General features: G+C 41.7%; 3 protein-coding genes and 1 long non-coding RNA gene across 19 annotated transcripts; 1 reads left to right on the forward strand and 3 right to left on the reverse strand.

Annotated features, from left to right (window-relative positions):
• Positions 1–10,243: 10,243 nt before the first annotated feature.
• Positions 10,244–30,490, reverse strand: MGAT1 (alpha-1,3-mannosyl-glycoprotein 2-beta-N-acetylglucosaminyltransferase). Of its 7 annotated transcripts, none has more exons than XR_007154150.1 (3): positions 28,810–29,855; positions 11,238–12,874; positions 10,244–10,763 (listed from the first exon to the last, which is right to left on the reverse strand). XR_007154150.1 is itself a non-coding variant. In XM_047867967.1 (3 exons), exon 3 carries the CDS (start codon positions 12,749–12,751, stop codon positions 11,408–11,410), a length of 1,344 nt encoding a protein of 447 aa, XP_047723923.1. In that variant the 5' UTR covers positions 12,752–12,874; positions 28,810–29,241; positions 30,356–30,490; the 3' UTR covers positions 10,244–11,407. The 7 variants fall into 7 exon arrangements, 6 of the variants coding, with proteins under 6 accessions (XP_047723923.1, XP_047723930.1, XP_047723916.1 ...); XM_047867967.1 differs by adding an exon at positions 30,356–30,490 and having other exon boundaries at positions 10,244–12,874; positions 28,810–29,241; XM_047867974.1 differs by adding an exon at positions 30,359–30,473 and having other exon boundaries at positions 10,244–12,874; positions 28,810–29,241.
• Positions 30,491–30,610: 120 nt separating this feature from the next.
• LOC125170984 (uncharacterized) lies at positions 30,611–56,622 on the forward strand. Of its 7 annotated transcripts, XR_007154155.1 has the most exons (6): positions 30,611–30,886; positions 42,114–42,174; positions 46,981–47,147; positions 51,835–52,102; positions 52,192–54,761; positions 56,245–56,622. It is a non-coding gene; the product is annotated as an uncharacterized LOC125170984 (long non-coding RNA). The 7 variants fall into 7 exon arrangements; XR_007154157.1 differs by having other exon boundaries at positions 30,611–30,921; positions 51,835–54,761; XR_007154156.1 differs by having other exon boundaries at positions 46,981–47,166; positions 51,835–54,761.
• A 6,617-nt stretch (positions 56,623–63,239) lies between these two features.
• Positions 63,240–75,738, reverse strand: ZFP62 (ZFP62 zinc finger protein). Of its 4 annotated transcripts, none has more exons than XM_047867928.1 (3): positions 75,643–75,714; positions 68,032–68,318; positions 63,240–67,109 (listed from the first exon to the last, which is right to left on the reverse strand). In XM_047867928.1, coding segments are annotated over exons 2-3 (2,784 nt in total). In that variant the 5' UTR covers positions 68,033–68,318; positions 75,643–75,714; the 3' UTR covers positions 63,240–64,326. The 4 variants fall into 4 exon arrangements, with proteins under 4 accessions (XP_047723884.1, XP_047723861.1, XP_047723872.1 ...); XM_047867905.1 differs by lacking the exon at positions 75,643–75,714 and adding an exon at positions 74,015–75,606; XM_047867916.1 differs by lacking the exon at positions 68,032–68,318 and having other exon boundaries at positions 75,643–75,738.
• Positions 75,739–89,610: 13,872 nt separating this feature from the next.
• On the reverse strand, positions 89,611–118,252 carry LOC125164080 (vomeronasal type-1 receptor 90-like). Its single transcript, XM_047856557.1, is given in 7 exon segments — positions 89,611–89,993; positions 117,097–117,138; positions 117,141–117,256; positions 117,258–117,567; positions 117,821–117,980; positions 117,982–118,053; positions 118,055–118,252. Coding segments are annotated over 7 exon segments (1,281 nt in total).
• Positions 118,253–126,259: the final 8,007 nt, after the last annotated feature.

Below are 126,259 nucleotides of genomic sequence, written 5' to 3' on the forward strand. Positions count from 1 at the left end.
ATAAGATTATTTAAACACATCAATTAGTAATTTTACATTAAATTTACATTACTTAAATTACCTCATTTATTAATATCTATGCTCACCACTTCTTTTCATTCCATGCCTTCTTTCTGTAATTATATTCCTTCTTGCCAGAGTACTATCCAAGATAAAGCCAGATACAAGTTAAAAGTTTTATTCAATATTAGATTTTGAAATAGGAAGGAGGGTCCTGCATGAACTGATTTCAACTTCCCCGAAAGAGAAGGCTGGAAACTATTTAAAGTTCAGGGTGTGTTATGGGAAAGGCGGGGAGAGGTAAGAAGAGCAGTTAGTCCATGTGGCTAATCCACCTGGATTTGTCAATTGGCACTTATCCAGAGAAGAAAGAAGTTCTAGCATGTTCTAGCATGCTTGCTGACTGAGCTCAGGAACTCACAGGTCATGGCAAATCCTACCTATTTATTCTCTAACTATTCTAATAAAAAAATGTATCTGGTAAAAAAAAAGTACATTCTGAAAAGATCCTTATCATTTTACTAATATCAAGTATATTTGTATATAATAATGTCTATTAGTGTTTTGATGATTTAACAAAGCACTCATCTTCAATCAAATTAAGAACTTCTGTTTATCAAAATCACCACTGAGAAGAGAAGCCACAGACTAAGAATATATATGTGCAGTAGGTATAAACAACAAAGATGTTATATCCAGAATATGTTTAAAAAATTTTTTTAACGTTTATTTATTATTGAGAGACAGAGAGAGACAGAGCATGAGCAGGGGAGGGGCAGAGACAGAAAGGGGGAGACACAGAATCCGTAGCAGGCTCCAGGCTCCAAGCTATCAGCACAGAGCCCGATGTGGGGCTCGAACCCACAAACCGTGAGATCATGACCTGAGCTGAAGTTGGACACTTAACCGACTGAGCCACCCAGGCACCTCCAGGATATTTTTGTTTAAACATTTATAAATCAAAAGACAAACACCCCATTTTTTAAAACAGGGCAAAGATTTGAACACTTTCCAAAAGAGGATATCCAAATGGCCAATCAGTGTATGAAAAAGCTTACATGGCCTTATCCATGTCTGAGTTCTAAATGTTGCAAACACAACTCACTTTTCATGGTTTTGACCAACAAATTTATTTTTCCATCCTAGACCTCTCCTCTGATATCTTTACCCATAGATTAGACTTACTCGCTGGATGTTCACATAGGCAACTCAAAAAAAAAATTGTTCAAAGGTGGGGAACCTGGTTGGTTCAGTTGCTGGAGCATGAGACTCTGGATCTCAGTGTTGTGGGCTCAAGTCCCATGTTGGGTGTAGAGATTACTTAAACATTTTTTTTAAATGCACAAAGGTTAATTCATTATCCTCACACAATTCATTTCTCAAATTTTCCCCATAACTCTAAATGGTACTTCCTTCTATTTACCTGCTCCTGGAAGAAATCCAAGAGTAACCTGCTGGTTCATGGTTCACCTTTTACATGCATTCTCCTCTTCATCTTTAATAATAGAGTACTACATCATGTTTTATTTGTGTGTGAATTAGTTTATCTATCTATAATATAATGAACACTGACACAAGAACTACATATTTCTAACAATTTACATATGTGTATTGTACCCTGTCCCGAAATTCTGCACTGTCCTGTCCCCACACCAAATACCAATTTTTATCAACTAAATGTCTATAAAAATTACCTTAAAGTGGTTTTGGTTTTCCCTGATTAATAAAGTAATTAGGGATAACTTCATATATTTACAGGCTAAAAACTTTTCCTCTTTTCAGAATTACATGTGTCATGTCTTTTGCCCTTTTTCGACTGGAAAATATGTTTGAATACTTCTGAATCTGTAAAAGTTCTTTATCCTTTGTTTTAATCCCTGTCAGTAATACATATTACAATGGTTATTTTGTAGCTTGTGACTTGTTTTTTTCACTTCTTAAAGGCATATTCAGATGACTACATTTAACTTTAATGAGGGATCTGAGACCTGTCTAGACCGGGCTCATTTTTATTTCCACAATTTTGGAATTCAAAAAACTCTGTGTGGACTGGGTCAGGGAAGTTGTTTGGGACCCATTGAAAACTGGTATGACATTGTGGTCAGTGGCAGAGGTCAGATACTTAAGAGGGAAGTTATTTAGCAGAGGGAAGATGACAGCAGGTCCTGGTTAGCTTAAATGGAGAGCACTGTGAGAGACATCTCTTCTAGACATCACATCTTGGTTCTCTGGATGGCCAAAAGAGCAGAGAGCTCAGTACTGTTACACATTCCATAGCAAGAGGTTCTGGAGACATTTGGGAAGGAGCTGTCTGAAGTAGAAAAAATGAGGCAATGAGAAGACTTTTGGCCAAAAAATCTGAGAGCAATGTAGTTGTAGTCCTATCTCTTCATTGGACTTCAGCCCGCTCTAGATTGATGCTTCCAGTTTTTGTGATCTTCAAATGCCTCCTTCCCTCTTTCACTCCACTCACCACACTCCTATCAAAGTCAAACTATCCCTTAAATTTCCCCTGCTAGAAAGAGTATGACAGTAAACCTTGAAATTTACTTTATTCATTTAGCTGTAAAATCACTTCAGTTCCTGTCTCACATGGGATGGAGGCAGACAACAAGGTAATTAAATATGAGCTCAGTGTGATGGCTATTTGGAACTTGAAAAGAAACAGGCTAAATACTGAGTTGGGAAAGAGATGGAGAGAAGTGATATTCTTTTTATAAATCTTATAGAGACCTTGTTATATAAATGTGAATACTTGAATATGCTAATATTCAATGAGACATAAGTTGGTAGATAAAAGAACAAAAAAGTGAAATGAATTTATTCCAGAGGACCCAGGAGGTGCAAAGTATAAACAAGACCTGACTGGGGGTACCTGGATGGCTCAGTTAAGCATGTGACTTCTGCGCAGATTATGATCTCACAGTTTGTGAGTTTGAGCCCCATGTGGGTCTCTGCGCTGACAGCTCAGAGCCTGAAGCCTGCTTGGGATTCTGTGTCTCCCCCTCTCTCTGCCCTTCCCCCACTTGTTCTCTTTCTCTCTCTCTCTCAAAAATAAACATTTTTTAAAAAGCCATGATTAGAGAAAAAGGGATAAAAAGGATGAACCAAAGAAGAAACAGAAAAAGAATCTAAGAAAAAGAATCTAAGAAAATCATTAGTTTGGTCTGGGAAGACAGGTGTTTGGAACCACACATATCTGTCATCCTGGAGTGGAGAACTGCCATGGACTGGACTGGAGCCTGTGTCCATCATTTTGGGCCTCAATTCAAGGGAGTAATATAGTCAAAACAGGCAAGTCAGACTAGGTTTTCTTTTTTTTTTTTTTTTTTAAATTTTTTTTCAACTTTTTTATTCATTTTTGGGACAGAGAGAGACAGAGCATGAACGGGGGAGGGGCAGAGAGAGAGGGAGACACAGAGTCGGAAACAGGCTCCAGGCTCCGAGCCATCAGCCCAGAGCCTGACGCGGGGCTCGAACTCACGGACCGCGAGATCGTGACCTGGCTGAAGTCGGACGCATAACCGACTGCGCCACCCAGGCGCCCCCAGACTAGGTTTTCGAGGTGAGGCCTCTCCCAAATCTTGATAAAACCCCCAGGTATGGGGGCATGGGGCTCTGTTCTGCAGTTTCAGAAACTCAACTTTCTTCATTCATCCACAAGTAGGGAGTCTGAGGAGTCAACAACTCAAACCCAGAAGAGACTATGTAAATCAAAATCCCAATACCTGACAATTCACCCAGCTGTCAGTAGAGGGCACCCCTGCCCAAGAAAGACCAAATTCAGAGAAGAAACTTGCTCAACAAACCAAGAATCAAGTTAGTTGAGTTACGGGTAAACTTCGTTTTCTTTCCTTTTCCTTTCCTTTCCTTTTTTTTTTCTTTTCTTTTCTTTTCTTTTATTTTCTTTTCTTTTCTTTTTTTCTTTTCTTTTCTTTTATTTTCTTTTCAGATCTAGAAGAGTTTATTTTGGAGGAGTGTATTATTTTCTATTTATTTTTCTTTATTTTACAAGACCTATACTATGAGTATATATTACTTATATGAACAGGAAAAAAAGGCTATTTGAAAATAAAATTCATTCAACTTTGTGTCAACTGGTACAGAAAATTATATGTATTTGTCATATGACAAATATTAATTGTCCTATCATCTATATGAGACTTCTTGGTACTTTGTCTTTCAACTTCTCTGGGTTTGAGAATTTTCATAATAAAACTTTGGGGAATATCTTGAATATAAAATTGAGAAAAGTTTTGGGAGAAAAAAAGATTCACATCGATTAATTCAAAGATCACTTCTATCTAAATAGTAGAACCAGTCTCTTAGATAATGATACTCTCACTCCTAGTATTGATGAATAAATGCTTTAAAAATCTTATTCTCAAAGCATTTGTTTAAACATTCCCTTCTGATTACATAAAATCTTCTAACATTTCAATGACAGAACATAGTACCTAAGCATACTGGGTAATATTGTCACTTGACAAATTACCCCAAAACTTAGCATCATAAAACAACCATTTGATTTTTGCTATTTGTGGGTCATCAATTCAGGAAGGGTTGACAGGGTAGTTGTCAATTTGGGTGTCCCATGTAGTTACACTCAGATGCTGGCCAGAGCTGCAGACACCTAAAGGCTCCCAGCCGGGTATGTAAGATAGCTCACTCACATGGCTGTGCCTCTCTGGCAAGGCAGTTTCAGGGTCCATTAGACTTCTTACATGGCAGGTCTACATAGCTTGTGGCTCCAAGCTTGAGCAGTCCAGCAAACCAGGTAGAAGCTGCGTCCCTTTTCATGATCTGACCTCACTCCTGCTGCATGGCTCTATGGGGGCCCAGCTGACTCATCCAAAAGTGTGTTGCTCCTAGTATTTTCCTCTGGGAAGGCATTGAGGGCTTGAGTGAGGCCTGATCACCACTACCTACTCCATTTGGGGCTGAGGGGCTTCTCTTTTTTTCTAAATAGAAACTTTGAAAAATAAGCAAACACTATCTTCAAGAAGGGGTGTTTGACAGGTTTTGCTGTATTGCTTGTGCCCAGAGAAGGCTGACCCATCTTACATGGTAAGAGAAGTTTTAGGGGTGCCTGGGTGGCTCAGTCAGATAAGCGTCTGATTCTTGGTTTCGGCTCAGATCATGATCTCATAGTTCATGGGATCATGCCCTGCATTGGGCTCTGTGTTGACAGCACAGAGCTTGCTTGGGATTCTCTCTCTCTCTCTCTCTCTCTCTCTCTCTCTCTCTCTCCCCCCCCACCCACCCCTCTCCTACCTGCACTCTAAATAAATAAATAAATAAGTTTTAGCTGAACATATGGCTGCCACTCTGTTTCCTTAGTCTCTCCTGAAATTTGGGGAACAAGAGCAAGTTCTTGTGAGTGGGAGATGAGGGAAGGTCTTACACACAGATTCTGGGTTTCATTCTAAAAAAAAAAAAAAAAAAAAAAGGAGGCTTGTCTTCTTCTCTTTTCCTCCTTCCTGACTGGAGCCAGAGCACCATCTTTGGGAGCTGGGAATCACGTGTTGAAGATAGTAGGATGACAAATGAAAGACAGTCTCTGGTGGGTGCGGACATGCTGTAGTAGCCCAGAAACACCACTTGGATTTTTGAGCAGGTAAGAAATAGACCATCTTATTTAGGCCATGATCATGTTGGGTCTTTTTCCAGCTGCCAGACTAATACCCTATCAAATAAAGGTCCTCTACTTTTAATACAGGTGTACAGTGCATCTCTGGAGACACAGAGATCCTTGAGTACATGGCTTAGGCAATGGTCACAAGAATGTAAATCCCTTCTCCTTCCCTTAGAAAGAAAGAGCGATAGGAATAATAACAGAGAATGGGGATCAGTCAGAAGGTACCAGGCCCCTTTTCCTGGAGGGTCTCCCACAACAGTGCAACCAGCAGGCAAAGGGTCCAGGAAGGATGTGAGGTATACACTCTCAAAACACTAAAGAAAATATCTGCTCCTTTGTCATTAAGCATTTCTGGGGTGAAGTGGCCTTTAAGAATTTCAGATGTCATGTGTGACCCTGGGAAAGCCTAGTCCCCTTAAGCACATTGGCCATGCTTCTCACAGAATCCACTAGGATTAGGGCCCTAGGAGTCTTAAACTCTGCTCCTCTCTGGGTCAAGGCTCCTAATGCACTCCTCAAAACCTCCCCATCATCCTGCCCTCTGAAATCCTCTCTGTCGCTGTCACAAGTTCATTCTTCCAGGCCTAGGGTGTGCCAGAAGCCCTGAAATTTCCCACAGAGTTACTGCCTTTATCCTTAGAGGAATTATAATTTGATTCTGCTGAATAGTTACTTTTTCCAGCAGACTGGTATGTCTGTGTGATCCAGTTCTGGCCAGGGAGCTGTAATCAGGCTGTTGCTGACTTCCAGGAACACTGCAACAAGAATCCACCTTTTGCCCTTCTTCTTTTCTCTTTCTTCCTGCCTAAAATGTAAGCATGATGGCCAGAGCTCCTGCAGTCAGAGTAACACCTAGGAGGGAAGCATCATGCTAAGGAGTGAGACAGAGAGACAGAAGACACGGAAACTACCTTGCAGCCTTACACCACCTAGCTCTCACTTACATAAGGTACTGTGGTTAGACTTTTCTGCTGTAAGTAGCTAAATCAAGTTCAATATACTGTCTTATCATTTTAGAATAAAGAGCCAGATTTCAAATGAGCTGAAGGGACAGTGGAAGGGAGTAACAGCCTCAGGACCACCGAGGGCCCTTTGTCTCAACAGCTATGCCTGTATCACTCTGCTTCCTCCAGATGCATACAAAGGGGAACATAAGGTAGGATCAAAGATGAAACTGGGTAAAAGAGAGCACCAGAGATGGAGATTTCTCTAGGACTTGAACTGTTGCTTTCACGCATATTAATCTTCACAATCAACCCAAAGGGAGGCACTACTGTCCTCACAGGAAGAGGCTCTGTCAGGACAGATGGCTGATCCAGAGTCCAACGTACAGTCAGTGAGCCAGAGCTGGGTCCAGCTTACATCCTTCACATGATAGGACCAAACCACCAAGCCACATCTTCCTGCCTCAAAACAAAAGATGTGGCACTACTCTCCTCGCCTCTGCTCCAAGTATAAATTCTTTGTGACTTGCCCAGGTTGGACAGAGGGTAGATAGGAGGACAGATGGAGGTTCAAGGGCCCCACTGGAGGCAAACCACTGATCTCTACAGAAATCCTGCCAGGAACCCTGAAATCCATCATTTATAAAGATAATTAAGAAAAAGGGGAAATTATTAATATTATGGTGAAGGTAAATATTTGACATGGCTAGGATATAATATATAGGGTATTAGAAAATTATATAGGGTATGATATAATATATAGGTATATTAGAAAAAAAGTAAACTATACCTTTCATTTTAAAAGGACATTGTATCTGACATTAAATACAGACCCTTCCAACCCAGCCAGGGCCCCAGCCTCAGACCCTGCTCCCTCTCCTAAGTCCTCTACTGTGCCCTGGTCCCCATGTACCACCTCTAGCCTTTGCCCCTCAGCTCTGGCAGGATTCTGAACACACTTGCATGGGTCAATTGAAAGCTCAGGGAGAGCATGGTCAGAGACCATCCATTTGTCCACACTGAAGGTGACTCACCCCACAAGTGATGACCCAGATGACCCAGGATGACCCAGGATGACCCAGAAAAGAGAGAAGGCTGTTAAAAGTAAACAATAGATCCCAAATGGAGTCAGTTGTGCTAATCCCATGACACCAAAGAGGGCTTAATACCAAACCTAACTGCAGTTTCAATCTTCCCCATGAATGTAATCTTAACCAGTATGGAATTTCCTGATCAGCACTGATGAGGTAATCTAAATAATAAGATCCTTTTGTTCCCCAAAGTGAGGTGACTTTGCCCCCCCAATTTTTTTTTTTTTGGTTTATGACTTCCTTGTCCTGCCTTTAAAAACCTTCCCTTTCTATAGCCCTTTAAGAACTTTCTACTTGCTAGACAGGATGCTGCCTGATCATGAATCATTCAATAAGGCCAATTACATCTTTATAATTTTCTTGAATATCTGTTATTTAACAAGAGCAAAGTCCAAGAGACTGATGGAGGGGAGACTCATGGAGAGAAGGCAGAAACAGCGGTTCTTGGTACCAGGAGCAGGAGGATGGCATGAAATGGAGGAAGGACTATGGGTCACAGGCAGAGGCAGAAGTGCCAAGGCTAAGGCCAGTGGTGGCCTGGCCCAAGCAGCTGCTGGGCCCACATGCACACTGCATCCCTGTAAGGCCTTCTGTAGGCAGCTGAGACCCCAGATGCCACTCGGGCAGACCCTCCACCTGCACAGCCTGCATTGGCCATACCAGTAAGTCACTGGCTGTTTCAGGGAGGGCCTACCTGGCAGGGGAGCTGCAGTGAGCTAGGTGAACTTTTTGGAATTACCTTTAAATCTCTGAACTCAAGGTTAATCCTGAAACATTTAATATATGGTACTTTTGTATTTGGTAACATCCCCAGGAAGATCATGGTTCTTTTTTTTTTTTTTAAGTGTATTTATTTATTTTGAGAAAGAGAAAGTAGGAGTAGGGGAGGAGCAGAGAGAGGGAGAGAGAGAGAATCCCAAGCAGACTTTTCGAGGTCAGTGCAGAGCTGGATGTGAGGCTCAAACTCATGAACTGTGAGATCATGACCTAAGCTGAACTCAAGACGCTTAACAAGCTGAGCCACCCAGGTGCTCCAGAATCATAGTTCTTAATGGATAGCAGCCCTGCACACATGAACCACACCTGAAGATGACAAGAGGAACAGGACCAGGGATCCCTGAAAGTTCTCCTTGCTTCAGGAGAAACCTGAGAAATCAGTCTGTATCTTTAAGACTGGCATCTCCTCTGCAATCTCTCCCAGAGGGCTGCCACTGCTCATGCTACCAGCCCAGGCAGATTGTGTGCTGCTTGCCAGGACGTCCAGTACCATCCACCACTCTGGGGCCTGAGGAAGGAGGCCAGAGTACAAAGGAACCTGAGAAGACATTCTTGGAGGAAGGCAGTAAAGGATATAAAAGGAACAGTCTAGTATTAGGTGATAGTTAACAGCACAGGCCTCAGTCAAATCCACCACTCCATCCTGACCAGGTGGGTGATTTGGGGCAAGGGAATCTCTATGTGCCCATTTCGTCACCTCTAAAACAGGAGCAGTTCTTACCACCCACAATTGCTTTGAGGATTAAATGAGTTGATATTAATCACAGAGTGCTCAGAACAAGCCACCTGGTGAATAACTGTGTAATACATTTAGTGCTAAGAACATGGAGTTTGGCAGCCAATGTGTGGTGTCAGGCAGGATCCGGTGCTGCACTGGTCCTCTTTTCCTATCTGCAAATCACGGATAATGAGCATCTCCCTCCCAAAACAGAGTTAAGTAATCCATTTAGGAGCACATGGGAAGACAAAACTAGTTCTACAAACATCTGAAAGTTTAAATGAATGTCTGACCCTGGTTCCCATAGCACACTCCACATTCCTAAGCCCAGGAAAAAGGAGGCCAGAGCTGCTTCCTTTGTGCCCAGGTGACCCCATTCACTCCACAGCTCACATGTGTAAAACTCCAGAATGGTATCTGTCAGCAAAGTCACCTACTCAGGGTTTTAAATCCACTAATGAATCATTAAAAAAAGTAAAAATAGTGAAGAACAGAAACTCTCAATGCATTACACATAAGTTTTAGGAAATGTTTATCAGTTACATGTATGTTGTAGGTGGCAGTAAAAGGCATTTTCACTGGGATCATGGTCAGGACTCTGAGTGCCACTGCCAGAGCTTACCTGGTATCAGCTCTGCATCCAGAGCTCAGGGCCAGGGCCAGAAGGATGCCCAGGAAATGCATGACCACCAGGGGGCACCCAGCACCCAGCACCCATTCTGTCAGGGACTGCCAGGGTTCTCAGGCCAGGCTTTCAGGCTGACAGCAAGCTCAAGCCCACCAAAGGTTCACAGCCCAACTCCAGAGATTAGCAGCAAGGGAACTGTAGCCTCAGACCCTCTCCACCTCCATGCCTGGCCTTTCTTTCACACCCAACCCTCCCAGCTGTCATCTTCCGGTCATCTGCTTTCCTTCCTTTAGCTGATCCATTTCCTCTTGCCCAACCAGCCCTTTCCCTCAGTCCCTATTCTCCCTTCTTTTTCCTCCTTCCTTTTTCCCTTCTTTTTCCTCCTTCCTCTAGCCATCACCTCTCCACCCCCTCCTCCTGTGCTAGGACACAAACACATACACACAGTTTTTCGGACAATTTAGCCTTTATTTTTGAAAATAATTCTGTAGCTTCAACTTTCTTCCATGAACCGAGGTCAGGCCAGAAGCAAAAACACACACATTGCTCTCCAACTTGCCATCCTCATCCTAATCTGAGCAGATAAGGATATGCCCCGGAGACAGCGGAGGGAGGCAGGAGCCATCCTGTCTTGGCTGTTCTACCTCACCCTGGGAAGGCCACCAGAAACCACAACCTTTAGGGAGGAGCCTGTGCACCAAACCCCAGGGGAAAAGGGACACAAGGAGCTAATCTCTCTTCCACAAAGCCAGAATGAAACCTCCTAGAGCAAAAGGGAAGGGATCAATTTTTAGAAAGGTCAGGATCCAGGAACAGAGTCTGTTTCTTTGAGGCAGGATGAGGGAGGTATGTCCCAGCACACCAAGGCTTTCCCCCTACCACCTTTCCCCCAACTTCTGCAGACAAACTGAGGAGACGTCTTGCTTTCCCCCTTCAACTTCTCATCTTAGAATCACAAATTGTTAAGCTGCAAGGAAAGAAGAGCAGAAAGGAGGTCAGGGATAAGGAGAAGGGTAGAAGAGAAATAAGAGTAGGTGGCAGTAAACCCTGAAAGCCTAACAGCTCCACCCAGACTCTGATGATGAAACCCCTTTGGTTAGTTTCATTTTGGCCACAGATAAGTCCCCTTTTCAAATAACCCAGCAACCCCTCAAATTGGGGGAAGGTAGGGGTGGGGAGCAGGTATAGGAGGTGAGCTCACACCCTGGCTGGAAAAGCTGGGACAGGGGAAAGAGAGCTGGTCAAGAGAACTAAAGTTGCTCACCTCTCCGCAGATGCTCTAGGAGAAAACCTGGAACATGGAAGTCTATGGCTCCAACATGCCCAAGTCTCTCCCCTATCACATAGTGGTTTCTTGCTTAATACTGCTCAACATATCCCAGGAAGTTTCCCATGATGTGACCCCCCCCCACCCCCTTGAGAATGGGAGAATAACCCTCACCTTATCCTCTGTGCTTCTGAATGCCACTCGAAAAAAGAAGAAAAAAAGAAAAAAAAAGATAAATGTACCCAAGAGAGACACACAGAGAGGGCGATGCAGCCCAAGGACACGGTCCCATCTCATCCCATGATATGGCAAGGAAGGAGCCCAGGAGGAACAGACAGGCACCGCTAATTCCAGCTAGGATCATAGCCATCCCAGGTCTGTGGGGGAGCCAGGTGGACACGGCGGCCCCGGAATAGGAAGCTGACAATGCCCCGGTAGCCGGCCCTGGGAACACCAGACTTGAGGTCATCCATGACGCCCAGGGCTTTGGCAAAGGCCTTGAAGCTGTCCCTGCCTGTGTACTGCACCCGCACCTCCCCCAGCTCGTTCTGCTCACTGGTCCTCACTTTCTCCACCTGCAGCAGGGGAGCCCCATAGACACGGGCAAGGAAATCTCGGTCATAGGTCTCCTGTCGCAGATATGAGAGATCCAGCTGGGTGAAGGGCACGAAGTGCTGGTTCAGCTTGATGAACTTGAGGTGCTGGTCAAAGAACTGCCCGTGGCTTACACCCTTGCGGCCAAATGTCATCGTTCTGGAGATTTCAGGTCGCACACAGGCCCGGCCCTGCCGCTGCTCAGGCCTGCGCATCCAATCATCCCAGAAGGCCCTGGGCCACTTGGGCTCCAGCTCAGCCCAGAGCTCAGCCAACAGCAGCCAGCCCAGGCCAGGAAAGAAGTCTGTGCGGTAGAGCAGCTCTGGCTTGCTCGAGTCCACCATCTGCTCCTTGCCATTGTCATTCCAGGCAGACACACACCAAAGGGAGGGGTCGGCCTTCAGCAGCGGGTAGGTGGCCTGGAAGTACTCGAAGAAGTCTGGCGCCACCTCCAGGTCATCCTCCACCACCACAGCTGCTGAGAACTTGAACCTATGGAAGACCTGGCCCAGTGCCCAGCGGTAGTGCCGTGCAATCTTATAGTAGCCCTGGAACTTGCGGTGGTCTGGGGGCACCGCAATGTTGCTCAGGTCCGGCTGCCGGATATGCGTGACAGCACTGCCATAGGAGGCGATGACCTGGGCTGTCTCCTCGTGCCCGCAGTCCTGGCTGACGATTATGGGGAAGTGCTCAGCCGAGGGCCGGTAGTGCAGCAGCTTGTCCAGGCAGCGCCGGACAGTGCTGCGGTCACAGGCAATGACCAAGATGGGGATCACGGCTGGTGGTGAGGACACAGGCACACGCGGTGGGATGGGTGGGGCAGCAGTGGGCACCCTCCACCTCTGGCTCCACCGAGCATGATGCTCCCTGATCTGCTGCAGCAGCCCCCTCTGCCTTTCCAACTCCACCTGCGCGTCCTCGGCCAGGCGGATCACCTCACGGGTGAGGCTGGCGGGATCATCATCCAGAGAACTGTCAGAGGGCAGCCTGCCAGGCGCTGGGCGTGTCCAGAAGAAAAGCAGCAGCAGGGCATTCCAGGCCACAAAGAGGATGGCGCCCCACAGCACAAGCCCTGCAGACTGCTTCTTCAGCATCCTGGCCCCCGAGGGGGTGGCAGGCAAGGGTGGGGCTCAAGGCTGCCCTTGGCTTGCCTAGTTCACTTCCACAGCTCTAGGGATGCTTTCTCTGGACCTCAGGATTAGGAAGCAGCCATGCACCTGAGAAGACAGAGAAAACCAATCTTCATCACAAAAGCATGGGGCTGTCCTAGGGGGAGGAATGCAGGATGGGAGAGGAGGGAGCCCAGGAGGTGGACTCCAGAGCTCTCTTAGAAAAGAACAGCCCATCTCCTAATCTGGGATGAATGAGGCAGGACAACATACTCTCCTCACTCCAAAAGGAGTCCATGTGTCCTCAGAAAAGCAATGTGGTTTGAAGGGAAAGTAGAAAGTGATGTTGTAAAGGAGGAAGCAAGGGAACCCCACTTTCCCTTCCATACCTGACAGATTTCATTTCCATCTTCCATCCAGAGTTTAGGGGCAGGGGTGGAGGGGAGACCATCTGACTCTCATTCCTCAAATCAAACTGCTCAAAGATTATTGATTTAAAAACTCTAATATCACGCCTCTGGGCTAAAATCAACACCCTACCTAAAAAGGAAGCACTAGAGACATTCCTACAAAGGTCAGGGGCAAACTAAGCTGCCCACCATGTATATGACTAACATTCTGCTAGAGGGATCAACCAATGTGAATGGGCTACAGAAGAAAAAAGCAGAAGTGGAAAAAGAAACATGACTATCTCTATTTATTGATACTGTAAGAATATGCCTGGAAAACTGTAGAGAATTAATGATAAAACCACCCCAAACAAATGAAGAACTGAGCAAAGTAGCAGGATATAAACATTAACATGAAAAAATAGGCTTCAGATAAACAAAAAATAACTCGTTAGAAGAAACAATGGATGAGAAAATCCTATTTACCCTAGCCATGAAAATGATAAATTAAGAATAAACTTAAGAAATATTCAAAACCTACATGAACAAGATGATAGGTCCTGAAAGACACAAGAGGACTTAATATCCCTTGTTCTTAGTTACGACACTTCAACATCATCAAAATCTGAATAAAAATCAATGTTCTGGGAGCTAGACAAAATGACACTAAAGTTCATGTGAAAAAAATTAACATACAAGATCTAGAAAAATAATGAAAATGAGGCGTGAAAGAGGGACTAGCCCTACCAGCCATTAAAATACTACATATTACACAGCTTCTATAATTAAAACTATGTGAAAAATAAACTCAAAATGGATAAATGACCTGAACGTGAGACAGGAAACCATCAATATCCTAGAGGAGAAAACAGGAAAAGACCTCTCTGACCTCAGCCGTACCATCCCCAAAGGCAAGAAACTTAAAAGCAAAAATGAACTGTTGGGACCTCATGAAGATAAAAACCTTCTGCACAGCAAAGGAAACAATCAACAAAACTAAAAGGCAACCAACGGAATGGGAAAAGATATTTGCAAACGACATATCGGACAAAGGGCTAGTATCCAAAATCTATAAAGAGCTCACCAAACTCCACACCCGAAAAACAAATAACCCAGTGAAGAAATGGGCAGAAAACATGAATAGACACTTCTCTAAAGAAGACATTCAGAAGGCCAACAGGCACATGAAAAGATGCTCAACGTCGCTCCTCATCAGGGAAATACAAATCAAAACCACACTCAGGTATCACCTCACGCCAGTCAGAGTGGCCAAAATGAACAAATCAGGAGACTATAGATGCTGGAGAGGATGTGGAGAAACGGGAACCCTCTTGCACTGTTGGTGGGAATGCAAAGTGGTGCAGCCGCTCTGGAAAGCAGTGTGGAGGTTCCTCAGAAAATTAAAAATAGACCTACCCTATGACCCAGCAGTAGCACTGCTAGGAATTTACCCAAGGGATACAGGAGTACTGATGCATAGGGGCACTTGTACCCCAATGTTTATAGCAGCACTCTCAACAATAGCCAGATTATGGAAAGAGCCTAAATGTTCATCAACTGATGGATAAAGAAATTGTGGTTTATATACACAATGGAGTACTATGTGGCAATGAGAAAGAATGAAATATGGCCCTTTGTAGCAACGTGGACGGAACTGGACAGTGTGATGCTAAGTGAAATAAGCCATACAGAGAAAGAGAGATACCATATGTTTTCACTCTTATGTGGATCCTGAGAAACTTAACAGGAACCCATGGGGGAGGGGAAGGAAAAAAAAAAAAGAGAGAGAGAGGTTAGAGTGGGAGAGAGCCAAAGCATAAGAGACTCTTAAAAACTGAGAACAGGAGCGCCTGGGTGGCTCAGTCGGTTAAGCGGCCGACTTCGGCTCAGGTCATGATCTCACAGTCTGTGAGTTCGAGGCCTGCGTCGGGCTCTGTGCTGCCAGCTCAGAGCCTGGAGCCTGTTTCGGATTCTGTGTCTCCCTCTCTCTGACCCTCCCCCATTCATGCTCTGTCTCTCTCTGTCTCAAAAATAAATAAACGTTAAAAAAAAAAAAAAACTGAGGGCTGATGGGGGGTGGGAGGAAGGGGAGGGTGGGTGATGGGTATTGAAGAGGACATCTTTTGGGATGAGCACTGGGTGTTGTATGGAAACCAATTTGACAATAAATTTCATATATTTAAAAATAAATAAATAAATAAATAAATAAAACTATGTGATACTAGTAGCTTAATAGATTATCCAAAGGAATACAATTTAAATTACAGAAATAGACCCCAAAACATGTAGAAACCTAATATATGATACAGGTGATATTTAAAATTACTAGGGCAAAAAAATATCTTATTAAGAGTGTTATAACAACTATATAGCTATTTGGAAAAATAAAATTACATCTGTGCAAAATAATAACTTCCAAGTGGATTAGAGATCTAAATATAAAAAATATAACTATACAAGTGCTAGAAGAAAATAAGGGTCAATTCCTCTATAACCTGGGTAGGGAGAAAGGCTTTCTAAGTATGATTCAAAATCTAGATGCAGTAATAAATAAAACATTTTTGCATGATAAAAACACCATTAGCCAAGTCAAAAGACAAACTGGGGAAGAATATTTGCAATATACACACAAATATACAAATATACAAATAAAAAGCCAATACCCTAAGAGACAAAGAACTTTTACACTGAGGAGGTAAAAAGCCAAAACTCTGTCTTTAGACAAGGGCAACTCACAAAAAGATACTGAAATGGTCCTTACACATATGAAAAGATATTCAAGCTCACTTGTAACAGAAAAATGCAAATTAAACTATATTAAGAATTTCTCACCTATCAGACACAAAAATTCAAACCCTTGTCCTTTTATTAAGACTGTCAACTGAAAGACACAAGTTCTTAATTTAAATGATAATCAGTTATCAGGGGTTTTTATCTTTTATGGATCATGCCATTGGCATTGTATCTAAGAAATCTTTGCCCAAATCACAAATATCTTTCCTTGTTTTCTTTTTTAGGTTTTATAGTTTTAGGTTTTACATTTAGGTTCATTTTGAGTTAATTTTTGTATATAGTATGAGGTATGGAACTAATGTCCTTTCAGAGCATTCTGGCAGTTTGTTAAAATGCTAAACAGAAGATAACCATACCACCAAGTCCACTCTTAGATGTATAGTCAAGAGAAATAAAAACACATGTCCATACAAAAATTATCTGGAATGTTTATGCAGCTTTATTCCTAATCGCCAAAAACTGGGAGAAACCCAAAGGCACATCAACAGAGGAATATGGATAAACAAATTGTGGTTTACTTGCAAAATGGAATAATATATAGTAATAAAAAGGAATAAACTACTGATACACACAACACATGGATTAATCTCAAAATAACTGTGATATGTGAATGGTCAAAAAAGAGCACATACACTGATTCCACTTATATAAATCTCCAGAAAATATAAAATAATCTATAGTAGCAGAAAGCCGATCGATGGTTGCCTAGGCATGGAGACAATGAGGACAGTGAGGGGAGGTATCACAAAGGAACAAGAGGAAACTTTGCGGGTATGGATGCAATTTATTCTATGCCAATTATACCTCAATAAAACTTTTTCTTTAAAAAAAAAAGGCAATATTGGGTTAAATGACAAAATTGGAATATAGACAATTAAAGTATCAGTGTTGATCAACTGAAAGCCATACTGTGGTTATGGAAAATAATATCCCAATTCTTAGGTAAATTAGACTGAAGTAATTAGAGGAGAGCCAAGAAAGCAACTTCTCAAATGGTTCAGAACACAAATATCATGTAAACAGAAAGAGAGAGAGAGGGATTAAATGCATCAAAATGCTAATAGGTGAATCTGAGTACAGGGATTAAAAGTGCCCTTATACCATTTTAATTATTGCACCTTTTTTGTAAGTTTGAATTTATTTCCAAATAAAGTTTCTTAAAATCGATATGGGGACATGGCCCAAAGTTCTGACTAGCTTTGTCCAATATAGCCCAAGTTAGGCACATCAGTAGGGGCAACTAAAACAATCCCTTTGTCCTGAACTCCCTAATCATTCAATGACATGCATCACACACCTGCTGTCTGCCAGGCTCTGGGAAGGGACTGGGACACACATCTTACAAGAAAAAGGCATGGTCCTACCAACCCTCTCACTCTATCAGAACCCACTATTTGGAAGAATCTACCACACCCTCCAATTCCCAGGTAGCTGCCATAACACTCCACACAACTCTGTCCCTGGCCTTCCCACTTCTGGTCTATACCCTTCACATCCTAAAGCTTCAGGTATGTTCCCTCTTGTGCCCTGCTGCTCTGCCAGCTACCCCTTGCCTCACAGCCACCAAAAAATCTGGGCTTCTCTGCTAGTTACCCTTTGCCTCACAGCCACCAAAATCTCAGATTCCAGATCTCATCTCTGTACTTCTGGGCTCTTGAGCAGGCAGATCCAGTGTTAAAGGACCAAAGTATTGATCCTAAAGGGTCTCTAAAGGAACCTAGATTCTGTCTTCCTTCTGGGGGGACTACCCCAGTCCCTGCCAGCACCACCACCACATGTTGTCCTCTGAGAAACCATCTACCCCACAACTCCATAGCACCAGTCTCCTCAGAAAACTCAGGTCCATTTCCGTTTTACTGTATCATTAAATTCCCATGTTGTCAGTGCTCATATACAAATCAAGGTTTCCTAGAAGAAGAGAGAGACAACAGATTTCCAGTTTCTTCCTTGCTGCCACAATGTGGTCCATGTTGGAACTTTCCCTCCAATCTTACGGCCAGGATTCCCTATCCCCCAAATAGGGAGGTATTTCTCCTGCCTCCTAACTGACTGGGCAGGAAAAGTCTTTAGATAAAGGGATGGAGGAAAGAAAAGAGACTGAATTCTATCATCTGAAATGTTACCTCAAGGTTGGAGGAGCAGAACCATCTCTGACTTATCCATGAGCCACCTCAGACCAGCAAGCTCTCAGACTGGTGGCAAAACCTCAAGGGACACCATCCTCACAACCCTGCAGATGACAAGTAAAAGCCTTCACTCTTCTCCAGACATTGGGAATTAGGTGGCCCACATCCACTTCCAGAGGCCTCTGCTCACCTATCCTTCTAAGCCATGCAGATCAAAGCAATTTTCTCAGTCCCTCAGAGGACTGGATTCTTAGCAAATCTGTAAACATTAAGAGTGGCTGGATAGCCCACAGGAAACCGCTGTTTCAGTCCAGTCCAGGCCTCTACCTTAGCCCTCAGGACTTAGTTCGCCAGACTATGACCATTTTTTCTAAATTGTAAAACAGAACTTGTTCCTCTTTCCATAAGAGAACACAATACCCCTATTCCCAGGCTCCACTGCTTCTCTACACAAACTTACCCAGAGTCCCAGAGCAGTTTCCTACTGCTTCTCCACATACTCTCCAGGACAGGATCCTCTGCTCTATATGGAAGTTAATGAATGGTGTGTGCATACACAAGCACATGCACTCCCCAGTAGCTGGCTGTGACTGAGGGGTGATAAAGCACCAAGGGCCAGCCCAGCCTGTAGCCAGCAAGCCCACACACTCATCCAGAAAGTGCTGCTCTCAGTCCTACCATCAGGAGTAACAAGGGCAAGCCAAACAGCTCAGGGCAATGTGTGGTACCACCCCATGTTTTTTCACATCTCTAAAACTCAATCTTCTCACCTCTAATATGGAAATAATAATAATAATAAGATAGAAATCAATCACTGGGTTGCCGTAAGGATTGGGTGAGATAATCTGCATCAAGTATTTAGAACAGTGCCCAGTTGTGATATAAATGCTAACCACTTATTCCTCTGTTCCCTCTCTAGCTGGCTGGCTCTCTTTGCTCCACTCTACTACATCCTTCTGGGCTACAAACACATAAGCCTGCCTCAGGGCCTTTGCATGTACCTGTATGACTGGTCTGATCTTCCCTCTCTCCTTCACTTGGTGTACTCTGACTCATGTCTCTGCCAGGGAAGGTATCAGACAATATGAAGTCTATCTCCCCTTCACAAACACTGACATCAGTGCAATCTCTTGCTCAAGATCTATAAAGTTCCCTCAGCTACAAGCTATTCAGGATGGGACCAGCTCCCCCACTGCAGCCAAGCAGCTGTGCTAGGATCTTGGACCACCAAGAGATTTGCCGATGACCTAAAAAGTGACTTCTGTGTGGATGTCACTCACCCACAATTCCTTAACTGCCATTCCCAAGCCCAAAAAGCACCAAAAAATTGAGTTTTCTACACTCATTTGGCAGTAAAACCTTTGGTGAAATCTGATGTGATCTAATGTAAGACTATTTATAGCATTTATTTATCTCATTTAGTGAGACTATTTATACATTTTGCCACAGAAACCAAAATGTTGGATTATGGTGTGCTATTCCACATTTTATACTACATCATAAACGTACTAGATCATCTTTTTAAAATCCAAAAAAATCCTGAATTCTGAAACATATCCAGACCAAGCATTTTAGAATTATGAAAATGTAAGAGACAGCTACTCATTCACTGCAATAGTTCCATTTCAAGCCCACAAACCTTTAAATTGAACCCTCTTTCCTTATGAAATACTGTTTTAAGCCTGAACTCTTGATATAGTTTCTCAGATAGTTTACCTATCGCTAATCTCACGTCCCTCTAAGCAACCCTCCCAAAAGCAACAGAGCATCCTTCTTAAAGTGCGCACCTCGTCACAACACTAACCTGCCTTAAAAACCATCAGAAGCTACCACTGCCCACAGAATAAAACTCAAATTCATTATGACACGCAAGGCCTTCACAGAAAATTAACTCAAACATCGTTTTTTCAACCTCACCTCCAATCCCTAACCCTATGAACCCCACACTCTGGCTTCAGCAAGCTACTTACTTCCCCCAAAGAGTACACTTGTATGCGCTGCAGTCTTTGCTCCAGCTGTTCTTCATCTTGAGACATTACCTATGGCCCCAGTGCAAGCACTCAACACATCCATAACATCCCAGGCAGAGCCAGCCAGGCCTTCCCACAACTACACTCACACCACACTCTCCCCACACCTCCTGTTTCTCCCCTCCACACTGTAACAAAATCTGTGGTTGTGCTTACATGCCTCTCACCTTACTCCTTAGGAAAAAGTCTCTGTGACCTCTAAGCCTATTACAACTCTTGGTACATGTATGAAGTTCAAGTGGCTAGACGGGGGACTGCTTGCATTATTAGCTAGATCAGCGAGAAAGAAGACCAAACCAGCAGCACAAGACTGAAGGATTACATTTTCCAAAGATGATCACCACATACCCCATCCCACATGGTTTTCTTACAAAGATGTAATGCCATTCCTCCCACTAGAGGTGGGGGAGATGGGGTCTATGTTCCCTCTCTTTGATCTGTGACTATGGAGGAAGTAACCATACATGATTTGCAAAACTAGTCCATGAAAGGCAATAGTTTCCACCTGTTGCTGAGACACCTGCTGTTTGAATGCAGCCACAATGGTTAGAGGAAGCCCAAGCCACATGGACAGGACACCTATAGGTATTCCAGCTCACAACCCAAACTAAGGTTCTAGTAGACAGCAAGCATCTGAAAGGTTTGATCCCAGCCCTGGCCACATCTGACTTCAACTGCATAAAAGACCATGACCAAGAACCACATAGCTAAGATAGGAATAAAATGATTCTGTTGTTTTAAGCCTTAATATTTTGATGTGATTTGAGATACAGCAAAAAGTATCTGAAATAATGAGTAAAAGAGAATCTAAGTAGCTTTGATAAGCACAGCCAAGTGTTCTTCCTGTCCTCTGTGCTCACGCCCCAAGTCCAAGTTGAGGCCTGCCTCAACTCATATTCCTTTCCTTATTAGAAGCTATTGTTGAATAAAAACATTTAATGGCTTAAATCAATAGCAATCATTTATTCTCTCTCATGGTTCCAACAGGTCAGGAATTTGGACAGTGAGGCACAGAGGAGATGACCTGTCTCTACTCCATGATGTCTGGGACCTCAGCTGGAAGATTCAAAAAGCTGGGGCCTGGCTTAAAGGCTTATTCTGTCACATGTCTGCAGGTTGATGTTAGCATGGTTAACTGAAGTGCTGGCTGCAACACCTCCACGTGGCCTCTTCACGTGGCCTGGGTTTCCTCTGAACTCGATGGCTGGGTTCCAAAGATGAATGTTCCAAGAAAGAGAGTAAACCAGGTGAGACTATATCCTTTTCATGATCCAGCCTTGGATCACTTCTGCCTACTCATAGGTCAGAGGAATCATGACTGCCTCCCCATACTCAAAGGGAAAAAACCACAGATCCCACCACTGTTGGGTGAGAACAAAGTCCAATTGTAACAACAAGTGGAATGGGATATTGATGGGGTGACTATTTTGGGACAAAACAATCTGCCACACCTTCCTTTTCTAAAATAGAACAATAGTCCTTTTAACCCTGACCCAAGTTCCTGAGGTTCTGTTATTAATGACATTTGCCTGCAAGGCACAGAAATCAAAATTAGTTTTGATTTGCTAGAATTTTTACACTCTTTTAGCCAAGTGACACAGCTGATCCACACTACCAAGTACAAAGACATCTGCACTGTAGTGCAAGATGAGTGAGCATTTTGGGTGTATAAAACCCTCAGCCAAAACCCTCAGGAGGCTATAAGCAGATCCCACCAATCCCTATGGGTCTCAATTTCTTCCTCTGAAGGACTGCCTAGAAACTGTGAGATCCCTAACACTCTGATTCCATGGTATTACCTCTGTAGCTAGTCCTCCATCTCTGGCAAAAATATTTCTTAAACAGCAGAACACCAGATAGTCAACTTCTCTTTGTGAGCAATAATGGAGAAGTCATACTTAGATTAAAAAAAGTATGCAAGTTGAAGGAATGTTGACAGGCTTTCCCTTCTATCTTTATCTTGCTTAGTATGTTAAAAAGCACTGCCTAAAAAACCCAAAGGATAGAATACACCACAGATAATGGAGACCAAACTGAATTTCATTATGAGCCCTCTGCTAGACTCCTGCATCATGTATAAGGCTCCATAATTTCACAAGAAATGAAAAGAAGTCAGAGAAGATACACTAAGTAATTCAAGAACTTACAGAATAAGACCTAGGAGGAAGGGATGCGGGTTATTCATCCTGAAAAAGAAAACGCTAAAAGAAGTATGATGTTAGTGTAGCAAAAAGCATGATGGCCTGGGAAACCAGGTAACCTTGGGCAGGTCACTTGACCCACTTGTTCCTTGGTTCCCATAATTTGAACAGGGATAGAGTTGATTTGGCTCTTCTCCACGTTCCCTGGTTTCTAATGATGAGAAGGACAGCAACAATCTCCTCAATGTCCCAAACAGGAAATTAGTTTAACCTGTCACATAGGCCATTGAGGTTAAACATAACTACAATACTAACTCTGAGAGAAGGACACAGAAGCAGGAATCCAGGAGAGTGCAATGGTCTCCAATAATGGGGTCAGACAGGGGTGATTCACAATGAGAGGCAGACTCGGGATGCAAGCATCTAAGAGAAAAGGCTCCGTGGTCTGAAAACTATTACAAACGACAGAAAATAAAGCTGCATCTCTCATTCGGGGACGACCTAAAGCAAAGAGTAATTAAACAGGCCACAGGATCAAGGGTTAACCAAGGTGGAGCCTCACCCTGGGGCTCACTGTTCAGCACAAACACAGATCAGCTGGCCACACAGCCCCTCTGCTCCACAGTTTATAAGATTCGGGGGGGAGAGGGGGAAGGCCTGCACGTCTCAGGAGGCCCCAACTCCACACACGTGAGCTAGCAGGAGGAAAAAGTTTTCTTTCCAGTTTACGTATTTTCACATTGTGTCAATTCTTCCTGGAGGCTGAGGAGAAAGAACCCTAGTGGAAGGGACGCTGGGTGGGGATTGGGGAAAGGCCACCTCCCATTGCCGCTCCCCAAACCCTCTGCAGCAATCCCACCCCCTCTGGCCGTGCACCCACGTACGCCCTAAGGCCGAGTTTCACAACCGCTTCCCTCCCGGTGGAGCCTGCCCGCCCTCCCTCCAACAGCTGGAGGCCCGGATTCCGAGAGCGGAACGCGGAGTTCGACTTCCCGGCTAGAGAGGGGTGCGCGACCGAAACCCGGGGCGGGCCGGGCCAAGTCCTCTCTGAGGCTCCCGGGCACCAGGGCTGTCGGGGGACACGAAGTGCTCGGAGAGGAGCAGCTTCTCAAGCCGGGACCTGAACTCCTGGAGCGCCCTCTCCACTCCCGCGGGGCCTCCTTCAGTTGGACCTCCATGCCCTCCCTGGGACAAGCCCCAGAGCGGACAGACGCCGACGTTTCAGGCCCCTACTCACCAGGTCCTCCCAACTTCCCGGCCCTGAACCTGGACCGCCCCGGGGCGCGGGGAACAATCCCGGTGCCCCGGCGCGTTCCAGGCGCTCACGCGGGTTGCCGGCGCCGGCGCCTTCCTCCGGGCCGGCCCTTCCTACACGAACCGGACCCGCCCGCCGGGCGAGCAACGTGGCCCTTCCCCGGTAAGGGCGGGACGGGGAGGGCCGAGGGGCGGGACCGGCCGCCCTCACTCGCCAGGGGCCCCTTTTTCCCGGGCCCGCCTCCTCCCTCCGCCCGACTCTTAGCAATCACCCTGGATTTCCTTAGAACTTGATGGCTGAGCATCCCAAGTTTTCCGAGGTTCTGAACTTCAGGAGGCGCTGTGTTGGCATCTGTTACCACAGGGACCTTCCCTTCTCCCAATCGCAATCCCACGGGTCCCCACTCACACCTTCGGACCCCTCCAGTGGAGACGTCTGGAGTCTTCCCCTTCGCAGCCCCAGAGCTTGGAGCCTCATGGAATTGAAGGGGAAAGCCCTGGCTGAGGTAAGGCCAGGCAGCCGGGAGGGTGCATTCACCAAATCCAAGGCCAAGCGTCTGGGGCCAGCTCTCAGCAACCTGCTCAACGCTAGCTTCCGGGAAGGAGGAGTTGGGGGCAATAGGTCACAGGGTGGAGGGCTATGAGAACAAAAACCAGGGTGCCAAAAAGGAAGCCAGAGAGGAAACACCTGCTGCCAAAAGCAGAAGAGGGCCAGCTGTTGTTTCTTTTCTTTTTTTCTTTTTTAAATACTTCCATTTTGTTTTTTTCCTTTCGAGGTGGGGAATGAGAGCTGTTCGTTCTAAGTACAAGAGCAGAGACAGACTTGTCCCTGGGGTAAGAACCATCAGACCTAAGGAGTAAAGGACTTAATCACAGGATTTTGTGGTAGCCCTGTGAAAGGGGGTGAGGGAGCACCCTGGAAGAGCCTTGATGTCTGTATCTGACCCTGGGAAGTGAGGGTGGAGAACTTAGAACTACTGGCTACTCAAGCACATGACTTTTCTGAAAAGGACTGAGTCCAGGGCCAGCCCTACCATGTGACCAGGACACACTCTGCAGGCAACAGGCCCTCCCCCCAACCACTTCCCTCCTGTGTTCCAGAGCACATAGCAGGCAGAAACTTAGTGTGTAGTTACTGACTGATTTTGCTCACTAACTTGTTTCTACACGAAACCAGGAATTACCAGGGTTCTAGAGAAACAAAAAGGCAGGGCATGCCCAAAAGGCACCCCATGCCTGGGGCTGAGGAAATAAACCAACTGCACAGAGGCCTCCTCATGAAGGACCCTCCTAGAAGCTCTGAAGAGTATACATTAATCATTCTATTCTTCAGATCAGGAGTGTGAATATCAAGGGTAAGTGACAACCAGCTGACAGTTGCAAGACCTAGTGAGGAGCATGGCCATGTTTTAAACCCAGGCATCCCTGCCTCCATAGCTGGCACTCATTCCTTCCTATCATGCTCCCTTGCTCTGAGATGGCTGTGTGTCCAACAAGACAAGTGCACAGTGGGGCAGGAGGGAAGTCCTGGTAGAAGCAATTGGAGACTAGCCTGAAGGAGCAAAGTGACAAAAGAGCTGACACCTCAGAGGCTGGACATGCGTGCATATACACGCGCGCGCACGTGTGTGTGTGTGTGTGTGTGTGTGTGTGTCTAAGGTTTCCAGCTGAGCTGATTTCATGGACCATGGTAGGAAATGCAAGCCCACGCTCATGTGCCAGCCAGCAGCCATGGTCTCTGCACTTCTGCCCTCTCTTTGTTTTCCTCATGAAGGGAGTTGGGGGATATGGAAGGCCTACACACTCACACTCCATGTCAAAGTAAGAAGGAAAAGGATAATTCCTAAAACTGTAGAAAGTTGGGAAACACTGGTTTGCAGATCCAAGATATCAGGAGCTAAAATCACCCTCCAGGACAAAGGACACAGTGGGATGCTGAAAGGTAGGGCAGACCAACCAGCCCACGAGATGTCACATTCCCACCTCTAACAATAATCCTTCTCTATCTAAGGCAGTTCAATGGGGAAAAGAATGGGGGACTGTTTGTGCACCATAACTCACACCCAATGACTACTGTCCTTTGTTGAAATTCCAAGGCTCACAGGAAGATCTTAGGGTAGAAATTCCCCAACTGCAAAAGAACTGTCCCAAGCAGAAAGAGCCTGGTTAGTGAATTGGGATGGGCTGAATTCTTGGATGGAAACAAGAGAAAACATTTGGTATGAGAGGCAAGAAGCCAGGGTGGTAAGTGCCAAGTTGACCTGGGAAAAAAGGCCCAGGCTTTTGATGGACATTTCATGAGGAGGTACTATGGAGGAGATAAAGGGCAGAAATAAAGAGATAGGTGCCTGGATTCTGGGAATGAAACTGGGATTCGAATATCTGAAAATGGAAGAAATCTGAAGATCTGGTCACAAGATAAGAGAAAATTAGAAGGGAAAATACTGTATCCTGCCCACCCCTACTACCTCCAAAAGAGGACTGGAGAGATAAAGAGAAGGAAGTGAAAATTATTCCAACTTCCCTCCCAGAAACTATGCCTAAGATATCCTGAAACTTTTTACAATTTGGAAAGAATTCATGCTCTGAACTTAAGACAGATCTTTGCTGGAAACCATCAGAAGAAGTAAAATCAAAGTTTTAAATCAGTGTTGTGTCTGTTTTTCCCTCTCCCCTTCTCACAACATTCCCACTCCCCCATGGAGACCTAGAAACACAGCTCATCAAGATCAATGACCAGTCAGCAATGTCTGTGAAATGGAACTTTTGGTTAGCTCTATGCAATTCCTTTTGGAAGACAGAATGTTATAAATAAATTCAGTTAAAACACACACACAACTTTTAGTTAAGTCTATCATTAAGTCTTAAGGTCCTGGCTAAGTGGCCTGAGCATCCTGGTAACCCTATGAGAAGGCCAATGGCTGTCTCATGACAGGATCAGGCAGAGCACAAGACTAGTGCTTTCAGTGGAAATGACGGGAGAGGAATTCTGGCTCAGTCTAGGGAGGAAATATGTCTTATCAGAGAGGCTGTCTGAAAGGGCACTGAATTCCCCTCCCTGAAGGTTTACAGCAGAATCCAGATGGCCCTTGACAGGTCAGATGCTGTAAAAGCAGCACAGAACTGGGCAGGGGATTACAGGGTCTGCCTCTCCACACTTAGGCAAACCCTTTGTGCTCAGGACTTCTGCAGCTTCCCCTTACATACCAAACTGGGGAAATAATCCCTGCTCTCTCTTCCTCACAACAATGTGGTGATGGAAAACTGACACAATAGCCTGGACATTTCACATAACATCACTACAAACACAGCACAACTCTGTGGTACTTTAAGTGTTTCGAAGCACTCACAGGCCTTCCAGGTAAGAAGAGGGCTGCAGACGCATCCTGGGGCCACATATCCCTTGCAAAGACTGGCATCAGGAATTTGCTGGGCCAAGTTGAAGGAGGTGACATGCCACCCTGAAATCCAGACCTTCTAAAGTAGAAGCTCGGCCTGAAAGGGGCTGCCCCAGAGAAGGAACAGCTCACTACTGGGGGAAGGCAGGCAAGAAAGAAAGGACAGGAAAAAAGAAACTAACTCATAAATACAGGATTTTCAGCTTGCAAATGAACCTAGTTATTGCCTCCAGCCCCCAATGAATGTGAGGTTCAGGTGGTTACACAGCCACTAAGAGGCAAAGAGATGCTAGAAGCCAAGCTTCCTCCCCCACAACCAGGCCATTATACCCCACTATCTATCAAAATTCCCAACACATCTCCTTTCTGTTTGTTGTCGCTGTGAAAAGCAGGTATCTGGCATAGAAAAACTGGAGTTCAAGATAGGAAAGGGAAGGAGGTAAGAAGGTAATTATGAACAGGTTTGCTTTAAGTGGGAACGGAGCCTGCAAAAATATAAAGGGCTAAGAGATAACAGTCTGAAAAAACTGTCATCTAAAAGAACAGGAGAGGGGCACCTGAGTGGCTCAATCAGTTAAGTGGCCACTCTTGTTCACCACTCAGGTCATGATCTCACAGTTCATGGGATTGAACCCTACATCAGGGTTCCATGCTGACAGTGTAGAGCCTGCTTGGGATTCTCTTTCTCCCTCTCTCTCTGTCCCTCCCCTGCTGATGCTCTCTCTCTCTCTCACACACAATAAATAAACTTTAAAGAAAATAATAAAGTGGGAAACAACACCTTCTTTAAAAAAAAAAGAGCAAGAGAGAATACCAGGATATGGCAAAGGAAGAAAAGGCCAGTACTTACTCCAAGAAATGGAGCTCAGTCTCCTAAATACACACTTGGCCCTTAGACTTATATTTCCTCCACCCCTCTTTAATCTGCTACCTCAAAGAGGCACACTTGTCATAAGTGTGGAGAACCCTGAGGGCCAGAATCCCTCAATCACCTTTGCCACTTGATGATTCAGGTATTGTTTAAGAGCAACAGGATGAGACAAATTCAGGGTAGGCTTTTAATTGAGGACATCCAAGGCTTTTACCAGTACACTAATTCAATAAAAGAGCAGAATTCCTAATTCAGAGGTTTTTTTGTATATAACAATTATGCAAGCATTATCAAGCAATGTCAATGCTACTATTTCATAAGTACATGGCCCTGGATACTTTCCAAAATTTATCATTTCGTTTGCTCCCTGTAACAACCTGTGAGGGACCTGTAAAGTTACTTATCTCCATCTTGCAGGTGAACAGAACACTGGCAGAGCTTAAACCAACATATCTAGGGTTGCACACTAAGAAAGCAAGAGCTAGAACAAAAATCCAACTGATCTCAAACCTGTGTTCTGTCCCTGTTATCTGCATGAGATTTCATGGTCTAAACACCTTATAGGGGGAGAAGGAAGAAAGACAACTTAGGAAGTTATCTAGACCATTTTCTACCCTCCCCCTCAAAGGCAATTCTATTCAATTAGTTCCCCAAAACACAGCAGCCTGCTTCTGCCTGGGTAATCCGTTCTAGTCTTATTTAGCCCTAAATGTGTTGACTCAGTGTTCAAAAGACTCTTATAGATAATCTAACCAAGCCTCTCTTCAGAAGCTGAAATTATTTTCATGTTCTCCTGGGCCTAACTTCACAATTGCCATTGCCTACAACCCCTTACAAGATACTCCTTCTGCCTGGGTAAAGAGAGGCTGGGAACAGCCTCTCTAAGAGAGTGAAAGAGAGGTGAAGCTTCCTCTGTACCCATCAGAGTAAGGGTTCTCATCAGGCACTTCATAAATGGCAGCATCCCCAGACTTGCCCCACTCAACATTTTCTGCACAAAAGCAGTAAGACACCAAGTGGGAAGTGAGACAAGAACCTTACCTTTCTTCTCTTCTCTCAGCTGCTCCCCTGGAGATCATCAAACCCCCTTCCAGTACTCCATTTCAAAAACTTCAAATCCCAAGTCAGATACACCAAACAAAGTGCAGCTTCTCTCCTGTTATCCAGGTCCAAAGTCCATGGCTGAGTGGACTCTGAGGGGGAGGAGTCTGGGGGGGAAGGGGTATGTCCAGGCCCCTCCCCCCCCAATGCAGGGTTCAGTGTCCCTCCCAGGGGTCTGTTACATTCCTTCATTCAGCTGGCTTATTAAGCTCAGAGTCTGGTGTTGGGCAGATCCCAGGTTCTATCCCATCTCTTGCTCAGGGAAGGGAAGTCATCCACTGTGAGGACTGGCCTTTCTGTCTTCTGCTGGGGTTCATGAGAAGAAACAGGCCATAGAACCAGCATGGCCAGAAGGCTGATTTCAGTGTTAACCTGTGGAATATTTAAACATTGTGACACTCTCTAATCTATTATATGCCCAAATGGATTCCTAAGACTTCTTAACTATTCTTTTACTCTGCTCTATCATCAAAATACCAAAAGCACTAACAATGCATGTAGATGGTCTTCTAAGAAATATAGAAAAGAACATCCTCCTCCCATCTCCTTCTTGTCTTGTTATTACCATACACTAATCTCCTACATCTCCCAAGCTTCTTAGAGTGTTCAGTGTTTTCATCGTCCAGCTCTCCCTGAATGAACTAAATCCATTCCAGACCTAGATGCTGGCACCTTCCCCATGCATTCTTTGCTCTTTTCCCTTCACCCTCGCCTCCCCTCTGCATCCAAAACTGTGCCAGGGATGGAATTCCCAATCTCAGTCAAACTCCTTCCCGAGGCCACTGAGCACTCTCTTGGAACAGAGGCCTGAGTCCTGCCAGCAATAGCTGCACAGTGTTCTAATTTTGCAGTCCGGAAGCCCACCCGCGTCGCCCCCTCTCTTCTAAGTTTATTCTAAACACACACACACGCGCGCTCGCTCACACACACACACACACACACACACACACACACACACACACCGGTCGCCCCCTCCCTTCTAAATTTATTACTAAACACACACACACACACACACACACACACCCTTCCTTCCTGTAGGGGCGTGGCGTTCACATGAACCCCCCCGCCCCCAAAATTTAACTCCTCCCACCCTCCTCCTCGGAACCCAGTGCTCCGCATTCAATGAGGAAGGGAGTGACACAGCGACCCTCTCTAGACTCTGACACCCACCTCTCTGCCGCCCGGACGACCCTCGCCCAATCTGCGCTAAGTTGTTACCTGGATCCCTCCCGCCCGGTCTTAGCAGGAAGCCTCGGCCCTCCCGAGAGCAGAGTCCAGGCCCCAGGTTAGGTCCGGAAAGCTGGCCCAGGCCCCACCCCCTCGACCCCCGGCGGCCAGGCCCTCCCCTCGCGCTCCTTTCCCCCCCTCCCACCATCCGCCGCAGCCGCTTCCGCCCGTCCTCCGGAAGTGAGCGAGAGGCAACTGCCACCTCCCCACATCCCGCCTTGTTCTTCCACCACACCCCCCTCTTGCTCCCGCCTATCACCACCGCCACCACGGGAGCGCGGGATGTTGGTCTGCAGGGTTTGAAGCTGTTCTGCAGTCACTGTGAATAGGACTGGAGACGAGGTGTGAGCAGGACCGAGTCCGGAAGAGAACAGAGATGGGGGCCAAAGTAGCTGCCCTGCAAGAAGGGGCGGGGCAGAGAGTCCGGCGAAGGGATGGGGCGCGCGTCACTTCGAGCCTTGTGGTAAGAAGAGCGCATGCGTCACGACGCCTCGGCCTGTCGCGAGAGTAGAAGCTGGTGGGCCTGGCGGGGTAGGACTTGGGCAGGAAGGGGGTGGGGCAGCTTGGCCCTGGTGCCCTCCTGAGGTCGCCTAGCAACAGCCTGCTTGACCTATGTGCTGGCAAAGGCCAAGGCAGCGCCCCTCTCCGGCCGGCCGTCCTCCCGGTGAGAAACAATTGAGGAAGCACTGAAGCCAGTATTAACCGTTCCAGTGCTGACAGCTCTGTGGCAGTACCAAAGAAGTTTTATTTTGTTCATCGCTTACTTATCCTCGCTACTTCTCTCGCCTAGGTAGGACCTTTCATTGCGTCAAGGGAAAGAAAAGGGTAAGAATACTCTAAAATGAGTGCCCCGCGCCTTCACTACACCCTCCACGCACAGTGTGCGAAGCACTTTACATGGTTTAACACCCCTTGCACAGCAGACAGGTCAGCCTGAGGTTGCACGACTTAGGCTGTGGTAGAGACTGGACTCCCAGGCGGTAACACTACCCAGTACTGCCGCTATCACGGTCCACCGGAGACCTCTCCCCGAAGAAACATTTCCACTCCTGCGATGGACTGCCAAGTTCCAAAATTGCCCTGGTAGCTTCTTTTCTAAATATATTGACCTGACTTGCTCTTGAGTTCAACTTAAATCCAAGAGTAATTTTTGGAGTTCATATGTCATCCCCTTAATGACATGTTCTAGAATCTTGCCAGGACTGTGAACGAATTGGCAGCCTGTTTTCCCCTCATTTTTGAAAACACTAACCTAAGCTTCAGTCTTCTGGCATATCTTATGAGATGCTATGTTTTATAAGAAGGAATATATATATATTTGGTCTTTATTTCATTCCTGGCTCAAAGTTCCTAAAACCCTTGGAATTTCCTAAGTGGTAAGAGCACTAGAAACATCTTTTGTTCTAATATTTGGCCCACTGACCGTGGTCCTGACACAGGGCTTGTGAAACTTGAAATTTACTGGGTGATGGGAAAGTCCTTTGTTCAAAAGAAGCCACTCTGGGTGGGCTCCTAGACAGCTCCTAGATGAGGGTTGGTTACTAGAGGGACAAGACATGATTCTGTGGAGATGGAAAAAGGGCTGAAAATGGGGTTCATGATTGATCATGTGTAAGTGATGAAACTTCCATAGAACTCCCAATAGTCAGGTTCCAAGAGCTTCCAGGTTGGTAAACACATCCATGTACTGGGAGACTGATGCACCCCAACTCCACTGGACAGAAGCTCCTGTAATTGGCATCCTCCCACACCCCACCCCATATATCTCTTCATCTGGATGTTCATCTGCATCCTTCATTATATTGGTGAATGTAAATAAGTTTTGTAAGTTTTGTAAGCTGCTCTAGCAAGTAATTGAATCCAAGGGGAAGAGATCCTGGGAACCTCCGATTTGTAGCTAAGACAGAAGTTGTGGGAAACTTGGGGACCTGCTACTTGTGATTAGTATCTACAGTGTGGTCAGTCTCATGGGACTGATCCTTTAACCTGTGGGATCTGATGTAGCCAGCTGGTATCACAGAAGATTGCTTGGTGGGGGTGGGGAGGGGGAAACCCACTCATTTGGTGTCAGAAGTATCAGAAGTGAAGGGTTCTTTATGAGAAGGAAAGAAGACACATGAAAGAAAAGTCTGACTTGTTTGACTCTAAGCTGAATCCAAGAGGAGCTGTAGCTAATTTTTGGAGTTCATACACCATCCGTTTAGTGACATATTCTAGAATATTGCCAGGACTGTGGATAGATTTGCAGCCTCGGGTTTTTCCCCCTTTTTGAAAACTGGAACCTAGGCTCCAGTCTTCTGGCTTAGCTTCTATTCCTGTGATTTCTGCAGATTCCCAGCTGTAATAAATTTGCATATTTTCAGTACTGGGAATGTAATAATTGCTGGGTCAGGAGTCTTGAAATGATTTATGGGGAAAGATGTCATCATACTATTAGAAACATTCTCTTTTTTTAACAATGTTTTAAATTTTCCTTATTTTGAGAGGTAGAGAGCAAGCAGGGGTGGGGCAGAGAGAGAAAGGGAGAGAGAGAATCCCAAGCAGGCTCCATGCTGTCAGTAGAGACTCTGATGTGGGGCTGGATCCCATGAACTGTGATATCATGACCTGAGTGGAGACCAAGAGCCAGACGCTTAACCGACTGAGTAACTTAGAAATGTTCTGAAAACAAAATTTATATTGCTACTACATGCAAACGTAATAGGTCCACAAATAAGTTCTTTCCCCAATTTCAAACCTACTCCATCCAGCTGTCTTTCTCATCTGAATTAATGGCAACTGCACTTCATTTACTCAGGCCCAAAGCTCAAGAGCCATCCTCATACCTCTGTCACATCCTCTACCCAATCAGATTTTGTTGGCTGTACATTCAAACTATACCTAGTGTTCAACACCTCATCATCCCCACAGCAACCTCCATCCCTCACCTGATCAACCAGGTCTCTCTGCCATACTCCCTGACCCCCAGTAATCTAATCTCCACACAACAGCCAAAGGGATCCTGGCATTTCTCCACTCAAAACCATACAGTGTCTCCCCAGTTCACTTGGAATAAAAAGCCTGAATCCTTGGCCTACAGAGCCAAACACCAACTAACTGCTGATTACCTCTGACCTGCTCTCCCTTTGCTTACTTACTCTGACTCAGGCCCACTGCCTTCATTGCTTTTCCTTGAACCCATTTCAGGTTCTTTGCACTGGCTGTCCCCTTTGCTTATAAAGCTCTTCTAGATATTTCACATATTTGCTTAATTCACTTCCTTACCTTTTTCAAACTTTTTCTCCAATGTCACCTCAGTGAGGCCTTCTCTGACCAACCTCACTCTGACCAACCATTTAACCCTCCTCACTCACAGCAGTGCCAGTTTCTCTTACTCTGCTCAAGTTTTTCCATAGCACTCACTTATCAACTAACATATTTATTATGTTTACTACTTCTTGTCTGTCCACACCTGCTAGAATATAAGTTCCATGAGGGGAGCCATATTTGGCTGTTTGATTCCTTGCTGTATCCCAAGTGCCTAGCTGTTAGTAGGTACTCAACAAATATTTGTGGAATAAGTGAACACATAAATGAACTTGAACAACTATTTCCATGATAGAGTTTTCCCATCCCAGCCTTTCTCACCTGTAGATACATGACATAGTTATGGGCATAGTATACATTATTTTGCATTATTAATTTTTTCCATACCATAGATACTGTCCACATTTCTAGATATTTGTAATTAGAACCATTTTTGCTTTTTAAAGGTACTCAGATTTTTGCATGCTTGTTATAACAAACAGTATAGAGTAGTGTCAAGAAAAAGTTAATTATCTCCCTTCCTCCACTAATCACACCCTGCTAAGAGGACTACTTTTAAATTTAGTTGATATCCTTCCAAATATTTTTCTTAATGTTTTATTTATTTTTGAGAGAGAGTGAGTAAGAGCGGGGGAAGGGTAGAGAGAGAGGGAGACACAGAATCCAGAGAAGGCTTCAGGCTCTGAGCTGTCAGCACAGAGCCCTACACGGGTCTCAAACTCATGAACCGCAAGATCATGACCTACGCTGAGGTCAGATGCTTAACCGACTGAGCCACCCAGACACCCCCAAATATTTTCTATACACACATATAAACATGTAATAGGTACAGATTTTACAGTTCAAAGACTGGTTATGCCTGAATTATAACTGTATTTTCTATAACTCAAGTCACTTTTAATTCTAGGCCTTATTACCTCTGATGGCAAAAAACCTAAGTCTAATTCAAGGTAAATGCTGACACTTTATGATTTGTTTATTTATTAATGTTCAGTTACAGTTTAATCCCAGTGAATTCAGAATTTATTAATGCCTTTTCTATCCTTTTACCCTCACATAATTACCTGTTTTTTAAAAATTATTTTAAAAGAGGGGTGTCTGGGTGACTCAGTTGGTTAAGCATCTGACTTCAGCTCAGGTCATGATCTAGCTGCCGTGGGTTTGAGCCCAGCATCAGGTTCTGTGCTGACAGCTCAAAAATAAATAAACATTAAAATTGTTATAAAAGAAATGGACATGCATTACGGAAAAGCAGTAAACCATAAATAAGCAAAATGGAAAAAAAAATCCAGAAGTAATCAAGCCTATATATATATATTTGTTCCATATATATATATATATAGTTAGAATCATAATTAGCTTTAATTGCTTAATATTTAATATTTAATTGCTTAACATTTTTCCACGTCAAAAAATATACTTCTATGGCATTTTTAATGACTGCTCGGTATTCTATTATACAAATGTACCATAATTACAATCCCTGTTTTTTGTACATTTGGGTTGTTTCTAAATTTTCACTTTTGTAAAATTACTTGTAGCTAAATCTCTGTGCACATCCCTAATTATTTTCTTAGTATAAAATACTGAAACTGTTGTCAAAAGGTGCACTCGTTTTTGAAGGTTTTTGATGCTACAGAAGGGTGGCACTGCTTTGACACCAGTGGGCAGGAGGGTCCTTTTCTCTACACCTGCCAACACTGTCTTTTCATTCTTTGTCATCTTTACCAACCTGATAGAAGAGTGGTTTTGTATTGCTTTTAAATTATGTTCTCATTACTAGTAAAGTGGAACCTGCTTGTATACATCACTTTTGTGAATTGTCTACTTGTATCTTTTGCCCATGGGGACTCATCTTTGTGTTACTCCTTTGCTAGAACTCTTATATAATATAAAATAAAATATTGTTACTTGTGCTGCAAATATTTTCCCAGTTTGTTACTTGCCTTTAAAAAATTTTTTTTAACGTTTTATTTATTTTTGAGACAGAGAGAGACACAGCATGAACGGGGGAGGGGCAGAGAGAGAGGGAGACACAGAATCAGAAGCAGGCTCCAGGCTCTGAGCCATCAGCCCAGAGCCCGACGCGGGGCTCGAACTCACGGACCGCGAGATCATGACCTGAGCCGAAGTCGGCTGCCCAACCGACTGAGCCACCCAGGCGCCCCACTTGCCTTTTAAATCTATCTTTGTGCTCATTTGATATTGTAGAAGTCAGCAGCAGTTAGGCCAGAGGTCTGGTCTTGCTGCCTATGCTCTGCGTTCAGAATAAATTAATACTTAGGAGTAAACTAGAGACTTTTGTATCTGTTTTTGCCAATGTGGTATAAGGAGTGAATAATGGGACAGGACCACAATCTCCACACAGAAGGCCACAGAATCCCCAGGTGAAGGAGGAGGCGTTGGGGGATAATTTGTGTGTTCTGGAGAGCAGTGATACCCAATGCCTTCCTGGATTTTTGGAAATCTCAATTTTAAATGATCTGTCATCCCTATTTGTTATCCCTATTGATACACACGTAATTATCATACCATGATTCTTCTGTGTCTGGTAGAGATAATCCTTACCATGGGCATGTTCTATCTTTGCCTTCTCTCTCACTTTCTCTTTGGCCTGGTTGGTATTCTTTCCTAAAACATCCTCTTTAATGTCTGATTCGTTAGTTACCATGCCATTCTCTAAACTCTACTCCCTTCATTAATTCCAGGAGGTGAAGGTGGACTTTTCTGGAACACTGAAGATGGATATTCCCCACCCCCTTTTTCGTGTTCCTTGTGGCCTAAAAAAAGGCGGGGGGTTGGGGGGGAGTCAGGAGGGCCAGAGTTGCACTGCAAATACAGGACTGAAGAGGATGTGACAAGCTCAGACATCACCATAGCTAAGTGTAAAGCTGGACTTTTTACAGACACTAAGGAATCCTAGTAAAACCTAGAATATTAAGCAGAGACTTGAGATGAAGGTTGGATGGCAAGTGGCAGACTCTGGGGATTTCAGTTCAGTCATGGGATGAATGTTATTTAAGTACACTTAAAACCATAGCACTTTCTTCATTTCACAAAGAAGGATGCACTCATCATCTTGTATCTGATTTTTCCATATTAAATTGTATTATTATTTTAATTATTTTAATTTTGAGCATTTCTCCCCAACTGGATTATGATCTTAAGGACAGAGACCTGTTTACCTTAAAACACTCATATATTTCTGTGTTTGTTTAATTCAGTTAACATTTACCTGCCAGCTCAGATCCTGGCTTCTCTGATTTCTGCGGTGGAAGATTTGGTTTCCTTTTCCAAGGTGCAGATAATGAAATCTATCCTTTACCCCTGGCAAAGTATTCATGAGGATCAAATGAAACCAAGGCTGTGGGAACTCATTGCTCATTTACATTGCTGCAAAGAGCAATGTAAATATCTATGGGGTTTAAAAGTTTACAGATAGCAATCAGAAAGTGCTAGGATGCTGGATCACATTGAGTTTTCATGGGAGATCACTTAATGCCCTCTCTATCTGAGAACAGAGAAAGCCCTGAGCACCTACCTTATCCCCCTCCTCCCTTACAAAGCTACTCCTGTTTCTCACCTGGCCTGTCCCTTTCTCAGGGCTCTCAAAGTGTGATTATGCCATAGTGAAAGCTGGTCTGCTTTTGAGTACCTTTCTTTAACAATTACAAGTTCTGACTACTTGGTTTGTTTAAAAAAAATTTTTTTTTTACATTTACTTATTTTTGAGAGACAGAGCACAAGTGGGGGAGGAGCACAAGTGGGGGAGAGAAGGAGACACAGAATCCAAAGCAGGCTCCAGGCTCTGAGCTGTCAGAACAGAGCCTTATGCGGGGCTCAAACTCACAAACCATGAGATCATGACCTGAGCCAAAGTACGACGACGCTTAACCGACTAAGCCACCCAGGCATCCCATTTGGTTTGTTTTTAAATCTGTGAATTTGCATTTAAACCATGAGCATTTGCTCAGGTCAATATTTCCTTAGACCAGCTCCATTAGTGAGAATTGTTTGGCTACCTGTTGAGTATAAAAAACCTTGGATCCTGATGCCAGGAGGGTGAGGTTTTCCTGTACTGAGCTCCACAGGTTGTAGGGGTAGCTGGGAAGGAAGAAGAGATGTAGAAGGGAGAAGTCAAGGGAACACAGTCCAAAATAGAAGTGCCTTTTGCCTTCAGGATAGATCAGTCATGGGGAAAGAGGAGACTTACTCTCAAGAAAGAACAAAGAAATTTGCAGGAAAAAACAAAACATTTCAGAAGTACTGAAGTAAAGAGTGTTTACAGGGATGTAAAATTAATCAGGAATAGTTGCTTTTTAAGGTCATTTAAAGGGGGTAAGTGGGTCACCAGCAAGGTCTTAAAGGGAAGGAGGAGTAGTTCCTGGTTTGGGGTCATAAATGCCTTACTCCAAGCAGAACCAAGCTCAAACAGGAACATTCCTACTCCTTATAATCTAAACTGGTTTTGGTGTCAGGGTGCCTGGATTCTAAAGGCCCTGACTGCAGTAACCAGCTTTCACATACCCCAACCAAATCCTTTAAAGCTTCTCCTCATATAGGAGCAGTTGAAAGTACTTGGAAGAAAACAATTACAACTACTAACCTCAAACTATGCTATAATTATAACCTTATAATTCCTTTATCTTTTTTGAAATGGGTTTTATTATTTTTTTATTTCTATTTTTATTTATTTTTTGAGAGACAGCGTGCAAATGGGGGAGAGGGGCAGAGGGAGAGAGAGAACCTTAAGCAGGCTCAGTGCTCAGAGTCTGATGTGGGGCTGGCTCCCACAACCTAACCTGAGTCAAAATCAAGAGTCAGACGCTTAACCAACTGAGCCATCCAGGCACCCCTGAAATGGGTTTTAAATTAGAATAACCATTTCTTATTATTGGAAACATTTTAAATAACTTTTAGTAATAATATTTATTAGTCATAAAAAGGAAAGGACATACATAAATCTTTCAAAAGACCATCTCTGATCTTTTGCTAGATATGTTTGCTTTCTTATATGTCCCCTGGCCCCGCAATAGGCTACTTCAGAATAATGGAAGAATGTAAGTTAAAGGCAACCCAACATCCCAACAAACGCTCAGTAGGAATTGTCTGGAAACTGTTTAGGGAGGTGGGGGGAAGCCACAGGCTTCTGGGAGTTAATCATTTTCTGTGCCTGCCACCTCCCAGTTTTCTCACTGCTGCATGGCAGTTACCTCTGTGTTGTGTCACACACTGATTCATTCCTAGTAGCTATTAAAGGGCTGACTTTTTTAGGTGATTGACCCTCCTAAATAATCAGACCCATTTGAGGTCATGTCTGTGGAAATAATAGCAAGCTTGCATGCTTGCATTCTAACATGCCTTCTTGAGTGGGCAAAAAACAATTGGAATTTCAGCAGAGAATTGGGTGTGATATCTGAAATGGATCAGATATACTCATCTACAATTTAGAGTGAGAAGAATATTCCAAGAAAAAAATTAATTTACTTTTTTCTGGGCTTTGACAATACCTGGAATATCACAGGCATTTCATTCCAGGGAACAGACCAGGGATCTTAGGTCTGAGGTACATGGAGACTCCAGATTCATCTCCTTTCCCTCAGCCTGGGCTGTACTTCTTCCTTCTCTTCCTCCCCCAAAGTCTTCAGAAGTCCGTTATCATCAGCTCAAATGCCACATCCTCTTTGAAACCTCAGTAGTTGTCAGTACTGATTCTTCTTTACCTTGTATTGGAATTCATTATGGTATAACTGTCTTACTCCTTTCCATATTTTTCAGTTCCACCCAACCCCCAGCAGTATCTGGAGAGACTCCAGGGGAGTGTGAGTGGCTATAGGCTAGTCATGAGCAGCCAGAGAGGAAACCCAAGTTTTAGTGAAGCACTATATGAAAATGCCACCTGGGAAGGTGTGGTATCAAACTTAAGGAAGGTTAGAAGAGAGATACAAAACGTAGAAGATTTAACCTGATAAACATGACATGGTAAATGAGGCAGGACTTCTGAGCTAAAATCTGAGTGAAATTTACAGATTTCAGTAAACCAAACCCCTAAAAAGATACACAGCCAAGAAAATGTTAGAAACTAGGTTACAAATTGTACAAGTTTCAACCTAGAGGGCTAAGTTTGTTGAGTAATGGAGAATAGTATGGGCATTCCAAGAACAGTGCAGTGTTTCCCTATTAAAAATGTGAGGAAGTGCAACCTGAAAAGTAAGTACTGGAAAGCATGAGTTTAGGCCTGCGGAGAGACACTATGGCACAGCTGTGTCATGTACACTCAAGAGCCTGTTGCCTTGGGTTCATATGCCAGCTCTACCACAGAGCTCTGTGCTGTGGGCAAATTCTTAACCTCAATGCCTAAATTTCCATACCTGCCAAGTGGGAAACGAATAATAGCCACCTCATGGTATTCTTGTAAAGACTGGAGCAGCTGTCAGCAATAGTGCCTGGCACTTAGTGAATACAATATCTTGTTATTTTATTATATAAAATTTAAATAATCTAGTTGGTAATTTATTTGGAACAAGTAAGGAAACTTTAGGGATAATCTGATCAAAGTTTCTGTGATTCCACAAATGATGAAACACAGTGTCATTATGTGACCTTTACAAGTCACTTCAAATGCATTTTATTATCTACTAGTCTCTTAGGGTCATCCCTAAATGGCTTTTTTATGTATTCAGATCTTGACTTCCACTATGGTTCTTGAATGCAGGAACTTGTGTCTTAACCTTATGTGTTAAGGCACACATAGCAGAACTTAATAAATATCTGTGAGGTTTTATTTTTTTAATATGGGATTTCAAATTTATCCCAGGGTCAACCTTTTAGACATTAACAATGATTAGTTTTGTTGTATTGAGTTTTTTAAACCCACTTGAGAAGACCCAGACAGCCCTGGCAGAAAGATCTGGATAAGAAGGTGTTAACAAAGGGAAGGAAGACCCCAGAAGAAATTGTGGCATGGGCAGCATGTCTTGAAGCATCTTGGCAATCAGAGGGAAGAAGATGTGTTTATTGAAAAGGTGTAATGAAAGCAAAAGGAAGGGACAGCAAGGATCATGGCCCATACTTTTCAACTCTCTCTGTCCACCTGCAGCCGACTCCACTTTATGTACTGATTCCACAAATGTGGAGCCCCTGACCTCAGGCTGGTTACAGCCCAATGAAGAAACACAGCAACAGCTTTACAACACAACACAAGCCATGGAGAGAGGCCCTGTAAGGCCCCCAAGCTCAAAACTCATAGCCCAAGCTTTGACCAAGAGGTGAAATTTATTCTTGCCATTAACCAAATGTTATGGGAACAGCCAGAACAACCTGAATAGCAGGAGGCGGAGAAGATCCTAGCACTTCCCTAAACCATCCATTTGTGAGCAATTTCAAATAATGACCAATTTTCCTGGGGAGAGGGGTAAATGAGAAGAAAAACCAAGTCCAAAGGTCTTAATTCTGAGGGGATGAAGAGACTTGGCCTGTGTGGACGGATAGTGTGCTTTCATGGAAAGGCAAGACTTTTCTTTGAGATATACAGGATTGGAAGCAGGTAAGAGGCTAAAGATGTAGGCTGGGGAGGAGTGGAGTGGGAAGCAATTCTCTGTCCTCCCTATAGGCCCTCCTTTGTGGAAAAGATCACTTCTAGAGATTGGAATGGCTACAGGAAATAGAGACTGGGATTCTGTTCAAAACTGGATAGGGATGGCGACTGTCCCTTTGTCTCTGAGCTAGAGGTGGCAGTGGAACAGCCTGTATCCCTGAGACTTGGATGCCAAGGTTCCAGGGGGACCTGAAGGTCAAGTGGACACAGCAGGAGCAGCATTTGTGCCACATTGTCTCCCCAGTGCCATGTCTAAGTGGGTGCCCACCAGATGAGAGAACCCTGCAGGGGGCTATAGGGTGAGTATCCAACAGTTAAAACTGAGGAGAGCAGAAGGAGACTGAGCCAAAATGTGCCCCCTCCCAAGAGCAGGGCCCACATGCAGTCCAACCTAGATCTATTCTTAAGATCTAGGACATTCAAGGTAAAGGGAAACAGGGTGTGCAGCCAGCTGGATTGTCAGATACAATACAAAACACCCAGTTGCATTTGAACTTCAGATGAACAAGGACTTACTGTTATTGCATGGAACATACACTAGGAATATTCATTGTTTATCTGAAATTCAAATGTAACTGGGCATCTTGGTTTGTTTGCTTTGCTTGGCTAAATCTGGCAATCCTAGTGACATGTCAACATGCTAAGTGAACCTGAACAGTTTTGAAGATGGAATTAAAGCAGTAGGGGCAACTTCTATAAATAGCACTGAGTCCTCCAAGCTCCAGGGTTTGGTTACTGATTCTGAGGTGATAGTACCCTATCCAAGCACTGAGGCCCTCTTCCTTCTGGGAGCTATGGGACAAAAAGAGAAAATAAATATTCTACACAGGCCAATTTGATTGACCAGCCAAAGCAACAGGCAATAATAGCATAGGGATTTCACACAGCCAGTCTTATAGATTGTGAATACAGGCATGCCAGCATTTGGGGAAAGATAGGGTATAGAGTAGAGTAGGTTAAGGGGAGAGGATCAGAGTGTTTTGCCTATATTATGTCTCATGAAACTTTGCATCCGTGAGTGAATGTGTGTATACATGGCTAACAATATTTCTTACTATAGTCAGGGTCCAAAATGTTTGAAAACCACTGCTAACTAAGATGTTGTTACTTTCAGGATCATATTATGAAACCTGTGTTGGATCAACAGCCAGGATGAGTTTGCTTCACACTCACAGGTGAGGGTGAGCTTTGTCCTGTTCTGGAAAAGTCACCTTCTGGAACTACCTTACCTTTTCATGGAATCTGCAGTCTCTTGCATATATGGATCGCTAGTGCTTCATTTAAAGTGGAGTTCTTTCATTTTGCTGCAGTCACTTGCTAAAAACACACACTGGAATCCAGTATTGTACCCAATCTTGGGCAATAAACATAATAATATAAATATATTATATAAATGCAATAAATAATATGGGACTAAAGGCACTGTCCAAATGCCCTTTAAAATTTATTTCATTTCCTCCTCTAAAAGGAAGGTTTTTGAACTTTAAAATCCTTGGATATGATGGGTCACCTGGGTGGCTCAGTTGGCCCAGCATAGGACTTCCACTCAAGTCATAATTTCATGGTTTGTGGGATCGAGCCTCACATAAAGCTTTTTGCACTGACAATGCAGAGCCTGCTTCAGATTCTCTGTCTCCCTCTCTCTGCCTCTCCCCTGCTCACACTCCCTCTCTCAAAAATAAATAAACATTAAAAAAAAAATCCTTGGAGATTACCTGGCGTAATTCCTCAGAGCAATCCCAAATGGTTTTGAAAGAGTCATTATTTCTCTCATGCAGTGAACATATTATGTTTTTACTTAGGAAGAGGAAGAAAAAATGTTTACAGTCTCACTTTGAACTTTAAAAAATTCCTGTAACAATTAGCTCTTGATTCAGAAATTATAAATAAAACTGTTTTATCGTCCAATGTTACTGAAACATTGTGTCCTGTGAGTTTTAGTCTGTATTGTTCCAGGAATTTAATTTTTATTTTGCACTCTTTTGTAAAAAAAAAAAAAAAAAAAAAAGCTTATAAATCCAAAGCCTAAATATTTATTGTCCTACACCAATTGCTCTGATCTCCAATGTCCCTCCAAATTTTTCATTTATCGATAGATGAGATGGATTTGCTGTGCTTTTTTAGTGGACAATACCAAATAACACCTGGATCTGAAACTGATCCTGACTGTAATTTTGAAAGGCATATAAAGGCTTGAAGCTTCCATGTCTTTAGCTGTAAGATGGACATAATAAAAGTACCTAACTTGTAGAGCTGTTATGGGATTTATATGAGAGAATGAATGTAAAGTCTGGTGTGGCAGAGAATACTATATAATTCACCATTTCTGTTTCCTCTTCATGAACATGAGACATATTTTCAACCTTCCTTGTATTGGTTTGGGGCTATGTGACTGGGCTCTGGCATGGGCTATTTCCAGCCCTGGCTACCCAGCCTGGCTCCCATAGAGGACCTATGTCCCAAGTCATGTATTAAACACAGGATAGTGCCCTAAACTACATAGGACTTTATGTAAGCAAGAAACCAACCTTTATTTGTAAAGATTTAGGGTTTCTTTGTTACTGCAACATTGCCTGGCCTACCCTGACTAATACACTTGATATATATATATATATATATATATCACAGTAAATGAATTTCAGCATTTAAGTTATCTGTGAACCAGTATGGAACAATTCCTTGGATATATGTTATTAAGAAAAAAATCTAGACAAAGAACAAGAATATATAGTATTCTTCATTTCGTGTAAGAAAGAAGGGGCAATTAAAAAATATATTTGACTCTTGAATAACACAGTTTGAACTGCATGGGCCCACTTATACATGGATTTGTTTTCTATAAATACAGTACAGTATAGTAAATCTATTTTCTCTTCCTTATGATTTTCTTAATAACCTTTTCTCTAGCTTACTTTTTTATAGGAATATAGTATATAATACTTATTATAGTAAGGTATTAATAGTTAAGTTTTGGAGGAGTCAAAAGTTGTATATGGATTTTCAACTACACGGGGGGTCAGTACCCCTAACCCTCATGTTGTTCAAGGATCAACTATATCTATGTATTTGCTGATTTTGGCAAAAAGAAATACCAGAAAGGAGAAACCAGAAATTAATGAAAATGAAACAGAGTGGAGAGGATAATGCATGGGAGTGAGGCTTCTGTGACTAAATGTTTTGATACAGTGTTGATTTTTGAAGTATGTATTTTATATACTCTGAAACAAAAGTACATCAAAAGGGAAATGCCTTAAGCCTGGACCTTAAAAGAAACTAATGACCTAATTCTATATAAAATTAGTTACTGAACCAACAATGAACAAGAAAGTTATTTTGGGTAATTTGAACACACCACTCTGACTATAAATACATTAATATTATTGGGAACCAAGAATTTTCAATATGAAAGAGAAAAGATAAAATATAAAAAGCATTTTAAGAAAAATGCTATTTAATAATGCCAATAACAATATGAACACACACACACACACATATACACACACACACACACACACACACACACACACACACACACTCCTAGTTGTGTTCCTGAAGAGCCCAGAGGCAATGGCACCATAGTATAGTAGCAGTGGGCACAGCTAGGCCCCATATCTTGCAACTTCTGATGTAATAATTGGTTCAGGCAAGAATAATCAATGAGTACTAAAACCATCACATAAAAAGTAGTTAGGAGCGCCTGGGTGGCTCAGTTGTTAAGCATCTGACTTCAGCTCAGGTCATGAGCTCACAGTTCATGACTTTGAGTCCCACATCGGGTGAGCATGAGCTCTGCTGGGTAAAACATGAGCCCAGGTGAGCCCTGCTTCTCTCTCTCTCTCTGTCCCTCTCTGTCCCTCTCTCTGCTTCTCATGGGATTCTGCCCCACCCCTGCCTCTTGCTCACTTGCACTGTCTCTCTCTCTCTCTCTCTCTCTCTCTCTCTCTCTCTCTCTCTCTCAAAAAAAAATCAATTACAAAAAATAACTTTTAAAAAAAGTGGTTGGGCAATAGGATATTCCTATAGGGGCAAAGTACCATTCCACATATCATTACTAATTTCAAAGAAAAAGATGTTCCTTTGGTATTGGATACAATGTATGCCCATCCCCACAGATGCATTTGGCCCTGCCTGCCTTTCAGGACCCACTTGCCCTCCTGGGTAAAGAGGTCCCAATGATGGTTGTAAAGCTTCAGCCTCCATCTTGTCAGCTCACCTCCTACAATGACGGACATCTTTGCCTTTGGCAAGATTGTCATTACACCTGCCAGGTGCATAGAAGCTCCTATATCCAAGTCCAACACAGTGGAACCCACAGAAGCCCTGGCTTTCCCAGTGGCTGCCTGGAGGCATTGGCAACACATTCCAGAAGTACAGGGGTATTAGTACACTGTGGGCTTTGTGCCAGAGAAGGACTCCACCCAGATGCAGTGGTGCCACAGAGCACCTCCAAAGATGTCCCACAAGACCAAGTAAGGCTGCTTATGAAATCATGGGCAGCTTGGCAACAAACTACATTGTATTCATTTTCCCTCCCTTTCTGCCCCCGCCTTTTTTTTTTTTTTTTTTTGCATTCATAGGATTGTACGTCTCATAAAGCATTAGCCTGTGAACTTTGCCTCTGTCTCTGTTTCCAGGCAGATACTTTTCCATGGAGGTTAGGCAGTCACTTTCTCAGCCAAGTAAGTCATCATTCTTAGCATCACCAGTAGTGGGAAAACCCAATGTACGACCATCCTCATGAGATTCCTCTGAAGTATTCCGCCCCCCCCAAAAAAAAAATTAACCTAAACCTGATCAAGCCTTCAGACCTAACTTCTATTTTAAGGACAATACAGTCTTAAAAGTAAAAGTTAAAGAACCCCATCTGGAAACAATCAGACAAATGAAGAATGTGTGACTTTATTTTTTTTAATGTTTATTTATTTTGAGACGTGAGGGAGTTGGGGGGGGGGGCAAGTGGGAGAGGTCCGTGCTGTCAGGACAGAGCCCTACAGGGGGCTTGATCTCAAGAACCACAAGATCACGACCTGAGCCAAGATCAAGAATCAGACACTTAACTGACTGAGCCATCCAGGTGCCCCAGGAATGTGTGACTTTGTATAAGTTACCTGGCCTGGACTCTTGAAAAGTCAACAACATAAGTTAAAACCAAACAGAAGTTAAGGTGGGGGGAGTTTCCAGATTAACCTCCAGATGGAATCCACAAATCTTGATTAGATCATGGGGGAATTGCATAGAAATCTTTAGGAGACAATTGGGAAAATTTAAAGATGGCTTTGATATTAGTTATGATAATAGAATGATTATTAATTTTCTTAGGTGTGATAGTGGCATTGTGGTTATATAAGAGATTACCCTTGTTTTTAGGAGATTCATGCTGAAGTATTTAGAGATCATGATGTCATATTAATAACTTATTTTCAAAACTGGTGTGTTTTGGTATATGGGGAGGGGGGAGAGAAGGAGAAAAAGCAAATATGGTAAGACATTAACAACAGTTGAATCTAGATGAAAGGCATTTGTGGTTCTAGCCTTTCAATATTTTTAGGTGTTTTTAAATTTTCATAATAAAAAGTAGTAAGATAAGTACAAAAACCAAAAACAACAAACAGACAAAAACAACCTAAGTAAAATTTAGGATATATTTGTATTGAAGAATTTTTTTTTTAAGTTTATTTATTCTGAGAGAGAACACAAACCAGGGAAAGGCAGAGAGAGAAGGAGAGAATCCTAAGTAGGCTCTACGCTGTCAGCACGGAGCCCAACAGAGGGCTGGATCTCATGACCTGAGCCAAAATCAAGAGTCAAAATGCTTAACCAACTGAGCTACCCAGGCACCTCATTTGAAGAAATGTTTTATTTTCCTCAGTTCGAGTAAGCAGTCACTACTTTATCAGGGACTAATTCATCTACCTCAAAATGGATATTTACACCTAAATTGCTGTGCTTTTGAAAGCTTTTTAACTCTTGAATATTTCCAGCAGTTTCCCGGGTAGAAGAAATTTGATGCCAATTCTGCACACCCAAATTCCTGGCAGATTAATCAGCAAGTAGTACAGAGAGCTGCTTTCTTTAAAAAGCTTCATTTATCACTCAAACTGTGAATGCTGAGATGCCAAGGCACTGTGGAGAAATGATCCTTTTAGAGGTAAAGTTTGAATGATCTGGTATGTGCATCAGTACTCTTTCCATGCATTCCAAATCTTGTATATAGTGCAGATTAGAATGGCAGCTTTTTCTACAGTTATATTGGCAACAAACACTGATTAGCTATTAAGTATGGCAAAACATTTATTTCAGGCTTCTATTATTAGCACCATCTCTTGACTCACAGAGAAAATTCTTCCCAAAGTTTTGGTTAATGTGACAGTTTTATTTGTTAAGACACAGTTTTCCTTTATCATCATTCTCCCACACAGAACCGACCCTCCATTTCCAAGATGCCTCCAGACCAAGGAGTTCCCAGTCTGTTCTCACCATTCCAGTTGGCCCCAGGTCAGCCTGTCTCTAGGGCTTCCATCCACAATACAGTCCCAGGAAAGTGCTTCCCATTACATTATATTCATGCTAACTAAACTGGCTAGGCAATGCCCTGGACTTCTAAAGGAGTTCCCCACAGGATTGAGTTGTCTTTGCCCTGTCCAGGGAGGAACCCCTCTCATATGCACAGAATTCTCGCAGTACACTAACGTGTGTTCTTCCCTTTAACAGTAGAACTCCTCAGTTAAGGCTGAACTCATGGCCACTGCAGTAAGTTTCTGCTGCATTTATGCTGCATAACAAGCACCCCCAAAATCTCAGTGGCCTCCCCCCAAAAAAGCCATTTATTTTTCTTGCAGTTCAGCAGAGACAGCTCTGCGTCAGTCCATGGACAGATTTAGGGTTGGCTTCACTTGTCTCATCCTCTGAACCAATAGCTTCCTGGGGCAGGCTCTTCTCATGCAGGGCGACAGCCATGCTAGTGGGGTGAGGAGAAACACAAGAGGCCACTCATGGCCTTGGCTCAGAACTGACACACTGTTACTTCTGCCCACATTCCCCTGGGCATCATTAGGGTATGGAAGTACTCTATACCATGAGGAACCTTGCCAAGCGCTGGGAGAGGAAGATCAATGGCAAGCAGATAGTACAATCAATCTCAGCCTCCCTTATAACTTGGTGTGTCCTTGCAACTAAATTCTGGCCAAAGGGATGTGAGGGAAAGCAATGTGTGCAACGTCCAGGCCTTGTACTTGTAAGGACTGGACACACCCTAACTTTCCCCTGCCCATCAGCTGAGGACATGGTGGGGCTGCAGCAATCACCTGGCCCAGAGGTAGATGGCACAGCTGTCCCTCCAATCCTAGCTCTGGACTGTTATATGTATGTCATTTACATTGGTGGATTTTTGCATTGCTGTTATGGCTTCTGAGCACCCTGGCTAGTACAGCATCCATTCATTCACTCAGTGAGTATCTACTGAGTGTCTTCTTTGTGACAGGCATTGCTCTAGGCCTGAGAGGAAGTATTAGTGAGCAGTCTGCATCTTGACTGTGGTGGTGTTCACACAAATCTTCACCTGTGATAAAATTGCATAGAACTAAATAACACACATACATGAGTACAAGTAAAACTGAGGAAATCTGTACAAGATCTTTGGCTTGCACCAATATTGACATACTAGTTGTGATATTATATTACAGTTTTGCAAAGAAACTAGGTAAAGGATCTCTGTATTCTTTTATTTTATGTTTGTTTATTTTGAGAGAGAGAGAGAGAGAGAGAGAGGGAGAGGGGGAGGGGCAGAGAGAGAGAGGGAGAGAGAATCCCAAGAAGGCTCCACACTGCCAGTGCAGAGCCCAATATGGGGCTTGAACCCAGGAACCATGAGATCATGACCTGAGCCGAAGTCAAGAACCAGTCTTAACCAGCTGAGTCACCCCAGAATCTCATGGATCTCTGTATTCTTAACAACTGCTTGTGAATCTAATGATCTCAAAATAAGAAGTTAGAAAAAAAAAAAAAAGACTAGGACTTTGGTCTCTTTGTGCTTACAGTCTAGAATGGTATCAAAAGAAAATCCAGAGAGACTGACTTGGTATGAATATTTTATTGAGCCAGAAACAAACTATTTGCAAACAGGGAGACTTCAAACCAAAAGTGGGTATAGCTGGCTCTCAGAAGTTACAGCTCAATTTATAGAGCATGAGGAAACACATTTGTTTTCTACTGTGATTGGTTACTAGAAACTGATATTCTTTTTAGGGTAGAAGCACAGCATAAACATACTCATATGTAGTTGACTAGGAAGCTATAGGTTATGCTGACATGAAGAAGGCTTAAGTTTTGTTTAAGGTCAGAGTCAGCATTTTGGAAAAATCAGGACAGTTTTATGTTTTGATTACGTGACTCAGAGTGTTGGGCTAGAGGTATATTCAAACTGTGCGCTCCACTTTGGTCTTTCTTTAACCATGGGAATCAAAAGATTCAAAAATCAAAAAGTCACTGATGACAATCTCTGCATGGCAGCAGCCGCACTTCAACCATCCAGATGACAACAGTGTCCTGAAGTCTGCAGAGCACAATTAAATAAAAGGAACTCAGGGCAGAGCTGGCAGGCAGGAGTGCTCACTTTGGACTGTGAAGTGAGAGAGATATAAAGTTCTTTGTTCTTTAAGTAGGGTGTCCATGTAAGTTATCATCAAAATGAGACACCTGTGAGAATAATCACGCTGGCACAGCTTGTGTAAACAGATCATTTGGTTAGTCTATTTAAAAAATTTTTAATGTTTATTTATTTTTGAGAGAAAGACAGAGCATGAGTGGGGGAGGGGCAGAGAGAGAGAGGCAGACACAGAATCCAAAAGGGTTCCAGGCTTGGAGCTGTCAGCTCTGACCTGAGCCAAAGTCGGATGCTTAACCAAGTCACCCAGGCGCCCATGGTATATTTTAAAAACATTGTATCATTGACTCTCTTAGTTATAGCAGCCTCTCTTTTTCTAACTAATACGGAGACTAATGGATGCTGCCTTTGTCAGCACCAAATAGCTTAAGAGGTGGGAACCAATAAACCCCAAATCTCAGTGAGTTAATTGTGCTTAAAAGGCTTTTTCTTGGGGCACCTAGGTGGCTCAGTCAGTTACGTATCTGACTTTGGCTCATGTCATAATATCACAGTTCGAGGGTTTGAGCCCTGTGTCAGACTCTGTGCTGACAGCTCAGCCTGCTTCTGTGTCCCTCTCCCTTTGCCCCTCCCCTCCTCATGCTCTCTCTCTCTCTCAAAAATAAATAAACATTTTTTAAAAGGGTATTTCTTGCTCATACAAAATTTAATATGGTACTGGTGGCCCTCCTCTATCTTCTAGTCAACTCATTTTGAATATGGACTTCCCAGATTGCTGGAACAGTAGACAAGAGAGTTGGAGGATTACAGAAATTTTTGTGGGCCAAGCCAGGAAGTAGTTTACATCACACCACCCACATTTCATTGACTAGAGCTCAGTCACATCATCACCCCTAACTGTAAAGGAGACTGGGAAAAGTAGTCCTCCTATAAGTCCAGGAAGAGAAATTCTGCCACAGATGCATTATTACAAGCTGGGAGAGGGCACTAATGTGGCCTCAGCATCTTTAGATTGACTCCCTTACCCCTTGGTATACGTGGCTATGCCATTCCCAGAGAAACCACTGAAGCTGCAAGAAAGCAGTTCAGAATAGCCTATAACAGTGAATTGACTTCACTTTCTCTCTGGTTATTTTGGTTTGTAATATACCACCATTCATCTCTGAAAACACTGTTTTCTTCCCTCTATTTTATAATCCTCTCTCCCTCTGTATTAGATGGGTTTTTTTTTAATTAAAAAATGTTTATTAATTTTTGACAGAAAGAGAGCATGCATGTGAGCAGAGGAAGAGCAGAGAGAGGAGACAGAGAATCCAAAGTGCACTCCATGCTGAAAGCAGAAAACCCCATGTGGGGCTCAAACTGTCAGAACTGTGAGATCATGACCTGAGCGAAAGTTAGACACTTGACTGAGTCAGCCAGTCACCCCATTAGATGGGGTTCTTAAGAGACACAGATAGATATAGATAGATATATAGATAAATATATAGATGATATAGATATAGAAAGATATATATGATATATATATGATATATATATGATACATATATATACATATACATATATGAGAGAGAATGATTTATTTTAAGAAAGTGGCTTATGCAATTATAGAGGCTGGCATGTCCAAGATCTGCAGGGTAGGCCTGTAGGCTAGAGACCCAGGGAACAGCACTGTTGCTACAGTTCGAGTCTGAATGCCCAATGCTGGCAGAATTCCTCTTGGCTCAGGGGAGGTCAATCTGCCTGGTCTATGCATGCCTTCAATTGATTGGATGAGGCCCACCCACATTATGGAGGGCAATCTGCTTTAGTCCATCAATTTAAATGTTAACCTTTCCTCTGAAAACACCCTCAAAGAAACATCCAGAATGATGTTTGACCACATATCTAGGCACCATGGTCAGCTAAATTAATGCATAAAACTAATTACATGCTCCAAGGCCAGTTTTTAATACTTTATATTTCTTGTCAAAAGTGGAAGGCAGGGTGATATGGGGGTAAGGGTCAAAGCTGGGTTCAAATACCTAATTTTACTCTGAATTCCAGTTTCATTTATAAAATGTGAATAAGAATGTTTACCTTGAATAAATCTGTAAAGATTAGATATCATGTATGTGAGACACCTAGACCTATTGCTGACTCATAAATGAGGGCAATTATTAAGATTTCAGTTTGAACAAAAAGTCTACTAAACACTTTACATTTCTTCTAACAGTTGTTTTTTTATTTGTAGGTGACCCTTGACCTTTTTCATTTTCCCTGTGAGGTTTAGCAGTATCTCAACAGGAAGCTCCTTGCCACAGTGTAACACAGTGTATAGCTCTCATGTGGTTTCACCATCTCCTGGTACTCAAGTCACCAACAGTCAGCTGTGTCCTACTTTTCCATGACCCATCACTGACAACCCATGTAATGTCACATGTTTGAACAACTTATTTAAGCATGTCAGAGAAAATCCAAGTAAAAGAGGAGTCAGGAAGAATTGTAAAAATAAATAAAAGGTAGGAGTTGGCAGGAAATGATTTAAAGAGAAAAGGAAATAGAAATCAGATTTGCTTCTAATTTCCTTTGTGTTCTTACACCATTTTAGAAATTAGCATCTACATTTATGACTGATTGGATGAACCAACTCTTCTGATCCTCTCATTCAACAAACCTACAGATTTCTTCATTGGGGTGGAGTTGAGGAAGTTTTCAAAGTGGGCCAAAGCCACATGGGAACATGTGTCAAAAGTGAAATGGTCTTCCATAAGTTGAGCTTCGAGTAGGTAATGTAGAAGTTATCAAACAGCTCCTTTGAGTTCCTTGGTCTCCTGGTTAAGCAACTGGCTGAGCCACTTTCAAAAAAGACCCAAACACACTGGCTTTACAAGACTGGCCTCTGTTTCTCTTTCAGATGATAGTACAGTGGTGGGTAGGTGGGTGGTCCAGGGCAATAGTTGCTCTGCTCCACAAGGTCATACTGGGTAATGAATGAGGCTGAGATGGTGGCTTTACATCACCATTGCATGATATCTACCTGTGGGTTCATGATGTCACTCCAGCTGTCCCCGTTCCCAGCCAGGTGGAAGAGGCAAAGTAAGCAGAGGACTAAGAGCTTCCTTTTTAGGGAATCACCTGACAGCTGCCCTTTTACTTCTGCTCACATCCCATTGGCCAGAAACTTGAAGGGAAGCTGGACATATGCCCTGACAAAACTCTGCTGGGTGGGGTCTGATTACTAAATGGAACAAGGAGACACTGGGTGCCTTGGAGTACTTAGTAGTCTTTGCTGTACCTGGTTCTTTGGAGGTGATTCAACTCTCTCAGAACAATCTGTTAGACCCAGTGGGCAAACCCCCAATTCCCCACTCTACTAGAAAACCTCTACTTCCGTCTATTTGGGAATACTATCTAAATTTCTATCTGAAAAATGGATTTCTACCCACAAAAAAGTTTGAAGACCAGTTTACAGATTAGTGTGCCACGGTAGAAAGAGAAGCTCACATCAGTGGAATAACTTTAGCCAGAGGACCTTGTTACACCTTGGAGCTGTTCTTCCACTCCCTGGCCGCCACCATTCTGACAAGCAGACCCTGAGGCAAGGGAGGTGGAGAACTATAAAGAGCCAGGCTGCACCTCCTCACACAGGAGGCTCATTTGCTTTCCCACCTGATCCCTCTTCCACACTCAGCACTAAACAGTTCTCAATCTCAGGAGGAAATAAGAATCCCAAGATTGAAAATCCCATCTTGCTTTGAGTGCAGTCACTGGGGGGCATGTGGTGGGGGTGGTGCTCAGAATCAGGGAAATGGAGATATACACAAGCAGGATTAGGCCATCTGGATTTGCTAACTGGTGTTTATGGAAGCAAGGCTCCTACCCTCCTACAGAGACTGGGAGACAGGGACCTTATCTGCAAGTGTTGGCTGGAAGAAACTAAATTCTTCTGGCAGCTTTAAGCTTTCCCACGCAAGAACTTCAGGGGGCTGGAGTGGACATCCCAAGCACATGGCCTTGAACTGTTAGAAACTATGCTAGTGTTTGTTCCAGTCTCTTAATGCAGGGCTTGGACAGAGTGGTTAGTGCCAAAGCTCTTCTGCAGCGCTGACAGCCCACGCCTCGTCCATACAGGGGATCTTTGTGGGGTCGGGTCCAGAACAGCATGGCCCTTAGAATAGGGAGAGTGAGTAAGATTCAGGGCTTCCCACACATCCCTGCCTTCTCCAAAGCACCCCCGCTGGGGTGGAAATCTTTCCGGTCATAAGCTGGGATAAGAGGAGCCTTGGTTGCCATTACCCATCTTCTTGGTTGTCCTCACGGCTTTTGTATTTTGGTTGTCCTCACGTTTTTACAAATTAGAATGGTCCTGTAGTCACAACCTGGGTCCCCGAGCTTCCTAGAGCGGCTGAGCAGGGAGCAGGCTCCAGGTCACACTTCTGACAGCGACAACAGCTTTGGCTGTGTTGAGGGTTTGAGCTGGGACCGCTGGGCGTGGCCCTGAGGGCCGGGCCTGGCACCCCAAGGAGCTTTACGGAGGCGACCACTCAGGCTGTCTTTGGAGCTCTAGCCCCCTCCCTAGTACACCTCACTCCTCAACTCTTCTCCATACCCCACCTCCAATCCTTACCTTGTCCCCAGAGCACTTTCCTTCTCTTTCACACACGACCTTGACCCACTCCACTCACCACTTGTACTTGCTGGTGCCTTTTAAGTTCAGCTTCTTTCTAGCAGTGTGTCTGCTTGTAACTTTCTTCTTCCTCCTTTACTGGGTAATGCCTACTCAGCCTCAGCCCTCAGCTCTCAGCCCTCAGTTACAACACTGCCTTTTCATTTTTGTCTTTCCCTGAGCCCCCAGACCAGGTCAGTCCCTGCTCCCTCCCACCTCTGGACTTCTCCCAAAGTGAGGCCTCAGTTGTTTATCTACTCTCATGAAGTCTCACAGTGAAAAGAAGCAAAGGAAGAGAGAAGTAGTTTGTTTGATGGCACAGCAGAGTGAAGGCAAGGCTACCTCGACACTGGGGGTCAAGGCCAGCATGTTTGAAAGCAGAAGCTAAGATGCCATTGGAGAGGAGAAAGGTGGTGAGGGCAGTACAATTGAAGAAGGAGACCCAGTTTAGAAAAAGCAACAAGAAAGAAAGGAAAGTATGCCCACAGAGACAAAAGAAGCAGGCATCACAGGTATTAGTAGTGTACCTGCCCTGTACCTGTTGTTCAATAAATGCTTGAATAGGAGAGATAAAAACTGTGGTTGTCTATTTCAGATGATCTCAGTCTTCTTAGGAAAGTATAGTTAAGTCTTATTCAATATGGACATTGAGCGTCAAGGGACTATGAGGAAATATTCTCATTTATTGGTGTATTAGTTAGGCTTGACTAATAAACCAGATCAACTACTATAACAAGTAGACCCAAAATGCAATGGCTCTATGATGTAGTTTCCATAATTTAATAGTTTAAATTTAATTGAATTTAACAGTCCAGAATGGGTTTTCAGGTCAGTGATTATCCAGGCTCCACACATCCTCTAAAGTCCTGAAAATGAAGAAAGAACAGGAGGAGCATGCATAGGAGGTTCTTGCAAGCCTGGTATGGAAGGAACACACAATACTGCTCGCATTCCTTTGGAAAGACCTTAGTCATGTGGCCTCACCCATCTGCCAAAAAGAACAGAAAATGTAGTCTAGCTGTGTGTCCATAGAAGGGAAAACAGAGTTTGGTAGACAGCTACTGGTCTTCACTATGGTAGGCAGAGTACTGGACTCTGAAGATGACCTAATCCTCAGAACCTGTGAATATATTGCCTTACATGGCAAAAGGGACTTTGCAGATGTTTGAAATGAGGATGTTACATGTTGTTATACCATGAGTTTAAAATGGTTGTGTCCTGACAAGAAAAAAATGTTCCAGATATGGTCAGATTTTACCCCATTAGGGCCCCTGGGTACTAAGGTGAGCATCACTGTGATGTGCTTCTTCTCTGCCCAGATGCCATCTTGCTTCTTTTTTTCTTTTTGATGTTGTCTTGCTTCTGACAAAATTTTGAAGCTGGATAACTAAATGAGGAACTTATTCTAACCCTATAATGGGTGTGTGTTTATGGCACCTTTCCACAAGTCTGCAGCCCACCTGAAATACTGCAGTTTGGAACTGGCTAAAATAAAGAGTGTCAGGAAGGTGGGAGAGGTGAGCTGCGATCCCCAGGCGGAGGCCCTACAGCAAGTGGCATGGGCCCACTGAGTCATCAAGGCTGTGTTCTATGCAGAAGTGTTAGTATGGTGTTTGTCCATACTGATGGACATACTGTCCATACTGCTCCTGACTGATTAGGCACTGAGGCACAGTTAGTCATAGAGAGTCTTAGAGAGTGCATAGGCCATGACAAACCAGTTAACCTCAGAGACAGCTAAGGAGCTAGTGGATGAGGAAGGCCCTCACTGGTCAACATATCCAGACCAGAGAAACAAGCTAACATCTAAAGTTCTAGATGTGGGGGGTAGTGACAGAAGAACTGGGAAGTGATGTAACTCTTCCCATGAAAGTGGCTAAAAAACTTTTTCTTTTATGGGGAGGAGGTGATAAGATCATAGGAAGAAGAAAATGTTAGTTGTAGTATTGCTATTATAGTATTTCTATTGTAACATGATTTTATCTTTATTTTTAGAGGAAAAAATCCTCCTGAAAAAGAAGCTGGGACCTACGAGCTCCAAGAATTGTGCTCATTGCAGTGTCTTGCTTGTTTTGTTTAAATTGTATCTTCAGAGGACAAGGTCTAAGAAATAACTTTTTTTGGCATAAGTGACTTCAGAATGAAAAATTTTAAATATGTAATTGGAATGGTTTCAAGATGACTTAACTATTAGTAAATAGCTAACATCTGTATCTCAGATATTGTTTTGTGGAAGGAGAAGATGAACTTGCTTGCTAACAGGCCAACTAAAATAAAATTGGGAGGATGGCAGTGTGCACCCCAAAAATGTTATCAAAAAATTATTTACTGGGGTGCCTGGGTTGCTCAGTCAGTTAAGTGTCCAACTTAGGCTCAGGTTATGATCTCACAGTTTGTGAATTCGAGCCCCGCATTGGGCTCTGTGCTGACAGCTTGGAGCCTGGAGCCTGCTTCAGATTCCGTGTCTCCCTCTCTCTCTGCCCCTCCTCTGCTTGTGCTCTGTCTGTCTTTCTCTCTCTCTCAAAAATAAATAAACATTAAAAAAACAAAAAAAATTATTTACTAAGGCTAGGAGTCTTGGAGAAGGGATTCTTTTTTTCCAATTTGTATTTACTTTAGAATCCCGGCTCCTGAACCAAGTTCCCTTTTGCTGAAAGTTAATACAATATAAAGAAGAGCTGTAGGCTGTGAAAAACAATTGTGTAGGAAGTTGTAAGGCCCAGGGTTGAGAGACTGGCAGACAGCAGTGTATCAGTCAGGCTCCAAGTAGGAAAACAGAAACCACTCTAAGTATTTGGACAGAGGGAATCCAACGCAGGGAATCTGTGACACACTCAGAGATCAGCATCAGAGAAAGCCACTGCCAAATGTCATCAGATACAGCTTTTAAAATAATGTTCAAGGAGGGGTGCCTAGATGGCCCAGTCAGCTAAGCATCTGTCTTCAGCTTGGGTCATGATCTCATGATTCATGGATTTGAACCCCACATTGGGTTCACTGCTGTCAGTGCAGTGCCTCCTTTGGATCCTCTGTCTCCTTCTCTCTCTGCCCCTCCCTCACACACTCTTTCTCTCTCCCTCCCTCTCTCTCTCTCTATCCCTCCCTCTCTCCCTCCCTCCCTCTCTCAAAGATAGGGATCCTCTGTCTCCTTCTCTCTCTGCCCCTCCCTCACACACTCTTTCTCTCTCCCTCCCTCTCTCTCTCTCTCTATCCCTCCCTCTCCCTCCCTCCCTCTCTCAAAGATAAATAAATATTTAAAAATTAATAAATAAAATAATGTTCAAGGAAAGTAAAGACAAATTTGAGAACTTGGCATACTATAAAAAAGAAAACAAATGGAAAGTCTCAAACTGAAAAACAGACTATCTATTTAATGGCAGATTACACAGCTAATGAGAGACTTAGTGAACTAAAATATAAGTTATATCTAGAATGAAGCCTGGGCAGGGAGTCGGGGACAGAGGGATGGAAATGGCAGGTTAATAGACATAGGAGATATGGTGATAAGGTCTAACATGCATTTATTGGAGTCACAGAAGGAAACAGAAAGCGAAGGGATTAGAGATAACATTTGGGCACACAAACAGCTGAGAATTTACCAAAACTGAAGATACAAATCCACAAATTTAAAAGCCCAAAGAATCTGAAGCAGCATTACTAGGGGAAAAATCCACATCCAAACATAACATAGTAAAACTGGAATAAATCAAAGACACAGAAAAAAATTTAACAATGCATTAAACAGGAGGATGAGCAGCTGACTGCTCACCAGCTAGTGTGACAGTCAGAAATTGGTGGCTTGATGCCTCCAATGTGACAAAAAGATATGACACTCAACTTAGAATTATATTCCTAGAAAAAAATATCTTTTAAGAATGAAAGTGGAATAAAGCTATGTTTAGGCAAACAAAAATTGGAAGGTGTTAGTTACCATTAACAGGACAGAATGTCATACAGTATATTTTTTGAGACAGAAGGAAAATAACCCCACATGGGAAGTTGAAGAGGCAGAGAAAAAAATAGTAAATATGTGGATAAATCTCAATAACTATTTGGTATAGAGAACAATAATAATGTATTTCAACACATATCTGTATACTTTATATATACATAATTAAATTCACAAAAATAGCATATAACATGAGACATAAATGAGGTTACAGTATTCTAAGATCCTTTCATTGTCTAGTATGAAGATAAAATTCCAATTAGAATTAGGTTTTTGTAAATCAAGAATGGATCTTCTAATTCCTTGGCCATTAAAGGAAGAGAAAAAGTGTATAACTTCCAAACCAATAGAAGGAAAGCCTGAATAATAGGCTAATTGTAGTAGAATCCTAACAGAATTCTAACGCGATCTTTAAGCAAAAGGCATTACTACAGATAGAGGCTTACTTCATAAAATTTCAATTCACCAGGAAGATACGACAATTCTATATACTTTTAAATTGTTTTAATGTTTTATTTTTATTTTTGAGAGAAAGAGACCTAGACAGAGAGGGAGACCTAGACTCTGAAGCAGGCTCCAGGCTCTGAACTGTCAGTGCAGAGATGGACCTGGGGCTTGAACCCACAAACTGTGAGATCATGACCTGAGCTGAAGTCAGACGGTTAACCAACTGAACCACCTAGGTGCCCCGACAATTCCATATTTGCATGCATCTGGTAACATGGCCTCAAATATATAAAGTAAAATTCATAGAACTATAAGTAGAAATGGATAACTCAACAATTGCTTCATTAATTGATAGAACAAGCAGATAAAAATCCATTAAGAGCTGAGAAGATCTGAACAATACATTACAAACTTGATCAAATGGCTTTATCTAGATCAGTGCACCCAGCATCTCCAGAACACATTCTTTTCGAGTGCCAGTGGAAACCTCACTGAGATCAAACATGTGCTGGGCCATAAGCAAATCTCAACAAATTTCAAAGGACAACAATCATACAGTCTGTTTTCTGACCATAATGCAATCATAAACTATAACTAGGAAGTCCTTGTACATCTAAAGTTTTTAAAGCACGTTTCTAAATAATCTATGGCATCTGTTGTGACTTTGTGCTTTCTGTTCTTTCTTCTTTATTACATCAGAGATTTGTCAATTTTAGCATTCTTTCCAAAATACTAACCTTGACTTTTGATCCTTTCTATTGTGTTGTTCTCAGTTTCATTAATTTTTGCTCTTGTTTTTGTTATCTCCTTCCTTTAACTTAAAAAAAAAAGAATTTAAAAAACAGATCATTAGTCAATTTAACAATAATGTTTCTATAGAGATTTGCAAAATGCAAAATGCTTTTTCATGAATCCTTAAAGCAACCTTATGAGTTGGGTCTTTCCCCTCATTTTACAGATGGGAAAATTATAGACAGGAAAAGAAATAAATTATAATTGTTGCATTCACTGGAATACTGGCCCTAAGGTTTGCATCCAAGACCAGAGGAATTTCTCCTGCTCTCCTCCAGGGCTTTGCCCTGTCAACTCCAGGACCTCCTCTTAGCCTTTGAGATCTTAAGGGACACTCACCCCCAAACATCCATGGTTACGATGGTAGAGGCTTGGCTCCCACCAACCCTTTCTGCATTAATCTCTAGTCCATCTATTTCTAGGAAAACACAGGGAGGTGGGGGGGAGCAAAATGCATATAGATGAGTGGGCAGGCTGCCTAAGCTGGAGAAGCAAGTGTGAAGCAGCCTTTGTCCTACCCAACACTCTTAGTCACTGGAGTAGAGCTGGAGGCTTCTTCTGCTGACCCCTTTTCCAGCTTGAAAAAGCAAAGCATGCTTGCTTAGAAACAATGGATTGCTTGCTTAGAAGCAAGATACTGCTGACTAACCAAATCCAATCATTTTTCTGGAATCTCATCTTAGGTTGCATCTGTGTGTGGGCTGGTCCTAGGGAGATTTTCTTGGCTTTCAGATGGGCTGCCTTCCACTACCTGAGCATCCTGTTGCTGGAGTCCTGGGACCAGGGGCCACCACATGGCGAGACTTTCTTCACACACCTTTATGCTAAAGCTTCTCATTCCAGGCACACTTCTGAGGGCTCTAATAACACTAACTTCTCCAAGCCTCATTACAATCTAGGAGGTTGCTGCTATTATCATTCCAATAAGAGATAGCTGAGGACACATAACATAAAACAGAAGACTTAATTACTTGCCTAAAGTCATCTGGGAGTAAGTGAAAGAATCCTTATTTGCATCTGGGCTTCATGGTTGAAAGATCATGTTTTGGTCACTACACTTTGTAGTCTCTCTACAAGGGATTCACACGAACTCCTTCCTGAGCATAACTGATACTATCCACAACCTGAGAAGAACTCCCAGGGCTAAATGGGAACACTCAGTAGAAAGAAGAATTGAGTTAAAATTTGTGTATTTCTCACTGTTGTAGAGGCTGGAAGTCCAAGAGATGGGTTTATCTTGAGGATGTAGCACATTGGGAACCCAAATTACCTTCAGAAAGTTCTAAGATTCACCACCATGGGTAAGTCTGGGCCTGACCTTGTCTCACTCACTCCGTGTGACCAGGTAAGCAGGATCCAGCTGTGCTGCGTTTGCAAACAGTTTAGGACATAAGTTGGTGTTCCCTTCACTGATGACAAGATCTCATTTTTAAATCACCATCTGTTGAAACTACACTTTTTATCCTCAATGCTTTCTTCAGGGGAAGGGGAGAGCATGCCACCTACATTTTAAAAAATGCACTTTTGGGGGGCACCTGGGTGGCTCAGCCAGTCAAGTGACTGTCTTGATTTCAGCTCAGGTCATGATCTCACGGTTAGCGAGACTGAGCCCCATGTGGGTTGCCACACTGGGTGCAAAGCCACCTTGTGATTCTCTCTCTACACCTCCCCCACTTACACCTGCATGTACACTCTAAGTAAACTTTTAAAAATGCACTTTTTCACTGTTTTTGGTATGAAATTGACCCAGACAACATAGCCTACCTTTGCCAGAAGGTACTACCCTGCCTTTTCAGTGTTAGTTTTTCTCTTACAGACTTTGAGGTTTTCCAGTCCAGATCTTTAGATTTATAAACTTTATTTCTATCCTTCTAGTGTTTGCCCATGACATTTTACCACACAGTTAACTTTAAATCCAGAGTTAAAAAGAATCTTGACCTCCTCAGAAATAATATAAGCACTTTAGGCCACTTTTAGGCATATCTTCCAGCTTTACCTACTATTGTCCAACATTTCAATTCTATCTTTAGCCCTTTGAATTAGACACTGACTTAAAAATGAGTCTTTTGATATACCTCTATGTTGGCAAGTTTAATTTCCTTCTTGCACATCAGGTATTTTCTTTGGAAAGAGGTGGGGGATGGTGTTCCCTGAATGAACTCAAGTCCTGAAATGAGACTGAACTGGCACAGTTGCAACACAAAGTCCACCTGGGACAACTGGAAACTCAAAAGACCCCTCCTCATCTGAGATGAGCTTGAGCAGCATGTTATCTGGCCGTAGATGGAATGAAGGCCTAGGCCAGGAGGCCCTGAAGCCCATTTCCTGTGGGTCAGTCAGTGCAGGCCTCAGTAGGAGCGTATCCCAGTGCTTAGTGGGCTGGGGCACTCAGAATCCCCATTTGAATGGTAACCATCCTCTCCCTTATTGCACTTCTCTCCCAATAGTAGGTGGTACATTAGGTCCAAGTGGAGCTCAAATAGGTGGGTGTCTGTGGGGGTCAGGGGCTCAAGCCACTGGTGGCCTCAGGGGAGTGAAAGATGGATACCTGGTGACTCCTTGGAATTGATATTCTATGGCCTCCCTTTCCTCCCACTATGTACCAACCCTGGAGCCACCAGCCACTTTGGAGGATGTGTGAGCTTTTCTGATGATTTTAATCACTCCTCCCTCTCTTTTTTTGGTAAATATTTTTTTTTGGGGGGGGAGGGGCAGAGAAAGAGGGAGACAGAGAATTCCAAGCAGGCTCCACACTATTAGTGCAGAGCCCCACGTGAGGCTCAAACTTACGAACCATGAGATCATGACCTGAGCCAAAATCAAGAATCAAATGCTTACCCAACTGAGCCATCCAGGCACCCCATCCCATTCCTCCCTCTTTATAAACCCAATTCAGTTGTCCCACCCAAATATCACCACCACCTCCTTCTTGCCCATTGGTGGCGGTCACCTTCCTCTGAGCAATGCAGTTTAGTTCAGCATCCATTAGTGTGATTTTTGCTTGTGGACTTTCTCCCTTACCTTTATTTACTGCTGCTGCCTAGTTCCTAGGACAGGGGATTATAACTGGCAGATATTCAATGAGCATTTGCTGGATAAATTGCCAGTGTTCCATGTAGAGAAGGACTGAGAACATGTGTGGTTGTGACATTCCAAAGTGGAGTTGAGTGGCGGAAATGGTCTTTCCTTCCTTTTCCTAGACCCATCCCCCCCCCTTCCATCAAAACTTACTGGTGGAGGCCTGGAGACAAAATGAAAGAACTGTACTATTAGAGTGAAGCATGGAAAAATATGTGAAGGTAGAGCAGGGCTAGAGACAAATCCTAGAAAGCCAGGAAACTAGCTAGAGATTGTGCTTTTGTAAAGAGAGTGGATTCTGGGGCCAGAGAGACAGGACTAGAATTCAGCCTCTATAGACAGGCCCCACCTGGAGTATTCTTCAACAGCGTACTTAACTTTCAAAAGACTCTCCTTTTACCCTTTGAGTTACCTGGTTAATATAAATAATATCTTGTTAATTTCTATCTTTTCCCAAGATAACTATTTCTGTGTGGTGACAGATCAGTCCCACAGCCTGCCCATTCTTAGGAGCTATGATCCAGCCCCAGTATGAGGATCAATCCATTTTGCACTTCTCCTGGTGAAGACAGCACCTAATTTCTTGTGAAACCTGAGCTACTAGACCCGTGGTATAAGTCTCCTGCTGCCCTCCCTGCATTGGATCTGGTCTGACTTACCCCACAAAGATATGACAAATGGCTTTCTCTGCCATACTGCTCCATCTGAAGTCAGTCACAGTCTGTTTACTTTTGAGGAATTTCTTTATTGGAGTTCCATCTTACCTCACCACAACCATCTGGCTCTTCATGGCCAAGAAAGAGTGAGCCCTGAACATAGTATTCATAACATTTTACAACAGACAACACACATGTAGTGCATGAAATCTTTACAATAACACATTCCAAAACAATCAAACATTTAACAGGATTATTAAGCATGAATTTCCTCTGATCCCTCTATTATCAACAGCTACTCAGCTTTTTAGCTCTTGCAATACAATGACCTTCTCAGCATTCCTACTCATAGGAATCCCTGAGTCAATGATTTTTGTGCAGGTGCAAATTCATGAAGACCTGTTCCATTAGTTATGTAATGTGCTGAATTTCTCTCTATGGTAGAACCTTTCATTTGTAGCACAATGTGTGAGGTTTTCACTCCTCACACTTCATCATTCATTGAGGGGGCTCATTTGAAATTTTTAAAAAGTTTTGTCCATTCAACTGATGTATCACAACATTACAACAGTATAATCCAATCAGCTTGCATTTTTAATGACTCTATTTCCTGTTAGATTCATGTCTACATTTTCCACTTTTCCTACAACAAAACCCAATTTTGTTTCAAAATGTCATCACCCCTCACAAATTATTCAGTTATATCAAGCTTATACTTCGCGATCACTCTTCTTAAATATATATTCCCTGAAGCCTATCTCTCCCTGAATTTGCCTGTTGGAGGCCATTCTTGTATTTTTTCCACTGACCAATGTATAATTGGGATTCAAAGCTATAGCTGAATTTCCCCCATTTCTATTCATACAATTTAACCAAATATGAACTTTCTGATGGTGACTATATGACTTCTAAGTGAAGTCCTTTCCTTATCCATGTGCTTTACGTCCAGAAATGTCTGCTTACTTTGAAGGTTTTTCAAATACTCTGTCACTTTGATAGGTTTTATCCCCAGTATCAACTATTTTGTGTTCCATAAAGGCTCAACTACCTTGACATTGCAGGCTTCCTTGCTGGCTATGACTGAAGATCATACTGAAGAGTACTCAGTTTCATTTATACTATGTAAATTATAAGCCATGAACAAATACCTCATATTCATATGATATTCATACATTCATAAGGTTTTTCTTCCATTTGAGTTGAGACTTGGTAAGCTCTGCCTCCTACAGATATGCTCATCTTGGTCCCTTCCAGAGCATTCCCTCCCTCATGAGTTCTCTTCTGTGATGTGTCACTGTGACTTCCCACATTTATCACATTTAAAGATTCCTCTCCAGTATGGGTTCTTTTATGCTTGGTGAGATTTGATCTGATATTAAAAGCCTTCCCACACTCATTACATCGGTATGGCTTCTTTCCAGTGTGGATCCTTTTGTGTTGGTCAAGAACTGATCTGTAATTGAAGGATTTCCCACACTCACAATTATAGGGCTGCTGCCCACGGTGGACACTTTTATGGTTAATAAGACTTGAGTGTGAGATGTATGCCTTCCCACACTCATCACATTCATAGGGTTTCTCGCCCGTATGAATCCTTTTATGCACTGTCAGGCCTGAGCTGTTCCTGAATGCCTTTCCACACCTATCGCATATATAAGGTTTTTCCCCTGTGTGAATCCTCTTGTGTTGAGAAAGGAGTGAACTGTAATTGAAAGACTTCCCACAGTCAACACATTTGAAGGGTTTCTCCCCAAGATGGACTCTTTTATGGCTTAATAGAGTTCTGCTTGAGAAAAAAGCTTTTCCACATTCATCACATGTGTAGGGAGTCTTGCCAGGGTGGGTACTTTTATGGTTAATAAGGCTTGAGTGTGAGATGTAGGCTTTTCCACACACATCACATTCATAGGGCTTCTCCCCCGTGTGGATTCTTTTATGCACTTTAAGGCTTGAGTTGTTTCTGAAGACCTTCTCACACCTGTCACATTCATAAGGTTTCTCTCTAGTGTGGACCCTTTTGTGTTGAGAAAGGAGTGAAGTGTAATTAAAAGATTTCTCACATACATCACATTTGTAGGGCTTCTCCCCAAGATGGATTTTTTTGTGGTTTATAAGGGTTCGGTATGTGATGAAAGCTTTTTCACACTCATCACACTTATAGGGCTTTTCCCCAGGGTGTACACTTTTATGATTTATAAGGCTTGAGAGTGAGATGTAGGCTTTCCCACATTCTTCACATTTGTAAGGTCTCTCCCCAGTGTGGATCCGTTTATGTACTTTAAGGCCTGAATTATTTCTGAAGGCTTTTCCACACTCATCACATCCAAAAGGTTTTTCCCTTGTATGAATCCTTTTATGTTGTTCAAGGGCAGAGCTGTAATTGAAAGACTTCTCACAGTAACTACATTTATAGGGCTTCTCCCCAAGATGGATTCCTTTGTGGTTTTTAAGGCTAGAGCGTGAGATATAGGCTTTCCCACAAACATCACACTTATATGGTTTTTCCCCAGTATGGAGCCTCCTATGGACTTTGAGGCCTGAATTGTTCCTAAATGTTTTCCCACACAAGTCACAAACATAAGGTCTCTCTCCAGTGTGAATGGTTTTATGCTGAAGGAGAAGTGAGTTATAGCTGAAGGATTTTCCACAATCCTTACATTCATGAGCTTTCTTCCCAGGGTGAATGCTTTTATGAACTGCGAGGCCTGAGCTATAGCTGAACGCTTTGCCACAGACCTCACACTTGTAAGGTTTCTCTCCCGTGTGGATCCTTTTGTGCACTATAAGGCCTGAGCTGTTCCTGAAGGCCTTCCCGCATTCATCACATTCATAAGGTTTCTCTCCAGTGTGGATGACTTTATGCTGAATGAGGAGAGAGCTATAATTAAATGATTTCTCACACTCATCACATTTATAAGGTTTATCTCCAAAGTGGATGCTTTTATGGTTTAGAAGTGTTCTGCAAGTAATGAAGGCCTTCCCACACTCATCGCATTCATAAGGTTTCTCGCCTGTGTGTATCCTTTTGTGGACCCTAAGGCCGGAGCTATTACTGAAAGTTTTCCCACAGATGTCACATTCGTAGGGCTTCTCCCCTGTGTGGATCCTTTTGTGGACTCTGAGACCAGAGCTGTTCCTGAAAGCCTTCCCACACTCACCACATTCGTAGGGCTTCTCCCCTGTGTGGATCCTCTTATGCTGGTCCAACACAGAGCTGTAATTGAAGGATTTCCCACACTCATCACATTTACAGTTCTTCTCCCCAGAGTGGGTGCTTTTATGGTTTATAAGGCTGGAGTATGACATGTAGGCTTTCCCACATTCCTCACACTTGTACGGTTTCTCCCCAGTATGGATCCGTTTGTGGACTCGAAGGCTTGAGCTACTCCGGAAAGCCCCTCCACAGTCATCACACTCATAGCGTTTTTCCCCAGTATGCATAATTTTATGTTGAACAAGGCGTGAATTGTATTTGAACGATTTCCCACACTCCTCACATCTGTGTGATTTCTTAGCAGCACTGGTTTTCTGCTGTAGACCAGGATGAGAGTTTCCATTAAGGTTCTCCACACATTTGTCTTGTTCACTGCTTATCTGTTCTATAGGGACAGTCTGGTGTGTAATATGTTTTGAGCTTGGATACAAGCTTTTCTCAGATGCCTCATCTTCCTGTTCCATCTTTATATTTGCTGTGTTCTTGGCTTTGCCAATCTTTTCCCTGGTGCCACTTTTGTCTTCCATCCTCCTTTTTCCCTCCGGATTTTCCAATCGACTTTCTACCTTGCTATTCCAATCACAAGTTTCACCAACCTTAGATTCCTGTATATGATCCTTGTGAAAACCTTCCACTTTTGGCCACACAGATTCTGCATTTCCATCATTTCCATACTTTTCAGTTGATTCCTCATTCTCAGTGCCCCTCGTCTTCAAATGTGACACTAAATCAAGAAAACGAAAATGATACCTGTTCACTTTGTTTAGAAGACACTGGAAAAATTACATCCAAATTCACTCATTCACTTGACAAATATTTACTGACTGCATGCTGTGTGATAGGTACCATTTTTAACTGCAGGGAACAAAAAGGGACATGCCAAGATTTCTACCCCTGTGGAGCTGATGTTAAAATGTTAGAGCCTTGGATTTTCAATGGAACAAAGAGTTTTTCTATTCGTGCATGACAGTTTAGTAGGAGGGCAAATGAAATGGGTTGAAATGATGAACAGGACCACAGACGATCATCACCTAGTCATGAAAAAACAGAGGGTAGAACAAATCTCTGAATAAGAGGAAACAGAAAGATTAATAAGACAAAAGGTAAGAAGACATAATCAGCAGAACTAAACAGATAAAGCTAAAAAAAAGAGAAGAAATTAGCACCTAGGTGGAGGTACTGGGGAGACGGTAATGAAAACATGCAGACAGTCATGAGAGACATAAGAAAGCAAACTACAGCTTTGTGGAGTTGCTTTGGCCTGTTGGACTTTCCCTCCAAGGAAAACCTGACCCTGGAAAGTGGGTAGTCAGGGAGGAATTCTACATGGAAGAGCATGCTCCATCCAGCCTGCCAGGCAAAGATGCATCATTTTTACTTTATGAACAGACTAACAGCAGTCAGAGCATATCAAAGATTAGAAGCTAAAATGCAAACCACCAAGCAAAGGAAATACTACTACCTGGATTCAAATACTTAACCGCATGATCTCAAGAAAGTGATTTACCCTCTTTGTGCCAGTTTCCTCATCTGTAAAATGAGGGCAATGGGGCTGACATGAATATTAAGTGAGATAACATATATAAAGTGTTGTGAACAATGCCAACTACTTGGTGAGTGCTATATGCATAATTATTACTACTTACTGAGGTCGGGTTATTTGATTGGAGTTGGAACCTGGGTATAAAGCACAGGACTCAGGAAAGGTAAATTCCTTCCTAGAACAGATTTTAGGGCTCAAGCAGGGCTTCTTTGTTCCTCTTGAAAGTACTCTACTTGTCTCTACTACTTTGGGCAGAGTAGTTCATGTTGCTGAAATGTGAGGACAGGCAGTGGAATCCCATAATCATCAGCTGCAGCACATCTTTTATCAGGGACCATGCTCCATCATTCCCTTTGGCCTTGGCCCATCCACCTCTATTCATCTTCAGCCCTCAGGAAAGAAAGATGTTCAAGTTCCTATAGCCATAAAGCCAAATCCTCTAAAATAAATATAAAAGGGGCACCTGGCTGGTAGAGCATGCAATTCTTGGTCTTGGGGTCATGAGTTCAAGCCCCACATTGGGCACGGAGCCTACTTAAAGTTAAAAAAATAAATAAACACACAAAACTTGATAGAGAAAAACAAAAAAGGAAGGGCTATAAGGGGGGGACTAGCCATATTAGGTATTAAAATATACCAAAAAGCCTCTATAAATAAAGCAGCATGGTACTGGTGTATGGCCAAATGGAATAGAATAGAAAGTCCAAAAATAGTCCTAATTACACACAGAAATCAAGCATATGATAAAGATGTCAGATCAAATTATTGAGGCAAAGATGGTATTTAGAATAGTGTTGGAACAACTATAAAACCATTGGAAAAAGATAAAATCAGATTCATTCTTTACACCATACTCAAGAATAAACTCCAAGTGCAGCAGATCTCTAATTATAAAAATGTGATGCCATACAAATACTAGAAGGAAACATGAGTGAATGTTTCTATAATCTGATTACAGAAAAAGTTTTCAAACTATGACTCATATGCAATAAGAGAAGATTGATAAATTTGTATAAATACAAATTACATGTCAAAAATGCTATAAGCAAAATTAAGAAATGGCAAAAATGAAAGAAAATATTTACCATGTGCATCATATAGAGGGGCTAATATCTCTCATACAAAAAATTTTCAAAAGTTGAAAAATATAGACTAAAATTCCTACAGAAAAATGTTCAAGAGAAAAATTTGCAAGAATGAACAATTCACAAAAAGAAATATTAAAATGTCCTGCAAACATGTTTTCAATGTCACTCATAAGAGAAATGCAAATGAGAACTACACTAAGATACCATTTCTCATCTGTTGTATTAAAAGCTTGACAATACACTCTGTTGGTGAGGCTGCTGCGGAAACAGGCACTCTCATATGTTAATGGGAATGCAAATTGGCATAAGCCCTGTTGAGGGGCATTTGCCAATATCTAACACAACTGTGTGCATTTACACTTCAATCCAGAAATCCCATTTAGGAATTTATACTGAAGATCCACTTCCAACAATACAAAAAAGCATATGTGCACAAAGCTATTCATGGTAGCATTATTTGTAACTTCAGAATTTGGAAAACTACCTAAACGTCCAAGCATAGCAGATCTATTAAATAAACTATGGCACATAATCGCAATGGAGTACTAAAAAAAATTAGGAACATCTCTATAAATTGATTGAGAGGGAGCTATTTTCAGGATGTAAAGAGGAAAAAAGCATACATGCTACATTTTATATATAAGGAAGAAAAATAAGAAAATGAGCATACATCTGCTTATCTTCATAGTCATGAGAAGCCAGAAATCAGTAAAGCCCCATTACCTGTAAATGGAGGAGTGAGGAGGACAGTGCAAAATGATAGGGAAGACAGACACTCTAAGAACAGCTTTTTGCACAGTTTTTACTTATGGAAGCATGATAATACGTTGCATATTCAAAGAACAAAATTAAATCAGTGAGAATTACAAAAAGGAAAAGCAGCTAAACCAGAAAGCAAACGGAAACAAATGAACTCATTTGTGTTTGACATGAATACTATAACCACAGGAAGGGAACAAAAACAAACTGTAACCTGAGGAAGGGAACAAAAAGAAACAAACAACTAACCCATGTAACTTAGGCACACAATTATTACCTAATATGTGACTATCTACTTTCCAGTCTTGGGAAGGAGGGGGTGGTGGGGAAGCACTGAAAACAACTGAACATTTTTTTTTTTTTTAATATATGAAATTTATTGTCAACTGAACACTTTTTAAGCAGGTTTGTTTTCTGCAAAGATATGGGCAAAGTAATTTTTTAAAATTATTATAATTTTTTAATGTTTATTTTTGAGAGAGAGCACAAGCACGGGAGGGGCAGAGAGAAAGGGGGACAGAGGATCCAAAGCACGCTCTGTGCTGACAGCAGAGAGCCCAATGCAGGGCTCGAACTCACAAACATGATCTGCACTGAAGTCAGAAGCTTAATTGACTGAGCCACCCAAGGTGCCCTGTTGGCAAAGTAATTTTGAAACAATTTTAGATGTGGTGGGGGATTGAGTAAATATGTTGATTTAGTTGCAAGCCAAGGCTCTCCTGGAGGAAGAGGAGACCTAAAAATATGGAATAGGGGAAGACAAGAAAGAACCTGTAGGGATGAATCAGAGATCAGTGTGAATTCATGATTTCTAAACATATATATGTGTGTGTGCACATGTCTGTGTATTCACAGGTATGCACACATATTCCCTAGCTCTCTGCTGAAAAGCCAAGAAGCAAAAAATATCTTAGTGGTAATAAGCACATCCAGCACCCTGTTCTTAGTCTCTGCGACCATTACCTACTAAAAGGAACTATAGCTCCTCAGAGAAATGGCAGATTCTAGGCTAGGGCAGGATACACACAAGGTGAGCTGGGGCATCTTGTTATGCCAACAAGTAAGGAGATGCTTAAAAATGACAGGACATGTCATAAGACCACAAGCCAGCCTGGCCACACATTTTAGGCTCCATAATAATTATGTACAGTAATGAACTTCACACCATTGAAAATGGGATTTCATGAGTCCATACATAAACAGGGGAGAAAGAGAAGCTGCTTACTTACAGGAGAATGCCAGGGCCAGTTAGTATATGTGGAGAAAACAGTAGAGTTGAAAATAAATTAGTATTCTGCAACTATCAGAGCAAAGACTGGATCAGGGCAGAATTATCACTGATTCTAAATCTAGGGGAAATTTTGAGAAGGTGCAGTACATATGCACAATCTTAAAATATTCACCCCAGACTGAAAAGGAAAAATAGTAATTATACAGTAGAGAAATTAGACAATGTCTTGGCCAACTGTGGTAAATTAATATCACCAATGGGGGCAGATTGACATTATGTGCTTCCCGAAGTGACATCCTGAGGACACATCACCTACAAGAATGCAGCACCGAGCAGTTTGCCAACCTTTGTTAGATAATACCAAGGAATCAGAATTTAGGACGGTATGATAATGGCACTGTGGCTGTTAGAAGTGTCATTTTTGTTTGTAGACTGAAAGTATGTTAGAATGTAATGGCCTTATGTCTGAAGTTTCCTTTAAAAAACTTTAATAAAGGAAAAATACAAAGGGAAAGGTGAAACAAATGTAGCAGAATTAAAATAATTATTGAAGCTGATCTATGGGTGTATGAAATTCATTGTACTATTTTACTTTCCTGTATGTTTAAATTTTTTCATAATAAAAAATTAAAAGAAAAAAGATCACTCATACTAGTTTCAGTGGGCAAATGAATTAGAGAGAACCGAGTCCTGAAGTCTGGGAGGAGGTTACTAAAGCCAATCAAGAAGACTCATGTGCCCTATCAAAATATAGCATTTTACACAGAGCTAGAACAAACAAACCCAAAATTTGTATGGAACTACAAAAGACCCTGAATAGCCAAAATAACTTTGAAAAAGAAAAGCAAAGCTGGAGGCAGCACAATTCTGGACTTCAAGGAATATTAAAAAGCTCCAGGGAACAGAACAGTTATGGTGCTGGCACAAAAACAGACACACAGATCAGTAGAACAGAATACAAAACCCAGAAATGAACGCACAATTATACGGTCAATTAATCTTTGCCAAAGCAGGAAAGAATATCCAAAGGGGGAAAAGACAATCTTTTCGAAAAATGGTGTTAGAAAACTGGACAGCAACGTGTGAAAGTAGACCACTTTCTTACACCATACACAAAAATAAATTCAAATGGATTTGAAAGGCCTAAATGTGAGACAGGAAACCATAAAAATCCTAAGGAAGAACACAAGTAGTAACTTCTTTGACATTGGCCATAGCAACTTATTTTCAGATATGTCTCCTGAGGCAAGAAAAACAAAAGCAAAAATAAACTATTGGGAATTCATCAAGATAAAAAGCTTCTGCACAGCAAAGGAAACAATCAACAAAACTAAATGGCAACCTACAGAATGGAAGAAAGTATTTGCAAATTACCTATGTATGGATAAAGAGTTAGTATCCAAAACATATACAGAAACTTAACATCCAAAACATGAATAATCAAATTAAAAAATGTGCAGAAGACAGGCACAGACATTTTCCCAAAGACACACAGATGGCCAACAGACACATGAAAGGATGCTCAATATCACTCATCATCTAGAATGGCTAAAATTAACAACTCAGGAAACAACAGGTGTTGGGGAGGATGCAGAGTAAGGGGATCACTTTTGTACTGTTGGTGGGAATGCAAACTAGTGCAGCCACTATGGAAAATAGTATTGAGGTTCCTCAAAAAGTTACAAATAGAACTGCCCTATGATCCAGCAATTGCAGTACTAGGTATTTACCCAAAGAATACAAAAATACTAATTCAAAGGGTTACATACACCCCCATGTTTACAGCAGCATTATCTACAATAGCCAAATTATGGAAACAGCCCAAGTGTCTGTCCACTGATGAATGGATAAAGAAAATGTGGTATACATATAAAATGGAATACTACTCAGCCATAAAAAAGAATGAAATCTTGCCATTTGCAATGACATGGATGGAGCTAGAGAGTATTACACTAAGTGAAATAAGTCAGTCAGGGAAAGATAAATATCATATGATTTCATTCCTATGTGGAATTTAAGAAACAAAATAAATGGGCAAAGGAGCAAGAGAGAGAGAAAGAGAGAGAGGGGGAGATGAAAGAAAAGAAAAGTTCAAGAAACAGACTCTTAATTAAAGAAAACAAACTGGTGGTTACCAGAAGGGAGAGGGATGAGGGATGGGGGCAATGGAGGGATGACAGGGCTTAAAGAGTGCACCTGTCATGATGAGCACAGGGTGATGTATGGAATTGCTGAATCACTAAATTGTATACCTGAAACTAATATTACACTGTACGTTAACTAAATGGAATTTAAATTCCTCTCTAACTCCTCTCTAGTTGTCAGCAGGAAGCATGACCCAATAGTCTGGTAACATCAGTCAAAAGTGCTAGCTTTAGAATGCCATCTGCTCCTTCCAAATTACACATCCTACCACCTCTGAACTCCTTGGTACTTGTCATTCATGTTCTATCAATGCCCAAAAAAGCCTCTGCACATAATAAGAACCTGCCCTTAATTCTTGCTGTCCCTGCACAAAAGAGTCAGACGCCCCTTCTTAAAGATACTGGACAACTCACAAAAGAATCGTGGCTTACTCTGGCCAAAAAGTCCTGCCTATTAACAGGCTGTAATGAGCAATGCATCAGCAGCTACTCTAGATTTCCAGATTACCAAACATTCCACAAGTCTATTTGCCATCAAGTGTCACATCAGGATTCTGTACCTTAAGTTCTTTTTATATATTTGGCTTGGAAATGACCAAAAAAACAAGACATGTGAGCACAAAATTCTTACCAATTCAGAAGAAAGAATACCTAGGAAATTGGAGAATGAGACAGATGAAAGATGGAATCAAGGAATACAGATGAATAGAGAGAATATGTGTGCTTTAGTTATTATTGCATTTAGTTTATGAATATCAGCATTGTAAATGGTTAACATGAGTTGGTTCTATTGCTTAAAAGTAGAAATAATGATGAAAGGTGATTTTTCCTTAAAGTAAAAAATGAAATAGAACATTCTCATACCTGGTAGTGGTGAAGAGATTTCTAGTCATCCTGAGGAAAAAGGTAAGCAGAGGAGATTCTGAAAGGGAGACTGAGAGATTTTCTGAAGCTAAATGGGCAGAGACTGGCTGGAAGGGAGTCATTAACAGAATTAGATTATTAGGCTAGCATAAAGCTAATAAGCATCATAAACACAAGATCAGGAGAGAAAACCTACTTGGTCTTATTTGTTCTTTAAGCACTCTACACGAACTGTTATAATAATGATTTGGCATGTTTAACAATTTACCAGTAACTGGCTGAGTTAATGTAAAACAAAAATTATTTTGACTGATCTCTTCTTTAAAAACCCTTGCTAAAGTATGTCCTAGTAGAACCTCATTGAGCGCATCATTGAAGTAACAAAAAATTGAAAACAACCCAAATGGCTCCAAACAGATCTAAAAAAATATGGAATATTAAAAACACTCAAACAATAGTCAATCTGTTACCACAGTGCTGTTTTGTTGTTGTTTTCAAAGCTCTTTGTATTCTGATGATGCCTAAAATACAGTAGAAGGAAAAAAGCAAGGGAACAGAACTTTGGAGCAGACCCTATCACCTCTGTGAAAAAAGGGGAACTAACTACATTCACATTTGCCCAGTATTTGCATAAACAAACTGGATGGTTACACTCTAACAAATGTAACTGTCTAGGGGTTTGGGCATGAGAAGATGACTGAGAGGGAGCAAACCTTGTCACTGATAACTGCTTATATTAAACATCTAAACCATAGGAGTATTAAATATATTAGTAAACATATTTAGAAAATTATTAACAAAACAAAACCCTCGGGCTTTCAAATAGAAAACAACCTAGTGGCCACCAGGTCTAAACGTTTTTAGAGCAGCACACCCAGCCCTGGCACTTCCCGTTCATCTTTCACATCCCGGTCGTCCCTGAGTCTAGAAGCCTCTTCCATATTCCCGCTACCTAGTCAACTCCTCAACTTTCAGAGTCCACGGCAAGCCGCCTCCTCTGGTCGTACCCCAGTCGGTACACGGGTGAGCTTCCCCAGAGCAAGTATCTGGAAGCTCCTCCCCGGGGCTGGATCTGCACCTGTGGCTGAAACCTCTCAACTTCCCAACCAAGGGAAGAAGGGGGGGGGGGGGGGGGGGGAGGGGAGTACTGAAGCAGATCACCCCTAGGGGTCCCTCTAACGCTCGTAATCACTCTCACGTCCTAGGGCCAAACTTAACTGCAAGGGGGAGTCACACCAGGGGAATTATTTTAACGGGCTCATGTCCAGGACTCCCCTCCGGCCCGAGAAAGCAGCGAATAGTACAGAAAGACAAGAGCCAGGCCCCAGTCTTTCTCCGGACGCTGGGCAACCCCAACCCGGCCCTGGCCGCTCGGACGGCCGGAGTTGGGGCCCAGAGAGAGACCAGCCTGTTCCAGGGGCACGCCCCACACCCCTCGGCTGGCCTGAGGTCTTCCCTCCGCTCCACTCCCCCCGGAACGTGCCTTCTGAGGTGTGTATAGGAAGGGGGAACGCTTCCCTCCATATCCCGCCCAAGACCCAAGGGGTAGCCAAGACTTGGCCACTAAGGGAAGGGCGTGGCAGGCGAGGGCCCGGGGCGGAAGCGCGGGCAGCCGCGAACTCACGTACTAGCTGTGTGGCGGCTCCGCGGGAGCCCGGCCGCCGGCGGGACAAAAGCGCGGACGGCCCGGCCGGAAGGGCCCGCGGTGGCTCTAGGGCACTTCCGAGTCCTCTCTGGGAGGCTGGAGGACGGACTCGATGATATTTCTCCGTTAGGGCACGTGACCCGTGGTGCGTTCGGAGGGCGTGGGCGCGGGACGAAGCTAGTTTCTGTACTGCTTTGTAGCCCGTTTGGGGCTGCAGCCGGAAGAGACGCTTCCAGGTTTTGAGGACTTCATATTCCAGGGTGGGGATGACAGTAAGGCAAATGAGGGGCTAGGTAGAATAAACACCTAACGACTCTACCTGAACACGGAACACTTTACAGAGTGAGGCTCGGGGCCGCCCCCGGGAGGAGGCGGAGCTGAGCGTCGAGTCGGTGGGCTCCGTCCGCCCACTCCGAGAGGTAGGCCGGGGGCAGACGCGGCGGCCCGGAAGAGCGTCCTGCGAAGCGCCTGGGCTGTGGGAACGCTGGGCGCGGCGGAAGCGCCCCAGGACCGGGCTGGAACCCTGGCCTGGAAGGACTTTTGAAAGAGATATATATTTTTTTTGAAGTAACATCTGCATATTTTTCATCTTAGTTTACGTAATTGCAAAGAAAAATTTTTGGCACACTGTGCTGACATTTAAAAAAACAAAACCTCTTATTTTAGACGAATACAATGGACTCTGAGCCCACAATTTAATATCATTCGCTTTTAACGGAAAATTTACATCATTTTAGATTTTTCCTTGAACCTATATTTTATGTCCCTCATGAGATTTTTATTCTCACCTGGAATATTTTCAGTCTCACTGTTAGCCTAATGTAAAAAAGTTAAATGCTTTAAATTGTATTGTTTTCTCTAGCATTCATCTTCATAACGGAATCAGAAGTTTACGTATTTTTCTCACTCAAGTGCTAATTGTTTTCTGGATTATTAGCAAAATTATATGTATTGCTAAATTTCAATGATCAGTTCTTAGACTAAAGATAAAATGTTTTGGAAGCAAACTTTTAATATAAGATCGATTTTTGAAAACAGTTCAAGTTATGCAAAGTACTTGGGTGAATTTCACTTATCGCTGTAGTGAGCCGGTATTCAGCATCAATTCTGTGTCCAGTTTTTATTCTTTATAGATGTAGGTGCAAGGTAAATGGAAGGAATAGAAGGTGCTTCCTTGTAGCAATGGGTTCTTGATCTGCTTTGGCTCCATGCAAGAAGGCACAACTCAGAGTGAGTCTGGGCCAGTGCGAGGTGTGTTCTGTTAAAGAAGGGAGACCATAGGAAGGAGCAGGGCCCCAGGCCCTTCTGAACGCAGCACAGGTTTAGGGAAAAGCACTTACTGGAGTTAAGAATTGAGAGTTGATTCCCCTACATCTACCCCAATCGGTATAGCCTGGCCAACATACAGAGCATTTGAAATGTGACTAGTGCCGTTGAAGATCTGAATTTTTAATCACATTTAACTTCAATAGCCACACGTAGCTAATATCTGTATTGGACAGCATTGCTGTAGAAGTTGCCGCAGGCAGTGCCGCCAGAAGAATTCACATAACCAGATTAAAGGTTGTTGGTGTTAGTTAGCCTGCCACCCATGGCAGGGAAGACTGGATTTTTCTCTTTAGGCAGCAAGGTGCCTAATGTTTATGTCCAGGTTGGGAGGTTTTTCTCAATGAAAGGTAGTGGGGGGTGGAGGTGGGGGGTGGGGGGGACCATTGGGAAGCCACATAAATCATCTTAATTAAGGTGATTTTTACTTTAACTAATGGTTTTTCCTCCATGAGTTTTGTTACACTTTAGACACCTTTTGTTTGGCCTTGTGTCTACACACACACACTACCCTTTTCCAGTACCTGTGTTTTATGGATATCTACAAATCAGAGCAGAGTGCGTAGATCTGCACTGATCAATATGGAAGCCATCATTTATATATGACTATTAAGCACATGAAATGTGGCTAATCTAAATTAAGATGTGCTGTAAATATAAAATCCACATCTGATATCTAAGATTTAGTAGAAAAAGAGAATGTAAAATGATATTTTTAATGTTAATTAGATGCTGAAATAATATTTTGGTTTTATTTGGGTTAAGTAAAATAAATATATAATTAAAATGAATTCCACCTGTTTCTTTTTATTTTAAATGTGTATGCCAAAAAATTGGAAGTCACAAGACTCACATTACGTTCTATTTGACAACGCGGCTCTAAGAACCCAATAGGTACAGCTATGACCTCCTGAGGTTGCTCTTGCTTTCCAGCTCATCTGTCTCCTTTGAAGTAGTTCAAGTACAGATTAATGTTAAGCTATGCCCACAGGGGCTTACTTCCAACTCCATTTTTAGTCATTGAATTGGGTCACAAATTATTAAAATAAAAGTTCCCCTCCCATTTTAACATATGTACTGAGCTCACTATAATTTGGAAAAGAAAGAAAAATTAGGAAAACTGACTACTTTTAATCCTGCTACCTAGTGACAACCACTATTAATGTCTAACTTCCTTTTCTATTGCCAATTTGCAGATCTTTTTCAGATGGTTGTAATAGCACTATAGATGCAATTTTTATATAGTGTTTTTACAAATATTATACCATACAGTTTTCCATGTAACAACTCTTTGTGATATTCCACTGAACTATGATCTCCTTAACTCTTCTGTTGTTAACCAATCTTTCTGTTGGAAAGAGGTTCTTTCCAACTGAGTCTCTTTAAAAAATATGATTCAGTGCTCTAAAAATAGTGTGCAAAAGCTTTTTGAGAGGGAAACAACAAGAGGCTCTTAACTACAGAGAACAAACTGAGAGTTGATGGGGGAGGTGGATGGGGGGTGGGGTACATGGGTGATTGGTATTAAGGAGGACAGTTGTAATGAGCACTGGGTGTTGTATGTAAGTCTTGGAATAGTTGGCAAGAAGAATAAAGAATCAGACAAGGATGTAACCCATCACTATCATTATTTCCTACTGCAGCTGGAAAATGAAAAAAAGCAAAAGATGAACTAAACTTATGGAAAGATTCTTGGATGCACTATTTGCATGAGTGGAAAGATTCGGTATCAGAATGATGTCAGTTCTCTCTAGATCAATATTTAACTATGATCCCAATAAACAATAGTAACAAAATCTTCTTAAGCAACACACAATTGATTTTAAAGTTCATGTGGAAAAATGAAGATTGATTGTTTCTAGCTAGAAAATGCCTAGGAAAAAAAATACAAGTGACCACGAGGAGGGGGGCGGTGGGGTACTATTACAGCATATTAACAAACTGGTGTAATTCTAGGACACAAAGCCTAAAAATAAACCTAAATAAGTGTTTAGTATCTGATAAAGATAGCATTTCAAATCAGTGGGAAAAAAGTGGTATAAGGACAACTATGAAGCATTAAGGAAAAATAAGGTTGGATTTAAAACACAAGTCTTTATACCAGAGTAAACGCCAGACGTATCCAAGATGTAAAATGTGCTCTCACTAACAATCCATAAAAGTAATAGAAAAAATACTGCTGCTTCCCCACCTCCATAAAAGTATTAGGAAAAACTGGGGCGCCTGGGTGGCTCAGTCGGCTAAGCGTCCGACTTCAGCTCAGGTCATGATGTCACAGTTCGTGGGTTCGAGCCCCGCATCAGGCTCTGTGCTGACAGCTCAGAGCCTGGAGCCTGTTTCAGATTCTGTGTCTCCCTCTCTCTCTGACCCTCCCCCGTTCATGCTCTATCTCTCTCTGTCTCAAAAATAAATAAACGTTAAAAAAAAAAAAGTATTAGGAAAAACAAAACAAGACCACACTACACACCCATACACAGGAGATTTCTTTGATCATATTGGAGTGGAGAAGGTTTTGTTTTGTATTCTTTTCTACCATAACACAAAATCCAGAAATCATAAAAATAAAGAGTAATTCATATACATAGAAATAAAATATTTTTGTATGGCAAAACCACCATAAGTAAAAAAAAAAAAAAAGAATGACTAATGGAAAAAATATTTGTTTTTTATATCAAAAAGGGTAAATTGGAGGAGCTTGGAAAGATGGTGGACTAGGAGGACCCTGAGCTTACCCCATCCCATGCTTATAACCAGATATCATCCACATCCAAGTCAATAAACCAGAGAGCAATCTGAAGACTGGAAGAACAAACTCCACAACCAAATATGGAGAAGAAACTGCAGCTGAAAGGTTAGGAAATTCAGAAAGGTAGAGGGAGGCTGCCCTTAGTGAGGGAGCTATGTGCATGGAAAAGGCAGAGAAATGGATCCTCACAGCAGGAGCTCACATGGGGCACACTAGAGTGTATTATGCTAAGTAAAATAAGTCAGCAGAGAAAGATAAATACCATATGATTTTACTCATATGTGGAATTTAAGAAACAACAGATGAACATAGGAGAAAGGGGGGAAGAGAAGAGAGGGAAACAAACAAGAGGCTCTTAACGACAGAGAACTGAGAGTTGATGGGGGAGGTGTGTGGGGGATGGGCTACACGGGTGATTGGTATTAAGGAGGGCACTTGTGATTAGCACTGGGTGTTGTATGTAAAGTCATGAATCACTGAATTCTACTCTTGAAACCAATACTGCACTGTATGTTAACTAAAATTTAAATAAAAAGTAAAAACAAAAAACAAACAAAAAAACACAGAGGGGCAGAATTGCTTGAGTTTGTAAAAACAGTGGGACTTGGGGCCTGGAACTTTAAGTCAGCTCTCTCAACACTGGGCAGGCTGGGAGGGTGAGTGATAGCTGGGTTGCCACCCTTAAAGAGACAGCAGCCTGTGTGGAGAGGCAACATGAAAACAACAGTTATCGCAACACCAGGGGCAAATGGGAGACAGATATGTTCACACTGCTTTCAGAGTGTGTTAGGAGATTTCTCCAAAAACAGGGGAGCTGGCAGGTGACATTTTTCTTCCCCAGCCCCAACATAAACACAGAGTCACCTGTGGGAGACAGGGCTGCACAAACACTTGCTACCTAACTTTCCAGCAGTGTGCCAAGCCCACAAGTTCTCCTAAAGACTAGCCCACTCCAAGCCTGCTAGCCTCGGCTCTGGGCTTGGGGTAAATTTTATTAGAGCCATGCCAGCATCCCACCCAGTCACCTGGTGCACAGATGCCACAGCACATCCTGCTCAGCCTCCATGCTACGCCCAGCTGAGCCTCTCCAGCCACTGTCCCACACCATACCTGGCCATTGATATGCGCCATACCCAGCCTTGTGCACATGGCTGCCCTGGCACTTAGCCTCCAGCCACTGCAGCACTTCCAGGGATCTGTCATAGGACTAGTGGCCCAATTCAAATTTTGCTTACATTTCTGCCCCACTCCCAAATTCCACAGCAGACACACCCCCTCAGAGCTGGCCTGCCTGGGTCCTACTAACACTATAGAGACTAAGCATAGCCCACAACAGGAAGACTGTCAGCAAAGAACAACTGCACTGAAGGAAAAGTGACTGAGACCCAGTAGGGCAATAAGCATTACACATAGGATATTCACTTGAAGTGCCAGGTTCTGGTGAACAGAAGACACTATACTACAGGGCAGGCACTCCAGGACCTCTTCGTAAAGTCACTACTTTCAAGAGCAGAAAACATACCTGACTTTCTTAATCTACATAAACAGACACACAAATGAGGAGAAAGAGCAATTTATCCTAAATTAAAGAACAGGACAAGGGCATGGCCAGAGATCTAAGTGAGAGAGATACAAGTAACATGCCTGATAGAGAATTTAAAGCAATGATCATAAGAAAACTCACTGGACTTGAGGAAAAAGTGGAAGACGTGAGTGGGACCCTTTAATACAGAGATAAGAATAACATAGCAGAGATAAAGGGCATAATAAATGAAAACATGCTTGATGGAATGAACAGCAGGCTAAGAAGCAGAGAAACAAATTAATGACTGAGAAGACAGAATAGTGGAAAGTTATGAAGCTGAATGAAAGAGAGAAAAAGGAATTGTGCAAAAACAAGAATAGACCTAGGGAACTCAGTGACTGCATCAAACCTAATAATATTCATATTATAGGAGTCCCAGATGAAGAAGAGAAAGGGGGGCAGGAAATTTATTTGAACAAATGATGGCTGAAAACTTCCTTAATCCAGGGAAGGAAATAGATCCAGATATCCAGATCCAGAAGGCACAGAGAACTCCCATCAGAATGAACAAAACCAGACCCACACCAAAATATTTGTAATTAAATTTGCAAAATATGGTGATAAGGAAAAAAATTTAAAAGCCACAGGACAAAAAAATCAGCAACTACCAACAGAAAACCCATAAACCTACAGGAGATTTTTCAACAGAAACTTGGCAAGCTAGAAGGGTGTGGCATGATATATTAAAAGTGCTATACACGAGGGTTACCTGGGTGGCCCAGTTGGTTAAGCGTCTGATTTCAGCTCAGGTTATGATCTTGCAGTTCGTGGGTTTCAGCCCCTTGTCAAGCTCTGTGCTGACTTCTCAGAGCCTGGAGCCTACTTCAGATTACGTGTGTCTCTCTCTCTCTGCCCCTCCCCCACTCAAGTTCTGTCTCTCTTTATCTCTCAAAAATAAATAAACATTAAAAAAACATTTTAAAAATGCAAACCCTAAAAACACAGATATACCATTTTTGTCTTATAATAGCAAGTATCAAAAACTTTGATAACAGATTGTGAGCATAAGAACAGGGGGGAAAGCCCTCACTTTGCCCTGCTGTTGGGAGTGCAGACCCTCTCAACCTCCAAAGAGGTACTTGGCAGTGTGGTACTTTGCTGCATCAGTTCTACTCTAGAAATTACACACCCATGAAATGCTGTATGAAAATGTCATTCACTGCAGCATTTTTAAAAGTAAAAGATTGAAAAACAAAAACCTGAAGGCCAAAGTAAGGAAGTTATAAAATACATTATTGTAGGGGGTGTCTGGATGGCTCAGTTAAGTGTCTGAGTCTTTTTTTTTTTAATGTTTATTCATTTTTTGAGAGTGTGAAGCCCATAACCATAAGTACAGAGCTCTTTACACACTTGCTTCCTCAGAATTAGGTTTTAGGAGGTTTGTTTTTTCCTAAATTTGCAGGCAAAACAAAAAATCATATTTGGTGGTTGAATTTGCTTATCCTTTCAGTGATATCCAGAGACCACCTCCCCTCCTTAGATCTAGTGTCATCTTAAAATCTTTTGTGGAATTTTTGCTTACCATAGGAACATATTCTGTATCAAAGAAATTCACCTTTTGAACTTGCCATAAATAATGCTAATGTTTTTAATGTCAGTGAGTTCCTTTCACATATGGAAGATTTAAATGGATGCATAAAATGTGTGTGTGCAGGTACACTGCTGAGCTGCCTGAGAGATAGGAATGAACCTGGAGATACCTGAATTATCAAAGGTTCTTAGGGATTACTCACAGTCCCTGAAAAAGATCTAGAAGTAATAGTAGCCCAACTACCATTCTCATTTTTGGGTCCTGTGCAAAAGGGGGTGTGTCTTTGTTCCAGAAGTCCTGACTGAAACTACAATGATAATATTATCTATAATGATAATTAACAATAGTGAGCACTTTTATGGTGCTTATTTTGTGGCAGGTTCTGTTCTAAGTAGTCTGCATATATTGATATTGTAAAGGGCAAACATAGCTAGCCTCCTGTAGCCCAAGAGTAAACTATGACCTATGTAAGCTTAGAGGGACCCCAGAGTATGAGATGCTGAACCAGTGTTTGTTTTGGGCTCTCGTAGAAGTGCTGCTCCTGTTCCCTAAATATTAGTTCTGCTTAAAACCACATTTGCTGAGTTACCAAGAGATAAAACTCACTCTTAACTGCTTGTTTGAGCTTCTGTAAACCTGCTTGGCGTAAACACCTTCCCCATTCTCGGGCCCTGCATTCTGTTCAAACTAGATAAAAGACTAATATTGTAAGCAACATGATTCAGCTTTCAACTAGCTAGAGTCAACAAGTTATATTTTACAATTCTTCAGGATTGTGTGATTGGTGCCCGCCCTTTCAAATTGCCACCCTTTGCAACCCGAGTGGTCGATACAGCCTATATAAGACATTCCCAAAGCTTGTTCGGGGCCAGACTTTCAGGACCTTTTGTATTTTCCTGTCTGGCCTGGCCGTAATAAATTTGTTTTGATCCTGTTTTTGCTGTCCAGAGTTCATAAGTGATCACAACCTACAACAATATACTGCTTCTTAACAACTATATATATGGCAGGCACTGTATATATAACACTGTTCTACAGGTAAGGAAACAGAGAAGGTAAGCGATTGCCCAAGGACACACAACTGGGCAGTCTTGAAGCTGGGATCTTTAACATCTTTGAAATGCTCTGTCCTGAGAATGTCTTTGGCACTTTCTGGTCCAAGCCCAACTTCCTGGTCTCCTCTTGGAGATGCCATTCTTCTCCCATTGTCACTCACAGACCGGAGGGCACCAAGACCAAGTAAGAGGTCACTGAGATGCCACCCAGGCCTATGCCAACTTGGTAGGAGGAAGGAAATGTTTTTTAAAAAGAGACAGAATTCAACTCCATGTTGTGCACATGGACTAACTTAGTTATACGAGACCTTGGGGAAGTTGAAAACCAGAGGAACTGTGCTTCGTTTTTCTAATTTGGAGGGTGAGCTCTTGGAAAATGACATCCTGCTCTAAGGTGCTTCTCTTCCAATCAGTATTGGGCTCTGGGTTTCTTATGGAACTAGGTAGCTATGTAAATCTGCACTGGTACTTAACTTCTCAGCTTTCTCATGAGGAAAATAGGTAGTAAGAGTACCTACTTTATAGGGTTATTGTGAAAATTAAATTATTATATGTAAAGCACTTAGAACATACCCTAAGGCCTGCCATACACTAAACACTATATCAGTATTAACTAGCATTGTTACTGTGGTCATACTCCTGCAGACTTTGGGACCTGAAGGGAGTGGATCATCTCCCTTCATTCACTGGGGAAGAGGCAGGACCAGAGGACTTTGGAAGTGAGGCTTTATGCTGGGTCATAGGTTGACTTCTTCCTCTCCCTGGATCTGGCTCTTTTGTAGCCCAGAGAAGCACTCGGGGAGCAGGCCAGGAGCTAGCTGGAGGTACCCGGTAGGGGCCCAGGGTCTGTAGCCAGTGGTAGGTTGTTCTCTCAATACTGAAGTCTTGTGAAATGTGATAGCTTGGTCTTGGCTGGGCCACAGAAAATTGTGGGAAAGGCTCAGGTCCATTTTTGTACCTGTATGTTGGGCATCACAGTCCCTAAAACTCTGGTGATAATCTGTCTATACAAAGCACTGTAACTAAGCTGAAGGGGACAGAAGTGTAGAAATGCACTGCTGGACTGCTCCTGCAAAATATATGGAATACCTCAATGACCCAGAGACAGGAACTAGAAAGAGGCAATGATTTAGTCAGGATGGGCTAGACTAGGTGGCAGTAACACATAAACCCTCCATCTCAGTGACTGAACACAAGAATGTTTATTTGTTGCTCATGTAAAGTTCTATGCAGACCAGACTGTCCTCCATCTTCCAGCCATAACATCTAGAATATGTGGACTTCACTATTGTCAGTATAGGGGAATAGAAAACTTGAAGAAACTATGGGATATTTTTAAGGGGCAGGCCTAGAAGTGCCTTATATCACTGAGGCCCATGTCTCTTTGGCCAGAACCAAGTCACAAAGCTCCATTCTAACTGCAAAGGTGGCTGGGAAGTGGAGGAGCTTGTGGGTATTTGGTGAACACTAATAATCTTGCCACAGGTAATCCCAAAAAGTGGGAAAGAGAGAGGCCCTATGGCCACACTGTACTCTTGCACCACAAGCTGTCATCACCAAATGGGGTGGCCAGTGAGGCCTCATCTATTACATGGACTGGTGACATTTATATTCAGGTAGCTCAGGAATCTTTCATTAAACTTTAGAGAGTCCTTTCCCCTCCAAGACCCACTTATGTTGTCTTTTAATTTATTTTCTTTATATTTTACTGTTTAATCTTTGTATTAGTTATCTGTTGCTGTTTAACATACTACTTCTCAAAACTTAGTGGCTTAAAACAACAAACATTTATTATCTCACAGTTTCTTTGGGTCAGAATTTGAAAACATATTTTTTTGAGAGAGAGATAGAGAGAGAGAGGAGTGAGCAAGCACATGCATGCTTGGGGGAAGGGCAGAGGGAGAGAGAGAAAATCCCAAGAGGGCTCCATGTTCAGGGCAGAGCCTGTGATGCAGGGCTGTATCCCACCACACTGGGATCATGACCTGAACTGAAATCAAAAGTTGGATCCTCAACTGACTGAACCACCCAGGCTCCCCAGAATTTGAAAACATCTTAACTGAGTGGCTCTGACTTTAGGTGTCTCATGAGACTGTGGTCAAGATGTTGGCTAGGGCTGCATCAGTTTGAAGGTGTGCCTGGGGTTGAAGGATGTTTCCAAGATGGCTCCCCACATGGCTGTTTGCAAGTGACCTCAGTTCCTCACCTCGGGTCTCTCTCCACAGCCCTGTTTGAGTGTCCCCCTGGCATGGCAGAAAGTGATCAGAGAGAGAGCCAGGAAGAAGCCATGGTGCTTTTTATGCCCTAGTCTCCGAAGCTGCCCTATGCTATTTGTTAGAAGCAAATTACTAAGTCCAGCCCACACACAAGGAGAGGGGAATTAAGCTCCATATCTTGAAAGGATGAATATAAAATAAGTTATGAACATATTTCAAAACCACAACAGTTTTCCTAGAATTCATTTTAGAACATGAATTTCCCTCCCCTTCAAAGAGTTGATTGCCCCATTACTACTTACTCATTGTTTATATCCCCTACTGATTTGCAATACTTTATTTTACCATATAAATTATGATTTAGAAAAGGTTCTGTTATGGGCATTGTCCTGTCTACCATTCTCATGTCAAAGTAGCATTAATTATTGCAGCAGTCCTACAACTAACCCAGACCATGAATTCTTAGTATTCTAAGATTTAGACATATAAGTGATTGCTTTAGACACAGTATTCAGTGCAAAAGCAAAGTGGTAGCATGGGAAAAGGCGGGAGGTGGATAGGAAAGCATCCCGAAGAGAGAAAGTTAATGCCATCTATTCTTGTGGGAGTAGCAACTAGAGCAGGGCAGGCAGTAATCATGCCCAGGATGACATAAACCAGGTGTGTGTGTATATGTGTGTGTGTTGTGCATGTGCCTGTGTTTTGAAGGAAGAGTTCCACATACAGGACTTAGTGATAGATCAGACTGTGGGGAGGCAGCAGGAAAAATTGCAGTTGGATCCCGTCTTTGGTTAGAAGTCCTAAACTTCAGGTCCTGGGACTTCATTCTTCAGGCGTGAGGAATCATAAAACATGTGAATCATGAAAACAGCAACGTCTCATCTGCATCCCACAGAAATGGCCCTTGGTCCAGTCTAAGACAGGGCACTGCATTGAACACTAGGTCAGAAGATGGGCTGGTAGAGGGCAGGGGGTGGCACAAGCATCATCTGTGAGCACATCCAGGACATTGGCCAGAACCAGTGTAGGAGGGTAAGGTGAGTCCTCTGATTGCAACAGGGAGGGGACCTGCTCTTGAAATGAGTGGTTTCCCCCCAGGATCTGGGCATATCTACATAGCCACCAAGACTGATGTCAGTGCCAGGACCACCATCCCCCACCTTGAGAAGTTTCGATTCAACCATGCAAAGAGTCCATGGCAATGCATCCTCCCCCCGACCCCAAGAGACACAGAAATGGGAGAAGAAAGTCTGTCATCTGGGAATGAAAGTATTAAAGTTCAGGCATAATAAAGAGAATCAAGTTTTAAAAGATAAGCCAATAAATTGTGTACACAAATGTGATTGAGTTTGTAACCATCCCAAACCCCAAAGATGCAAAGGGTGCAGTCTGAGAGAGGCAGGGCTAGATGGGGATTTTGTGAACTATGCCTGATACTGTTGTATCCCTTAGGCATTCCATCTCCCTTCTTGGCTAAAAGAGCCCCCAGATTATTAGCTCAGATCAATTATGATTCATATAAGATAGCCAAGCACAAGGATTCTTATTCTGCTTTTCTTGATATTTAATTTCCCAACCAACCCCCACCACCTCCCCACCTTCTTGCAGCCAAAGGTCAAGGTGAGCATTGTGGGCCATGGAGGTGGTTGGGGGGAAGTCTGCTGTGGATTCAGGAAAGATTTTTCTTAAAATAAAAAAAAAAAAAAAAAAAAGGAAACCAGCACAGGAGCTGGTTGATATTGCCTGTTCCCTCTTCTTCCTGCTTCAAGGTCCATATGATGACTAGAGCTCCTCCTATCTTGCTGTTACCATGAAGCAGCACATAGGAGGATCTAAAGGCAACTGGCTGGTGATGGCAGAGCAAAAAATTGGGGCGTGATGGTTAGTTTTGTGGCAACTTGACTAGGCCATGGGGTGCACAGATATTTGGTCAAACATTACTCACATGTCTGTGAGGGTGTTTCTGGATGAGAGTCACATTGCAATTGGTAGCCTGAGTAAAGAAGATTACCCTTCCTGATTTGGCTGGCACTCATCTAATTAATTGAGGGCCTGAACAGAACAAAAAGGCTGACCCTCCTGCAAATAAGAGAGAATTCTTCCTGCCTGGTGGCCTTCAAACTAGAACATTAGCCTTTTCCTTTATCTTTGGATTGGAACTGGAACAGTGGCTTTTTCTGGGTCTCAAGGGTGCTAACTTGTGCTGCAGATCTTGAGACCTCCTGGCCTCCATAACTGCATGAGCCAATTTCTTACCTGTCTCTCTCTCCTCTTGTTTCTGTTCCTCTGGAGAACTCTACTACGTGGGGTAAGCCTGATTCTCCATTGATGCAAAGATAAAATGTACATAGAAATATTAAAGCTACAGAAATATAAAGTGTTGGGAGAACAGACCCAGGTTTTCCATGGTAACACTACTCAGACTTTGCAGATAGTAGGGGGGTCTCTAGCATTCTAAAAGGGATGGATTTGTGAGCTTAAAAGGACTTTATGATTCACTTTGAATTGGTAACTATGCATCACAGGTGCCAAGGAGAAAAACCTTTCCTCTGTTGTCTATTTAGTGACTAGTAGCCATGTGAAGTTAACTCACAAAAGACAAATTAACAGGAAAAGACGGCATATAATTTTATTCAAATTTCACAGAGGAGTACAGGGAAAAGTTCAATTGCAATGTTAGATTCGGGAGCTTATGTAACTTTCTTACAGGAAAGATGTTTTCGCTTTCAAGGGATATAACTAGGAAATATAAGGAGGAACCGATGAAGATAAGGGCCAGGCTTGCTTATGCACTTATCTGAGGTTCCTACTCCACCTCTGGTAAGAGGCACTCTTCCTGGGGCGCCTGGGTGGCTCGGTCGGTTAAGCGTCCGACTTCGGCTCAGGTCATGATCTCGCGGTCCGTGAGTTCGAGCCCCGCGTCGGGCTCTGTGCTGACAGCTCAGAGCCTGGAGCCTGTTTCAGATTCTGTGTCTCCCTCTCTCTGACCCTCCCCCGTTCATGCTCTGTCTCTCTCTGTCTCAAAAATAAACGTTAAAAAAATTTTTTTTTAAAAAAGAGGCACTCTTCCTGATACAGAGGCACACCTTCATTGGAGGAAATTTATGCCCTGCTCTTAGGTGCAATGTGGGCACAGAACTCTTTCTCCACCTGGTGATTCTCAAGTGACTTCAGTTCAAAACAATCCTTATGGCAAAGTGCCATATTTAAGGGTGGCACATTCTGGTTCCCCTCAGAGGCTGAAATGGCCACATGAAGAATGCGAAATTCAATAATCTCTTCTTTTTACCTCCTTCTCCCATTTAAACAACCCTTCAACTTTCCAAAGGGTAAAATAAAGCAAAATTCCACCCTGCCACCATGGAAAGTTTTCTTCTCGGAAAAGGACGCCGCGGAGCTCACAGTGTAGGTTCAACTTCTCGGATCCCAACCAGGGAGCCGCAGAGAGGACAGGGCAGTCAGTCTTCCGGCCAAACTCCCGCCACTTCCCCTCTACTCCACCTTAGGGTTAGGCGGGCCAGCCACCTCGCGTTCTGCGCGTGGGTCCGCAACCTGCAGAACTTGTAGGCGCCCGGGCAGGCATGTGCCCGTCCTTTTCCCCCCCGCAGCCACGTAGCCCTTGCCTGCGCCTCGGACGACCCGTGGTCCCTCGGTCTGGCTTTGCGCCCCCGGAACCAAGGCAGAGGGGATGCTAAGGAGCAGCGCTCGCAAGGCCCTCCAGCGCAGTTCCGATTCCGCTCTAGGAGGCCGGGCGGACCGCATCTCACTGGTTCTGGCGGCCCTGCTGCCCTTTGACAGAGAAATTAGGTTCTTGGTTGGAGCTCTTAGTTTAGGATGTCTCAGAGTTAAACCTAAAACGTAGGGCGGCTGTAATACTGTTAGGAATGGTAATGTATTAAATAGAAATGGAGAAATAAAAGGTTTGTAGTTAAGAATGACTATACAAATGCCATTCTGCGCACAAACTGGAGAAATGACTGATTTGGGAGAGAGTGAGCCTCACACGCCTGGCCCAACAAGAGGAATTAGGGTCAACCTGAAGCAACTCTTTTTGGGGGAACTGATTTGAGCTTCGGTGACAATTATAAGTGCAATGGACTGAAATACTAAATCTACCAATTGATAAGGGCACTAAAAAATACGCAAAACTTCATTTGGTGCTAGGGACCCATGTCATTGTTTTGAAAACTGGTAAATAAAGGCAGAGAAAATCAACATATGTTCTGTATATGAGTATACTCAAATACTTAACGAGAAGTTTCCTTTATAATACTTAACTGATAATCAGTGGGGTAAGGATGGGGTTAGGTTTGCCATTGAACACAAAGGATCTGCTGCTTAGGGTGCATCAGCCAATAGACCAGCCCAAGTTTGGGGCAGAAACTTTTTCATTACTTGCAGTAAGTAAGGAGACAGGGAGATAGTTCTCAAAACACTGAAGCTTTTATCCAATGTGCGAGAGTGCAGGGGCAGAGTGTTTGATACATTAGGAAATTAATAAGTATTTTGTTGCTTAGCCACTTTGGTTCAACTGTGCATGCTAGCATGTCAACATGCTAGTGCATATATTGTATGTTCAAAAAATGGCAGAAAATCCTACCCATAGGAGGAGACCTTAGTATTATAATGAGTTAAAGGGGCCTTCTATGCAGCTTCTCAGCTCCAATCTGGCTGAAACTATCTCCAAAAATGTATGGGTTGGAAAACCTGGCCAACCTTGGTAGCAGCTATTTGTTCTGCAAAACAGAGATATTCTTTACCTGTTTCTGTATCTTCCCCCTCCTCCCCTCTGCAGATAGCTTACAGCCCTCTGATCTGAGTAACCCCCCATTGTATTCTAGCTAACAGGATGTCATTGCCCTGCTAATAAATGGATGGATGTAGAAAAAGTAAAAACAAACAAACAAAAAGAAACCAACAAAAAAACGACTAACCAAACAGAGAAACCCTGAATCTTGTCAAGCCACTAGTCCCAGTTACCAATTTTCAAGAAATATAGAAACAGAGAAGCATGTTAAAAGAGATTCAACCAGTCTGTGCTGTCAGCACGGAACCCTCTTTGGATCCTCTGTCTCCCTCTTTTCTACACCTCCCCTGCTCACACTCACTCTCTCTCAAAAATAAATAATAAAACGTTAAAAAACAGACAGAGATTTGGCCAGTAACATACAGACTAGGAGACTACCAGAAAAATGTCATTTTCTTTCACAAAAAATTGCAAGGAAAAAATAAAAGGAGAGAGAATGAACAGATTAAAAGATACTCCAGAGATATATCAACTAATTATAATATTTGGAATTTATTTGCCTGCTGATTAAACACATAGACCAAATATATCTATATGTTGTCTGTGTAAGACAGTTGGGGGAAATGAGAATAATAACTGGATTTGTATTTATTTATTTATTTATTTATTTATTTATTTATTTATTTATTTTTCAATATATGAAATTTATTGTCAAATAGGTTTCCATACAACACCCAGTGCTCATCCCAAAACTTGCCCTCCTCAATACCCATCACCCACTCTCCCCTCCCTCCCACCCCCCATCAACCCTCAGTTTATTCTCAGTTTTTAAGAGTGTCTTCTGCTTTGGCTCTCTCCCACTCTAACCTCTTTTTTTTTTTTTCCTTACCCTCCCCCATGGGTTTCTGTTAAGTTTCTCAGGATCCACATAACAGTGAAAACATATGGTATCTGTCTTTCTCTGTATGGCTTATTTCACTTAGCATCACACTCTCCAGTTCCATCCACGTTGCTACAAAGGGCCATATTTAATTCTTTCTCATTGTCACGTAGTACTCCATTGTGTATATAAACCACAATTTCTTTATCCATTCATCAGTTGATGGACATTTAGGCTCTTTCCATAATTTGGCTATTGTTGAGAGTGCTGCTATAAACGTTGTGGTACAAGTGCCCCTATGCATCAGTACTCCTGTATCCCTTGGGTAAATTCCTAGCAGTGCTACTGCTGGCTCATAGGGTAGGTCTATTTTTAATTTTCTGAGGAACCTCCACACTGTTTTTTCTGATTGGTGCAGGGTGGCTGCACCAATTTGCATTCCCACCAACAGTGCAAGAGGGTTCCCGTTTCTCCACATCCTCGCCAGCATCTATACTCTCCTGATTTGTTCATTTTGGCCACTCTGGCGGGAGGTGGTATCTGAGTGTGGTTTTGATTTGTATTTCCCTGATGAGGAGCGACATTGAGCATCTTTTTATGTGCCTGTTGGCCATCCGGATGTCTTCTTTAGAGAAGTGTCTATTCATGTTTTCTGCCTATTTCTTCACTGGGTTATTTGTTTTTTGGGTGTGGAGTTTGGTGAGCTCTTTATAGATTTTGGATACTAGCCCTTTGTCCGATATGTCATTTGCAAATATCTTTTCCCATTCCGTTGGTTGCCTTTTAGTTTTGTTGGTTGTTTCCTTTGCTGTGCAGAAGCTTTTTATCTTCATAAGGTCCCAGTAATTCACTTTTGCTTTTAATTCCCTTGCCTTTGGGGATGTGTCGAGTAAGAAATTGCTATGGCTGAGGTCAGAGGGGTCTTTTCCTGCTTTCTCCTCTAGGGTTTTGATGGTTTCCTGTCTCACATTCAGGTCCTTTATCCATTTTGAGTTTATTTTTGTGAATGGTGTGAGAAAGTGGTCTAGTTTGAACCTTCTGCATGTTGCTGTCCAGTTCTCCCAGCACCATTTGTTAAAGAGGTTGTCTTTTTTCCATTGGATGTTCTTTCCTGCTTTGTCAAAGATTCATTGGCCATACTTTTGTGAGTCTAGTTCTGGGGTTTCTATTCTATTCCATTGGTCTATGTGTCTGTTTTTGAGCCAATACCATTCTGTCTTGATGATGACAGCTTTGTAGTAGAGGCTAAAGTCTGGGATTGTGATGCCTCCTGCTTTGGTCTTCTTCTTCAAAATTCCTTTGGCTATTCGGGGCCTTTTGTGGTTCCATATGAATTTTAGGATGGCTTGTTCTAGTTTCGAGAAGAATGCTGGTGCAATTTTGATTGGGATTGCATTGAATGTGTAGATAGCTTTGGGTAGTATTGACATTTTGACAATATTTATTCTTCCAATCCATGAGCACGGAATGTTTTTCCATTTCTTTATATCTTCTTCAATTTCCTTCATAAGCTTTCTATAGTTTTCAGCATACAGATCTTTTACATCTTTGGTTAGATTTATTCCTAGGTATTTTATGCTTCTTGGTGCAATTGTGAATGGGATCAGTTTCTTTATTTGTCCTTCTGGTGCTTCATTGTTAGTGTATAAGAATGCAGTTGATTTCTGTACATTGATTTTGTATCCTGCAACTTTGCTGAATTCATGTATCAGTTCTAGCAGACTTTTTGTGGAGTCTATCGGATTTTCCATGTATAGTATCATGTCACCTGCAAAAAGTGAAAGCTTGACTTCATCTTTGCCAATTTTGATGCCTCTGATTTCCCTTTGTGGTCTTATTGCTGATGCTAGAACTTCCAACACTATGTTAAACAACAGCAGTGAGAGTGGGCATCCCTGTCATGTTCCTGATCTCGGGGGAAAAGCCCTCAGTTTTTCTCCATTGAGGATGATGTTAGCTGTGGGCTTTTCATAAATGGCTTTTATGATGTTTAAGTATGTTCCTTCTGTCCCGACTTTCTCAAGGGTTTTTATTAAGAAAGGGTGCTGGATTTTGTCAAAGGCCTTTTCTGCATCGATTAACAGGACCATATGGTTCTTATCTTTTCTTTTATTAATGTGATGTATCATGTTGATTGATTTGTGACTGTTGAACCAGCCCTGCATCCCAGGAATGAATGCCACTTGATCATGGTGAATAATTCTTTTTATATGCTGTTGAGTTTGATTTGCTAGTATCTTATTGAGAATTTTTGCATACATATATTCATCAGGGATATTGGCCTGTAGTTCTCTTTTTTTACTGGGTCTCTGTCTGGTTTAGGAATCAAAGTAATACTGGCTTCATAGAATGAGTCTGGAAGTTTTTCTTCCCTTTCTGTTTCTTGGAATAGCTTGAGAAGGATAGGTATTATCTCTGCTTTAAACGTCTGGTAGAACTCCCCTGGGAAGCCATCTGGTCCTGGACTCCTATTTTTTGGGAGATTTTTGATGACTGATTCAATTTCTTCTCTGGTTATGGGTCTCTTTAAGCTTTCTATTTCCCCCTGATTGAGTTTTGGAAGAGTGTGGGTGTTCAGGAATTTGTCCATTTCTTCCAGGTTGTCCAATTTGTTGGCATATAATTTTCCATAGTATTCCCTGATAACTGTATCTCTGAGGGATTGGTTGTAATAATTCCATTTTCATTCATGATTTTATCTATTTGGGTCATCTCCCTTTTCTTTTTGGGAAGCCTGGCTAGAGGTTTGTCAATTTTGTTTATTTTTTCAAAAAACCAGCTCTTGGTTTCATTGATCTGCTCTACAGATTTTTAGATTCTATATTGTTTATTTCTGCTCTGATCTTTATTATTTCTCTTCTTCTGCTGGGTTTAGGCTGCCTTTGCTGTTCTGCTTCTATTTCCTTTAGGTGTGCTGTTAGATTTTGTATTTGGGATTTTTCTTGTTTCTTGAGATAGGCCTGGATTGCAATGTATTTTCCTCTCAAGACTGCCTTAGCTGCATCCCAAAGTGTTTGGATTGTTGTATTTTCATTTTCATTTGTTTCCATATATTTTTAAATTTCTTCTCTAATTGCCTGGTTGACCCACTCATTCTTTAGTAGGGTGTCCTTTAACCTCCATGCTTTTGGAGGTTTGCCAGACTTTTTCCTGTGGTTGATTTCAAGCTTCATAGCATTGTGGTCTGAAAGTATGCATGGTATGATTTCAATTCTTGTATACTTATGAAGGGCTGTTTTGTGACCCAGTATGTGATCTATCTTGGAGAATGTTCCATGTGCACTCGAGAAGAAAGTATATTCTGTTGCTTTGGGATGCAGAGTTCTAAATATATCTGTCAAGTCCATCTGATCCAATGTCTCATTCAGGGCCCTTGTTTCTTTATTGACCGTGTGTCTAGATGATCTATCCATTTCTGTAAGTGGTGTATTAAAGTCCCCTGCAATTACCACATTCTTATCAATAAGGTTGCTTATGTTTGTGAGTAATTGTTTTATATATTTGGGGGCTTCCGTATTCGGGGCATAGACATTTATAATTGTTAGCTCTTCCTGATGTATAGACCCTGTAATTATTATATAATGCCATTCTTCATCTCTTGTTACAGCTTTTAATTTAAAGTCTAGTTTGTCTGATATAAGTATGGCTAGCTACCCCAGCTTTTTTGTGACTTCCAGTAGCATGATAGATAGTTCTCCATCCCCTCACTCTCAATCTGAAGGTGTCCTCAGGGTCTCAAATGAGTCTCTTGTAGGCAGCAAATGAGGGGTCTTGTTTTTTTGTATCCATTCTGATACCCTATGTCTTTTGGTTGGCGCATTTAGTCCATTTACATTCAGTGTTATTATAGAAAGATATGGGTTTAGAGTCATTGTGATGTCTGTATGTTTTATGCTTGTAGCGATGTCTCTGGTACTTTGTCTCACAGGATCCCCCTTCGGATCTCTTGTAGGGCTGGTTTAGTGGTGACAAATTCCTTCAGTTTTTGTTTGGGAAGACCTTTATCTCTCCTTCTATTCTAAATGACAGACTTGCTGGATAAAGGATTCTCGGCTGCATATTTTTTCTGTTCATCACATTGAAGATATCCTGCCAATCCGTTATGGCCTGCCAAGTTTCAGAAGAGAGATCAGTCATGAGTCTTATAGGTCTCCCTTTTTATGTTAGGGCACGTTTGTCCCTCGCTGCTTTCAGAATTTTCTTTTTATCCTTGTATTTTGTCAGTTTCACTATGATATGTCGTGCAGAAGATCGATTCAAGTTAGGTCTGAAGGGAGTTCTCTGTGCCTCTTGGATTTCAATGCCTTTTTCCTTCCCCAGTTCAGGGAAGTTCTCAGCTATGATTTCTTCAAGTACCCCTTCAGCACCTTTCCTCTCTCGTCCTCCTCTGGAATACCAATTATGTGTATATTATTTCTTTTTAGTGCATCACTTAATTCTCTAATTTTCCCCTCATACTCCTAGATTTTTTTATCTCTCTTTTTCTCAGCTTCCTCTTTTTCCATAATTTTATTTTCTAGTTCACCTATTCTCTCCTCCGCCTCTTCAATCTGAGCCGTGGTTGTTTCCATTTTATTTTGCATCTCGTTTAAAGCGTTTTTCAGCTCCTCCTGACTATTCCTTAGTCCCTTGATCTCTGTAGCAAGAGATTCTCTGCTGTCCTCTATACTGTTTTCAAGCCCAGCGATTAATTTTATGACTATTATTCTAAATTCACTTTCTGTTATATTATTTAAATCCTCTTTGATCAGTTTGTCAGCTGTTGTTATTTCCTGGAGATTCTTCTGAGGGGAATTCTTCCATTTGGTCATTTTGGATAGTCCCTGGAGTGGTGGGGACTTGCAGGGCACTTCCCCTGTGCTGTGGTGTATAACTGGAGTTGGTGGGCGGGGCCGCAGTCAGACCTGATGTCTGCCTCCTGCCCACCGCTGGGGCCACAGTCAGACTGGTGTGTACCTTCTCTTCCCCTCTCCTAGGGGCAGGATTCACTGTGGGGTGGTGTGGCCTGTCTGGGCTACTTGCACACTGCCAGGCTTGTGGTGCTGGGGATCTGGCGTAAGCTGGGGTGGATAGGCAGGGTGCACAGGGGCAGGAGGGGCAGGCTTAGCTTGCTTCTCCTTCGATGATCCACTTCAGGTGGGGCCCTGTGGCAGCGGGAGGGAGTCAGACCCGCTGCCAGAGGGGTGGCTCCACAGAAGCACAGCGTTGGGTGTTTGCGCAGAGCAAGTAAGTTCCCTGGCAGGAATTGGCTCCCTTTGGGATTTTGGCTGGGGGATGGGCAAGAGAGATGGCGCTGGCGCGGGCCTTTGTTCCCTGCCAAACTGAACTCTGTTGTCCCGGGGCTCAGCTACTCTCCCTTCCGTTGTCCTTCAGCCCTCCCGTTCTCCGAGCAGAGCTGTTAGCTTATAACCTTCCAGATGTCAAGTCCCTCTTGCTGTAGGAACACACTCCGTCTGGCCCCTCTGCTTTTGCAAGCCAGACTCGGGGGCTCTGCTTGGCCGGCGGGCCGCCCCTCAGACCCGGCTCCCTCCTGCCAGCCCGTGGAGCGCATACCGCCTCTCCGCCCTTCTTATCTCTTCTGTGGGCCTCTCGTCTGCACTTGGCTCTGGAGACTCAGTTCTGCTAGTCTTCTGGTGGCTTTCTGGGTTATTCAGGCAGGTGTAGGTGGAATCTAAGTGACCAGCATGACACGGTGAGCCCAGCGTCTTCCTACGCTGCCATCTTCTCTAGCCACCTGGACTTTTTTTTAAATATATGAAATTTGTTGTCAAATTGGTTTCCATACAACACCCAGTGCTCATCCCAACAGGTGCCCTCCCCAATACCCATCATCCACTCTCCCCTCCCTCCCACCCCCCATCAGCCCTCAGTTTGTTCTCAGTTTTTAAGAGTCTCTTATGCTTTGGCTCTCTCCCACTCTAACCTCTTTTTTTTTTTCTTTCTTCCTTCCCCTCCCCCACGGGTTCCTAATAACTGGATATTTGATGATACAAAGTAGGTATTATAGGGACAACTGGGTGGCTAAATAGGTTAAGCGACTGACTCTTGGTTTTTAGCTCAGGTCATGATCTCACATTTCATGGGTTGGAGACCTGCATCTGGTTCTCTCTCTTCTCTCTCTCTACCCTTCCCCCACTTGCTTTCTCTCTCAAAAAAAAAATAAGTAAGCTTAAAAAAAGTGGGTATTATTAATTTTTCAAGAGATGATAACAGTTATGATTACTATCACATTATATCTCTAAAAGATGATACTCTAAAAGAGTATTATGATAGGAAAAGATAGGCAGAAAGGGAGAGGCTAAGACTTGAAGGTCCCTGGTGGGGAAAAAAACATACTTTAAAACATTTCTTCTGGGAACATCTGACCTCGAGCAGACTCCCTCAGGCGTTAAGGTCCTCTTAACAATGTAACAGACACCACCTACTCCTCTTCAGGTTCCCCTCAAAAATTTGACAATCAAAATATTTAACTGAAATAAGTAAACCATAAAACTTATGTTACATGAGGGACAGTATGACTAATGTGACTCCTCACACAATGGAATGGAGCCAATCAGGAATGGACAACCCAGCACCTAGAGCTATCCAGCCAATAAGGTTAGACTTGAGAAGGAATAAGGAGGAATGGATTGGGGGGGGGAGGGGCAGAGAGAAATTTAAAAACAAGGACCCTTGCCTATAGTTTCCGACATTCACTTTCAAATGTCCCCTCTCTGTAAAGAGAGCTTTCATACTATTCTTTCTTTCTGATCCCATCTTATACTCTAATAAACTTTTGCCTGCTGCTCATTTTATTCTGTGTCCATCTCTTCATTGTTGAGAGTGGAGAGACAATGAACCCTGGGTTTTGAGGTAAAGAATCCTGCAACAGTATCATCTTTTAGAGATATGCACTAAAATATTTATAAGTAAAATAATGTCTGAAATTTGCTTCAAATTACATGGAGGGTTGAGGGAAAATAGATGGGAATTTAGATGACAGGAGATGCCCAGGAGTTGGTAATTTTTTGAAGCTAGTGATGGATAAATACACTGGGGTTCATCATACTTTACTTTGCATATGTTCTAACATTTCCAAATTGAAAGTTAAACAGAAGCTGAGGGAAGGTGTGGTTAGGGAAGGAACACACACTTGGACTGTGTCACATAAGCTGAGGGAGGCTGCATAGTTCAGGTCATTCCAATCTGGCAATGATGAAGGAGAAGGCCTTTCTTAAGTGCAGGAGCTTCAGAGGGTGTGTTAAATGAGAAAGGCCTCAATCACATTTTGGAAAGAGGAGAAAGAAATGAAATGAAAGTATTTGGTGGGTTCACAGATGGACCCTGCAGCTTCATCCTCCAGGGTAGGCCTCTGGGCCTCGGCTTTCACAGCCCTTTTCAAGTTCACAGCAAGGGGTACTCTTGCTGATGCAAAATGAACAAACCTTTTAGAATTTCTACAGAAAAAAGAGAGAAAGAAAGAAAGAGAGTGATGCCAGCTGCCGAAGATACATAATCTTTTTTTATGAATATAATTTATTGTCAAATTGGCTTACATACAACACCCAGTGCTCATCCCAACAAGTGCCCTCTGCAATGCCCATCACCCATTTTTCCTCTCCCCCCTCCCATCCACCCTTAGTTTGTTCTTTGTATTTAAGAGTCTCTTGTGGTTTGCCTCCCTCCTTCTCTGTAACTATTTTTTCCCTTTCCCTTCTCCCATGGTCTTCTATTCAGTTTCTCAAGATCCACAAATGAGTGAAAACGTATGATAACTGTCCTTCTCTGACTGACTTATTTCACTCAATATAATCTCTTCCAGTTTCATCCACTGCAAATGGCATGATTCTTTCTTCAAGTTGCTGCAAATGACATGATTTCATTCTTTCTCATTGCCAAGTAGTATTCCATTAAATGTATAAACCACATCTACTTTATCCATTCATCAGTTGATGGACATTTAGGCTCTTTCCATAATTTGGCTATTGTTGAAAGCACTGCTATAAACATTGGGGTACCTATGCCCCCATGCATCAGCACTCCTGTAGAGGATCCACAATCTTAACAAAGAAGAAAGTGCTCCAGAGAAGTAATGTTTAATACAGGGTTATGTATGTTTTTGTTACATCAAGAATTACAAATCATCATGATGAAGGACATTTTAGAAAAGTACAAACTTTATTTTATGCTTTTAGTATATGCAAGTTGTACGCTTCTGAGGTATGGAACAGAACTTACAAAGATTTTTACTCTTATCTTTAGTTTGAAATGTTTCTTTTAGGTTATTGGCTAATGAAGCAGATGGACAATGTGTGCTCAGGGAAGAAATAGAGCCCATGCTCTGAAGTTTGGTGAAGTCATTCTGATCTTGTTAAAAGTATAGCTTCCCTGGGAGCCCAGGAGCAGGGCCCACAAACATTAAAATTTGAAAATTTCCTTTATCACTCTCAGGGATTCAGCTGGCAGATGGTGCCACATCTATGCAAGAGGGAAAACACCAAGAGGTGGTGAATGGCTTGAGGTGCCACAGGGGTTCTCAGAGCAGAGTCCCATGTCTCTGGTGCAGAGAGCTTAGAATAACTGATGCAGGCAGGACTGGTCTGAGGACACAGAGTGGGTCACACAGGACTAGCAAAGAGGGTCCTTGTTTTCGCTTAGGATATAAATCAAACTTAAGCCAGGAAGAAGTGAAAGCAGAGTTTACTGAACAGCATAAGTGATAGAGTATAGCTGGCGGAGTGTCTGGAAGACTCAGAAAGGAAAGGAGAATAAGTCTCTCTGTCACTTGGGGTTTATATTGGAAAGGAGTCCAGGGTACGTGTTCCTTCAGGAATCTAGAGTAGGTTCCAATCAAGGGCAAAGAGACAGGTGAACAACAGGTGTTACTTTATAAATCAGCGAAGGTAGGGGGTGCTGATGGCATTGTCAGCTGAGGTTTGCTGAAAGCTAATGTCCCGGAACATATTTGGGATCCAGTTCTTAGATGTTATCAGGTGCTTGGGGGCTAGGATGAAACTCAATGTTAGTTTTCTTGCTTTCCCCTTGGAGTAGGAACATAGCTTCTTTGGTTTATTCAGATGCAAGGTAAAATATAGAACACGAGTAAATAGAACATCACATAGAAACAGCAAAGAGACAGCCTTTCTAAAAATGGAGTTCCTTCAGTTTTCCAACCTCCCAACAACCACATTCTTCAATCTACACTGGTCTTCCTATTCCCAGAAGGGACATACAACCACAGGAGCATGGCCTTTACAGGTTTTGTACCCCCTCTCAGATTCACTGTGTCATTAGACTAGTCATGGCTCTGAGAATCCTGCAGTAATTATAATTTTATTTAACTCTTTTCCAATTTTTCCCCCATGGAAACCTCTTTTGCATGGGGCACTTATTAATATCTTTTTACCTTGGTGGGTTTCTTATCTAAAACCACCTCCTCAATTCCACTGTGCCACAACCCAGACTAGGACTCTGCTTTAGTTTCTCTTTAGCACATATCAACACCTGACATCACATCAGATGTTTGTCTATTGCTTCCCCCAAGGCTTCAGTAAACAGCACTACTGTTGAACCAGTTGCTCAGGCTACAAACATGAACTCCTCTCTTTCTCTCTTACCCCAAATGCAATCCATCAAAACATCCTGTAAAAAGTGTGAGAATAAATTTGCAGCCAAGGTCAAGACTCCTATTCCATTTCTGTGAAGTGCAGTGATATTAGTTTCTGAAACAGTTTGTTGCTGTATCCCGAGGCATTCTCAAGACCTTCAACATGATAGTGGAATAAAAAGGTGGAGACATGGTGTTTACATGCGTATGTATTTTTTAAAATTTGTATTAAAAATATTTTTATTTTGAGACAATTGTGGATTCATATGTAGTTGTAAAACATAATGCAGCAATATCTCATATACACTTTATCTGTTTAACCCAATGGTAACATCTTGCAAAACTTGGACTGTGTCACATCAGCTGAGGGAGGCTGCATAGTTCAGGTCATTCCAATCTGGTAATGATGAAGGAGAAGGCCTTTCTTAAGTGCAGGAGCTTCAGAGGGTGTGTTAAATGAGAAAGGCCTCAATCACATTTTGGAGTGATTGTACTCAATCCAAGTACAATATCACAACTGGGTTATTAACACTGATATAGGGAAAGCACAGAATAGTTCTATCATCACAAGGATTCCTCCTGTTGCCCTTTTTAAGCTACACACACCTCCCCACTGACCCTCACACCCCTCGCAACTGGCAACCACTAAAATGTTCTCCATTACTGTAATATTGATATTTCAAGAATGCCAAAACAAATCTTATATAGAAGATAAGGTCTGTACCTGTTTTGAGAGATTTATTTCACAGTATTTCTGTCTTGTTGAGCAGTTGTAAGTGGTGTTGTATTTTAAATTTCATTGCCTACATGGTCATTGAAACATAGCCTAAGAAAGCTTGAGAGGGGTGCCTGGGTGGCTCAGTTGGTTAAGCAGCCGACTTCAGCTCAGGTCATGATCTCGCGGTCCCTGAGTTCGAGCCCCGCGATGGGCTCTGTGCTGACAGCTCAGAGCCTGGAGCCTGTTTCGGATTCTGTGTCTCCCTCTCTCTGAACCTCCCCCGTTCATGCTCTGTCTCTCTCTGTCTCAAAAATAAATAAACGTTACAAAAAAAAAAAAAAAAGAAAACTTGAGAAAGAAGAACAAAACGAGAGGTTATCACAATCCCAGATTTCAAGATATACTACAAAGCTATAGGAATCAAAACATTATGGCACTGGTATAAAATAGACTCATAGATCAATAAAACAGAATTGAGATCCTAAAAGTAAACCCATGTCTATATGGCCAATTGTTCTACAATAAAGGAGACAAGAATGTACAACAGGGAAAAGACAGTCTTTTCAATAAATAGTGTTGGGAAAACTGAACAGCAGCATACAAAAAGGATATAACCAGGCCACTTTTTTTCTTTCTTTCTTTCTTTTTTTAAACTGGGTCACTTTCTTACATGATACACAAAAATAAACTCAAAAATGGATTAAATACCTAAATATGAGAACTGAAACGACAAAACTCCTTAAAAAACATAGGCAGTAATTTCTTGGACATCAACCTTAGCAATACTTTTCTAGATATGTCTTTTCAGGCAAGGGAAACAAAGCAAAAACAGACTATTGGGACCACACCAAAATAAAAAGCTTTTTCACAGTGAAGGAAACCATCAGCAAAACAAAAAAGTAGCCTAGTTAGTGGGAGAATATATTTGCAAATCATATATCTGATAGGGGGTAATACCCAAAATACATAAAGAACTTGTACAACTTCACACCAAAAAAAAAAAAATCAAATAACCTGATTAAAAAATGGGGAGAGACCTGAATAGACATTTTTTCAAAGAAGAAGTACACATTAAAAGATGCTCAGCATCACTCATCCTCAGGGAAATGCAAATCATAATCACAAAAAAATATTACCTTACACCAGTCAGAATGGCTAGTATCAAAAAGAGAAGAAATAACAAGGGTTGGTGAGGATGTGGAGAAAGGGGATCCCTCATGCATTATTGGTGGGAATGTAAATTTGTGCAGCCACTGTGGAAAACAGTATGGAAGTCCCCCCCCCCCAAATTAAAAATAGAGCTACATATGATCTAGTAAGTCTACTACTGGGTATTTGCCCAAAGAAAATGAAAACACTAATTCAGAAAGATATATGCACCCCTATGTTCATCACAGCATTATTTACAATAGCTAAGATATGGAAGCAACCTAAATGTCCATACATAGATGAATGGATAAAGAAGATGTCACACACACACACACACACACACACACACACGAATACTACTCAGCCATAAAAAAGAATTCAATCTCACCATTTGTGACAACATGGATAGATCTAGAAGTTATTATGCTAAATGCAGTATACAGTATTGTCCAGTCACTATGTTGTGCACCTGACTGATTTTTTTGGATTGATTTTTAAAAATTATTTATTTATTTGTTTGTTTATTTTATTTTTTTAATATAATTTATTGTCAAATTGCTTTCTATACAACACCCAATGCTCATCCCAACAAGTGCCCTCCTTCCTGCCCATCACCTACTTTCTCCTCTCCCCCACCCCCATGTACCCTATTTAACCCGTCCCCCCACCCACCTTCCTTCATGCAAACTTCAGTTTGTTCTCTATAGGTAAGAGACTGTTTTATGATTTACCTTTCTCTTTCTGCACCCCCCACCATGTTCATTTGCTTTATTTCTTAAATTCCACACATGAGTGAAATCATATGGTAGCTTAAAGAACAGAATTTAGGGGCGCCTGGGTGGCGCAGTCGGTTAAGCGTCCGACTTCAGCCAGGTCACGATCTCGCGGTCCGTGAGTTCGAGCCCCGTGTCAGGCTCTGGGCTGATGGCTCAGAGCCTGGAGCCTGTTTCCGATTCTGTGTCTCCCTCTCTCTCTGCCCCTACCCCGTTCATGCTCTGTCTCTCTCTGTCCCAAAAATAAAAAAATAAAAAAATAAAAAAAGAAGGACAATTGTTGGGATGAGCATTGGGTGTTATATGTAGGGGATGAGTCACTGGAGTCTTACTCCCCAAATCATTATTGCACTATATGCTAATTTGGATGTAAATTAAAAAGTAAATAAAGAAAGAAAGAACTGTGTTTCTGCTAGATGGAAGAAGTTACATTTACCAGATCAATATGGGAGCTTGTTATGGAACCAGGCTGGAACACTGGTGGAAAAACCAAGCGGCACTCTGAGATCTTGGTGGATTGGAGATTTATTTAACACCCGAGGCTCAGAGGAGACTGTTTCTCCAAAGATCTGAGCCCCGAATGTGAGCGGGAAGGGTAATTTATAGTTATCAGCCTCCATATTTGTGTGTGTGGGGGGGTGGTTTTTGCGCACACAGCAAAGGAAGATGAACCTGGAGGAGGGGTCTCTAAGCTAGAGACCAGAGTTTGTTTTAGTCCAATTGGCCATCTTTGGTGTACTTTATCCACTTCTCCAACAAGATAAACTTTTCACCATATTTGTGGGAGGAGACTTTTAAGATTGTCTTTGCCCTGGTATGTAATGTCACAGAGGCTGTAGATTACATCTGGACTGAGGGGTTGAGGAGACACTGGACATTTGGGTTTCTCCACAGCCCATATGAGTGGGTAAAATAGCCAGTCTACCTCCAATTAGTTTTTTTTTCCCTTTTCAACTTCAAGTGGTTGCTTTTGGAGCCCCTGCGTCCCTTACAGGGAACCCTTACAGGGGAGCACAGAGTTTGAGTGACTACAAAGAGTTGAGAGGCTAGAATGGGAAAGGAAGATCTTACAGGGGTGAGCAGAAGGATGCAAGAGGTAGGGGTATGAAGGGTGACATATCAAAAGATCTCAGGGAGCCACAGGAAGGTTGGAGGTAGTAAAAGGATGGAGGTGTGAAGGAGATGGGAGAGGATACATCTTAGATGAGATGGTTTAGGGAGATGTTAAGTTTCTCAAAGAAGCCATTGAAATACCAAATTATCCCTAGTAAAACCACCCCAACAGGAAAGGAAGTAAACAGAATGAATGCCATACTGATAAAGCATTACAGTCAGTGAGGGTTTGGGAAAGAGGGATTTCAGTTGACTGAAAAGCTGCTATGTTCTTAATGGTATCTTGCAAGCAAAGAAACTTGCCTTTAACACAGACTTTATGTCTTATGAACAGGGAAGTCTGAGGCTCCGTTTGTCTACAATTCTAATTTAGCTTGTAGAATATACTTAGAATCTTAAGAGTAAAAAATCTGCCCTTACTGATGTCAACAAACATGCATTTCAGAGCACTGGATCAGGAGTTAGACTCACCAATAGATTCCCAATCAGTAAATCAAGAGTGAAGACAAAGTCTTCAAAGTTGTGCAGCTGGGGTCACTAACTAAGTCACTCACATGTAAAATCTGACTTTATATTCCAGATCTGGTTGGAGCTAAGAAGCTCTTTTGTATTTTATTTGTATTGAAAAAACTTATTCTAATGAGAGTAATGCAGGGTCATGTTTAAAGAGTGAAATTGGACAAAAGGCATTGTAATAAAAAGCAACTGTCCTCTAACCTCTTTATCTCCTTCATCTCTTCACTACCCTTCCCAGTCTTTTTGCCCAGGAGAACTTTGTGGCTTTTGGTTTTGGTTGTTCTGTAGTTACTTCCTTATGTCTGTTGAACGAGAAAAAAAGGAAGGGCTGAAATAAAACAAAAACATTTATTTGAGGTCTCAGAATTACAATCTGAGTAGCATAGATTTGGGGAGCAACAGAAATTGTGTCCCTCTAGTGAAAAAAGCCAAGGGTATCAAAAGATGAAGTGTTTGTATGGGTTTTTACCAAAGAATTTTGGTTGGTGTTGGCAGCAGAAAACTAATTTTGACTGAATATAATTGGCTGTCACTAAACAAAATCTCTTACTGTAGCAAGTTGCAGGTGTTTGGACAGAGACCTTGGAATATTTTCAGGTTAGCCTAGTTCAAAGTTTCTGGTTTCATCTGATGAGAATGTGCATAAAGCCCAGATCCTTAATGGCCTCCCTGGCTCTCTTTTAAAACCCCTTGATATAAGTGACTCCATTTCATTTTACCTCTCACATGTGTAAACGATGTGTTTATATCACCACACCCTGTCCATTGACTGCTCTGAAGGATCAGGATCATTTCATTTATCCCACCCTGTACCTTCCCACTCCTCTTCCCACTTGACTCTGTTATGATCCTATTTCCTCCCATGGTCACATCTACATTTTTAAACAATCACCTTTCAGTTAAGAAAGTGAAAGGAATACTTCAGAAATGAAGAGAATCAGAGAAATATATTTCTAAAAGAAATTTATTGAAATAAAATGTGTGAGGGATTTTCAAACAAAATAAACCCAAGAAAATACAGATGTTAGGGCGCCTAGGTGGCTCAGTCAGTTAAGAACCCAACTCTTGGTTTCAGCTCAGGTCATGATCTCAAGGTTTTGTAAGTTTGGGCCCCATGTTGGGCTCTGCACTGGTAGTGATGAAGGATTCTCTCTCCCTCCTCTCTCTGCCCAACCCCACCTCCACAACTTGTTCTGTCTCTGTCTCAAAACAAATAAATAGGAAAATCCGATAGACTCCACCAGAAGTCTGCTAGAACTGATACATGAATTCAGCAAAGTTGCAGGATACAAAATCAATGTACAGAAATCAGCTGCATTCTTATACACTAATAATGAAGCAACAGAAAGACAAATAAAGAAACTGATCCCATTCACAATTGCACCAAGAAGCATAAAATACCTAGGAATAAATCTAACCAAATATGTAAAAGATCTGTATGCTGAAAACTATGGAAAGCTTATGAAGGTAATTGAAGAGGATATGAAGAAATGGAAAAACATTCCGTGCTCATGGATTGGAAGAATAAATATTCTCAAAATGTCAATACTACCCAAAGCTATCTACACATTCAATGCAATCCCAATCAAAATTGCTCCAGCATTCTTCTCGAAACTAGAACAAGCAATCCTAAAATTCATATGGAACCACAAAAGGCCCCGAATAGCCAAAGGAATTTTGAAGAAGACCAAAGCAGGAGGCATCACAATCCCAGACTTTAGCCTCCACTACAAAGCTGTAATCATCAAGACAGCATGGTATTGGCTCAAAAACAGACACATCGACCAATGGAATAGAATGTAGACTCCAGAATTGGACCCACAAAAGTATGGCCAACTAATGTTTGACAAAGCAGGAAAGAACATCCAATGGAAAAAAGACAGTCTCTTTAACAAATGGTGCTGGGAGAACTGGACAACAACATGCAGAAGGTTCAAACTAGACCACTTTCTCACACCATTCACAAACATAAACTCAAAATGGAAAAAGGACCTGAATGTGACACAGGAAACCATCAAAACCCTAGAGGATAAAGCAGGAAAAGACCTCTCTGACCTCAGCCGTAGCAATCTCTTACTTGACACATCCCCAAAGGCAAGGGAATTAAAAGCAAAAATGAACTACTGGGACCTTATGAAGATAAAAAGCTTCTGCATAGCAAAGGAAACAACCGACAAAACTAAAAGGCAACCAACGGAATGGGAAAAGATGTTTGCAAATGACATATCAGACAAAGGGTTAGTATCCAAAATCTATAAAGTGCTCACCAAACTCCACACCTGAAAAAAACAAATAACCCAGTGAAGAAATGGGCAGAAAACATGAATAGACACTTCTCTAAAGAAGACATCCAGATGGCCAACAGGCACATGAAAAGATGCTCAATGTCGCTCCTCATCAGGGAAATACAAATCAAAACCACACTCAGATATCACCTCACGCCAGTCAGAGTGGCCAAAATGCACAAATCAGGAGACTATAGATGCTGGAGAGGATGTGGAGAAACGGGAACCCTCTTGCACTGTTGGTGGGAATGCAAATTGGTTCAGCCGCTCTGGAAAGCAGTGTGGAGGTTCCTCAGAAAATTAAAAATAGACCTACCCTATGAGCCAGCAGTAGCACTGCTAGGAATTTACCCAAGGGATACAGGAGTACTGATGCATAGGGGCACTTGTACCCCAATGTATATAGTAGCACTCTCAACAATAACCAAATTATGGAAAGAGCCTAAATGTCCATCAACTGATGAATGGATCAAGAAATTGTGGTTTATATACATAATGGAGTACTACATGGCAATGAGAAAGAATGAAATATGCCCCTTTGTAGCAATGTGGATGGAACTGGAGAGTGTGATGCTAAGTGAAATAAGCCATACAGAGAAAGACAGATACCATATGTTTCCACTCTTATGTGGATCCTGAGAAACTTAACAGAAACCCATGGGGGAGGGGAAGGAAAAAAAAAGAGGTTAGTGTGGAAGACAGCCAAAGCATAAGAGACTCTTAAAAACTGAGAACAAACTGAGGGTTGATGGGGTGTGGGAGGGAGGGGAGAGTGGGTGATGGGTATTGAGGAGGGCACCTGTTGGGATGAGCACTGGGTGTTGTATGGAAACCTATTTGACAATAAACTTCATATATTGGGGGAAAAAAAAACAAATAAATAAACTTAAAAAAAAAAGATAGATGAGACATGTAACACAAGAAGCAGAGATGAACAAAATTTACCAAATGGTGATTATTACTATAACTGCTGCTAATGCACCTGTAATTTTTAGTGTAATTTCTAGAAAAAAGTTTCTACAATGGAAGGAAAATTATAAAATCATCTGAAATAAAACTTTTGGATGATTTCAACCAAACCTGGGAGTTTGGAGGAGAAAAAGCAGAAAGGAGGGGAAGCTAAATAAAGGCAAGCTCAACATTTTTTTCTCATTCAGAAGTGACCAGCACTTCTAGACATTGAGAAAAAATATGTATAGATGTATAAATTGTTAAGGGTAATTATAGATAAAAATAGGTTATAGAGCTTTTAAGCCACTAGAGGGGGCACGAAGGAAGAAAAACTCCATGACCCATCTAGTCAGGAAAGAAAATAGACAAGAAGAAAGCGTGTTTCATAGGGATGTAAGACAGGGGAGAATAAGTCAAAAATCGGTAACCACAGTAATTGTGACAAATTAAGTTCTATTAAAATATGACGACTTTATCTTGGGGCAGAAAAAAAATCTTATGTTCTTATAATAGATCATAATAATGATGGAAATAGCAGACACCAATTATATGCCAGACACTGTTCAAAATACACTACAGTGTATGTTAACTAACTTGAATTTAAACAAACAAACAAGGGGTGCCTGGGTGGCTCAGTCGGTTAAGCATCTGATTTCGGCTCAGGTCACGATCTTATGGTCAATGAGTTTGAGCCCCACATCAGGCTCTGTGCTGACAGCTCAGAGCTGGAGCCTGCTTCAGATTCTTTGCCTCCCTCTCTCTCTCTCTGCCCCTTCCCTGATCATGCTCTGTCTATCTTTCTCTTTCAAAAATAAGCATTAAACAAATAGTATATTGTAACTTATACTATTTATAAACAAGTTTATAAACAAAGGGGTGGACAATCAAAAAGTATTCTCCCGAATAATTCTTCTATTAAAGAGGAAAACAAAACTACAATTACAGACTACTGATAATAAACAGCAATTAATAAACTATATGTGGGATATGGTCTACAGGATACATAGAGAATAATGACTAGACTTACATTTCATTTTTAGAAAGCAGGAGAAATACAAAATAAATGAGGTCACAGGCATATTAATCAAAATGTCAGAACAAGGATAATGTCTTCCCCCAAAAGTATGAAAGAAAAAAATCTTAAAGATAAAAACAGCTATCAAAGAAATAGGAAATAATTTCAATAAAACAATAATTTTTTCTTTAAAAAGGCCAATAAAATAAAATTTTTAAAATGTTTATTTATTTTTGTGAGACAGAGAGAGACAGAGCCAAGTAAGGGAAGGACAGACAGAGAGGGAGACACAGAATCTGAAGCAGGCTCCAGGTTCTGAGCTGTCAGTACAGAACCTGATGTGGGGCTCGAACCCACGAACAATGAGATCATGACCTGAGCCAAACTCAGATGCTTACCTGACTGAGCCTCCCAGGTGCCCCCAATAAAATAAACTTTTTAGCAATACTTTGAAAGAGAGAAGGAAGGAAGAAAGGGGGTGGCACATTAATATCAGAGACAAAAGGAACAGTTATAGAGTTTTAAAAATCATGAGATTATTATTTTTGTTGCTTTTAAGCCTGCCCCTCTGATCTGATTATTAAGTGGTTGGTGGAACCCAAGGTAAAGTGAGCGGGGGCACGAAAGTAGATGGCACTGACAGAGGTGGTGCTGAGAGTTGGGACCCATGGCTGCAGAAATGTTTATGGACCATGCACAGCTTTTGGAGCTCAAACTCTGAGGTTTTAGAAGTGCTCAACTTTCTCTGGAGCAAGGCCATGGAGTATGCTCCTGGGGAGGAGGGAACTGGTCTTGGAGTGCATAGCATGGTGTAGACACCTCTGGGGTGCTCTGAGAGACAACAGTCCCCTTCCAGAAGTACTTTTGGAAGAGTTTATTGCCTCCCCAAAGATAAAATACGCTGCAGGTACCAGACAAAGGCCTTTCATCAGCAGGATGGAGAGGCTCTACTCTGGAGGATCACAGTTCAATAAATGCTGAAGTCAACCACAAGGAAAATTTGGACAACACTCAAATACATGGAGGTAAAAGAACATCTTACTAAAGAATGAATTGGTTAACCAGGAAGTTAAAGAAGAAATTTAAAAATACATGCAAACCAATGAAAATAAAAACACAACAGTCCAAACCCTTTAGGATGCAGCATAGGCAGTCCTGAGAGAAAAGTATATTGCAATTCAAGCCTGTCTCAAGAAGCAAGAAAGGTCCCAAATACACAGTATAACCTTACACCTAAAGGATCTAGAAAAGGAACAGCAAATAAAGCCTAAAGCCAGCATAAGAAGGCAAATAATAAAGATTAGAGAAGAAAAAAATGATATAGAAATAAAAACAAACAGTACAACAGATCAATAAAACCAAGAGCTGGTTCCTCAAAAGAATAAACAAAACTGAAAAACCCCTAGCCAGACTTATCAAAAAGAAAAGGGAAAGGACCCAAATAGATAAAATCACAAATGAAAGAGGAGAGATCACAGCCAACACTACAGAAATCAAACAATTATAAGAGAATACTATGAAAAATTATATGCCAATAAACTGGGAAATCTGGCAAAAATGCACAAATTCCTAGAAATTCACACTCTACTAAAGCTGAGACAGGAAGAAACAGAAAATTTGAAAAAACCCATAACCAGCAAAAAAATTGAATCAGTTGTCAAAGATCTCCCAACAAACCAGATTCCTGGGCCTGATGGCTTCCCAGGGGAATTCTACCAGATATTTAAAGAACAGTTAATGTCTATTCTTCTCAAAATGTTCCAAAAAATAGAAATGGAAGGAAAACTTCCAAACTCACTCTACAAAGCCAGCATTACCTTGGTTCCAAAACCAAAGACCCAGCTAAATAGGAGAATTGCAGGCCAGTATCCCTGATGAACATGGATGCAAAAATTCTCAAGAAGATACTAGCAAATCGAATTCAACAGTACATTATAAGAATTACTCATCATGATCAAGTGGTATTCATTCCTGGGCTGCAGGGCTGGTTCAATATTTGCAAACCAATCAAAGTGATACACCACGTTAATAAAAGAAAAGATAAGAACCATAAGTGGTCCTTTCAATAGATGCAGAAAGAGCATTTGACAAAATACAGCATTCATTCTTGATAAAAACTCTCAACAAAGTAGGGATCGATGGAACATACCTCAGCATCATAAAGGCCATATACGAAAGACCCATAGCTAATGTCATCCTCCATGGGGAAAAACTGAGAGCCTTTCCACTATGGTCAGGAACATGACAAGTGTGTCCATTCTCACCATTCATATTTAACATAGTACTGGAATCTAGCCTCAGCAGTCAGATAACATAAAGAAATAAAAGTCATCCAAATCAACGAGGAAGAAGTCAACCCTGACTATTTGCTAATGGCATGATATTCTGTGTATAAAACCCAAAAGATTCCACCAAAACATTGCTAGAACTAATACATGAATTCAGCAATGCTGCAGGATATAAAATCAACATGCAGAAATGTGCTGCATTTCTATACACCAATAATGAAGCAGAAGAAAAAGAAATCATGGAATTGATCCCATCTACAATTGCACCAAACACAATAAGATACCTAGAAATAAACCTAACTAAAACAGTAAAAGATCTGTATGCTGAAAACTATAACTTAATGAAAGAAATTGAAGAGGATGCAAAGAAATAAAAAAGTATTCCATGTTCATGTATTGGAAAAACAAACACAGATAGACATGTGATAGATAGATGATAGATAGATAGATGATAGATAAATAGATGATAAAGAGATAAACAGATAGGTAAATGTTAAATAAATCTGTTAAATGTCTATACTACCCAAAACAGCCTATAGCTTTAATGCAATCTCTATCAAAATACCACCAGAATTTCTCACAGAGCTAGAACAAACAATCCTAAATTTTTTTTGGAACCATAAAGACCCCGAATAGCCAAAGCAATCCTGAAAAAGAAAAAATGAAACTGGAGGCATCACAATTCCGAATTTCAAGCTATATTACAAAGGTGTAGTTATCAAGACAGTATGGTAATGGCCCAAAAACAGACACATAGATCAATGGAACAGAATAGAGGACCCAGAAATTGACCTAGAACTATATGGTAAACTCATCTGTAACAAAGCAGGAAGGAATATCCATTGGAAAAATGCCAGTCTCTTCAACAAATGGTATTGGGAAAACTGGACAGTTACACACAGAAGAATGAAACTGGGCCAATTTATTACACCATGCACAAAACTAAATTCAAAATGGATGAAAGCCATCAAAATCCTAGAGGAGAACACAGGTAGCAACCTCTTTGACCTCAGTGATAGCAGGTTCTTACTAGACATCTCGCTGAAGGCAAGGGAAACAAAAGCAAACACGAACTATTGGTACTTCATCAAAATAAAAAGCTGCGGCACAGCAAATGATACAGTCAACAAAACTAAAAGACAACCTACAGAATAGGAGAAGATAATTGCAAGTGACATATCTGATAAAGGGTTAGTATCCAATATGTATAAAAAACTGATTAAACTCAACACCCAAAACACAAATAATTCAGTTAAGATATAGGCAGAAGTCATGAATAGACATTTTTCCAAAGAAGACATCTAGATGGCTGACAGACACATGAAAAGATGCTTGACATCATTCATCATCAGGGAAATACAAATCAATACAATGATGAGATACTGACTAACACCTGTCAGAATGGCTGAAACTAACAGCACAAGAAATAACAGGTGTTGGTGAGGATGCAGAAAAAGGGGAGCCCTCTAAAACTGGTGTAGCCACTCTGGGGAACAGTATGGTGGTTCCTCAAAAAATTCAAAATAGAACTATCCTACGACCTAGCAATTGCACTATTAGGTATTTACCCTAAGGATACAAAAATACAGATTCAAAGGGGTACATGCACCCTGATGTTTGTAACAGCATTATCAACAAAGCCAAACAATGGAGAGAGCCTAAATGTCCATCAACTGATGAATGAATAAAGAAGATGTGGCATACATATAAAATGGAATATTATTCGGCCACCAAAAGAAGGAAATCTTGCCATTTGCAATGATGTGGATAGGGCTAGAATGTATTATGCTAAGTGAAATAAGCCACTCACAGACAAATACTATCTGATTTCACTCATGTGGCATTTAAGAAACAAAACAGGTGAATATATGGGAAGGAGAAAAATAAGAGAGAGTGATACAGACCACAAGAGACTCTTAGTGGTAGAGAAAAAAATGAGGGTTGATGGAGAGAAGTGGGTGGGAGATGGGCTAGATGGGTGATGGGTATTGAGGAGGGCACTTGTGATGAGCACTGAGTGTTGTATGTAAGTGATGAATCACTAAATTCTACTCTTGAAACCAATATTGCAGTGTATGTTAACTAACTACAATTTAAATAAAAATATATAATTTTGAGATTTTTTTATTCTTAGTGTATAATAATTCTACTAATTTTGTATGTTGCTCTTCTATACTCCAATTTGTACAACTAACTTGTTAGTTTTAGTGGGTTTTTCCTGATTAACCTTGCAAATAGTATGTAAAAGATAATGTCATCTGCATAGGTTTACAATCTGGAAGCCATTTGTTTCTTCATGTTACATGGTATTCTATTCAGTATAATTTTGGATAGAAGTGGTGTAATTGGACATTCTTCTCTTGGTCATAAACTGTAGCATAAAATACATGCACTTGCTATTTTTAATGGTTTTATAGTAGCCCATCTGCAAATAGTGACAGTTTGACTTCTTCCTTTCTACTATGGGTGCCTTTCGCTGTGGCTAGGACTTCAGTACTATGTTGAATAAAAGTAGTGAGAGTGGACATCCTTGTCTTCTCCCTTACCTTAGGGGAAAGTTCTCAGTTTTTCCCCATTGAGGATGATTTTCACTGTGGGTATTTTGTATATGGCTTTCATTATGTTGAGGTATGTCCTCTCCAAACCTATTTTGTTTAGAGTATTTATTATAAACTTATTTTGAATTTCGTCAAATGATTTTCCTGCATCTATTTAAATGAGCATATGATTTTATCATTTGTTTTTTTTTTAGTGTGCTCTACCAAATTGATTGATTTGTGACTGTGTGTCATCCTTGCATCTGTGGAATAAATCCCACTTGATTGTGGTGGGCAATCCTTTTAACAGAAACAGCCCAAATGTCCATCAGTAGAAGAATGGATAAGGGAAATGTAATATAGATCTTCATTTCACATGATATACAATGGAATACTACTCAGTCATAATAAAGGATGAAATTTTGCCATTTGTGACAACATGGATGGACCCAGAGGGTATTATGATAAATGAAATAAGTCACTATATAATTTCACTTATATGTGGAATCTAAAAAGCAAAACAAATGAATAACCAAACAAAAAGTAGAATTACACATATAAATACAGAGAAAAAGTGATGGTTGCCAAGACAGAGATAGTTGGGGCGTGGCAAAATGGGTGAAGGGGAAGTGGGAGAAATAAGCTCCTGGTCACACAATGTCATGAGAATAAAAGTTACAGCAGAAGGAATACAGTCAATTGTATTTTAATAGTGTTGCATGGTCACAGATGGTAACTATACTTGTAGTGAGCACAGCATAATGACATATAGAGTTGTTGAGTCACTATGTTACGCACTTGAAACTAATGTAACATTGTTTATTTACTATATTTAAATAAGCTTTTAAAATAAAAAAATAAAACACCTGTTTATTCATGATTAAATATTACATTAGCTGTACATGATTCTTAGATGTGCTTTGGTAGATATAAACAGTTCCCTTATACAGCTAGTTATCTGAAGGTTTTTTAAATGATCAGCTTCGGGTGTTGTATGTAAGTGATGAATCACTAAATTTTATACCTGAAACTAATATTACACTGTATGTTAACTAACTGGAATTTAAATAAAAACTTGGGGAAAAATAAAATAAAATGATCAGGTCTTTGTTTTGTCAAATGCTTTTTATATTTATTGAAATAATTATTTTCAGTCCTATAATTTACCAATACTATGCATTACATTAATTGAGTTTTGGATGTTAAACCAAATTTACATTTTAAAGATAATCCTACTTGTTCATAATGTGTAATTATTTTTATACACTGGTGGATTCAGTTTACACATTATTTTTGGAAAGTGGATGTGCCTATGCTCATGAAATACATGGTCTGTAGGTTACTTGTGATGGTGTTGCTCGTTCTATTATCTGGATAATAACTGGCCTCATAAAATAAACTGGTAAATGAATTGGTAAATTTCCCAGTTCTTCCCCACTTTTGAAGTGTTTATAAAGGGCTGGTAAATATTCCTTATTAAATGTTTGATAACTTTATCAGTGAGCCCATAGGGTCTGGGTTTTTCTTTGTGAAATATTTCCCTAATCTCTTTACTTGCTACAGGTCTATTCATGTGTTCTATCCCCTCCCAAGTTTACTTAGATTATTTGTACCTATGTAGGAATTTAATTCTAATTGGTAGTATTCTTTGTTTCTAAGTTTCCGTGCAAATTGAGATGGAAAAACAAAGAGTAATAATGTAGGAGAATGAGACTTTGGGGGAAATTTATGAGTACCACTGTCACAGATTATAAAATTGTAGGAAGAAGAATATACCTACCACTCCTTTTTCTTTTAAGTTTTTTTTTTGAGAGAGAGAGAGAGAGGACGTAGGAGGGGCAGAGAGAGCAGGAGAGAGAGAGAGAGAGAGAGAGAGAGAGAGAGAATCCCAAGCAGGCTTTTCACTATTACCACAGATCCCGATGTGGTGTTCAAACTCATGAACGGTGAGATCATGACCTGATCCGAAACCAAGAGTCAGACGCCTAACCAACTGAGCTACCCAGGCGCCCCATATACCTATCACTTCTGTGATTACTACTCATATTTATTGTTTGGGACAAAGAAAGTACAGAATAAAAACAAATAGGGAAATATCCCATTTCATTTTGGATTTTATCAAGACTGTGGACTAACTCTACCTTCTTTTTTGCATCAATAGTTAGGGCACAAAAATGAGTTTAAATATAATTATATAAAAATGGCATAGTAAATAAAGAATGGCATTGTGAAATTAATAATATTGTGATATTGTGATATGAAAATTTAAAAAGCTAGAGTGTTTAACAATTACACATGAGTTAGGCAATATCTAAACATATACACATAGACAAAATACCAAAGAATTTAGTGTATAAAATAAAAATTTATTAAAGAGAAAATAAGTTTTTGGATAATTATTTCATGAATAAGTTGTTTAAAATTGATTGTAATTTTGCCACATTTTTGCAACATATTTTTATTCTTTTGTGAGAACTAATTAGTACCAAAGGACTGACAGTGGCATAGACATTGCCCCAAATCTTCTGGCAATCTAGGATGATGGTGACACACACCCATAACAGGATTACAGATGATGAAGTCCACCCAATACACAATCACAAAGAAACTCACAAACAACAGGATGGTCTGGTTGGCTCTTTCCTTTGGGGAGACTCTTGAGGAGAGGCTGGTGCTGTGAAGGTCCTGGCACCACTTCTGATGCCTGAACAAGTGAGTCACCATGTATGTACTTGAGAGAAGCATGACTCCTATGAAGTAGACATCCCTGTATAATGTCAAAGTGAAAAACAGTGCCTTGATGCTGGAGGTTATAGGGAAAAGTGAACAGTATTTACTGACTTTCAGTAGACTGGTCAGGGTCACATTAGAAGATGCAACAGTAGGGGCACCTGGGTGGCTCATCTGGTTAAGGGTCTGACTTTGGCTCAGGTCATGATCTTGCAGTTCATGGGTTCAAGTCCCGAATTGGGCTCTGTGCTGACAGTTCAGAACCTGGAGCCTGTTTCGGATTCTGTGTCTCCCTCTCTGTCCCTCCCCGACTCGTGCTCAGTCGTCTTCTTCTCTCTCTCTCTCTCTCAAAAATAAAAAAAATATTTAAAAATTTTAAAGAAGATGCAACTGTAAAAAAGATGGGATTAATACTGAGAGACGAACCGAGAAACCACAAGATGATGAAGGAATGGGAGATGTTATTTGTGCATTTATGTTTAAATCTACCCAACCAGGAGGTGATAGGGCTGATTGTAATGGCCTGGATTATGCTCAGGAAGTAGGTGATGCAGATGGAGAGACCTCTCATCAAATCTGCTCATGTAGAATAAAGCCTTACATTTGAAATCATTTATAAAGTTTGGTAATTCAAACAGCTCTAGACAACAAAAACAGTATAGTGAAGAGTTTCATTATGTGGACAAAGGCCAAGTGACAGATGATCAGGTCAGTGGGCTTAGGTCTGTGATCCAGAAGGAATGTGAAGATGTGGAAGAGGAGGAAGGTGTTGGCTAAGATTCCAATGCCAACTTGTAAAAATTGACATAATTTAATAGTAACATGCATGGAAAGTGCAATCATCATAGTGGAAAAGAAGAAATGAATTTTGTACATCTAGAAAAACAGACCTCACACCATCCATGTTATTTATGCTATAGTCAAAATCATCACCATTTTTTTTATTTCACCCAGTTAATCAGTAAACCTATGTTGTATAAAGTCTTAGAAATACAGTCTCAACATTATTTCTACATCAAATTGAGTATCTATATCTATCTACAATCTATCATCTATCATCATCATCATCATCATCATCATCATCATCAAGAAATCTCACACAACATACTCTCAATCATGCCAGAATAATGTAATAATGTGTACCCATTTCCCATACTCCCGTGATACATGCATTTCCCCTTCTCCTTCTCCTTCTCCTTCTTCCTCCTCTTCTTCTTCTCCTTCTTTTCCTCCTTCCCCTTCTTCCTCTTCCTCTTCTTTTTGCTTTACTGTTCTGTGTTTTGCTTTACTATTCTGTAAATATCATAATTTAGCCTATCTTATATTCAGCACCAATAATAGTAATGGCCATATAAAGGACTCATAGGTGTTTGTATAGTTGAACTGAAGTAAACTTTATGCTACTGGGGAAAAAAATCACCAAAACAGACAATTAAGAAAAAAATAATGTCCAAGAGGGAGGGAAGCAAACCACAAGAGACTCTTAAATACAGAGAATAAACTGAGGGTGAATGGGGGGGGCAGGGGGAGGGGTAAATGGGTGATGGGCATTGAGAAGGGCCCTTGTTGGGATGAGCACTGGATGTTGTATGTAAGTAAATTTGACAATGAATAAATAAATTGACAAAAAAAAAAAAGAAAAAAGAATGTCCAAATAAGTCTTCCAACACATACTGTGGCACTTTCTCTTCTTCCTCCTTCCTCCTTTCATAATACATGAAAAATTATATGTAAATAAATTGAACAATGTGGAATAAATTGATAAATTATGGGAAACATATAATCTTCCAAACTGAATCAGGAAAAAAATAGAAAACTTCAATTTTTTCATAATGAAATTGAATCAGTAATAAAAAAAATCTCTCAAAAAACAGTCTCCAGGACCATGTAGATTCAGAGGTGAATTCTACCAAACATTAAATTTTTAAAAATGTTTATTTTTAGTTTTGATAGAGAGAGAGAGAAAGTGGAGGAGGGGCAGAGAGTGGGAGACAGAGTCCAAAGCAGACTCCAGGCTCTGAGCTGTCAGCACAGAGCCTGAAGCAGGGCTCAAACTCACAAACCTCAAGATTATGACCTGAACTGAAATTGGATGCTTAACCACCTGAGTCACACAGGTGCCCCATCCAACAAGTATTTAAAGACAAGTTAGTACTTATTATTCTCAAATTATCCCAAAAAATAGAAAAGGAAAGAAAACTTACAAATTAATTCTACAAGGCCAAAATTACAGTTACCTACACCAGACAAAAACACTACAAAAACAAAATAAAAGGAAACTATAGCCCCAAATCTCTGATGAATATAGATGCAAAAAAATCCTCAAAAAAATATTAGCAAACAGAATTCAGCACTGCATTAAAAAATAATTTACCACCATCAAATGGGATTTATTTTAGAGATGCAAGAGTGCTTAAATACTCAGAAGTCAATCAGTGTAATATATAACATTAACAAGAGGAAAAATAAAAATTATATGATCATCTCAATAGATGCAGATAAGGTATTTGACAATATAAAGCCTTTGTTTATAATAAAAACTCTCAACAAAGTGTGTTTAGAGGAAACATACCTTGATATAATAAAGGGCATATATGACAAGCCCATGCTAACATCACACTCAATGGTGAAAAAAGGTAAGTTTTTCCTCTAAGATTAGGATCCAAATAAGGATGTCCACACTCATCACTTTTGTTGAAAATAGTACTGGAAGTCCTAGCGAGAACAATCAGACAAGAAAAAGAATAAAATTAATCCATATTGCTAAGGAAGAAGTAAAACCATCATTATTTGCAGAAGGCACAGCAGTATGTATAGAAAACTCTAAAGAATCCGCTAAAAATATTAGAATTGAAAAATTAATAAAGTTATATAATATAAAATTAATGTACAGCAATCCATTAAATATCACTACACTAATAATGAAGTAGCAGAAAGAGAATTTAGGAATGTATTTAACCAAGAACGTGAATGACCTATACTCTGAAAACTATGTGATATTGAAGATGACACAAACAAATAAAAATATATTTCATGCTCATGTATTGGAAGAACAAAGATTGTTAAAATGTACACACTACCCAAAGCAACCTACAGATTCAGTGCAATCCCTATCAAAACACCAATAACATTTTTCACTGAACTAAAAAAAATCCTAAAATTCATATGGAATCACAAAAGATCTCCAATAACCAAAGCAATCTTGAAAAAGAAGAAAAAAATATGGAGGCATTACAATTCAAGATTTCAAAGTACACTAGAAAGCTATAGAAATCTGAACAGTATACTACTCGCAAAAAAAATAGACACATCGGTGGAACACAGAAAAATTCCACATTTATATTATCATTTAATTTATATAAAAGGAGGAGGCAACAATATACAATGAAAAAACATAGTACTTTCAATAAATTTGGGGGGACAAAACTAGAGCTGCATGCAAAAGCATGAAACTGGACCACTTTCTAAAACCACATACACAAAAATAAACTCAAAATGGATGAAATGCCTAAACTTGGGTAGAAAAAAAAGTACCTTTGCGGTAACTGAAAAAAAAATTAAATAGCTAAATTTGATAACTGAAACCATAAAACTTCTAAAAGAAATAGGCAGTAATCTCTTGGACACTGACTGCAACAACGCTTTTCCAGATATGTCTCCTCAGGCAATGAAACAAAAGCAAAACAAACTATTGAAAATACACCAAAATAAAAAGCTCATGCTAAACAAAGAAAACCATCAACAAAACAAGAAGACAACCTACCAAATGGGAGAAGGCATTTGCAAATTATATTTCTGATAAGGGGTTATATACACTATATATATAGAATATACAGGAGAAGGCTTAAGACGCTAAAGTAGGGGGACCCTGGGCTTTCTTCATCCCTCAAACACAGTTCTATTGAACTGGTCTGATTACCGTGGTCTGATTACTTGGAACACCTAGGATATTGATCTAAGGACTGGTAGAATGATCTCCACAGTGGAAGGGAGACAGCTTGGCAGGTGTGAGGTATGTGGAAGTGAATTGGGGGAGAGAAAAATGGCCGTGCCACAAAGGAGAGGGAACCGTTTCTGTAGAGATAGAAGGGCTAGAAAGAGAGAGGGGTTGAGAGAGTGTGGCATTGAGTTAGTACAAGAGGAAAAACCTCTCTGGACCATGGACTGGGGAGGGAGAAGTACTGAATGTTCCAGTTCTTTTTTTCAAACAGCTTTTGGAGCTCAAACTCTGAGGTTTTGGAAGTGTGTGACTTTCTCAGGAGTGGAGCTGTGGTGTGCACTTCTGGGGAGGAGGGAGCTGGCCCCAGAGCGCATAATGAGGTGTAGACATCTCTGAGGTGCACTGGGAGAGAACAGTCGCCTTTGTGGAGTACTTTTGGAAGAGGGTTTCTTGACTCCACAAGGACAAAAGACCCTGCAGGTGCCAGGCAAAGGCCTTTCATCAGCAAGGTGGAGAGACTCTATGTTGAACAAGGGGAGAAGATCCATGCCATGCTGGGTCCTTTAAGAATTTAGGTTTTGAATCTCAGCCATATGCCAAAGATAAAATACAGGATAGTTGTGGGGCTGAGTGAGCTGACTGCCCTCACTATTCTGTGAGGGCTGCCTGAACAGCAGGTTTGAAAATCCTGGTCTAGGAGTGAAAGATTGGGATGGTGGCATTTTCTCCCCAACACCAACATGGTGGGACCTCAGAGAGCAAAACAACAGCCCCCACTGGAGGCAGGACTCACTTACCTGCCCCTCCTAGCCTGGCAGCTGCTTATTTACTGGGGCAAGACTGACTCTGAGCCAATGCAGCTGGCCTCATCTCCAAACTAGCACAGCCAGCACCCACCTCCCACACCCATGCACAAAAACCAGACAACTCTTTTTTTTTTCTTCCCTATTTTTTCACCTTCTTTTTTTCTTTTGGAATCAGGATCATGTTTCTTTCTTTCTTTTTGTTTTTCCATTTCCTTTTCTCTCTCTCCCTCTCTCTCTCTTTTGACCACACTTTATTCTGTTCTTTTTCCTTTTTTTTTTCCCTTTTCTTCTCCTTTCTTCTTCTTAGTTTTTTTCTTTCTTTTTCTTTGGAATAAGCCTTATATTTTTTTATTCTCTTTTTTTCTTAATGTTCCTTTTCCTTTTCTCCTTTTTTGAGATCATGCTCCACCCATTTTTTTCCAAGTTTACTTCAACAAACAGATCAAATCAGACTTAGTTAAAGGTCCAAACACTCCACCACTGCAAGCAAGGATGAGCTCTGCAGAGGACTTAAACCAATAATATGAAAATACAGGTAAGGTGAATAATTTTCCAGGAAAATATAAATGACCAAAATTGATTTATTTGTCAATTCTGGTCTATTCAGATACTGAATATATTTTTACAATAGTTACACATCAATTGTCCCCAAAGCTCTTGTCCAGATGGTTCCCTGAGTTAATGCTAGAAAACCAACAGTTCTGTGGTGCATTAAAAAAAATTCTTGGCAAAGAAGATGGAAAGTTTCATTATTTGTTCTAAGATTGCTGTGCAATCTTTTTTTTTTATAATTTTATTTTTAAGAAACACAAGGTGAGGCTTGAACTCACAACCTGGGATCAAGAATCACATGGTCCACCAACTGAGCCAGGTGCCCCAGCCACATAATCTTTACTCCAAATTGATGAGAATAATACTGGGGGTGGTGGTGGGGAGAGAATTAAATGTAGGGAAATTACATACCTACCTCACTAATGAATATAGAAGAAAAGCTGATATTAAATATTAGTATACAGAGAAGAATATTGTAAAAGTACTACACCAGGACTGAGTAGAATTTATTCTAGGAATAAAAGAATTCTTCAGCATTGGTGTAGATGACATAATAGAGCTCTCTCTTTACTGCAGAAAGAATCACATGTTTGATGTCCATGAATGTGGAGCACCATCTTTAAGATCAGATCTTTTTTTTTTTTTTTTTTTCATTACAACCTCCTTATATAATTCAGTCTCTGTCCAACTCTAAGTTTGGACCAACTCTCTGAAAAAGCATAATCAAAGTATAGTAACCAGAGTTCCTCTACTTCCTTCCTCCAAGTGGAAAGGATTCATTCATGTGAATGCTGTTCTCAAAGGGCCTGCATTCAGCTGGTGGCTTCTTTACAACCAATTCTCATTCTACACAGTTCTGCATATTATGAGAGGATGCTGGCTAACTCTACTGCAAAGAAAGTCTTCTGAGGTGGGAGTGCCCAATGCTGATGCCTTAGGGCAACACTCTTCAAGTTATCCCAGAAATGTCCATTGACTTTGTAGACTTCAGGCTTGTTGGGCAGTGTGTGAAGCCCTTGCTGCTCCAAACCCCTCCCTCCTCCCAGGACCCAGCTAAGGATGTGTGCCTGCAACTCAGAGAGCAGACAGTGTACTTATCCCACTCTCTCACTCTATGTGTGTGTGTGTGTGTGTGTGTGTGTGTGTGTGTGCTTTACCATCTGTATGACAAATGTACAGTGGTGAGTATGATGGGGTTCTTGAGCAAAAGGCTAAGAAAAAATTCTTGAAAGTCTTTGGTACAAGAAAGGTGATTTTATTAAAGCATAAGGACAGGGGGGCGCCTGGGTGGCGCAGTCGGTTAAGCATCCGACTTCAGCCAGGTCACGATCTCGCGGTCCGTGAGTTCGAGCCCCGCGTCGGGCTCTGGGCTGATGGCTCAGAGCCTGGAGCCTGTTTCTGATTCTGTGTCTCCTTCTCTCTCTGCCCCTCCCCCGTTCATGCTCTGTCTCTCTTTGTCCCCCAAAAAATAAATAAACGTTGAAAAAAAATTTAAAAAAAAATTAAAAAAAAATTAAAGCATAAGGACAGGATCTGTGGGCAGAAAGAACTGCACTGCGGTTGTGAGGAGTGACTGATTAAGTTAGTGGGGGTTAGGGATAGTGTTAAGTCACTTAGGAATTTGAACACAAGACTTTCAGGACCTTGAGAGGCTAGCTACTGTTAAGATAAAATTACTTTTAGTCTTTGATAAAACAAAAACATTAAGGAGGTAAGGCAGCCATGAGTTGCTTGAGCAAGGTCACACTCTGCATGTTTCAGGTGTCTATTAGTGGGCTGCAAGCTGTAAGGAGATTTAATTCAAGCTACATTTTTGTTGCCTTTGTTTCCCTCATCAGGTTCATGCTGGCTGACAGGCACACGACTTTCAGTCTGAGCTTTTGGAAAACAACAAAGGAAGTTATGTAATGAGGAAAGCTCAGGGGGCCATGCTTTGGGCTGAGCGGGGCGGAGGGAGCAAGCAATGAGAAATTAGCATATCCATTCTTTCTGCCCCTGAATAGTAAGTACAGAGCAAAATCCATCTTTGTTAATAATTGTCTCTTCTTTCGTATGTCAATCCACACAACTGACTAGCTTCCTTTGTAAGGAGTAATTTGCTGGTGTATGAGAACATGGCAAAGGCCAAGGAGACTTGGTCTCTAAACTCCAGGGGCCAAAATTATAGATGAAAATAGAGCCACATAAAGACATACACAAATGTGTCCCTATGAGACATTTATACAAGTTCAAACTATGAGGGGCAACTTGAAGAGTGAGAAGGAAGATATTTGTACACAAAGAGAGGTAGAGTTCACCCATGAAGATACTGGAAGAAGGAGTTATGAGCAGGGTCTTGGGGAAAGAGCATGGATTGGCAGAGAGAAGAGGTGGGTAGAATGCCATGTGAAAAAGCATGATGGCAGCAGGTGCTGACTGGTGAAGATTAGGGGCCAAAAATAAAAGGAGAGAAGTCTGAGAGGTGGAGATAGAGGTGACACACATTTCTGCATGGACTCTGAAGATGAGGGAAAACAGATTTTTTTCAAACTAAGGAGAAGACATGACTCCCCATCCTTCCCAAGCCTGCCTCTGTGCTCATAAATTCATCATAAGCCCCTCTTACTGTAATTTCTTTTGCTGTCTTTCCTGGGAAGAGGAGGATTAATTCATCTCATTGTGAATTCAGCAAGACTTTTTGTTGCATCTCCTCCAGTGCCCCAATGTGGTGTTGGAGAGTGGCCTTTGTGCTGTGGAGGGGATTCTCTGGCCCACCCCCAAGTTCCCTTAGACAACCCCCTGGTGAGGGCCAGGGTACACCAAAGAGAACTGATTTAAATGAACTGACGGAGAAGCTCTAAGGAGGTGGGTTCTTCACTGTCTAAGGGCAGATAGAAGTTCTTTCCTCCCCACTTACAGCCTCCGGGAGTACAGAGGTCATTCTTTTTTTGGATACAGGTCTTTATGTGCTTCCCGAGGACTTCAAATGGAGGTACCCATATGCAGCCGGTGGATGGGGCACGGGGCCCTGTCCTTGCTGGAGATGCACCCTGATGTGCAGGGAGTAGCAGGTGGTGTCTGCCTTCCACATCTCAGCAGGGCTGTATCCAGAGTCACACAAGTGGACTCTGCCTGTGGCCTTGGCATTTCTGCTGTGACAGTTCCTTTTTTCCCCAGGCACTGTGGAGGACCCCAGGGGAAGGGCAATAAAAAGGTCAAGATAAATGTTGCCAAATAGCCTGTCAGTGTGGTCACCATTTTTCTTCTCTAGCCTGAATCAATTCACGTCGTTTCAACTTCAAAATAGCTCTTGGCTGTCCGTAGAACAATGTTCCATTTCACCAATGTTCCGTTTCACCGTGTGACAGGAAAGATCCTTTGCAACTTGATCCCATCTATTTTTTTTTACTTTAAGTTTTTATTTTAGTTCCAGTTTGTTAACATACAGTGTTACACTAGTTTCAGTTGCACAATATAGCATTTCAACGTTTCCATGCAATACCAGCTGCTCATCATCACAAGTGCACTTTTTTTTAAGGTTTATTCATTTTTTCAGAGACAGAGTGTGAGTGGGGG

This window comes from Prionailurus viverrinus, chromosome A1 (assembly GCF_022837055.1).
Source record: "Prionailurus viverrinus isolate Anna chromosome A1, UM_Priviv_1.0, whole genome shotgun sequence".
NCBI classification, from domain to species: Eukaryota; Metazoa; Chordata; class Mammalia; order Carnivora; family Felidae; genus Prionailurus; species Prionailurus viverrinus.

Bases quoted from the DNA above. Each gene is read 5' to 3' on its own strand.
- MGAT1 (XM_047867967.1), bottom strand. From the start codon at position 12,751: ATGCTGAAGAAGCAGTCTGCAGGGCTTGTGCTGTGGGGCGCCATCCTC.